The sequence below is a fragment of the Arabidopsis lyrata genome, assembly GCF_000004255.2.
Source record: "Arabidopsis lyrata subsp. lyrata unplaced genomic scaffold ARALYscaffold_5, whole genome shotgun sequence".
NCBI lineage: Eukaryota > Viridiplantae > Streptophyta > Magnoliopsida > Brassicales > Brassicaceae > Arabidopsis > Arabidopsis lyrata.
Window position 1 is genome coordinate 11,065,597 of NW_003302551.1, and position 117,141 is coordinate 11,182,737.

Here is a 117,141-nt window from a genome sequence, read left to right on the forward strand (position 1 = left end):
TCTTAAAAAACCGGATATCCGCTATGTTTACAGTACAAACGTTGTGTTATTAAATGCTTAAAGATCAATCGACGTTTTGTGGGCATCCATAACTACTTCAAATTTATGTGGGGGGAGGTGGGGGAGGGGGTCGGGGGAATGTGTTTTTTCGTGTGTTTTTAAAACTTTTTATGTATGATATTAATGAATTTAGGATTTTAAAACACTATTTCCGGTTATTCGTGGATACGGATACGGATATCCGCTATGTTTACAGTACAAACGTTGGGTTATTAAATGCTTAAAGATCAATCGACGTTTTGTGGGCATCCACAATTACTTCAAATTTATGTGGACAAAGATTACATTAGACTACATCTTTTGATATTTTCTCTTGAGTGGTAAGAATCTCTGTTCGAAAAATCTCTGCCTAATCTGATTATTCTCCGTTTAATTGCTAGACCCACCCTATCCGCCTCGATTAGTGACTATTCTTCTAAAGAAATTGGGTACCCGATTACTTTCCGCCTAGCGAAAGTAATCCCTGGAATATATACCCCATTCCGTCCAGCCAAGGGGAACGCTTTTCCGATGAACCATCTAATTCACCATCTTAACTTTAACCACACACTCTTGAGCTCCATAATGGTTCTCCAACAACCAGGACCTAACTCCATAATACATGGAAGCTTCTGCAAGGTTCAACTCAAACCGAGCTCATTTTCCCAACCAACAATACAACTTGCCATTGTTTTCTCTATGCCAAACTGTCTCGGAAACATATAAATATAACAAGAACAAACCGTAAAAACGAAATCCCACCGTTGATTATCTAGCCCGCAATACCATGAACGACTCCATAAATTGGCAGCTCGATCGGACATCGTTACAACCTCCAAACGATGCCCACAATAACCAATCTTGAAACTGTTCTTGTTCCATGAAACTGTTCTTGTTCCATAAAACACTTGGGTTATTAAATGCTTAAAGATCAATCGACGTTTTGTGGGCATCCACAACTACTTCAAATTTATGGACAAAGATTACATTAGACTACATCTTTTGATATTTTCTCTTGAGTGGTAAGAATCTCTGTTCAAAAAATCTCTGCCTAATCTGATTATTCTCCGTTTAATTGCTAGACCCACCCTATCCGCCTCGATTAGTGACTATTCTTCTAAAGAAATTAGTTACCCGATTACTTTCCGCCTAGCGAAAGTAATCCCTGAAATATATACCCCATTCCGTCCAGCCAAGGGGAACGCTTTTCCGATGAACCATCTAATTCACCATCTTAACTTTAACCACACACTCTTGAGCTCCATAATGGTTCTCCAACAACCAGGACCTAACTCCATAATACATGGAAGTTTCTACAAGGTTCAACTCAAACCGAGCTCATTTTCCCAACCAACAATACAACTTGCCATTGTTTTCTCTATGCCAAACTGTCTCGGAAACATATAATAATAACAAGAACAAACCGTAAAAACGAAATCCCACCGTTGATTATCTAGCCCGCAATACCATGAACGACTCCATAAATTGGCAAGCCTTCAAAATTCGCCCATCCAACTGCTTTTATCTCCATCTTCCCTTCACTTTCTTTCTCTTCTTCCCCACACCCAAACCGAAATCAACCCTCTCTCTTCTTCTCACCACCACCTATATCACCAAAGTACACTTACATTTTTGGTCAACTGTCCTGAGAGAACTCTACAGTTAAGCGTGCTTGAGCTGAGAAAGTTTCAGGATGGGTGACCTTCCGGAAAGTGATAATCGGAACTATGTGAGTAAAGATAAAACACATGAAAAGATCGTGTGGTAATTTGTAGGATCCGTAAAAAGTCTTTAAAGCCTCCCGGACATGACAGATAAACCTTCGCATAGGAGTGAGACCCACATATCTGAGAGAGGACATGGGTGCTCACTTGTATGAGCATCTCCAAAGGGATCTCAAATTTGAGGTTGTGAGGTTTAGGGTTATGTCTCTCCAAAAGAAAACCACAAATTTAACTTCAAAAAAAATTGTATTTTGCATAATAGTCCTTGCTATTGATTATAATTACATAAAACTAAGATTTTTATAAATAACAATAAAACACATATTAAAAATATTACAAGCAATATTAATTAGTTAGATATTACGTTATAAAATAGAATTGCACAAAACAATAATAAAAAACACAAACAAAATCATAAAATAAAGCTAAATTACCAAATTATTGAACCTAATTATTTCCGTAATGCTTCCATATATGATCAATCTATGCATTTTGAAGAGCTAGATGAGTCTCTTTATTTTTTATTTGTAGATTGTGAGATAATAAATATTGAAATCAAGTACTTTCGTTTATTGCCATAAAATTTTAAGGCTTAATATGTTAAAATAACAAATTAGTCAAAGTATTTATAAGATAGAAATAATTGTGAGGACCAAAATGCAAATAAAAAAGATGAAACCTCAAATTTGAGGTTTTGAATAGTGAGACCTCAAATATGAGGTTTCACTATTCAAAACCTTAAAATTTAAGGTTTTGAGGTTGCCTTTGGAGAACAAAAAACCTTATATTTGAAGATTTGAGGTCTCCTTTGGAGATGCTCTAAGGACGGTCGGGCGTTATATTTTTGCAACAAAATTCATTTAATGTAATCTTTGTTCACATAAATTTCATATTTTCGAGTCTCTGCCTTGCCGTAGCAGACTCTACTTCTCCTTTTTCCGGTATCAAAGCTTTCAAGAAGGTGGATTCGTCCCTTGTTTCGGCATCTCTTTACCTATATCACTAAATCCTCTTTGAGACGTGGCTTTTTAGACTTCTGTCCTTATCTAAGACATCGGTAATGCTGAGGAAAGCGGCGAAGCTAGGTGGAGAAAGCCGGTTGAGTTTTAAGCAGTGGCCCTCTCTTCGAGTGATCGGTGGTCTGTGCAGTGTGTGCTCCTTTGGATTTATGTGGCTCTTATGAGTTAACGGGGTTTTTTTTTTGGCATTTCTTTGTTGTATTTTCTTAGTTTTATGAGAAGTTTTTAAAAGTTTTTATGACGTTAGTGTTTGCCTTTATAAAGAAGACATACACGATTATAAATCTCGACCTCTCCACATAATTTAGTTGTCCTATTATTTTCTCACTAAAAACGCATACAATGTGGACTGGAGATCGTAAGTGACCTTCAGTATCTTGACAACAAATCTATATTGGTGATCGGAGCTACTGGCTTCTTAGGAAAGAGTACTGATCTATATCTCTCTGTATAATTGTCTTTAGATATATTGGCAATAACGCTTCTTAAAATTTTGTAACGTCCATTAATTAGTTTTAATTTTTTACAAGGGGTATTTGCTAACAAATCCTTTGAATTAATTATACGAGAGTCAATTTCATAAAGAGGATGAAAGCAATATCAGCATTTTATTAATGGTTCTTGACATTGAAGCAGCTGGATCGACATGTGTTCAAAAATAAAATAAAAACTTTTTTGTTTATCAAGAAGATATACACTAAACTTCAAATAAATATTGTTTTTTTTTTTCTTTTGAAATTTGTAATAAGTATTGTTAGTTGTTCTTAACTTTTATGTTAGCTTTCTTTTAACTTGTATGCAGTTTTTGTGGAGAAGATACTAAGGTTGCACCAAACTTGAGGAAACTATATCTTCTTCTTAGAGCATCAGACGAAAAATCTGCTACTGAGAGGTTCAACAAAGAGGTTTAATATCCACTTTTTACTACAATTTGCTAATTACTTTGATTAACTAGACCAAACACCTTGTTATTCAAAATTAAATATTGCTAGAAATATTTTAAAATTGTAATGTACCTACATTTAAATAATATTGCTTCAGTATGAATATTGAAAATGATACTTCGAGTTTTTAGGAGCTTATGTCCAAATATTGTAAATAAATATAAGTATCGATCTTAGAGCGATGCTAATTAATAGAAATGTTATAACCTTGAATTGTTCCAAATGTCTGTAGATTTTGGGAAAGGACTTGTTTTGATGTGGTGAAGAAAAAGTATGTGATCACTATTGTGAATGGAGACATTTTCCTTGATGATTTGGGCCTTCATCATCAAGACTCCGAGTTGGAACATCAGATGGTCCACCAAGTAAATTAATACTATTATAACCAAATTTTATTCTTATCAAAATTTAAGAAAAGAAAAAATAAATTATAAGTGAATTTCTAACAATGTGAAACTTAAAAAATGTTAAATTAATCACATATGTACCACTTGGGATCAACACATTGGGATCTACCAAAGCCCCGAATTTTGCCAAGAGATATCCTAAAGTTTAAGTCTTTGTTCATGTTTCCACATGTATACACACATACTCACACAAAATTGACAAATAATTAATTTTCTTGAAAAAACTTAGCCAGCTTCAAGCCACCGGAGCCTTGACCGAGACCATCACACAAGCTATGAAGGATTTCGGACTCACTAGGTGATCCCTAGTTACATTTTAGTGTTGCTATCTACTTCATCTATTAAAATTCATAATTTCTTGAATATAAAATAGGGCAAAAATGTACGGATGGCCAAACACATACGTGTTCACGAAAGCAATGGGAGAAATGTTGGTAGGTGCAAAAAGGTAAAATATGTCGGTGGTGATAATTCGTCCTTCGACTATTACCAGCACTTTCAAAGAACCATTCTCAGGTTGGACCGAGAAAATCAGGTAAAATATGAAAAAAAAATTAACTGACTAATATCAAATTATTAACTAGTGAAGTAACAACACTTTAATTTATATATAGGACTGTGGATAGTGTAGTTGTTGGGTATGGTACAGCAAAACTCACATGTTTCCTTGGTGATCTTAACGCTATTTCAGATGTCGTATCTACTTTCATCTTTCTACATACACATTTGTGATTTTTTGTATAAGATTATAGTGTCCGCATAGAGAAACTGCATAAATATATTACTGAATTGTTTTATAATTATTTGATGGACTAGATTCTTGCAGACATGGTAGTCAATGCGATGCTAGTATCAATGGCTGTTCGGGCTGGTAGACAGAAAGAGATGATTTATCATGTGAGTTCTTTAATGAAAAATCTATTAAAATGAGATAATGCCGGAGATAGCATACATGTATTTCTCAAACAAACCATGGACCAACAAAGAAAGGATGGTGATTCGGGTCAATGATATAAAGGTTTTGAGTTCTATGCCTAGTTTTCATAGGTACATGACCATTCATTACTTACTTCCTTTGAAGGTAGTATTTCGAACCATTTGTCATGTGGTGAACTTATATTTTAAGACAAGGGTCCAGGAGATGGGACTAGCAAAAGGGTAAACTGGACATGGTTAGAGTTATTACGGATCCTAAAGAGGAAGCAAAATTCACTGTTAGCAAGCTATTACTTGGTTTGCACAAAAAAAAAAAAAAAAAAAAAAAAAAAAGCAAGCTATTACTTGGAGAATTGTGGCTGAAAGCAAGCAGAGTTCCGTACGAAAAGGACTATGATTATATTGTCTTCTTATGCTAATTTATTATGTATGAGTTAACGTACTTAACAAAAAAGTATCTGCCAAATTCTCTATTATTCGTCTATTATTCCTCTACCTCTAAACTACCAAAAAATAAAATCTATAATATAGATAGTTAATGGGATAATAAGAAGTTTAGATCTCAGTCAGTTGGTAACAATACCAATATACCATGTGCTACATATTTCAAATCTAAAGAAAGGAAAATTATCTAATGTGTTGTCATAATGCTGTTCAAATCAAAACTAAATTATTTTCTTACTAATTAAAATGGTCAACTAATCAACAAAAAAAATATTGAACAGTTTGACATATTGCTAATAAATTAAATCATTTTAGTATGGTATATAATCTATTAGTATTTAATTTTGAAGATATTTTATAGCCTATATAAATCTCACTTAAGTTCCAAAAAAACATAGAACAAGAAAAATGGTTGCTTATGTCGATAAAAACTTTTCACCAGCTTGTTTACTGGTTTTACTTCTTTTTGTTGTCTCATCATATGCAAAGTTTAGTACCATGGTTACAACAGATGAGATCCGCACCTTATGCACCAAAGCAGGTGTCAAATCTTCATTGTGTTTTGAGGTTCTAAAAGCAACTCCTGAAATTGCTAAACTAGATTTTTTTGGTCTCGCCAAATATTTGATCAATTATCATGCTCAAAATATTTCGGATACGCTGAAGCAATTTAAATTATCAGGAGGCTATATACCGGATATTGATTCTGAATATCGCTTATGTAAAGAATTATATAAAGATGCTCTCGACAAATGTCCTTATGCCCTCAAATATTTGGCTGCCAAAGACTATTACAACTTCAAATTTATGGTAGCTCAAACGATGGGAGATATGAATAATTGTATTTATGATGAGTTGTCAACAATGAAGCCAGTACCACAATTTTTTATAACTAAAACTAATGATATTCAAGAAATTGGTTACTTTATCATAGTATTTGTCCATTGTTTCATACAAAATGAACCAATAGACTGTGGTAATTCTCGCGATCTATAATTATAATAATATTTAGTATGGTTCTTGTCTTTATCCCTAAAAAAGTAATAAAGATGTATGATTTTATCCCTAAAAAAGTAATAAAGATGTATGATTTTATCCTTCACATTTATGTTTCGAAAATAGCAAATGCACCCTACGATAATCAATCCTAGGGCTAGTTCAAATCTAGTTAGATTCTCAAACCATTTTGCTACTTTAACATTTTGACAGTATCGTCAATTTTATTCATGTATTGTAGATATTTATAAGAACCTAAAAATCTTTTTTACCCCGTAAGCACCGGTTAATCCCCGCCTACACCATTTAACCGCTAGACTACCTAACAATTACACCTTTTGTTTCAATGAGTTTATCGAATAGAACTAATAACTGCTCACTTTCTTACATGCATAATGTTTTTTCTTTATTCTAAAACATGAATACGCACAGTTATTAGTAATAATAAGATATCAATATTACACTAGCTATTACTGTCACAACCAACTAGCGGCAGAGATCATAATTAATAAACTATGAGATAAGGAATCACACAAATTAAAACATTGAAAGCATGAAAACAAGAGTAGAGATTCTAGTATCTAAAAGCATCACAATCATGGTTACGTGTTGAAATCTATGAGTACGCTCCCGCGTGTACAACGTTGTTGTGATGGTCGTTTTTGTTTAGGGATTTTTAAGTCTCGTACTTGTATTATATTGTGTGCTTAATTAAACTTCGTTTTCTTTAACATATTTCCGTGTATGTTGTGCAAGATGCAAAACATCTCTTTACGTAATTAAGTTTCCTTTCAATCTCATGTCATTAAGCTTTTTCAAAATGTGAACGTATTGAAGATTCTTTAAATCCTTTAACAAAGGGAAAAAGATTCCTTAAAACAAAACAGGTTGGAACAATAAAAAAGATTGACAAAAAAATTCCAATATTGGTTTTAACAAGTGGTAATACTTCATATATAGTAGAGGAAAGGTTGGTCATGACCATCGAGAAACATGTAGACCAGGCCATGTGATGTAATTTGAAGATGCTAATTCGTTCGTATTCAACATATTAACAATGAGCAGGGGATTTTTTTTGGGCATGTATAGGTTGGACAGAGCATCTGAGGTGTTACGTTGAGTAGCAGACATGAATTTGACGTAACGAAAAGAAGGACAAGAAAATGTGAGATAGTGATTAATCATAGCAACTCTGATTGTAACGCTCCGACCACCACGCCTCTTTTAATGGGCCTCACGTCCTCTTTCGGGTCCGTGGGCCATCCGTATCTGATACGTACGTGAGACTTTAAAACTTGGTTATCGAAGCTACACTATAAGAATATTGGCTTTTAATAGCACAATACTATAGCGTTTTGTTCACAAATGCTATTATAAGTTATAGGACGAGTTTAAGATAGCGTTTGTAGTTTTGGAAACGCTATTAATACTCTTAACAGATAAAAATATAAACATGCGCCTAATAATTTGGGTTTCTAAGTATTTATAGCATAGTTTTTAATAGCAGAATTATCAGGAAACGCTATTAAAAGTGAACCGGGAAAACCTAAAAATAATTGGCCTTGAACCGAAACTAAATTTCCTTTTCCCTCTGAAAGTCTCGATATTTTCTTAAGTATAGCTCAGAGAACTCAAAACAAGCTCTCTTACATTGTCTCGCTCGATTCACTCTCTCACTCTCTCACTCGATTCAATCTCTCACTCGATTCAAGCTCTCTTACAATCTCTCATATCATTCGATTCAAGCTCTTTGTGTTTACGGGATCTACTCGATTGGTGTTGCATCTCTCTAACTATAAACGGTACTTGTGTGAAATTTCGTCTCGATTTAGGGTTTTTAAAAGTTGTAATTGATTCCAGTCGATTATTACCTTTGTTTGCAGGAAGATTTCGGCTTATTTTGTCACGGTCAAAGGTATGTTAGATTGTTAGGGTTTCAATTTGGGTTTCAAATTAGGATTTCGATTTGGGGATAATCGATCTGGGGATAATTGGGGTTTTCAATTTGGTTATTATTCTGTTTCTTTCTATTTGCAGAGAGCTTACTATACAATCTCCTTAAAACAAAACAGGTTGGAACAATAAAAAAGATTGACAAAAAAATTCCAATATTGGTTTTAACAAGTGGTAATACTTCATATATAGTAGAGGAAAGGTTGGTCATGACCATCGAGAAACATGTAGACCAGGCCATGTGATGTAATTTGAAGATGCTAATTCGTTCGTATTCAACATATTAACAATGAGCAGGGGATTTTTTTTGGGCATGTATAGGTTGGACAGAGCATCTGAGGTGTTACGTTGAGTAGCAGACATGAATTTGACGTAACGAAAAGAAGGACAAGAAAATGTGAGATAGTGATTAATCATAGCAACTCTGATTGTAACGCTCCGACCACCACGCCTCTTTTAATGGGCCTCACGTCCTCTTTCGAGTCCGTGGGCCATCCGTATCTGATACGTACGTGAGACTTTAAAACTTGGTTATCGAAGCTACAAATCACCACATGATCTTTCCCTGTGTTTTGTCCTCACTCACACAGTTCCGACAATAGCTTCCAGAAGGTCACCTATCCTGAAATTGTTTCATCTGAAGCACCCTTAACTGTAGAGTTCTCTCAGGACAGTTGACCAAAAAGATAAGTGCCTTTTGATGACATAGGTGGCCAAACTAATTCTTTTAGACCTCTCCCCATGCACCACCATATTCCTGAAACCAGAGTGCTACAATTCACCCCCACTAATAGATCGCAATGTCCTCGTTGCGGACCAAGTCCGTCACCCCGACGGTGTAAGCCCTCTTGACTCCACAGTCGCCTGGGTTTGGCTCAAATACCATTTATAAAGCCCCGACTATCATCTCTTTTAATGGGCCACACGTCCTCTTTCAGCCCGTAATCCCACCATCTTCCGACGGTCGGTACGCTATGTCCGAGAACCTTTAAAGAGTTGTTACCGACCCTACAAATCACCACATAATCTTTCCCTGTGTTTTGTCCTCACTCACACAGTTCCGACAAACACTTATCGGAAGGTCACCATCCTGAAATTGCTCCAGCTCAAGCACCCTTAACTGTGGAGTTCTCTCAGGACAGTCGACCGAAAAGATAAGTGCCCTTTGGTGACATAGGTGGCCAAATCAATTATTTTAAATCTCTGCGCATGTACCACCATATTCCTGAAACCGGAGTGTTAAACTGATATCATATAGAACTATCCTCATAGTTTAGAAGCTCTTCTATTTTTTGTTTAAAATATGTAATTTAAATTATGTAATAGGACAACGGTATTTAGAAGCTCTTACATAGACCTATATATAGAGATGAGAGTTTACAAATATCAGAAATGAAGAATAATGTATGGTTTCAAGATTTAGAGTTCAAGAAAATAATGCTGCTATTAATTTCTCTCATAAGCTCATGTCACTAATACGTTTACAAAAGGATGTGGGAGGGGCATAGGACTAATTCTTGAAGAAAGGGTGTCCCGTAGGTAGGGTTCTCCCAGATTTTTAAAAGGCCCCGAAGCAATGGGCCTATACCCGCGTGACCAAAGAGATAAAGCTGAGCAATTCTGCGTTTTAGGGAGAATTGTAACAACCCTCTCCCACAATTGTGGGTTTTTTTGTTTTAACATTAGGATTAAGTCCATGTGATTGGTAAGCCACAAAAACGTCAAGGCCTAGTCATTGTTGACACATGTATATGTAAATATGTAAGCATCTCTCTCTCCGTTAAGATAAGTAAACCCTTGCCGCTTTTGCCGAGAGAAATAAATAAAGAGAAATAATTTTCATGAGTCTTTGCTATCGCCGTTATCGTCTTGTTCATGTCTCTTTCACCACTAATCGTGTTGTGTTTTCTCAGCGACCACGTTGCCTTGGTCGGCGAATAAGACAAGCATGGGAAGAAATTGGTTGTGACGGAGACATTGGAAACGGAGATGGAGGAGACATCACATATGTTAACCGTTCAACCCTGGAACCAATGGCAATGGAGATGAGATTATTCCACAATGCCGGCAAAGCACTGATGAGTCTATTTTGTAGCCTAGTAGAGATGGTGGTATGGAGATCAGTTGAAGGGAAGAAAAAGAAGCAAGAAGCAAGAAGAAGGGAAAAGTGGAAGGAGGAAGACCAGTTTCAAGAGGGTGTTTTGAAGGGAGAATTCTCGTCATACCAAAGAGAATCAGATGACGAGTAAGAAGTCTCTCGAAAGATCTTGTTGCCATAAATCCACAGCAACCGACAGAGTTTGAATCGGGATTATATTACATAAGTTATTTGCATTGCTTTCCGCGTAAGAAATTTGTTATTTTGTCAAAAACTGGTAAGCATAGGACCATAGAAAACAGATCTGACGCAGCATATTCAGGAGAACGTTGGTGTGAAGCCCCGAACCTTTTTTTTTTAACATAATTAAATATCCCCATAAATACTTAATTAAATCAACCAATAAACAACAGCAACCAACAAGTACAAATGCAATTTCTTATAAATAAATAATCAAACAAACATATCCAGAACTATCCATCAATCCTAGTATAGTTCTAAAAACAGGTTCCAACAACATAATAAAACGCAACCAAACGAGTTCCTAGATCATCCTCTCTTCCTTGCCATGATTCCACGTCACACTTTTTCTTTACCTGCACCATAAAGAAAGAGCTGCATAAGTATTATCACAAATACTTAGTGAGACGATATTCCCATCAACAGGCTATATACACAAGCAAGATAGAAAAATCAAGACACTAAACAAAACCAATCAACAAATGAAACCAGGCAATTTCAGGAAGCTTAAAAGCTCCCAGCCATACCTTGTGTCGACCGACACCCTCCTGGTGTCGATCGTCACTAGACACCGACGCTGCAGCAGACCTGAAAAATGCACCTCGCCTCTCCCGATTCGGCTTTCTGCTGCCCACGTCGAGTCTCCCACGTCCCAAGGCACAAATACAAGCATACATGTTCATATCAACCAACAATCACACCTCAAATCATTCCCAGTCAACCTATAGACTCAAACAAAGCATCAAAACTTCCCAACTTGCTTAGATAAGCCATGGTCACGCACTCACCTCGATTTAGGATTGATTTGAGAGAAAGAACAGAAGAATCTAGCACTCCAACAACCTTCTCTCAACCCACAGCCGCTGATCTGCTCCTCCTCCTCTTGCTAACACCAAAAACAAGCTTTTCTTCTCTCCTTAACTCACTCAAACCCTTCTCTTTTCTCTCTAGGTCAACCACAAAGCCAACTCTCTCTTTCTCTCTTTTCTAGAACGACAAAACACTCAAAGAATGGAGAGAAAGGAGGTTGTAACGTTATTAAAATGAGACCTAGGGTTTTCCAAATCACTTCATGACTAAACCGGTGATTTAAAATGAACATGTCAAACCAGAAATTATTGGTGTCGACCGACACCACCTCCCAAATTTGGGGTCGGGATGTTACAGTGGGCGGTTCATCTAATGTTCGCTATGACTGGAAATTGCTGTAGATCTTCATGATACTACTGGCTGCATATTCAACGGTGAGATTAAGTTTCTAACGGTTAGAATTTGACTTATGTGTATGTTTCCAAGATAGATTTACATAGAAAAAATTGTGACAAAGTTTATATTGTTGCTCGGGTAAACGAGCTTGGCTTGAGCCCAAAATTTGCAGGAGTCTTTAAGACTCTCATAATTATGTCTAGGTTGATGGAGATCCAAGGTGGAGTTTAATAGTATGCGGTTGGAGGCAAGCTAGTAATTTGTCTAAAGGAGAAAGTAGAAGAGAGTTGTTCTTCATCTTCAATTAGGCTAAGGTTAGAGTGGTATTTGCGGATATGCAGTAACCTCTTTCCTTATATACTCTTCGATAGTTACCGAGTATAGGCTCGAGAATTATCTTTGGTTATTTATGTGAATTTGTGTGCATGATACAGTTAGGTCGTTAGTAACATGATACATAAAATGCATTAGTGACATGGTTTGATGTCATGCTTAACATACATTAAATTATAAAAATGATTATATATAAGTATATAAGAAGAGAAAACTAAAGAGTATGTGAAGGATACTTGAGGAGTTTGGACTGTAATGGACCGACGAGTTCATATACATGTCATTAAGTGCTGTCGAGCAATAAGGGGAAAGATCGAGCTACGGGCCATGGTCTTCCATAAGTAGGCTTGAGTAGCCTTCCATAAGTAAGCTTGAGTAGCCATGAGTTAAAAGAGGCTCGAGTATCCATAAGTTAAAATACTTAAAATTTAAAAAGAAAGTAAAATACTATATCTTGTTGTGAGCAAGACAAATGCATCTTTGTTTGATTGATAGACATTATGAATCTATGCTAAGTAATGGTTATTGATTATATTTGGAATGTTTTTACTATATGTCTACTGGGCAGAGTTGATCTGCTCACTGAGTAAACTTGTTTTACTCACCCTTTTTTTTTTTTTTTTCTCTTTTTCTCCAAGTTAGTAAGTTTCAAAAATTGTGGGTTGAAGTTTGTTCGTTGGTGAATTTTAAAGAAATAAACGTTTTGGTAAGAATGGATGAATAATATACAGTCCTATCCTTTGTGGCGTGACGGGTATTACATTCAATCCATTGCCTAGAACAACATGACGACTTTTCCATCATACTAGAACCACGAGCCACTAGCCCACCAAAGTAGAACCACTAGCCCATCACTTCAACTTCTTGATTTTATAATTATATATATTCTTAGTCTAATGGTCACATATCACTTCAAAGTCTTTTTTAGGGGAATAAAAAGATCTTGTGCCAGTTAACGTTAGTGACTACCAGTCAACTTAGTCTTCAGAAACCTTTTAATCACTCTTTCTGATATATTGTTCACAGTTTTGTTAGCGAAACTTCTTGATTGATACAAGGTAAAAGGTAGTCATTTTATATATGAAAGTTGTAGTGGAAGAGAGAGAGATAGAGCCCACATTAGAAGTCCACTGTAATGGGCCAAAACATTTTAATTCATATAATTAAATTTACTCAGATGTTATAGAAAAGTATGTTTATTATTAGACTATCATATATCTTTTAAAAATTACTCATATGTTTTGAGCATTTGTGTAATTATAGTTAACACCCTTCATTAGTTTTTTTAACTAATAAATTTTAATTCGTTTTTAATTAAAAATAATAAATAAAAATTTGATTATCCATGTCATTAATCCACATCACCAATCTCACGCTCCTCAAACTTATTTTATTTCCCCTCTTCTCTTTTTTTGTTTCCAAATCCAAAAAATCTTTTAGATCAAATAATCTGCAACTAACTTGGGTACAACATTTACAGAGATCTTCAAATTGCAGGATTGGGCTGGATCTTCCTAGACCCCACAGCCACAACGCTTGCTATAGGGTTCCAAATCAAAAGCTTCATCAGATCTACTCGCAACCTCGCTCACGAAAAAAGTCATCAAAAATCAAAACCCAAATCAAAGAGATCTATGGAATTCTACATGATTCGTTACAGGTTTGAGTTAAAATCAAGAATAGCTACTCTTTTACTTTGATTTTACATGTCTCTCGTTTAATCTTCCTCTCAATCGATCTATTTGGAGACATTTCTACTTCTATCTATGTTTTGATTCATACGGTTTAGTCTTCCTCCTATGTATCCCTCGAACATATTTTTACGTTTCTTAATTTGATTGTTGTTATTTGACAAATAAATTTCATATTGTCTTCTCCAAAAAAATGTTGCTTTCCGATCTGTATTATAAATCAGCCGTAAAGTGATGTAACTCAGCCGTAACGTGATGTAACTCAACCGTAACATATAATTTACACAACCTTTCTTCTTCCCATGATATAACTCAGCCGTAACATATAATTTACACAACCTTTCGTCTTCCCTAAATGATAACTCAGTCGTGATATGTAATTTACCGAACCTTTTGTCTTCCCTGAAGCATATAACTCAGCTGTAACATAATATACACCCATCTTTCATCTTCTCTGGAGAATATAACTCAGTCGTGACATGTAAATTTACCGAACCTTTCGTCTTCCCTTAAACATATAACTCAGCCGTAATGTAATTTTACCGAACCTTTCGTCTTCCCTAGAACATATAACTCAGCCGTGACATGTAAATTGACTGAACCTTTCGTATTTCCTTAAGCATATAACTTAGCCGTAATGTAATTTTACCGAATCTTTCGTCTTCCCTGGAACATATAACTCAGCCGTAACATGTAAATTGACCGAACCTTTCATCTTCCCTTAAGCATATAACACATCCGTGACATGTAAATTTGCCGCAAAACAATAAGAGACGCAACATTTCGTCTAACTTTATCATCGACCACAAACTTCACAAGTTTTTCGTGCGTTGTTTCCGCATCTATCTGCACAACTCTACACCCTCTTTCATCGGTGTTAAATACATATTTGTGTTTCTATACCCAATTACCGAAAACAACAATTACCGGAACAGGATCAACCATATCGGGAGAAGGATGAAAGAAATTGAAGAAGAATGAGGAAGACGATGAAGAATTGGAAGTTCCGGTGATGTGAAAAACTCAGGTGAAGAAGACGAGTTGAAAAAATTTGGCCCTATTTTTTTGTCCTTTGATGATGATGACATGGAATGTTGCATCCACGTCATATTTTAATTGATGAAGTGGCAAGTAAGCCATCAAACGAAAATGTAAATCAGCCTAATTAAACCAGCCATCAAACAAAACTTTAACTCAGTCGCAACATGAATACTATTACAGTAATTAAAAAAGGAAAAAACGGCAGCCAAATTCAGCCGTTTAATGTTGTAACTCAACTCAGCCGTAACGTTTAATAAGTCGGCCGTCATTGCATGCTATTCTAGTAATTAATCTTTCGCTACTAAGTCAGCCGTAATGAGGCCGAGTTTTCCGTTAATCCAGCTCATTACGGCTGATTTATGACACTTGAACATAAATCAGCCGTAACGTAATCCTATAACTAAGCTGTATTTGATAACTCAGCTAGCCGGAGAAAGTTAAGTCAACCGTGTCGAAGCAATAACCCAGCCAAAAATTTGACAAATCAACCATCGGGTGAAAACTCAGCCGTAACTTAGGCTGGGTTATGCTCGAATGTCAGCAATTTTCTCATAACTTAGACAGATTTCAGTAAGTCAGTCGTAACTCTAGGCTGGGTTATACTCGTAAGTCAGTCGTTTGCTCATAACTCAGCCATTTTTCTTAAATCAGCCGCAACATACCGTAACTTAGCCGTCACTGCCACTGTATCTCTTTACGGCTGAGTTCATTAATACACGTCAGCGATTTCTGACGTGGCGACGCGGCTTTGCTGACGTGGCAGTGGCATTTTTTGTAATTACGTTTATTCCTGTAACGTTTAACAGGGGCACGCTGGGTATAAAATATACCCGAAATATGATAGTAATAAAAAAAAGATCTGTATGTTTCTGGTCATTTCACCTAATTTGTATGACATCTGAGTAACTTATCAATATTCATGTAAATTCTTACCAATGTAGAGCCCACAACAAAAACGATGTTACTCGATTTTTTTAAGTGGTAATAGTTTGATTGAAACTATTTCGTAGTTCTCTTACTTTTTTACAGTCCATTGAGATAGATTCTAGAGGAATTCCGTATGGAATTGGAAGCTTCAAAGAGACTCTTGGCAAGCGCAAGCGCTATGGACAGTCTTCATCTTCATCTATATCCTTTCTGGATCTGCAAGAACAGCCGAAGGAAGCTCAACGCAAGATAGAAGAGCAGGCAGCATATAATGAAAAGAGAGATCTTGAGGAAGCTGCCCGTAAAGCTGAGCAAACCCGAGTGGCGGCTGAGCAAAAGGAGAAGCTCGCGCACTTGTCTTTGGTAGAGAAGTATCTGCGGCAAACCAATCCGCACTTCCTGGACTTCATGGCCACTCATTCAGCTCCTCAAGAAACCACAGACCCTCTCTCGCCTCTTCCTCAAAATGATCCATAGGTTTCTCCTTTTCATCTCTCTTTTATCATGAACAAAAACTTTATCACTCTCTCAGTTTTTGATAAGTGTCTTTGATTGTGAATGGTGTGTATGTGTACTTTGATAGTGAATGATGTACTTTTGTATGTGTTTTGGCTTTTATTTGATTTGGAGTTCTTTTTTTTTTTATTTGGTTTTAGATTAATGTTGTTTGGGTTATGGAATCAAACTTAGAAATGAAACAAAATCGGAATCCAAACAATTACAAAACAAAATCAGAAATGAAACAAAATCGGAATCCAAACAATTTGAAAACAAAATCCGAAATGCCAAATTCTTATATTAGTCGCAACAATAGTCGCCAATTAGTCATAAAAAAGTCGTATATTAGTCGCAATATAGTCGCTTTTATTAACGACTAAGTAATGACTGTCTTACAATAGTCGCATTTATAGTCGTAAAATAGACGCCATTTAGTCACTACAAATTAACGACTATGTATACGACTGCACTAAACAGACCTTATATGAGTGTTGATTAATCGTAACATAGTCGCCAAATAGTCATCAAATGTTACGACTAATGAGTGACTAATATATGACTCATATATATTAGTCGTATGTTTGTCGTTAAAAGGCGACTAAATTTACGACTATTTATTTTAGCGACTAAATATTTACGACTATGGGTATTAGTCGTAATCTAGTCGTATTATCCAGTTTTACGACTAAGTAGTGACTATTGTCGTAGTCGTAAAACGACTGTTTTCTTGTAGTGATTGCAGACTTTTTATTAAATGCAATGTTTAATTATATTAAAAGAAAAAAATAATGTTTTTACAATTAGTACAACGGTTTGTTGAGATAAATAAGACAAAGTTATATTTTGACTATCATATAAAAAATCTATGTTTTGAGTCAAATTTGGAAACCCTCATCATATCGCCTATCGCCTATCGCCCATACTTTTAATTATTGTAAGATGATTTCGAACTTGCTTGTCAATCCACTTGGTGATTTGAGTTCCTTAGTTATATTTTTCATCATGTCTTCGTCCATTTTGCTTCCTCCTGATCGCATAGACCGTAGCTTGGAGGACATATCGAGCCAAGTATCCTTCTACTTGATTCTGTTGATGCTCTGAAACATAAGTTATACGAGTAGACCAATCAGTTGAGTATCTTGCTTTGAATAGACCGTCAGTGAGAGCAGCCTAGATTTTCGAGATAAACCTGCATGAGAAGAATAAGTTATCTCGAGTTTCTATGCACTTTTGACACACACGAAAAAACATATTCCACCTGTTGAAAGCCTATATTGAACTGCTAACCAAATATAGACGGAGTATTTCGGTGTGGCTTGAGCAAACCGGACCTCTTTGTGCCACACTACCTTATTTAAAGTGGTTCGTGTATTGTTCCAAGCACTACCTAATTTAAAGTGGTTCGTGTATGGTTCCAAGTGTCATTGGTGTAGAACTTAAGTCGGTGGAAAATTACATAGTATTTTCAAATAAACGGTCAATTTATATGTGAATTATAGACAACCATAGTAATATGTGCATATGAATGAATGGGCAATACAAATTCATACAAAAATTATAAGTTAATCTTGCACCATTTAACTAATATTTGTTTCAACTAGTATTTGATCCAAAAGCCGATAGTCAATCCGTAAGTTTGGCTAAAAAACAAAAGAATTAGATTGATTGAAGTAGTGTCGTTTAAACACGAGTTTCAAGATACTATAACGTTGTATTTTATCACTAAAAAAAATCGAGTAAAATCGTTTTTGTTGTGGGCTCTACATTGGTAAGAATTTACATGAATATTGATAATTATATGAATTCAAATGTTTTGGCCCATTACAGTGGGCTTCAAATGTGGGCTCCATCTCTCTCTCTTCCACTACAACTTTCATATATAAAATGACTATCTTTTACATTGTATCAAGATAACAAAAATGTGAACAATATATCAGAAAGAGTGATTAAAAGGTTTCTGAAGACTAAGTTGACTGGTAGTCACAAAGGTTAATTGGCACAAGATCTTTTTGTTCCCCTAAAAAGGACTTTGAAGTGATATGTGACCATTAGACTAAGAATATCTATAATTATAAAATCAAGAAGTTAAAGTGATGGGCTAGTGGTTCTATTTTGGTGGGCTAGTGGGCTCGTGGTTCTAGTATGATGGAAAAGTCGTCATGTTATTCTAGGCCATGGATTGAATGTAACACCCGTCACGCCATAAAGGATAGGACTGTATGTTATTCATCCAGTCTTACCAAAACGTTTATTTCTTTAAAAGTCACCAACGAACAAACTTCAACCCGTAACTTTTGAAACTTACTAACCTGGAGGAAAAAAAGGAAAAAAAAGGGGTGAGTAAAACAAGTTTACTCAGTGAACATATCAACTCTTCCCAGTGGACATACAGTAAAAACGTTCCAAATATAATCAACAACCATTAGTTAGTATAGATTCAGAATGTCTATCAATCAAACAAACATGCATTCGTCTTGCTCACGACAAGATATTTTACATTCATTTCTAGTTTTATGTATTTTAACTTATGGATACTCGAGTTTCTTTTAACTCATGGCTACTCAAGCCTACTTATGGAAGACCACGGCCCGTAGCTCGAGCCTTCTCCTCATTGCTCGACAGCACTTAATGACAAGTAGATGAACCCGTCGGTCCATAACAGTCCAACTTCCTCAAGTATCCTTCACATACTCTTTAGTTTTCTCTTCTCATATACCTATATATTATCAGTTTTATAATTTAATGTATGTTAAGCATGATATCAAATCATGTCACTAATGCATTTCATGTATAATTCTCGAGCCTATACTCGGTAACTATCGAAGAGTATATAAGGAAAGAGGTTACTATATATTCGCAAATATCACCCTCACCTTAGCCTAATTGAAGATGAAGAACAACTCTCTTCTCCTTTCTCCTTTAGATAAATTACTAGCTTGCCTCCAACCGCATAGAATTAAACTCCACCTTGGATCTCCATCAACCTAGACATAATTATGAGAGTCTTAAAGACTCCTGCAAATTTTGGGCTCAAGCCAAACTCCTTTACCCGAGCAACAATATAAACTTCGTCAAAATTTATTCTATATAAATATATCTTGGAAACATATATATAAATCAAATTCTAACCGTTAGAAACTTAATCCCACCGTTAAATATGCAGCCAGTAGTATCATGAAGATCTACACCAATTCCAGTCAGATCGGACATTAGATGAAACACCCACGTTCTCCTAAATATGATGCGTCAGATCTGTTTTCTAGGGTTCTATGCTTACCAGTTTTTAACAGATTAAGTGGTTTCTTGCACGGAAAGCAATGCAAATAACTTATGGAATATAACCCCGATTCAAACTCCGTCAGTTGCTGTAGATTTATGGCAACGAGATATTTCCAGAGATGTCTTACTTGTCATCTGATTCTCTCTGGTATGACGAGAATTCTCCCTTCAAAACACCCTCTTGAAACTGTTCTTCCTGCTTCCTCTTTTCCCTTCTTCTTGTTTCTTTTTCTTCCCTTCAACTGATCTCAATACCACCATCTCTACTTGGCTACGAAATAGACTCATCAGTGATTTGGCGTCATTGTGGAATGATCTCGTCTCCATTGCCATTGGTTCCGGGGTTGAACGGTTAAGATCCGTGATGTCTCCTCCATCTTCGCTTCCAATTTCTCCGTCACAACCAATTTCTTCCCATATTTCTCTTCTTCTCCGACCAAGGCAACGTGGCCGCTGAGAAAATACAACAATATCAGTGGTGGAAGAGACACGAACAAGACGATAACGGCGATAGCAAAGAGCCAAAGACTCATGACAATTATTTCTCTCGGCAAAAGCGGCAAGGGTTTTTTTTATCTTAACGGAGAGGGAGATGCATACATATTTACATATACATGTGCCAACAATGACTAGGCCTTGACGTTTTTGTGGCTTACCAATCAGGCAATCACATGGACTTAATCCTAAAGCTAAAACAATAAAAGCCCACAATTGTGGAGAGGGTTGTTACAATTCTCCCTAAAACGCAGAATTGCTCAGCTTTATCTCTTTGGTCAGCGGATATAAGCCCATTGCTTACGGTCCATTTGAAAATCTGGAAGAACCCTACTTGTGGGATACCCTTTCTTCAAGGATTAGTCCTAGACCCCTCCCACATCCTTTTGTAAACGTATTAGTGACAAGAGCTTATGAGAGAAATTAAAAGCAACATTATTTCCTTGAACTCTAAATCTTGAAACCATACATTATTCTTCATTTCTTATATTTGTAAACTCTCATCCCAATATATAGGTCTATGTAAGAGCTTCTAAATAACGTTGTCCTATTACATAATTTAAATTACATATTTTAAATAAAAAATAGAAGAGCTTCTAAATTATGAGGATAGATCTATATTGTATCAGTGTAACACCCTGGTTTCAGGAATATGGTGGTGTATGCAGAGAGGTTTAAAAGAATTAATTTGGCCATTTATGTCACCAAAGGGCACTTATCTTTTCGGTCAACCATACTGAGAGAACTTCACAGTTAAGAGTGCTTGAGCTGGAGCAATTTCAGGATGAGTGACCTTCCGAGAAGTGGTTATCAGAACTGTGTGCGTGAGGACAAAACACGGGAAAAAATCATGTGGTGATTTGTAGGGTCGTTAACAAGTTTTTAAAGCTTCCCAGACATAGCATATCGACCATTGGAAGATGGTGGGCTTACGGGCCAAAAGAGGATGTGGGGCCTATTAAAAGAGATGGCGGTCGGGGCGTTATAAGTGGTATCAGAGCCAAACCTAGGCGAATGTGGAGTCAAGAGGGCTCACAACGTCGGGGGTGACGGTCTTGGTCCGCAAGGAGGACGTTGCGATCTGTTAGTGGGGGTGAATTGTAACACCCCAGTTTCAGGAATATGGTGGTGCATGCATAGAAGTTTAAAAGAATTAATTTGGCCACCTATGTCACCAAAAGACACTTCTCTTTTTGGTCAACTGTCCTGAGAGAACTCCACAGTTAAGGGTGCTTCAGCTGGAGCAATTTCAGGATGGGTGACATTCCAGAAGCCATTGTCGGAAGTGTGTGAATGAAGACAAAACACAAGAAAATATCATGTGGTGATTTTTAGGATCGGTAAACAAGTTTTAAAGTCTCCCGTACATAGCGGACCGACCATCGGACACGAATGTTACAATCAGAGTTGCTATGATTAATCACTATCTCACATTTTCTTGTCCTTCTTTTCGTTACGTCAAATTCATGTTTTCTACTCAACGTAACACCTCAGATGCTCTGTCCAACCTATACATACCCAAAAAAAATCACATGCTCTGCTCATTGTTAATATGTTGAATATGACCGAATTATCATCTTCAAATTACATCACATGGCCTGGTCTACATGTTTCTCGATGGTCATGACCAACCTTTCCTCTACTATATATGAAGTATTACCACTTGTTAAAACCAATATTGGAATATTTTTTGTCAATCTTTTTTATTGTTCCAACCTTTTTTGTTTTAAGGAATCTTTTTCCCTTTGTTAAAGGATTTAAAGAATCTTCAATACGTTCACATTTTGAAAAAGCTTAATGACATGAGATTGAAAGGAAACTTAATTACGTAAAGAGATGTTTTGCATCTTGCACAACATACACGGAAATATGTTAAAGAAAACAAAATCTAATTAAGCACACATGTATAATACAAGTAAGGGACTAAAAAATCCCTAAACAAAGACGACCATTACAACAACGTTGTACACGCGGGAGCGTACTCATAGATTCAACACGTAACCATGATTGTGATGCTTTTAGATACTAGAATCTCTACTCTTGTTTTCATGCTTTCAATGTTTTAATTTGTGTGATTCCTTATCTTATAGTTTATTAATTATGTCTCTGCCGCTGGTTGGTTGTGACAGTAATAGCTAGTGTAATATTGATATCTTAATATTACTAATAACTGTGCGTATTCATGTTTTAGAATAAAGAAAAAGCATTATGCATGTAAGAAAGTGAGCAGTTATTAGTTCTATTCGATAAACTCATTGAAACGAAAGGTGTAATTGTTAGGTAGTCTAGCACTTAAATGGTGTAGGCGGGGATTAACCGGTGCTTACGGGGTAAAAAAGATTTTTAGATTCTTATAAATATCTACAATCAGTGGCGGAGCCAGAGGTTTGATAGGGGGGTCAGTTGACCCCCATGAATTTTTAAAAATCCATTATATGTCATTAGCAATAATTCTAATGACCCCAACTTATAATAAATTTTGACCCCAATACAAAATTAATATTGCAACTTGAAAGAAAAAATAGTTTAAATATTTGAAAGTTTGATTTTCACTAAAATTTTAGACCCATAATTAACTTTAAATAAAAGAAATACTCACCTAATATTATTTCAATTTTTACAAAACACCAAAAAAAATATTAAAGTTTTTAGTGTATTATCTTATAACGATAAAAAATTTTTTTGACCCCCATAACATAAATTTCTACCTCCGCCACTGTCTACAATAAATGAATAAAATTGACGATACTGTCAAAATGTTAAAGTAGCAAAATGGTTTGAGAATCTAACTAGATTGAACTAGCCCTTGGATTGATTATCGTAGGGTGCATTTGCTATTTTCGAAACATAAATGAGAAGGATAAAATCATAATTCAAATTCTTACATCTTTATTACTTTTTTCGGGATAAAGACAAGAACCATACTAAATATTATTATAATTATAGATTGCGAGAATTAATACAGTATCTTGGTTCATTTAGTATGAAACAATCGACAAATACTATGATAAGGTTACCAATTTCTTGAATATCATTAGTTTTCGTTATGAAAAATTGTGGTACTGGCTTCATTGTTGACAAATCATCATAAATACAATTATTCATATCTCCCATCGTTTGAGCTACCATAATTTTGAAGTTGTAATAGTCTTTGGCAGCCAAATATTTGAGGGCATAAGGACATTTGTCGAGAGCATCTTTATATAATTCTTTACATAAGCGATATTCAGAATTAATATCCGGTATATAGCCTCTTGATAATTTAAATTGCTTCAGCGTATCCAAAATATTTTGAGCATGATAATTGATCAAATATTTGGCGAGACCAGAAAAATCTAGTCTAGCAATTTCAGGAGTTGCTTTTAGAACCTCAAAACACAATGAAGATTTTACAGCTGGTTTGGTGCATAAAGTGTGGATCTCATATGTTGTAACCATGGTACTAAACTTTGCATATGATGAGACAACAAAAAGAAGTAAAACCAGTAAACAAGCTGGTGAAAAGTTTTTATCGATGTAAGCAACCATTTTTCTTGTTCTATGTTTTTTGGAACTTAAGTGAGATTTATATATAGGCTATAAAATATCTTCAAAATTAAATACTAATAGATTATATACCATACTAAAATGATTTAATTTATTAGCAATATGTCAAACTGTTCAATATTTTTTTTGTTGATTAGTTGACCATTTTAATTAGTAAGAAAATAATTTAGTTTTGATTTGACCAGCATTATGACAACAAATTAGATAATTTTCCTTTCTTTAGATTTGAAATATGTAGCACATGGTATATTGGTATTGTTACCAACTGACTGAGATCTAAACTTCTTATTATCCCATTAATTTTCTATATTATAAGTTTTTTTTTGGTAGTTTAGAGGTAGAGGAATAATAGACGAATAATAGAGAATTTGGTAGATAATACATTTTTCTTAAGTACGTTAACTCATACATAGTAAATTAGCATAAGAGGAACAATATCATCATAGTCCTTTTCGTACGGAACTCTGCTTGCTTTCAGCCACAATTCTCCAAGTATAAGCTTGCTAACAGTGAATTTTGCTTCCTCTTTAGGATCCATAATAACTCTAACCATGTCCAGTTTACCCTTTTGCTATATAGTCCCATCTCCTGGACCCTTGTCTTAAAATATAAGTTCACCACATGACAGATGGTTCGAAATACTACCTTCAAAGGAAGTAAGTAATGAATGGTCATGTACCTATGAAAACTATAGGCATAGAACTCAAAAACTTTATTTTATTTACCCGAATCACCATCCCTTCTTTGTTGGTCCATGGTTTGTTTGAGAAATACATGTATGATATCTCCGGCATTATCTCATTTTAATAGATTTTTCATTAAAGAACTCACATGATAAATCATCTCTTTCTGTCTACCAGCCCGAACAGCCATTGATACTAGCATCGCATTGACTACCATGTCTGCAAGAATCTAGTCCATCAAATAATTATAAAACAATTCAGTAATATATTTATGCAGTTTCTCTATGCGGACACTATAATCTTATACAAAAAATCACAAATGTGTATGTAGAAAGATGAAAGTAGATACGACATCTGAAATAGCGTTAAGATCACCAAGGAAACATGTGAGTTTTGCTGTACCATACCCAACAGCTAGACTATCCACAGTCCTATATATAAATTAAAGTGTTGTTACTTCACTAGTTAATAATTTGATATTAATCAGTTAATTTTTTTTTCATATTTTACCTGATTTTCTCGGTCCAACTTGAGAACGGTTCTTTGAAAGTGCTGGTAATAGTCGAAGGACGAATTATCACCACCGACATATTTTACCTTTTTGCACCTACCAACATTTCTCCCATTGCTTTCGTGAACACGTATGTGTTTGGCCATCCGTACATTTTTACCCTATTTTATATTCAAGAAATTATGAATTTTAATAGATGAAGTAGATAGCAACACTAAAATGTAACTAGGGATCACCTAGTGAGTCCGAATCCTTCATAGCTTGTGTGATGGTCTCGGTCAAGGCTCAGGTGGCTTGAAGCTGGCTAAGTTTTTTCAAAAAAATTAATTATTTGTCAATTTTGTGTGAGTGTGTGTTTATACATGTGGAAACATGAACAAAGACTTATACTTTAGGATATCTCTTGGCAAAATTCGGGGCTTTGGTAGCTCCCAATGTGTTGATCCCAAGTGGTACATATGTGATTAATTTAACATTTTTTAAGTTTCACATTGTTAGAAAATTCACTTATAATTTATTTTTTCTTTTCTTAAATTTTGAGAAGAATAAAATTTGGTTATAATAGTATTAATTTACTTGGTGGACCATCTGATGTTCCAACTCGGAGTCTTGATGATAAAGGCCCAAATCATCAAGGAAAATGTCTCCATTCACAATAGTGATCACATACTTTTTCTCCACCACCTCAAAACAAGTCCTTTCCCAAAATCTACAGACATTTGGAACAATTCAAGGTTATAACATTTCTATTAATTAGCATCGGTACTTATATTTATTTACAATATTTGGACATAAGCTCCTAAAAACTCGAAGTATCATTTTCAATATTCATACTGAAGCAATATTATTTAAATGTAGGTACATTACAATTTTAAAATATTTCTAGCAATATTTAATTTTGAATAACAAGGTGTTTGGTCTAGTTAATCAAAGTAATTAGCAAATTGTAGTAAAAAGTGGATATTAAACCTCTTTGTTGAACCTCTCAGTAGCAGATTTTTCGTCTGATGCTCTAAGAAGAAGATATAGTTTCCTCAAGTTTGGTGCAACCTTAGTATCTTCTCCACAAAAACTGCATACAAGTTAAAAGAAAGCTAACATAAAAGTTAAGAACAACTAACAATACTTATTACAAATTTCAAAAGAAAAAAAAAACAATATTTATTTGAAGTTTAGTGTATATCTTCTTGATAAACAAAAAAGTTTTTATTTTATTTTTGAACACATGTCGATCCAGCTGCTTCAATGTCAAGAACCATTAATAAAATGCTGATATTGCTTTCATCCTCTTTATGAAATTGACTCTCGTATAATTAATTCAAAGGATTTGTTAGCAAATACCCCTTGTAAAAAATTAAAACTAATTAATGGACGTTACAAAATTTTAAGAAGCGTTATTGCCAATATATCTAAAGACAATTATACAGAGAGATATAGATCAGTACTCTTTCCTAAGAAGCCAGTAGCTCCGATCACCAATATAGATTTGTTGTCAAGATACTGAAGGTCACTTACGATCTCCAGTCCACATTGTATGCGTTTTTAGTGAGAAAATAATAGGACAACTAAATTATGTGGAGAGGTCGAGATTTATAATCGTGTATGTCTTCTTTATAAAGGCAAACACTAACGTCATAAAAACTTTAAAAAACTTCTCATAAAACTAAGAAAATAAACCAAAGAAATGCCAAAAAAAAAACCCCGTTAACTCATAAGAGCCACATAAATCCAAAGGAGCACACACTGCACAGACCACCGATCACTCGAAGAGAGGGCCACTGCTTAAAACTCAACCGGCTTTCTCCACCTAGCTTCGCCGCTTTCCTCAGCATTACCGATGTCTTAGATCAGGACTGATAATCACTTTCCGGAAGGTCACCCATCCTGAAACTTTCCCAGCTCAAGCACGCTTAACTGTAGAGTTCTCTCAGGACAGTTGACCAAAAATATAAGTGTACTTTGGTGATATAGATGGTGGTGAGAAGAAGAGAGAGGGTTGATTTCGGTTTGGGTGTGGGGAAGAAGAGAAAGAAAGTGAAGGGAAGATGGAGATAAAAGCAGTTGGATGGGCGAATTTTGAAGGCTTGCCAATTTATGGAGTCGTTCATGGTATTGCGGGCTAGATAATCAACGGTGGGATTTCGTTTTTACGGTTTGTTCTTGTTATATTTATATGTTTCCGAGACAGTTTGGCATAGAGAAAACAATGGCAAGTTGTATTGTTGGTTGGGAAAATGAGCTCGGTTTGAGTTGAACCTTGCAGAAACTTCCATGTATTATGGAGTTAGGTCCTGGTTGTTGGAGAACCGTTATGGAGCTCAAGAGTGTGTGGTTAAAGTTAAGATGGTGAATTAGATGGTTCATCGGAAAAGCGTTCCCTTTGGCTGGACGGAATGGGGTATATATTCCAGGGATTACTTTCGCTAGGCGGAAAGTAATCGGGTAACTAATTTCTTTAGAAGAATAGTCACTAATCGAGGCGCATAGGATGGGTCTAGCAATTAAACGGAGGATAATCAGATTAGGCAGAGATTTTTCGAACAGAGATTCTTACCACTCAAGAGAAAATATCAAAAGATGTAGTCTAATGTAATCTTTGTCCATAAATTTGAAGTAGTTGTGGATGCCCACAAAACGTCGATTGATCTTTAAGAATTTAATAACCCAAGTGTTTTATGGAACAAGAACAGTTTCATGGAACAAGAACAGTTTCAAGATTGGTTATTGTGGGCATCGTTTGGAGGTTGTAACGATGTCCGATCGAGCTGCCAATTTATGGAGTCGTGCATGGTATTGCGGGCTAGATAATCAACAGTGGGATTTTGTTTTTACGGTTTGTTCTTGTTATATTTATATGTTTCCGAGACAGTTTGGCATAGAGAAAACAATGGCAAGTTGTATTGTTGGTTGGGAAAATGAGCTCGGTTTGAGTTGAACCTTGCAGAAGCTTCCATGTATTATGGAGTTAGGTCCTGGTTGTTGGAGAACCATTATGGAGCTCAAGAGTGTGTGGTTAAAGTTAAGATGGTGAATTAGATGGTTCATCGGAAAAGCGTTCCCCTTGGCTGGACGGAATGGGGTATATATTCCAGGGATTACTTTCGCTAGGCGGAAAGTAATCGGGTAACTAATTTCTTTAGAAGAATAGTCACTAATCGAGGCGGATAGGGTGGATCTAGCAATTAAACGGGGAATAATCAGATTAGGCAGAGATTTTTTGAACAGAGATTCTTACCACTCAAGAGAAAATATCAAAAGATGTAGTCTAATGTAATCTTTGTCCACATAAATTTGAAGTAATTGTGGATGCCCACAAAACGTCGATTGATCTTTAAGCATTTAATAACCCAACGTTTGTACTGTAAACATAGCGGATATCTGTATCCGTATCCACGAATAACCGGAATAGTGTTTTAAAATACTAAATTCATTAATATCATACATAAAAAGTTTTAAAAACACACGAAAAAACACATTCCCCCGACCCCCTCCCCCACCTCCCCCCACATAAATTTGAAGTAGTTGTGGATGCCCACAAAACGTCGATTGATCTTTAAGCATTTAATAACACAACGTTTGTACTGTAAACATAGCGGATATCCGGTTTTTTTAAGATATCCGTATTCGTATCTGCGAATATCCGGAAATAGTGTTTTAAAATCCTAAATTCATTAATATCATACATAAAAAGTTTTAAAAACACACGAAAAAACACATTCCGCTTCCCCCCTCCCCCCCCCCACCCCTCATTTCAACTGGACCATTATATCACCTGTTGAAAGCCTATATTGAACTGCTAACCAAATATAGACGGAGTATTTCGGTGTGGCGTGAGCAAACCAGACCCCTTTTTGTCACACTACCTTATTTAAAGTGGTTCGTGTATGATTCCAAGTGTCATTGGTGGAGAACTTAAGTCGGTGGAGAATTGCATAGTATTTTCAAGTAAACGGTCAATTTATATGTGAATTATAGACAACCATAGTAATATGTGCATATGAATGAATGGGCAATACAAATTCATACACAAATTATAAGTTAATCTTGCACCATTTAAGTAATATTTGTTTCAACTAATATTTGATCCAAAAGCCGATAGTCAATCTGTAAGTTTGGTTTTAAAAAAAAAAAATTAGATTGATCGAAATAGTTTCAAATACTATAACGTTGTTTTTTAGATAGATTGATCGAAATAGTTTCAATCTACTCGGTTCCGTCTGCTGTGAGCTCCCGGGGACGTGACTCGCCATCTGAAACACTCGAAGCATCTGCCTCTAGCAGAGACAACCTCAGTTCCAAATTCTGCTGGTAAGTTGTTGCTATTTTCTCCGCCTTCCGATCAACATACGTACCATCTGGCCTAGTATGGGTCTTGATGAAAACCTCACCAAGACTGATCGCTCTTCCCAGTTGCTCTTCCTGCATTGTAACCAAATAACATGTGTTAACCAGTCATAATGAAAAGATAAATAAATAACAGATATATGAAGTCACTGACCATTTCATCTTTGATTTGTTGAAACGACTTAGGGCCTGAGAAATGAACGTGAGGACCAAGTCCGCCACGGTCAGACTTGCGAGCTTTTGAATATGTTTTACTCCTCTTCTTCGCTTCTTCAGTGTCCCAGTAGGTGCACATTGTTTCCCAGAGAGTGTCACCAATCCATGGAGGTCGCTCTCGACCTGTCCTCGCTCCGCTAACCATATCTTTCATCCGGCGCTGACATATATCCTCAAAATATTATTGCTCGGTGCCTGTTATCAAGGGATCCCAGTGGTGTGTTTTCTACAAAAAAAAAAAGAATTGTAAGTGATATTAAAAACAAGAAAAGTACTCTATATTAGAAGGATAAAGACAGAGAAAGAAAACAGTACCGCGAATTCGAGAAAGTATCTCTCTCTTCTGTCCACATGCACCAAAGTAAAGCTATAGTAGGGAGCATCAAATTTGCCAGTCCAAACTTTAGTAATCTTCCGAACTAGTGCATTCCCATGGTCACGAGTAAACCTCCATAAATATGAAACAATCAAAGAAGAAAAGAGGTTAATATAGTATATGAAACTTAAAAAATAAACAAGGATACAACAAGTCCATATATTTCAAGTTCATCACCCACCAAAGAACAAGATACAACAAGTCCACACACAAGTCTGCAACAAGTCGACATTATTCAAGATTATTACCCATCAGAGAAAAAGAAACAACTAGTCCACACAAAATTTAACTATGCAACAGGTCTGACGAATAAGTCACGTAAATTAGCCATCATAGAACAAGAAACAACAACTCCATAAACCATAAAATAAAGGCAGAATAAGAAGTAAGCAAGAATCATACCATGAGGTGTTTTCCACGGGTTCGGGACAGAGCACGGTGGTCCACTGTTCCCTACCAGGCACACTAAGCAACGCATTCAATGCCCACAGCGAGTCCTCCTGCAGCTCCGACAACTCGTGAGGAATCTCGTCCTGGAAGTTGTTGCCTTGCGAGGAAGTCGTGTGGGGATGAGCCTCACTATGAGCCGGAGAATCCTGAACAATTGGTGAGGTTGGAGCCTCTTGCTGAGGAGTCGCTTGAGGCTGTGGGTTGTTCTCCACTTCTTCTGAGTGAGTCGTATCAACTCCACGTGGTTGAGTTCCGGAGTTCTGGAATAGTTGCTGAGGCGGTGGATAGTCCCGGACTGTCGTTGCCTGACCTTGTAAATTAGCAGGTGGTACTTGAGGAGACTGCGTCGGAGGCACTTGGACCGCCGGAGTGAAGTTGTACTGACTGGGTAGACTATTAGGTCGTAGACCAGGCGTCGTCCCTACGACTCTCTGAGAAACGTTAGGCACGTTTCTTCTCCTTCTTCCTCGGCCACCCATCTGAGAGATCTGAGAGAACTGGGGAAGAAGATGGAAGTAAATCGATCGATTTCAGTGAGAACTGGGGAAGAAGAAGAAGAAGATCGAAGTAAATCGATCGATTGGGGAAGAAACCGATCGAACAGAGAAAGAAAAATTAGGGTTTTCAGAGAGAATTGGGGAAGAAGAAGAAGATCGAAAGAGGCGAAATGAGGAAAATTAGGGTTGTGTCGTTTTTGTTCGGGCGGTTCCGTCTACTGATGGACCGAGTAAATTGGCCCATTAAATTGATTTTAGTCGCTACTTAGACGTCAATTAGTCGCATAAGTTAATATATATTATGGGTTGTGTGTTATTGGGCTTGGACCGAGTAATTGGCTCATTTCATTTATTTTAGTCGCTATTTAGACGTCAATTAGTCGCATAATGTGATATATAGTCGTTTAAAAGACGGTAAAATGTCGCATTTTTATTTAAAACATAATAAACATAAGTAGATAACCTTAACATATAAACATAATTAATATCATACAAAAAAACACAAGTACGAACATATAGAAAATATTTAGTAAGGTTCATCGGATTCTGGTTCTTCCTCATCAGAAGACGATAAATTGCATCGGAATTCATCTTCTGGTTCAGCATCGCAGACATCGTAATCGAGGACTATTGGGTTTGATCTCTCTACCGGATTGTCTAGTACAAGATCTTCAATTGTAGTCATCAAAACAGCATCATCATTTTCTGTTTGCAAAAGAGTCGGATCATTGGTTTCATATTCTCCTGAAATGTTTCCTCTTGGATTCACTTTTAGAACATTGAGCCAAATTTGCTTCGGTTTCTTTGTATATGGATATAGAATATAACAAACTTGATCTGCTTGAGAGGCTGTAGACATAAAACTTTGCATGAGATTTATATATATATATATATATATGATATCAAGAATAAATGGGTGGTATACATAAGTACATACCTAGAATAAATGGCTCGTATTTATTGTATTTTCTCGATGATAGAACGTCTACTACGCCACCATTTCTCCTCCGAGTACCTCGACCGATTTTAGGGTCATACCAGTTACACTTAAAAAGAGTGATCCTCAAATTGACCATGCCTTCATACTGGAGTTCAATAATATCCGTTAAGGTTCCATAGAAATCTGCCTCATCTGATGCATCCGTGTAATTTTCACCTTTAACACACACACCATAATTACATGTCTTTGGTCCAGCTCCGTGCTTCTGCGTATGAAACAAATAACCTCTTGTAAAGTACATTGGCCAAGTTTTGACCTTGTTCAAAGGTCCATGGACTATCTCTTGAACCCAAGTAGGAAATGGATTCGTCGAGTTCCAATATGTAACCTGCATATAAATATAAACCAACATCAATACAAAAGTTGAAATCCATGCATGTAGAAGTTATTTAATGACATACATAGTCTTTCACCCATAAATGATATTCTTCAGCTCTTTTCGTGGAGAGTTCTTTTTCGGTCAAATCTGGATATTTTGTAGATAAAAAATCCTTGAACATACTATGCAAAACAGAAACAAATATATTAGAAATTATCATGTATATTACAAATTAAAGAGTGATTTTAGGAGAGATATCAACTTATATACCTCTCAATTGGTTGAAAATAGTCACAATTTCGTAAAACATATGCATGTGCGCATTGATAGTCTTTTTCGGAAAGCCATTCTTCATGCATTTCCCCACTTGGCCTCCCGACGTGAGTAAAAATAGTAGGTACTCCAGGGACATGATATACAGGTACTTCGCCTTCATCAAATCTTGTTAACCTGATCCAAATGAGTTAATTAAAAGTAATTCACATCAAAAATAGTGATCAATGCATTAAATTACCTTGATTTTGTTTGTATATGATCGGCAAAGTAGTGCTCTGAGAAATAAGCAATCTTGTCATTTATATATGATTCAACAATTGATCCTGCCGCATATCTTTTGTTCTTTGCTTTTCCTTTCAACTTTTTGAAAAACCTCTCAAAAGGATACATCCACCTATATTGGACAAGTCCACCAAATTCAGCTTCGTACGGGAGATGTATAGGCAGGTGCTCCATCACATCAAAAAATGATGGTGGAAATATCTTCTCCAAGTTGCATATGATTAGGACAATATTCTGCTTTAAAATCTAAACGCGACTACTCTGCAAAGTCCTCGAACATAAGTCCCGGAAAAATGCTCCAATCCCTATACATACAATTAAGAGGTTAAGTGTATCATCAAAACATGTTTAAAGATAAGTAGAATAAATACTATATGGAATGTGTGATTATTAGTACCTGATAACGCAATGTGGACGTTCCGGTCTAGGAGTTCTGCAAAGATAAATGGAAGTAGTCGCTCCATAAAAACATGGCAATCATGACTCTTCATGCCTGAAAACTTGCCATTCTCCATATCAACACAACTAGCCAAGTCTGACGAATAACCATCTGGAAATTTAACCGCATGTTTCACACATTCCAATAAACTTGTTTTGGCAGCTGCTGTTAATGTGTAAGCTGGAAAAGGAGCTTTACCCCGACTATCAATATGTAACTGTGGCCGAGAACAAAATTGTTCTATATCCAATCTTGACATGATGTTGTCTTTTGATTTACCCTTCACATTCATAAGAGTATTCATAATGTTGTCCAAAAAATTCTTCTCTGTGTGCATCACATCAATATTATGACGAAGATTGAGGTCCCTCCAATACGGCAGCTCCCATAGTATGTTTTCTTTGTGCCAGTTATGTTGCTTCCCATAACCAGGCATCTTCTTTTCGTGACCGTTTCCACCGACGTCCTTGGTACATGGTGGATTTACACCATTTAACTTCTCGTAATAAACTTGTTCACCGGTGAAAGATTGAGGTGGATACTCTTTAGATGCGTCTCTTCCTCTTAGGAAGTCTTTTTTGTTCTTCCTTAATGGATGACCGTGAGGAAGAAATCTTCGGTGACAATCAAACCAACACGTCTTCCTTCCCTTAGGTAGATAAAAAGACTTTGTATCCTCCATACAAATTGGACAAGATAATTTTCCATGGGTGGTCCATCCTGATAACATGCTATATGTAGGAAAGTCGCTTATCGTCCACATTAGCACTGCGTTCAGATTAAAATTTTGATTCAAAGATACATCGTATGCATCGATCCCAGTAGACCACAACTCTTTTAACTCCTCAATAAGCGGTTGGAGGAAGATATCGAGACTAGCTCGCGGATGATTAGGCCTTGAATTCAGAATTGTAAGAAACAAATACTCTGTATTCATGCACATACCAGGGGGTAAATTGTATGGAGTTAGGATCACTGGCCACAACGAATGATTACGAGACATGCCAAATGGATTGAACCCATCTGTGCATAATCCAAGATAAACGTTACGAGGTTCTTCGGTAAACCGGGGATGTTGCTCTTGGAAATATTTCCACTCGGTCGCATCAGAAGGTTGATTCATTTCTCCCTCCTTTGATTGATGCTCTGCATGCCATCGCATTGCCGCTGCTGTCTTGTGGCTCTGATACATTCTCTTCAATCGGTCACCAATAGGTAGATACCACATACGACTATATGGTACTTTGGTTCTTCGACGGTCATCCTTAGGCTTCCATCTTTGTGCACCACAAAACCGACATTGATCTTCCTTTTCATTTTCTTTCCAGAAAAGCATACAGTTGTTCATACAAACATCAATTGTATGATAAGGAAGACCTAAATTGTGCATCAATTTCTCGGTATGGTAATGCGAACCGGTTACCTGGTTTCCTTCTGGTAAAAAATCTGTCAACATTTGGCAAACCGAATCCACATATTTTTCACTCATATTATGATCCGCTTTGTTTTGCATGACTCGAGCAGCTAACGATAACTGTGACTGGCCTTCACGACAACCATCGTATAATGGATTTTTTGCACCTTCTAAAAAGTCGTAGAATTTCTTCGAATGGTTTAGTACTGGTTCTTCCACATTCTGATAACTAACATCCTCATAATAGTTATCATCAACCCCCACATTATAACGAAATGCATCATTCACCATATCCACATATGGATCTTCTGCTACATTACCCCCTACTTCATAATTCTCACTTACATACGTCCTATCAATGTAACTTGGTCCTATATCCATATTGAGTTCCTCTCCATGTTTATACCAAACATAATAATCTACCATAAATCCATGACTAAACAGATGACTCATAACTCTTCTACCCGAGATATGTTTATTGTTCTTGCAAACACTACAAGGACAGTGAAATTTACCGCGATTACTCTGGACTATAGGCTGGCTATTTGCAAACGTCAAGAATTCCTCCACACCCGCTTCAAATTCTTTTGAAAAATTTCCCGTTGCTTCATCGAACCTCTTGTACATCCACTCTCGATAATTACAGCCGTCATTACCGCCATAATTGTAATTTCCCGCCATTCCTCTAGAATAAATAACTATAAACGTTTTTTTTTTCTTATAAACGCTCTGTTTTTTTTTTTCTTTTAAGTGTTGATTATGTTTGTTGTAATGAAGAGAAGAGAGAGTGATTTTTGTTATATAGACAAATTTGGTGACTAAACAGCGACTAAAATACGACTATTACTTTTACTCGCCAAAAACCGGTACACCAACCCCATCTACCTCTTCATGAAAAAAACATGTTTTTTACCGGCATTTTACGACTATTTACCGACGTTTTAACGACTATTATGCGACCCGCCGAATCAGTCGCTAAATAGTCGCCTATTTAGCGACTACAGTCATTAGTCATTCAATATAGTCGCCAATTTAGCGACTACAGTCATTAGTCATTCAATATAGTCGCCAATTTAGCGACTATAATACGTCTATAGTCGAGGTTTTAATTGTAGTCGTATAATAGTCGCTAATTTACGACTATTAGAATGACTACAGTATGTAGTCGTTAATTAGCGACAATACGACGACTATATAATTGTAGTCGTAACATTAGTCGTATAATAGTCGTATATTAGTCGTCTAATTTAGCGACTACACAATTAGTCGCCGATCGTAGTCGGTAATCGCCTGTTTTCTTGTAGTATATAATTTAGTTTTGCATTTTAATAATCCCACGTGTTATAGGAATGAAGTTTTCCATGTCTCAGTTTATAACTCTTTAATTCTCTCTGGTACACCACAATATACAGTATGTATTTTTGTTTTTTCACGGACTGCATCAACATATCGTTTGTCAATCTCTTTTGGCCTAAAATGTGAAGTACCTAGTCCAAACAGTGTATACTCATCAACTTTTTATCAGCTTCAGTTTATGTCAAATATATGATCACGACTCTGTCCTTTTAGGTTCTGTTTGTTTTATTTATTTATTTATTTAGATCTTGCGATTAAATTTATCATCTTAAATGTTCATTTTAACATTTTTTTTTTTGGATGTTGTATTTGAGTACAACTTTGTTTGGAAAAAAATGGATGCAACTTATAAAGAAACGACTAAAAATGATATGTCCTTTAAATAATTAATTTGATGCCATATGAATTTATTTATAAAAATTAAAAATTGAAATAGAATATTGATAATAAAATAAATTAAATAATTACAAAAATATGGTTTTGGCCCTAAATATTAAAATCCAAATTTTGGCACCTAATTTAGATTCTACAATTTCACAATATTAACGCCAAAGGAGATTTTGTGGTATTATCATCAGAGTAAGATTCTGCTATTTTTCTTAAAAATGAGATTTCGGTGCCCAAACCTATTGTGATTTTGGTAAAGTACAACTGTAATTCTACAGTTTCAGCTGTAAAGGAAAGTGTTCTAAACCTGCGATTTTGCCATTTTATTGCCAAACCAAACTTTTAATTTTTTATTTTTACATTTAAAAGACATTATTGATTTTGCATTCAAGCTCTAAATTTACTTCATCTAAAATATCCAACTATATTGGGTGCAACTAATTTTACATCATCTATGACTAACTTACTAAAGTTCGTTGAAATTAACATGTGGATGCTAGCATCCGAATACTTCATTTGGATATAGAAACGAACAACCTCTAATTAGAGAAGAAAAATCTTTTATCGAACATTGAAAATTTGTAGCTGATATCAATCTAATTTATTTTCATATTGTTAACTATTCGAATTTATGCAAAATTTTCTTCAAGCTACGTACATATCTTATATGCATATTCTTCGTAGCAGTTCGAACCCGTCCCAAAGGTATATGGCAGAGGTGCTTGGACCAGAAACACATATTTTTTTGAAAGAATATTTAAATGGTATTATTCAACGATGAATTTTAATAGAATTGAAATCCAACACTAATCCAGTGTTTGTGGAAGCCCATTGGCCCATTGGTTGATCAAGGGTTGATTAATGCTTCTACACTAAGAGGTCTGGGGTTCGAGTCCCAGATATTGAGATTTATTATCAAATTTGCAGATTAATGGAGGAAAGTGTGCAGAAGATCTTCAGCGATGTACAATTATAGCCGTGCGTCAGGATTCTACGCAGAGAAGGAAGTGTCGCCAGGTCGTGGATCATTGAAGGTATTCATCAAGATCATGAAGAAGAAAGTGTAGTCTGTCGTGGATCTACTAAGGATCGGTAGAAATTGTCAGTTGTAGAATCGTCTATATAACAGTTCTCATAATTTGCAATTAATAATAAATCTAGACGAAAAAAAAAATCCAGTATTATTCAACTAATGATTTAAAATTTAACTTTAAAAACTGGTGTTATTGGATCTTATACTTCATTAGATTTTAATAGTTTTGGTGTTATTCAACTAAGATTTAAAAGATTTTATTAAAATCCAGTGTTATTTAAAACTAAAAGACTTGTAAAATCTTTGCATATTAGATCATTTGAAATGAAACTTTTTTCGAGTCTCATGAGTAAATTATTATAATCAAAATCCAAGATATAATGCAGAGATTTTAAAATCCACACAAACAGATTCTTAAAAACAATATCAGAAAGCAAATCTAAACCTTAAAGAATTGACTTTAACTTCATCATTAGAAAGGCCTATTTTTTGTGAAAAAATAGATAAAGGTTTAGAATTTTTGTTAGTAATATAAAATATGCTCGAAAATATAAATATATAATATTATCCTATACTATTATTTGTGGAGTACAATTTATTAGAAACCCTTTACTAACCTTCTCTTTTGTAAAAAATTACATGAGAATGCAATTACAAAAAGCTCATTTTAGAACAAATTCATTAAGGTTATTATAGACAATTAGCACTCTATCCATTTCACAAATCATGGGTCAACGGGTTTAGAAACGGGTTTAAGAAGATTCCCACAACAATAAGATCTTCCACGTATTTTTCATAAACAACAACACCAAACAATTAATTCATAATTACTTACATTTCTTATGAAACATCTTAGGGAAAAAACCCGAAAAAACCGCCATCTATTTTTTTTTTGGCCGTTTAATACCTGTGTTTTTAAATTTGGAATAAAAATACCTCATTTAGTTTCGATTGCCTTTTAAAACTATCGTTTTTTAAAACTTGGTAATTTCGAACCCGACACTTAACAGTCGTTACTGGGCGTAACGGAATTATTTAACGGCGTTAAATTTTAACCGGCAAAAAACCCGAAAAAACCGCCATCTATTTGTTTTGGCCGTTTAATACCTGTGTTTTTAAATTTGGAATAAAAATACCTCATTTAATTTCGATTGTCTTTTAAAACTATCGTTTTTAAAAACTTGGTAATTTCGAACCCGAAACTTAACAGTCGTCACTGGACGTAACAAAATTATTTAACCGCGTTAAATTTTAACCCCACGAGTTTATATAAATATATACTATCTGTTTGCATATAAATATATACTATCTGTTTGCATGTTAGTTTTGTAAACCTTAGAAGCTGGGTTTGACTCTTCAAGACTTCAACCTCATTTTTTTTTTATTAATTTCTTTTTGTGTTCTTCGTCTTCTTCGCCGGTGGTGACGACGACTTCTTCTTCTCAGATCTCCGATGATGCAAACTAGTCTCTCTCTCTTTCTCTTCTTCACTCGAATCTCTTTTTTGTAATGGGTTTTTGCCGAGATCCATCCCATTTATGTATAGATCTGATCTGATTGATGTCGATTTAGTTGCTGTTCTTTTTCAATGGTAGATCTAATTGCAGAATCGATTTGTTGAAATCGCTCTATGATTCATCTTTTGTTTGCATTTCGAGTCTTAACTTTGTACTGATGGGAAGTTATTCGAAGTGGAGAACAAAGAGAAAAAAAAAACAGGTTTAAGATTCAAACCCGGATCTGGTGGTTTAAAAAAAGACACACGCTACCACTAAACCACATTGACATTCTCGTAATGTGTTGTGAGCAGTTTGTATATATTTATATAAACATGTGGGGTTAAAATTTAACGCTGTAAAATAATTCTGTTACGCCCAGTAACGACTGTTAAGTCTCGGATTCGAAATTACCAAGTTTTAAAAAACAATAGTTTTAAAAGGCAATCGAAATTAAATGAGGTATTTTTATTCCAAATTTTAAAACACAGGTATTAAACGGCAAAAAAAAAAATAGATGGCGGTTTTTCTTGATTTTTTCCCGGTTAAAATTTAACGCCGTTAAATAATTCCGTTACGCCCAGTAACGACTGTTAAGTCTCGGGTTCGAAATTACCAAGTTTTAAAAAATGATAGTTTTAAAAGGCAATCGAAATTAAATGAGGTATTTTTATTCCAAATTTAAAAACACAAGTATTAAACGGCCAAAAAAAAAATAGATGGCGGTTTTTTCGGGTTTTTTCCCAAACATCTTATCACATAAAAGCTTAAATATATTAGATAAAGAAGAGACAGAAACCAAAAACAAAACGTTTCATGTTATGGTTGGTTCATGGAAGATAATTCGTGCCTCTTCATATCGAGGGAGAATTCGAATATTTGTATATTTTTGCATTGTATGTTATTGTATGTTTTTACATTTTTACATGTTTTCTGTGTTATCTATGTTATCCTATGTCTCTAATTCTTATAGTGAAGATTCAAATATTTGTATATTTTTGGTTAATTTATATGTTAAAGATTGACTATTTCATCAATGTTTCTAAAATCAAAACAAAACTAATCCAGTATCTATATAATTTCATATTTAAAAGAGAGCTTTAGATTAGTTTAAAATCAAAACAAAACTAATCCAAAACTATTAGGTATTCGGATTTTTTTCTAACTAATTTTAGATTGTATTTGATATTTGAAATGACATATACGATATGAGGATGAAGATCTAAATCTTACCAATACGGTTTCGATAGTGATAAGATTAAAAACCATTTATATGTTTAATGTTAAGAATAATCCGCTTTGAAACTAATAAAAATTGTCATTTATATTTTGTAAACTAATATCTTTAGATTAGTTTCAATCACTATATTCCACCTAATAGAGAATATACCTATATGGATTAAATTTCACAACTAATTTTAATTAGCTCAAAAGGATTTGATAATATTTTTCGGAGCTACTGTATCTAACAAAGCCGCCCTCCAATGCTTATAAATTGGAATAACGACGAGACTGCTTTAGTACATTCTCACAAAATCACCTCTTTACACGAAACAGAACCCTTCAAAATGGCCATGGTCAGTCCCTACACTCCTATCAAAGACTTGAAACCTTACAAGACTTCCTGGCGTATTCAAGCTAAGATTCTGCATACGTGGAATCATTATACTCAGGGTGCTGGGATGTCTTTTGAAATGGTCTTGGTTGATGCTTATGTAAGTAGGATTTTGTTTGTCAACAATGAATAAGTGTTTTAGCAAACTGTTTTAAGTATTTATGTTATTAGATTGGTTTACCAGTTATTTCTTATAAATGCAGGGTAACAAGATTCAAGCAGGAATTAAGAAAGAACACCTCCAGAAGTTGCAAAGTGGAATCAAGAAAGGAGAGTGGAGAATATTTGACGAGTTTTCAGTGAAGAAGGCAACATGAATGTATCGACCAACAACTCATAACTACAGAATTATATTTGAGTACTCTACTGTCATCTCCCCCTCTGAGACGATTTCGGAATCGATTTGGCTAGATTTAGTTCCTTTTAATTCAGTACTAAGTGGTACCTTTGATCAAAACAAGTTGGTTGGTCAGTTTTTTCTGCAGCTTACTTTTTTTTGTGAATTTTTGTACTATGTATATTGTACTAAATAATGTGTTTTACCTTTGCTATAGATATCATTGGCCAACTGGTGAATGTTGGGGAAATGCAAATCATGGATGTCAAAGGCAAGCCTAACAAGAAGATTGATTTCCAACTAAGAGACACTGAGTAAATGTTTTATATAATATCTATAATAAGTCATTATTTCGGAGTTTATCTTGATCATATTTATTTTTTATTTTGCATTTCTATCTTTAGCGATAACCGTCTACCATGTTTACTGTGGGGAAGATTTGCTGATCAAATTAGCAAAGTCTCAAAAGATTCTATTGGAGGACAGGTCATTTGTTTGATCCGGTGGGCTAAGTTGTGCCATTACAAAGGTATTGCATGACATATTTGACGGATAACTCCATATATTACGTAAAAAATATTGTTACTGATTGAAAACCATTATGTTTTTCAGAAATCAGAAGTATTTCAAACTCTTTTGATGCTTCTGACGTTTTGATCAACTCTGTCTTGACAGAGGTGGATGATTTTAAGCAAATGTGAGTGTTGTGTTTTCATTTAACTGTCTCATTATATATCTAAATATAAATTACGAAAACTAACTAATTCTGCGTTTCTCAGGCTTCCTTCTGATGGACTTGCATTGACAATAATGGAACCTAAACCTAGATTACAGCCTCTCAAGGTGCGTGAAGAGAGATCCAAACAATTCCCAAGGAAGACTATTGCTGAGCTAAAGGCCTCTCTCGAGGTATCTCTATCATAGATTTAATATTTGTTGTCTTTTATTATTTTCATCTTAGTTAACTAATTTAGTTGAATCCTTAATCTTTTCTAAGGTTGAAAAGATCAAGCTCATCTGTACCATTTTGTCAATTGACTTGGACTGGTCGTGGTATTATTTTGCCCACATCAAATGTAACAAAAAAGTTCTCAAAAGCAAAAAACTTCTTAGCTCTGGTGCCAAGAAGATAATTTGGATGTGTGACAAATGTAATACAAACGTATCCTCTGTTGAAGCAAGGTAATTGTTGCTATCCTATTTTGTATCTGCCTTTACTTTTATCATATTCTACCATAATTTTTATTTATATTGAATATAATTCTTAATTGCATAGGTACTGGCTGCATCTAGACGTTATGAATAACACAGGGGAGAGCAAACTTATGTTGTTTGATAGTTTTGTTGAACAAATCATAGGTATTCCAGCTTGTGATCTCGTGGATCCTACAACTGAAGAGGTATTTTCTAATTGTATTCATTACATTTCGTTTTATTTACATCTTGGTAAATATATGATACCCTTCCTGTATACTATTAAACACAGCTTGATGATCCCCTGCCACTCCCTGATGTTCTGAAAAACATTATTGGTAAAACATACCAGATTGCTCTTTGTGTTGAGCAAGATAATATCTCAAGAGGAAATGATGAATACAAAGTTTCTGAGGTTTTAACAAGTCAGAACCTTAATCACGCTGCCCTTGAACCTGAAGTTGATTATCCTGTTGATCTTTCATCCATGAGTTCCAGTGACCAGGTAATACATTTTCCTAAATTCAGTGTGATTTATATGATGTGATAATCTTTGTTGTTCCTTCCTCGCCTAATTAAAAATTCATAATGTTTTTAGGTTTTGATGCTGACTAATAGTTCTCATAAGGATGACACTACCAATACTTCACTGTCTACACCATCATCAAAGAGAAAAGAAGATACTTCGGATGGATCTGATCAAAACTCCACAAGCAAGAAACAATGCACTGGAATACAATCTAATGTCAAAGACGATGGTGTCATTGATTTAGACACTCCGGAGAAAAATGATCAGTCTACTGATGTTAAAGTCCATGGTGTCCTGGCTGTAGACAATTCGAAGGAACATGATCAGCCTAAGTTCATACACAAACTTGATGAGGCAGGTCAAGAAGCCATCACCAAAGTAAGTGAAGCAGAACAGAAGCAAGTTCTTTTGAAGAACATTAAGCTTGAGAAGCTCGAAGGCCAGAAGGGAGCAAAGTGAGTTAAGGGAAGACTCAACAATCTAAAATAAAGTTGATCTCATGGATTAGTTTTTTTTTTTTTTTTTTTTTTCTATTAGGTATCGTTTTTACATTTCTATCTTATTTTTTATGTTCTGTTTTTCAAACAACATCTTATCAGACATTTTTTCCTTAGTTTCAATTTCTATCTAAGAGTTTTATTTTAGAAGGTTTATCATTGTGGTGTTACTTATTTGATTATTTGTTCTATCCTCCTAACAATAACGATTCCAGAACCACTATTTAAGCCAAAGCGTGTAATAGAACTCTTAATTATGGCCTAATTTCATATGTTCATATCAAATTGGATCGTGGAGAAGAGACCAAGCCATATTCATATGCTTTCTCCGGTATATCTAACAAAAGACAAATCTGATTTATTTTACTTTAGAAACTATCCATAATCCTAAAACCATTATAACTCAAATTAGAGTATAGCATGATTACTTTAACGAGACTTACTTATTTTAATGGCTTTGTCCAGACTGATCTTTATCCAATTTTTTTTAACTGCTTTAGCATAATCCTGTAAATAAATCAACAAACAGTTAATTAATTTACAATATCAGTTGAATTAGTTGTATGTAAGTTTAGATTCTTCATAAATTTGTTAATATAATTTTGTAATCTTAATAATAATAAAATATCTAAATCATATCCAAAATCTAAAACAACTTCTACACCAGCTTGCTGATAATTTATCTTGAATCCGGATAATTTATATAGAGTATCTTGAAGAACTAAATATATGGAAACTGTGATTATATGAAATCATTCTTAATCATTATCTACCTCATATTTAAATAATAATAAATGAGATATATCAAACAAACACATCGAAACGATTCATATTTCCATATCTAATTCTAACTATATTCTTTGGATCTATACAGTCATATTCGTCTATATATACCTATATTTTCTTCTCATATCATCTCAGAAACCATCGACTCCTCTGCTTTCAATGCAAAGAAACAAACGTGTATATCCCATGGAGTTGGTTCACAGTATATCTGATTTGCATGTAAACTCGTCAACATGGAGGATTTATGTTAAGATTATGTGTATGTGGGAACAAGATTTGGGTTCTGCTGGATCTGAAACAATCATGATGTTGGCTGATGAAAAGGTATCAAACTTTTGCTTCACTTTCTATTTACTTTTATCTTGCAATAAAACTATATTTATGTTTGTCATACAAGTACTTTAAATGTTTTGGTTCTGTAGGGTGGAAGAATCGATGCAAGGATTCCATCTGGGACATCCTATACTAATATTTGGGAAGTACATCCTAAGGATCATAACTTGATTTTGTAAGAAATTACAATATATGTCATTAGAGAATTCTAATCATAAAATTTTATTCCATGTCACTAATATATATTAACGGGTCAACGGGTTTAAAGATATTAAAAGATTTTGTTTATATAATTCATATAAATATAATTCATATATTTTTCGATAATAACTATATTACACAATTAATATAATTCGAAATTGTTATATACTAATCAATTCGAAAATGTAACACAATTAGTAAAAATGTTGTATACTAACATATAATTCGAAAATGTGACACAAAAATGTTATTGAAAATGTTAATGAAAATGATATATCATTGAAAACATTTTATATCAATTGACTTTATAAAAAATGCTATTTTGAATTATAATACTCATATAGTTCAAAAATGTTATTGAAAATGTTATATACTAATCCATTATCCTATACTATTATTTGGAAAGTACATCTTATAAGTCGTAACGTTGATTTTGTAAGAAATTACAATATATGCCATTAGAGATCTCTAATCATAATCATTTTAATTCTATGTCACTAATATTCACCAATTCATTAAAAACGGGTCAATGGGTCAAACGGATTTAAAAATATTACTGAGATTACCTAATATATAGGAGGTCAATCACGAATATAACAAACATGAATTTTGTTTAGAGACAAATAATTTTTAATCATACAACGAAATTTAGTTTAGATTTTAAAATATTTCCTTGACTAAACTATACTAATTAATTATGATTAATATATATGGAAGAAAAAACGAAATTATATTTATGTAAAATAATTAAATTTGATAATATATTAATAGATATTTCCAAAATCCTTAAATCGGGATTGTCTCAAAAATTTTGTCTATGTGTATTTCGCAGATTGGCAAAGATAAATACATATAGAAATGATATTTTTAATTTACTAAATCAGAAATAAATATAGCATCCTAAATCTTAGTACTTGCCATAACAATTTTATATTTATTCGAATAGATTCAAAACGAAAATTCAAATCCCCTGTATTAAGCAACTACAACAAACACCAATAAAAAAGTCAACAAAATATTCAAATTTTTCTAAAATATAGTTATATTCTAAAATCTTTCAAAAATTGTTAACCATGTAGAGATTTTGTAGTTAAGGAAACAAAAATTTATTTTTGAACATAATTTTCAAAACAGTTAATACAATCTTCAAAACGGATCTCATATATATTCAATCCTATACTATTATTTGGGAAGTACATCTTATAAGTCGTAACGTTAATTTTGTAAGAAATTACAATATATGCCATTAGAGATCTCTAATCATAATCATTTTAATTCTATGTCACTAATATTCACCAATTCATTAAAAACGGGTCAATGGGTCAAACAGATTTAAAAATATTATTGATATTACCTAATATATAGGAAGTCAATCACGAATATAACAAACATGAATTTTGTTTAGATACAAATAATTTTTAATCATACAACGAAATTTAGTTTAGATTTTAAAATATTTCCTTGACTAAACTATACTAATTAATTATGATTAATATATATGGAAGAAAAAACGAAATTATATTTATGTAAAATAATTAAATTTGATAATATATTAATAGATATTTCCAAAATCCTTAAATCGGGATTGTCTCAAAATTTTTGTCTATGTGTATTTCGCAGATTGGCAAAGATAAATACATATAGAAATGATATTTTTAATTTACTAAATCAGAAATAAATATAACATCCTAAATCTTAGTAGTTGCCATAACAATTTTATATTTATTCGAATAGATTCAAAACTAAAATTCAAATCCCCTGTATTAAGCAACTACAACAAACACCAATAAAAAAATCAACAAAATATTCGAATTTTTCTAAAATATAGTTATAATCTAAAATCTTTCAAAAATTGTTAACCACGTAGAGATTTTGTAGTTAAGGAAACAAAAATTTATTTTTGAACATAATTTTCAAAACAGTAAATACAATCTTCAAAACGGATCTCATATATATTCAATTTGCATTAAATCTTAAATTTAAAAAGATATGATCATATCAAACCTAAATTGTGATAATGATTAGCCGACTCTCTTCTTAGCTTATAAATAGATAATATATGATCCGGCTAAATCATTCACAAATCACAAAATTTATTCTAGCAGCCATTTTTGAAATCTTTCACGCTTTTTTTTTTTCTAATGTTCTTTATCTTAGAAATTGTTTTTGACAATAGTCTACCTTGTGATTGTAGGATTTCAAAATTCAGAATGGAGTGAAGAAAGAATATGTCGAACACTAACAGAGGTTTGTGATAAAAGCAAATTTGAAAATCAAGAAAAATTATGTTTCTGATTTACAAGTGTTTTTTTATTACAGATTGAAGAGGCATCGACATCTGCTATCAAAAACTTAGTTGGGAAGAATTTTTCAATCATTTCTTTTTCTCAAAAAGTATAAAATCTGCAGTGGGCATCCGTTGCTTAAGCAAGCGTTGAATATTTTTGTTGTATATACTTTATCCTTAAACGTGAATATTTTGAAGTATACTTTTTTTGTAATAAATCAGTTTACTTTTTAAAATTCAGAAAATCATACTCTAATTATGTTAATAAATCATATTACTTTTTTAAAATTCAGAAAAACATCTCATTAAATTTGTTGACAATTTGATTTCACTTACCTTATAGATGTGAAGATTTTCAAAACCGGCTGGTGCATCCGATTCAAGACTTATTCATTCTAGAAGCCATATACTGCTAAATTAGGAGAGCATGCAAATGATCTGAGAAGATGAACAGTGAGTTTTTTTTATTATCATACTTTTAAACAAATAATGAGATTTTTTTTTTTTGAGAGATCGAGTTTATAACTAGCAAATTCTTATTCAATATTTAATCTCATTATATAATCTAATTATTTACATCCTATACTATTATTTGGGAAATACATCCTATAAATTGTAAAGTTGATTTTGTAAGAAATTATAATATTTGCCATTATAGATCTCTAATCATAATCATTTTAATTCCATGTCACTAATAATAACCAATTCATTAAAAGACGGGTCAATGGGTCAATGGGTCAAACGGTTAAAGTATTTATGATATTTAAATTCTATAAAAAGTATAATATTAATAATATTTGAACTCTATAAAGTATTTATGATATTTAAATATATATATATATATTATGGAAACCATTTGAAATCAAACTTTTAAATTGACTCAAATTATATGTATTTTAAATAAAAGTATTATTAAAAAGAAAATTAACAAAATGATTTTTAATTTCACGGAACGGGGTTATATGGTGGGACGGGTTTGTGTCAATATTAATACGTGACGGTATATATATGACGGGTGAAATCCTAAAATTAATAATCAAAATAATCTTAAATACTTAACAAAATAAATAATATTAAAAAATACAAATAAAAATTTAATTTTTAAGTTAAATAAATCAACCCGCGGAATACCGCAAGGTAAAATCTGGTGATACTGGGCCAAATATAGTTAGAACTGAGCAAACAAATCCCAATAGAGCCCATGTAAAAACTTCAACACAATACAAATATTTTTTTCGTTCTCAATGACACAATACAATTATGAATACCTAATTGAACCAAATAAATTGTTAATCTCATATAAACAAAAATAGAATTCTAATGCAGCTAAATATATTTTATATACAATACAATATTCTCTCTTTCTTTATTACCAAGTCATGTTTTTCAAATAAATTAGATTAAAACAACATTTAACTCCTATAATAAAATAGTCCAATATGATATGGAATATAAATTTAAAATTTATTATCTATATTATTATTTAGTTCTACAAACAAAATATACAACCATCGTCAAATGAAATATACAACATGATATCCAAATAGTAATAAAAATAAAACATTATGATATATTCCCTTTTATATTATACTATTATATTATATTATTATTTAATTCTTCAAACAAAATATACAATTTGATTTATACAAAATATTAAATCCCGTGCTGTATAGTACGGGTCATGATCTAGTACCTTTGAAATTTTCGACCAGTACTGAAAGAAGGATTCTGGTTTCATCTGTCTGATTTCCAGGTTATCCAACCAGAGAACACAATCATATATTCACCATCTCTATTTGAAATCAGGTTTATCTCGAAAACAGGAATGTGGCCTGTGAAACAGAGATCATGGAGTAACTTCTTTGAGTTTGTTTTCCCTATTGAAGTCCAGTATGCTATAGAATCGAATAAAGAAATTGTGATTGGTAAAGATTTCTAGAAATTTTTTTTATGTGGAATCCATATATTTTAGATTACTGATTATAGTTGGTTTTTATTGTTCATTTTTTGAGTTTAGATGCTATTGGTGTGATTGCTGCTGTCAATACTATTCGAAGATTTCCTTATGTGTGTCCTCGGGGAGGGTCAGACAATGAGTCAAGATTTGTGGCTTTTAAGATAAAGGACAATATGTATGTTTTTCTCTTAATATATTTTATGCTATATGTAAGATCAAAGATGTTTTATGATATATTTTCAAAGCATATAAACATAATGCAATTCATGAAATATTATTTAGGGGTGGAATAATTGAGTGCATTGCTGTTGGTACGTGTTGTGATTTGTTTATGACCAACTGGTCTGCTAAGGTCGACTTGGTTACTTATAATTATGAACCAATCGTGGCTGTTCTTCGCAACTGGAGAATTACAGAGTTTGATGGTTAGTTCTAAAAATTCTTTGTTTCCTTCTGTTAATTAGACTATCTTATGTGTTTGAAATAGTGAATATTTCTAAATTATATATTATACAATTGTTCTATAGGAAGAAATATCTTGATGAGTGAATTTGGTTGTTCCCGTTTGTATCTTGATCCAACTTTCCACGACTTGGATATTCCACAATACGTGTAAGTGTCATTTTTACTAATTATACAATTGACTATTAATGTTACAAGAGACACACTAATTTGGTCTTTGTTTTTTCACAGTCGTAGCTTCACTGATGAAGATAAACATGAAGATGATGATGACTAAGAGAATCTAATGACGGAAGTTCCCTTGATGTTTTATCTTCATTGGTTTTATCTATTTAGGTTGTTATATTTCAAATTTCGGATTGATAATTTTTGGATTTAAGTTTCAAACAATGTTATCCTACATTTGCTATCAAGTTAATCTCATGAATTGTTCTACAGCATTTTAATTTCATAACTCTTTATATTCCATTGTTTTGATGTTTTTTTTTAATTATTAGCATAAGAGCTACTAAACGACAAAGTATATAGATTTCTTTTAATATAACAGTTCACTGCAAAATCTTATCAAAACCAATCAAAAGCCTCTTGAAAAATATGGATACACAATCTATATAATATATTATTAGCTACTATTGAAATGATTTGTATTCACCTATACATATAATATAGGATACTTCATTTGGGAAGTAAAACTAATAAAATGATCATATAAAACAATAGTCATCATTCAAAACCGGATTTTTGGTTTTGATATACCCAATGTCTATCATTTCTACCTGACATAAAACGTAAACAAAACACTTGAGTAGTATTTTGAAAAGCATTTTATACTTATTAGTATTTGTTTAAGTTATCAGAATCCAGACTATCAAATCTTTTAACCAAGTTATATTTATTTTGTTTGCTCTCTAATTCTCTTATCTTCCATTAATAAGACAACCGTGAAGTAAAACTAGATCTAAATGTCAAACTCTTCGTATCCCATGGATTTTGTTTCTGATTTGAACAACGAGAGAATGAAGTGAAAGGTTCATTTAAAGATCTTGAGTATTTGGAATCTTCATTCCACACCAAATTTGAGTATGGTTACAAGCATGATTTTGGTTGATGAGAAGGTATGTGTTACCTATGAGTTATAGTTTCTTTTTAGTTTTATTTGTTTTATCACAGACTTAGTTGTGGACATCTTATAATATCACAATTCTTATAAAATCTCTTATGTAGGGAAACAAAATCGATGCTATAATCCCAAATGCTCTATACAGACACAATTTCAAAAAGAATCTCAAAGAAGGTGAATGGTACTTCATGTCTGATTTCAACGTTGTTCCCCAAAATCCCATTTCTAGATACTCTTGGCTCCCTTTCATGATTCAATGTAAGTGGGAAACAAAAATGGTTCACATAACTCCTAGATCAATCAACAATTACCTGGATTTCATTGATTATGATGAAATCAAATATGCTAGAACACAAGAAAGGGAGCATGTAACTGGTAAGTTCTATATACATAATTTAGATATATTGTCAAGAGCCATTAATCTGAATATATTTGTTTTCTTGTGTAGATGCTATTGGTTTGATAACAAGTGTGTCTCCCATTCGAACAGTGCCTTTTGTCTGTGGTATAGGACAAACCGATTATGAAGCAAGACATGTGATGTTGAAGATTAAGGACAATGAGTAAGTTTTGCTTTTTTGTTTATTATGTTTAGTGTTACATGATAATTTTATGAAGCTAGATTGTATTAACCTGAATAATCTCTATGTTATTTATATTTTTAGTGGCAAAAAGATGATATGTGTTGCAGTTGGAGAGTCTTGTGAGCTGTTTGTTAACAAATTATCTACACGTTTAAGTTCTCCTAGATACAACAATGATCCTATCGTGGCTGTTATGCGATTCTGGAGGATCTCCGAAATAAAAGGTGCTTAACTATATTGAATTACATTATTTCTATTAATTTGATCAAAAACTATATATGCATATTTATTTAATCTAAAACTCTCTTTGTTTATTCCTCTATAAGGTCACCTTGCTTAATGAGTGTAGCTGGCTGTTCAAGGGTTTTTATTGATGAACAATTTCCAGATTTCGATATCTACAGATACATGTAATTTCATACTTTATGGTTTTCTTATATTTTAATTAGCATGAGATTAAGATAACTAATATTTCCTCTTTGCTTTTTATAATTTAGTCGATCATTTGCAATCGCCAAGGAAAATGATGATCAGATGGAGGAAGTGGATTTTAACTAAGACAAAGCTAGGAGGATAAAATTGAATCATCTGTTTTATCAGTTTGTACTTTGATATATACCTGTTATCTCTTTTTGTTTTTTGTTATTTGACTATCTTTAAATTTTAAGATTCCCAGAGACTTTACTATATGTTTAAATGTACTTTGCCAAAAGTTATTTGCATTGTTAAGAACTTAAATCATTCGTGAATATGATGGACCTTTAATGTCAGTACGTTACTATTTATATAAGTTACTGAATAGTTTTTTTTTTTTTGTTAACCAAATAATCTTTCTCATTTCAGCATGCATATAAGATCATATGAACTTTAAAGGTCCGTGATATTAACTATAGTCAAAAGTTCAAATTTTAAAAAAAAGCTGCTTTTTATCATCAAATTAAAGTTTCTTTCTGAGCTGTCATAGAAACATAGTCACTTTGAAAACCAAAAAAGCTGTTAACTTGTGCCAATACATCAATCATATGCAATGGTCAAGTTTTGCAAAAGGTTGTCACATATAAAGTTTTTGTTTTCTCTAATTTAGTAATATATAAAAATGATTTTTTGGGCTTTTCTTAATTGTTTCTATTGGTTATCCTATAGGTTTGGCCTTTTCAAGATGTGTATAAATACATATATTGATTTCTACATGTATCACACTCAAGTTCTCCCAAGAGTTTCCACAAACAAAAAATCATCAGCTTTCAAACTTTTCAGACGATTACTCTAATCTTTTCCAAATGAATACTTTTTTAACTTATTTAACTCTCGAGAAGAAGGAATGGTTTGTAGTTGTTAAGATCTTGAGCATTTGGAATCATCCTCCCAAGCATCCCAATGATCAGACTACCATGATTTTGGTGGATGACAAGGTATATGTTATTTTCTCCTTCTTATATCATTTTTTCTATAGATTTATTATAGATGATGAGGGAGAAAAATCTTTTTAACGTTTTATATTTCAGGGTACCAGAATTGATGTTGTGGTTCCTCCAGATTCATACAAAAAAAATTTTCCTAGAAACCTCAAAGAAGAAAAGTGGTACTTTCTTTGGGATTTCGATGTGATCCCACCTTCATTGCGTGAAAGGAACTCTAATCATCCTTACCAACTTAGCTTTAATAAGAAGACAATTATGGCTTACTACAAAAAGAAATTCACTTCCGAATTCCTGCAGTGTCTTGATTTTCTAAGGATCAATAATCCATCAGAAGAAGATAAGCAATTCGTTGTTGGTAATATTCTGGATTAGAGTTCCAAATTTTTTATATTATTTTTTATTTACTCTTATAGCCTAATTTTTGACTTATTCCCATATTTAGATGTAGTTGGAGTGGTTAGGAGTGTCTCTCCTATTGGAAGACTACTTGAAGGAGAAAGTGATTTGGATTCAAGCTATGTTACTTTCACATTAAAGGACCTTGCGTAAGTTTTATTGGAAAATCAATATAGTCTACGTCTATATGAGTTGTATTAGTTATCAGATTTTCAAAAGTGTCATTATATTTTTATTATGTATCATTACATGTAGTGGCCATTCCATTAATTGTGTTGCAAAAGGAAGTTTCTGTGAAGAATTTGTTAGGAAGTATTCTAGAAGAATATGTGATGTGAATTATCACAATCAACCAATCATGGTTGTTCTGCGTTTTTGGAGGATATCAGAGTTTGGAGGTGATGTTCTCCAAACTAATTTTTAGATTCATAATCCATATTTGACTGTTTATATAGCCAACAAATTTCAGTCCATACTAATTATGGTATTTTTTGTGTGTTTTCAGGTAAACCTTGCTTGATTACGAAAGGAGGTTGTCCAAGAATGTTCATCGATGAAAATTTCAGTGACATTAACAGAGACTGCTACATATATTTCCACAGTATATATGAAATTTAAATTGGTTTATTTATACATAAGTTTTTATATTCTTATGTTAGTTATATTTATTTTCGCAGCTGCTTTTTCACCGCTGGAAATAAAGAGACAACATCCTCAGATAATGACAATGTTTCTGATGAAGACGGTGATTCTAACTAAGATTTGCAGCTGTGTGGATGGGATCAAAAAAATTCCTCCTATGTTATATTCTATCTTGGATTTCCTTTAATGCTTTGTTTTGTTAACTTTTTTTAAGCAATGTGCTATTCCCGTATTTGTAAAATAAAACTCTGATGTTCAGTTGTTTTTTTATTTTTCTTATCTATTTTTTACTTTTATTTTGCTTAATTCGTAAGCTTTCTGTGTAAAAGAAAGCATTGAATATCTTTTTTTTATTGTGCTATGATCTAGCACAAGCTATGAAATATCTTTTTTTTTTATGTTAATAATGTTTTTAAATTTCAGAGAACAGAAAGAATTTTTGTTATAATGCATCTAATTGTGTAGGGTTTTTATGTTAATAATGTTTTTAAATTTCAGAGAACAGAAAGAATTTTTTATATTGAGCAAAATTTACTATAAACTGATCCTTCTGAATGACACTAACCTCAATAATAGGTTGATGATCCGAGATCCGTGCTCCCTATTGTTTGATATTCTTATCATAATATATCCTGTCAATCATGAAAGTATATAATTTAGTTATTAACTACTTCTAAAGAATGTTAACTTACTCAACTATTTTAAAAGTTAGTGAGAATATCTACATATAGTACAGAAAATTAAAAATATTATGTACATGGTACTTTATGATATAAAAACTATCTACAATGGCATATACATCACATGTAAACTTAAATCCTAATCCAACAAAGCCTATTTTATAATTGTAAATGCATAAGCTTTAATTTCCAGTCAAATTATCTGATTGTCAACATAGTGGTATGAATCCTATAGGAAATAAACAGCCAATAAATTTCCTGTTGACTCATGCAATTATTTTCGTTAATCCCCCCATCAGTCTTACCAGATTTAATTGTTTTATATGACAACCAAACATGAAATCCTAAAATACCAATAACTAATATATGTTCTGATATTTATCTCCATTGTTTGGTATTTGTGTTGGATATGAAATAGGCCACTTGCTTTGTTTTCCAATTCACGGGTTTTGTCTATTAGCATCACTCATACAACATTTAAAGGTATCTGAATAAGCAAACACAAAAAATAGGCACGAAAACCATTAAAAGCTGTTATATCTGGTCAAGATTCAAGCTTCTTAGAGGTAAAACAGAGACATGAATCTTGAAAAACAAAAAAGCTATTATATCAGTCAATATATCAATCATATGCTATGGTCATGTTTTACAACTAGTTTTTACATAGTGATATGTTATTTGTTACACTTTACTTTTATTAAAACATCATTCTTTTTACTTTTATTTAGTAAATTGGACACAATGCTATAGGTTTTCACTCCATTCATAACCTGTATATAAATACATCTATACTTCACTATAATATCACACTCAAGTCGCTCATTTCTTAAAAACAAAAAGCACACCAGTTAGAGAGGTTTTCATCCTAATCTACTTCGCTGATCATGGCAGTGCTTTTTTCTGATTTAAATCGAAGGAAGAAGAAATGGCTAGTTTTTGTTAAGGTCTTAAGCATCTGGAATAATCCTCCTAAACATCCTAATGATCAGACAACTATGATTCTTGTGGATGAAACGGTATATATTGTTTTCTCTTTGCGCTAATAATGTTATATATTTTCTCTTTGTGCTGATAATTATAAAGGAAACTTAACTTATTATCATTTTCTTTATAAGGGACAAAGAATTGATGCTACGGTTCCTACAATTGCAATCAAAAGGAACTTCCCTAGAGAGCTCAGAGAAGGACAGTGGTACCTTTTTTCGGAATTTGATGTTATTCCACCTTCATTGCCTGAAAGGAACTCTGATCATTTTTACCAGATTAGCTGTAATAGGAACACAGAGGTGGATCCTGTCAGACCAAAATCACAATCCGAATTTTTTAATTGTGTAGATTTTTTCAGTATCAATAATGCATCAGAAGAATACAAACAATTTGTTGTTGGTAAGTTTCTGTTTTATATTGGCAACCATTTTCAGTTAATTTTAATAGATCATCTATATACTAATGATTGATTCTTGCCATATTTAGATGTTTGTGGAGTGGTTGTCAGTGTCTCTCCTGTTGGAAGACTTCTGGAAGGTGGAAGTGATATGGATTCAAGATATGTTACTTTCACACTGAAGGATACTATGTAAGTACAGTTTTACAATGCTATTACGTGCTTTGAAAAATATGTATGTATTAGTTAACAGCCTTATTACATATGAGCATATGATTATACATTGTATCATTACATGTAGTGGCCATTACTTGAATTGTGTGGCAAAAGGAATTTTCGGTGAAGAATTTGTAAGGAAGTATTCTAGAAGAATCAGTGATGTGGATTATCACAATGAACCAATCATGATTGTTCTGCGATTTTGGAGGATTTCAGTGTTTCAAGGTGATTTTCTACAACTAATTATAAAAGTCATTATCTATATGTGACAGTTTAGATAGCCAAGCATTTGGTTATGGAACTGATTTTTGAATTTCTCTGTTTTATAGGTAAACCTTGCTTGATTACTGGTGTAGGTTGTCCAAGAATTTTCTTTGATCCAAATTTCCATGACATCAACAGACAGCAGTTCATGTATTTCCTTCGCTATAATAGATTCAATTTACCTAAACTTATACTCAAATTGTTAGATTCCGATTTTAGTTGTATTTTTGATTCACAGAAAGTGTTACACTCAGGGAGATGATGAATTCACACCCTCAGATGATGACGATATTTTTATGGAAGAAGTTGATTCAAACTAAAACATCAATTCTCAGTGGATTGTTTTCTGAATATTCCCCCTATGTTTTATTTTATCTTGCTTTTCATTTATGTTTGCTTTGTAAAACTTAATATTAAATGTGCTATTAGCACAAGCTATGGAATAATATATTTCCTATTTTTGTTAATTATGTTTATTGATTTCAGAGAACATTAGACAATATATCATATCGATCAAAATTTACTATAAGCGGATCATTCTGAATGATACTGACCTGAATAACAAGCCAGTGATGCTCCGAGATTATTGCTTCCTGTTGTTTGATCTTCTCATTTAGTATATCCTGTCAATCATGATAATATAGAATTTAGTTACTAATTACTTATAAAGAATCTTAAATTACTCAATTTTTTTTAAAGATAGTTTCAGATATTGAATATATCGACATATCTAACAAGATTTTATTCTCATATCTGGTACAATAGTATTTATCCAAGCTTTAGTCATTCTCCAACTCAGATGCATAAATTCTCATACTGTAAAAAAACTCGCTTTGTTATATTCTTATACTACGGAACACAATCAAGAGTTTGATAAGGTAAACCAAAGCATAGAAGTTATACTTTCCAACATCTACAATTATATTCCTACAAATTTTGTATATCATCACATATGTGTTACGATCTATCCTATTTTTTCCTCAGGAAATCACATTTTCATGAGGAAGAAGAAAGAAGCAAGGGGTCAAATTGATCTTGATGTCACTCAAACTCCTGTTAGAATAAGACCATCATCTACTATACTCGATGAAAAAAATGTTCCAGGTTCAGGAGAAAGCAATATCAGCAATAATGTTGCATTCAATTCAGTTTTTAGAAGAGTTTTGGGAGACATATCTAACTCACCACGCAATACATCTGGACAATCACCATCTGACCAAAGAACGCCATTGTCAGGAACTGCAATAGACAAATTAAATCAGATAAGCACTCCTTATCATAACCCTAATGCAAAGAGGTCAAGAAATATCTCACCTATTTCATGTAAGTAAGACTATTTCTGTTGGAAGTATGGTTACAATCTATTTCATTTTTTTTTGACATAATATAGAGAGCTAATTCTATAAACAGTATTTAATGAGTCAGGTACTAAATCTAATACTTCCCAGATTACCTCAACTCAAATCAATGACTCTCCTCTGTTGAGTCAATCTTCTTATATGCATAATGATGATTATGCTCCTGCTTCTTCTGCCAATAAAAGATTCAAAGGAAATTTATCAGGTTATATTTCAGAATTAGTACAATATCACATAATTCATGTAAATGGTAATGCTTAAGAGATACACGCTAATATCTATGAGAAATTGATATAGGGATTTATCATTTGGTATTTGTCCACAGTTACTACAAGAGGATCCGGATCATCAATGCAAAACAATCATATTTATGATGATCTCCTTCACTCTCATCAGAGTTATGTAGAATATAATGGTAACAGTTCAGATACTGATGAAGATGCTGATTTATCAAATTATGAAGCTTCCTCACAAGGTAAGACCTTATCATGTTTTAAAAATCTTATAAAGATTCATATTTTAAAAATTTGTTTCCAATTTTAACAGGAGACTAAAGATAACAACCAAGAAGATTTTTTTTTTAGTAGTGAAGAAGATTATTCATCAAATGCATCCTCAGATGAAGATGACCGTGTTGACGACGTTTCTCAAATCACAGATGACATTATTTATCAAGCTAAATATAAATTTGACATACTTACTATGTTTGAAAAGGCTTTTGGAAAACCAAATCCTTTACCTACTAATCGTCAGAACAGAAAGAGTGGTACAATATACATATTAACTCAATCATGAGACTCAATTTATAAAATTCAGTACAATACTATAACCTATATTATTTTTTTGGTTTTTTCCAGCTTATGTCGATGAAGGTGATCCAGTTCATAGTTGTGAGAAATGTGGTGCTATTTTTTGGTATGGGGAACGTGTAAACAAGAGGAGACATACCAATAATCCTAAATTTTCATTGTGCTATATGCAAGGTCAAATCGTATTACCACCCTTTAAGGATTCACCTGAATTATTATGGCATTTGCTTACCAGTAATGATGATCTCTCAAGACATTTTAGAGAAAACATCAGACCTTACAACATGATGTTCTCATTTACATCTATTGGAGGTAAAATAGATCATTGTCTTACTAAGGGTCGTGGGCCGAAGATGTTTGCAATTCAAGGTGAAAACTACCATCTCATAGGTGCTTTGAAGCCTAAACCTGGTGACTATCCAAAGTTTCAGCAGCTTTATATTGTAGATACTGAAAATGAGGTTGACAACAGATACAACATAATGAGGTATTTTCTCTCTTACTCACTCTTCTTTATAAGCCAATTTACATGAGTTTATCACTAATATATCTGATAACGTAAACTATGTTTATTCAGTAAAGGGAAGGAATCTGAAAACGACCAGGGAAAGAACAGGTTCAGAAAGGAAATCATCGACAATATCATCAAGCTTTTAGATCAAGTCAATCCTCATGTTCAGACGTTTAGAACTGCAAGAGACAGATTTAATACAAACGCAGAAGAGCCTTTTCATATGAGAATTATTGCCGCTCACACAGGTGATGGCAGGAATTATAATATGCCATCAGCATCTGAAGTTGCTGCATTAATTCCAGGAGATTTTGATGAAAATATGGATAAACGTGATATTGTTCTACAGAAAACTTCTGGGAAGTTAAAAAGAATAAGTGAACTGCATAAATCCTACCTTGCTCTACAATATCCTCTGTTATTCGCACGCGGGGAAAATGGTTATACTCTTGGTATCAAGAAAGCTAAAACAAATGGCTGTGGCAGTGACAAGGAACAAACAGATGTAAGTATGAGACAGTGGTTTGCATTCCGTCTTCAAGAAAGGAAACATGAGAAACATGTTTTACTTCGTTCCAAGCGCTTGCTTCAGCAGTTCATTGTTGATGCTTACACTATGATTGAGTCAAACAGGCTGAGATATATTAAGAAGAATCAACCAAAGTTTCGGAGTTCTAACTTAGAATCTATTCAGAATGCGTCTAATGCTGGAAACAATGATTTGGAAAATCAAGGTAAAGAATTTAAGATTCCAGCTTCTTTTACAGGGGGACCACGGTACATGACCAACAATTATTTGGATGCAATGGCTATTTGCAAACACTTTGGATTTCAAGATCTTTTCATAACATTTACTTGCAATTCAAAATGGCCTGAAATAGTTAGATTCTATAAAGAGAGGAATTTGAAGCCTGATGATAGACCAGACATCATTTCTAGGATATTCAAGATGAAGTTAGATAACCTAATGTATGATCTAACTACCAAGAAGCTACTTGGGAAGACAGTTTCCGGTATTTATTATTTGAATCTGTTATCTAAATTATTAGCACCTGTGATTGATATATCCTAAATATTTAATGATTTATATGTTTTGTTTTTTTTGCAGCCATGTACACTATTGAGTTTCAGAAAAGAGGCCTTCCACATGCCCACATATTGTTGTTCATGCATGCCACCAGTAAGTTTTCTACAGCAGAAGACATTGACAAAGTAATATCTGCTGAAATTCCAGATAAGGTGAAAAAACGAGAACTGTATGAAGTGGTTAAAGACTGTATGATTCATGGGCCATGTGGTGCTGGTTTTCCTAATTCACCATGTATGGTGAATGGTAAATGCTCTAAGTTTTTTCCAAAAAAGATTACCAACAATATTAGGGTTGATGATGATGGGTTTCCAGTTTATAGAAGACGTAACACTGGTATTTACATTGAGAAGAATGGTTTTCAGTGCGATAATCGTTACGTGATCCCATATAACGAGAAGCTATCCCTTCGTTATAATGCTCACATTAACGTTGAGTGGTGCAACCAATCAGGGTCAATAAAGTATCTGTTTAAGTATGTTCATAAAGGTCATGACCGTGTCACATTTGTTGTTGAGCCACGTGACAAGGATACTGCAAATGTGGATTCTAATCCAAATCCGGGAAAGACTACTGGTACCAAGGGAAAAGACAAAGTTCAAGATTTTTTTGATTGCAGGTTATTTCATTATTATCGTCATTACTATACAAATATATATAATTCAGGCAACTATATGGATTGTAACTTAATTTGTTGTATATTTTTTACAGGTACGTATCTGCTTGCGAAGCTATGTGGAGAATTTTCACATTTCCTATCCACCATCGGACTACACCAGTTGTTAAACTTTTCTTCCATGAAGAAGGAAAACAGCCAATTTATTACAAGACAGGTGAAACAACAGAGAGTGTTATGACTCGATTAAGTACTGAAGCAACACAGTTTTTGGCGTGGTTTCAGCTTAACAAGAAGATTCCAAATCCAATAGTCAATTCAAATCGGAAAAAAAAAACCAAAGAAAGCTCCAGATCCAACAAACCTTTTATATGAAGAAATTCCAAATCTGTTCACTTGGAATGGCAAAGAGAAAAAATTCTCACCAAGAGAAAGGGGATTTGCTATTGGAAGAATTAACTTTGTTCCACGTGCAATAGAGGATGCTTATTATTTGAGAATACTCTTAAACATCTGCAGAGGTGTTACATGTTATAATGATCTCAAAACTGTGAAAGGTGTTGTTCACGAAACCTTCAGGGATGCGGTTTTCGCTTTAGGTTTGCTAGATGATGACCAGGAGTACATAAAGGGTATTAAAGATGCCAATTTTTGGTGCTCTGCAAAATATGTTCGTAGGCTATTTTCCCGACGACATTTATTCAAAAAAATTTTTGAGTAAATTCTCCATTCTTTGTTTTTTTGCCGTTATTTCGGCGCGAGTTTCTCCTTCCTGGTTAGGATTAGCTCATCGAGATAGGTATGTTAAAGGAAAGGGCTCTGCTTGAGGGTTTCTCCTCGGAGAGTTTTCACTCTTGAAGTGGTACTCCCTTGTGGAGGTTGTACTCCCCCTTGGAGTTGGTTCTTTGTTCCTTTTCGTCACTAAACCGGTGGTTTAGGGGGTTTGGTCACCGGCGTCGTCGGGTTGGTGCTTTGTGGGTTGCTTCTAGTTGTCTCGGTTTCCATTGCGTTACAGTCTTGTTTCTCTGTACGCAAAGCCTGAGCCCTGTTTCTAACCGTGCTTCCAAACCAATTCTTTCAGTATGACACAACGATTTTCAAGACAGGAAAAAGCTAAGTGGGTAGCTAGCCCTAGAGTCCCGAAGACAAGGTCTCCGATTCGCATACTGGAGAGCGACAACCAGGAGCTCATCGAGAAGAATGCTCTCACCCTGGTTGGAAGAGTATCTAACCCAAGAGTCCAGAGTGCTAAAGCTTTAGTGAACTACATGATTCAGTTTTGGAATCTCGAAGACAGAGTGACAGGCATGGAGTTAGGACTGGGAAAATTTCAGTTTTCCTTTAAGAGGGAATAGGATCTTCAGCTGGTTCTCAGTTGGTCTCCCTTTCACTTTAAACACTGGATGTTTATCCTTCAAAGGTGGGAACCGGTTTTCTCTGAAAGTTTCCCTTCCAACATACTCTTCTGGATTCAGTTACAAGGAGTTCCACAACACTATTGGACAGAGCAAGCTCTCAGAGCCATTGGAAATGGGTTGGGTCATGTTGAGCTAACAGATACGGTAGGTGTACGTATCCGTGCTCACATTAATGCCCTGGAGCCGCTGGAGCAACAAGTTCCCATCTTACTCCCGTCAGGTGAGACGGTTATGGTTACTCTTGTGTACGAGCGACTTGAAAAGCACTGCTTTGGTTGCTTCTCCTTGTCACATGAAAAGAAGGATTGCACTCAGAGAGAGGAGGGACAGAGAGAGGAAGAGCAGAATAGGGCTGTTGGCCGTGCCAGCTCTCAAGTAAGGTCGGAGCAGAGTAAAGGAAGAAACCAGAACAGAGATCCGAGGGATCGTGAAGAAAGGCCAGCGAGGGAGAAGAGATATGGAGCACAGAGGAGACATGTCTCTAAATCTCCCAGTAGAAGAAGATCCCCTCCATTGTCTTATCATGTTCATGAATCAGCTAGAGGGTATACTTCTAGAAGACGAAGAGATGAGCTTCAGCACAGAAGGAGTGGTCGCAGACAATGGATAGAACTTGGATAGAACTTCTGCAAGAAGACATATAGATGCTGAGTCTGAGTGGAGAAGAAGAAGATCCCCTGATAGGGTCCAAAGTTTTCAAGAACCTAACTGCAGTGCAGGGAGAGAGCAGGTTTTCTCTCACAGGGAGTCTAATCCTTTGAGACAGGAGATTCTGAATACTCCCCAGTCTAAAGCTAAGACTCATTCTGAGTTACCTCCCCCTCCTGGTAGAGTTGGGGAGCAGAGTAATCCCAAAGCTCGCAGGCCTGCTATTGAGAGGCTATCAGGAGGTGATTTAGGAGCAGCTCATAGCTCCTTTCTGGGGGTTTCTTCCTCCATGGCGGGCAGACTCCAAGATGTTAACATCCAATACTTAGGAGATGAAGAGCAGGCCTTCCCAAGTGGAAATAAAAGCATTCTGATCGGCTCTAGCTCAATCCCGAGTCACCCTACTCTGGGACATAGGTTATCTATTGGTCAAGGTGATGCCCCAGGGGAATGGAGAAGACCAGCCTCTCAAAGACTGGGACTTGAGCTTCAAGACATCACAATATCCATTCCTGCAAAACCTCCTAAGGCGAAAAGCAACTCAAAGAGGAAAGGAGCGGGTTCCACAGTTCCACGTGGACCCAGAAGCCCGTTACAAGGAGCAAGCTCCAAGAAAAGAAATGAAAACAAACCAAAGTCTGTCTCAGCTAGGAAGCGGTTGTGTTCTGAGCAAGTACCTTCTGATAAGGTTCAGGGGTCTGAGTCCCAAGGCTCACAGCCACCAGTTAGATTGATACCTGCTTCAAAGAAGGCAAAAGCTAAGGTGGATTTTCAAAAACCACCAAATCCTCTTCCTTAGTAGTGGGAAGCTGGAACTGTCAAGGAATTGGTGGAGACTTGACAGTTCCCAGGTTAAGGGAGATCCGCAATGACTTCTCCCCGAATATCCTCTTTCTAATGGAAACAAAGAATCAAGACGAAGTGGTACTTAAGTAGATCCAACCGTTGGGCTTTGTTAGTCATTGTACTGTCCCTCCACAAGGATTAAGTGGAGGACTTGCTCTGTTTTGGAAGGATGATGTGTCTGTGGAAGTGCTAGCCTCTTCCTCAAATTTTATTGATGCAAAGGTGGCGTTCCAAAATAACACCTCCTTTATTACTTTCACCTATGGTGCCCCGCAGGTTGGGGACAGAGAAGCTGTCTGGAGCGAAATCTCGGCTCTGGGGGCGAATAGAGGAGACGCTTGGCTTCTCTTAGGAGACTTCAATGATATTCTAGATAATTCAGAGAAAGTAGGAGGACCAGTGAGAGCAGAAGGCACCTTCATCCCTTTCAGGAGCTTTATTTCACAGAATGGGTTATGGGAGGTGCAACACTCAGGGAACAAGCTCTCTTGGAGAGGACAGAGACATTCTCACTTCATATTGTCTAGACTGGACAGAGTGTTGGCTAATGTGGCTTGGTCTGAGTCGTTTCCTTCGGGTAGGTGCAAGTACCTCAGGTTTGAGGGGTCCGATCATCGTCCTCTGATCACCTACTTTGATCCCTCAAAGGTTAAGTCTAAAGGAGCATTCAGATTCGATAGAAGCTTAAAAACAAGGAAGAGATTCAAACTCTTATTGCTGATGCCTGGAATCCGCAGGAAACTGAAACTCTGTTTGCCAAGTTTGGGAGATGTAGGAGAAACCTTATCCAATGGGCCAAGGATCAGCTAGAAAGCAAATTCCAGAGTATAAAGGAAACACAAGCAAGCCTAGAAAGAGAACTCTCTTCTCAGGTTCCCGATGTGGATCAAATCGCGTTGCTCTCAGGACAGTTAAAGGCGGCGTACCAAGAGGAAGAAGCTGTTTGGCGACAGCGGAGCAGAATTCAATGGTTACAGGAAGGTGATCGCAATACAGGGTTCTTCCACGCAGTGACCAAAGGAAGGAAAGCAATAAATCACTTCTCTGTCATCGTGGCTGAGGACGGTTGTGAACAATTTGAGGAAAAGCAGATTGCAGAAACTGTTTCTAGCTTCTATGAAAAACTTTTTGCTTCGGCCTCCTGATAGACGAATTAGAGTTCCGACTGACTCAGAAATTCATGAAGCTGTCATGGATATTCATGCGGATAAAAGCCTCGGGACCAGATGGGTTCTCTGCAGGGTTCTACCATTCTTTTTGGGAAATTCTGGGCAAAGATGTGGCTTGTGAGATTAGAGCCTTTTTTGTAACTGGAGTTCTCCATCAGCGTCATAATGAAACTCATATTAGACTAATTCCAAAGATCATTGGTCCAAAAAAGGTTTCAGACTATCGGCCTATCGCACTGTGTAGTGTGCATTACAAGATAATTGCAAAGATTTTGTCTAAAAGGCTCCAGCCCCTCCTTTCTTCTCTTATGTCCAAGCATCAGTCCGCGTTTGTGCCGGGAAGAGCAATCTCGGATAATGTTTTAATCACACATGAGGTGTTACACTTCCTTAAAGTGTCCGGAGCTAAAGTTCATTGTTCAATGGCGGTTAAAACGGATATGAGTAAGGCGTACGACCGTATTGAGTGGCCTTTTCTTCATGCGGTGCTTAAAAGGTTTGGGTTCCACGATATGTGGATAGGTTGGGTTCTAGAATGTGTCTCTTCCGTGAGCTATGCTTTCCTCATCAATGGAGCTCCACATGGATCGGTGATTCCCTCTAGAGGTCTTCGCCAAGGGGATCCTCTCTCGCCGTATCTCTTCATTTTGTGTACGGAGGTTCTTTCGGGACTTTGTTTAAGTGCTCAAAGGAAAGGCAATCTCCCGGGTGTCCGAGTATCTAGGAGAAGTCCATTAATCAATCATCTCCTCTTTGCGGATGATACTATGTTTTTTAGTAAAACTAGTTTGAAAAGTTGTGTGACTCTCATGAAATATCTCCAAATTTATGAGGAAGCCTCGGGACAATGCATCAATGCGGATAAATCCGGTATAACTTTCTCTTCTAAGACGCCTCCGGAGGTTAAGGAGAGAGTTAAAAAGGCTTTGGGAATTAGCAATGAAGGTAGGATTGGAAAGTATCTTGGGCTTCCCGAACATTTTGGTAGAAAGAAGAAGGACATATTTACGGGAATAGTGGATAAGATAAGACAAAGAGCTTTGTCGTGGTCTAACTGATTCCTTTCCGGAGCGGGAAAGCAAGTTCTCTTAAAGGCAGTCCTGGCGTCTATGCCGTCGTATGCTATGTCTTGCTTCAAAATTCCAATGTCTCTGTGTAAGAGAATTCAATCGGTGCTTACCCGGTTTTGGTGGGATGATAATCCGGATAAGAAAAAGATGTGTTGGGTGGCGTGGGATAAGCTTACTTTAGCTAAAGAAAACGGTGGGTTGGGATTTAGAGAGGTTACCTCTTTCAATGACTCCCTTCTTGCGAAAATTGGTTGGAAGCTCTTGCAACAACCGGATTCCCTACTTGCTCAAGTCATATTGGGCAAATATTGTCATTCTTCTTCCTTTATGGAGGCTAGTGTTCCCACAAATGCTTCCCATGGGTGGAGGGGTATTATTAAAGGAAGGGAGATCTTAAAGAAAGGCTTAGGATGGATTATTGGTGATGGAGAAACTGCAAATGTTTGGAACTCACCGTGGCTGTCTCCTACGGAGCCTTTGTGCCCATTTGGTCCTCCTACTCAGTCTGATCTTCGGCTCAATGTTAAAGACCTTCTTCTTCCTAATACCACTATGTGGAATCTTGAAGCTATAAGGAAGCATGTACCTCATCATGAGGAGGATATTCTCAAAATTATTTTGAGTTCTCGACCCAAGGCGGATAAGTTAAGGTGGCTTCCTCTAAAGGCTGGTGGTTATACCTCTAAGTCAGGGTACCTTGTTGGACAGACCTCTAATTCTCTGACAACTGTGGACTGTTTCAAATGGAGCACCAATGTGTGGCGAGTTTGCACTTCACCAAAGTTGAGAATGTTCCTGTGGAAAGCAACACGTAATGCTTTACCACTGGGAAAGGCGCTTGCTATTAGAGGGGTTGTGGCTGCAGCAGTCTGTAAAAGATGTGGAGAGGAGGAAGACTCGCTTCATGTATTCTTGCGATGTCCTTTTGCGAGTAGAGTTTGGGACTTGGTTCCTGCGCAATTCAAACCTGCAGGGATCGGAGTGGAGTCTCTGTAGAACTGGCTGCTGTTAGCTAGTAAGATGGTGTCGTTGCCTCCTGTTGGACTGGGAATCACCCCACTGTATCCGTGGGTGCTTTGGTTCATATGGAAAGCCCGGAACCTTCTCATCTTTGAAGAAAAATTGGTCTCAGCAGAGGAGACTATCCTGAAAGCGATAAAAGAAGCTCGAAGTTGGCAGTCGGCTAAGCTTGCGCAAACTCTGAAAAAACCATGCCAGAAGAGTAAAGAAGGGGTTGCAGCACACAGTGAGGCGACTTCCTGCTTTTCAGATGCTTCTTGGCTGGCTGACTCACTGGTTTGTGGTATGGGCTGGATTTTTAGAAATCCGCAAAATGTAGTGTTCCATCAGGGAACCGCTTCTCGACCCAATGTTGCCTCGGCTCTCGTAGCAGAGGCCCTTGCCTTGAAAGCAGCTATCGCAGCGGCTTTGGCACTGGGTGTCTCCAGACTTGCCTGTTATTCGGATTGTCAAGACCTTGTTTGTCTTCTCGTAGCCGATGGTCAAGCAAATGAACTAGATGGATTATTGGAAGATATCAGAGAGATGTGCTCTGGTTTCCGTTCTTGTTCATTTCATTATGTTTCCCGTTTACTCAATGTTGAAGCTGACACTTTAGCTAAGTCGGCGTCTCGTTTGTGTGTATCTCACTTAGGAGTTGACCTTCTTTATTAATCTAAGTACCATTTACAAAAAAAAAAAAAAAAAAAATGGATGATGTGATACATGACAAAGGCGGAGTGTTTTTTTATTTACGGTTTTGGAGGTACTGGGAAAACTTTTCTCTGGAAGTTACTCTCTGTTGCTATTAGATCAAAAGGAGACATATCTTTAAATGTCGCATCTAGCGGCATTGCTGCTCTGCTATTAGATGGCGGTCGAACTGCCCACTCAAGGTTTGGAATTCCTTTAAATCCTAATGAGTCGTCTACATGTAACATTTCACGTGGAACAGATCTTGCTGAGTTAGTTACAGAGGCTAAACTTATTATTTGGGATGAAACTCCTATGATGAGCAAGCATTGCTTTGAGTCTTTGGATAGAACTTTAAGAGATATTATGAATAATCCAGATGATAAGCCTTTTGGTGGGAAGGTTATCGTTTTTGGAGGTGATATGTTGTGTTTTTATCGGTTTTGAGTCTTTGTTTTCTTTCTTACATCATATGTTTTATCGATTCAAAGTGTGTTTTTAGAGTCTTTTAGTCTTTTATCGAGTTTCTACAGGTTTTAGGTTGCTTCGGAGGAAAACGAGCTGTTTTGGGATATAAACACACTTTTGGAGATGTAGTTTCGTTTAGAAATATCAGACGTTTTGCCTCACATGGAATATTTTCCACCGTTAGATCTTTCATTTTTGACACAAGTTAGATGAAGATGTTAGCTTGAGTTTACAAGTGGTTTGAAGGAAATCTAACGGTGCATTCAACAGTTATACCCGAATTAGTGAAGACAGGTCATTCTATCGAGCATTTGAAGCAGTTGCGGAGTTGGAGACCAGAAGATCCAGATCGATCGATACACTTGATCGATCCCATCCTCTGACGGACGAGAAGCAGTTTCCAGTGACTCGGGATCGATCGATCCACCCACCGGATCGATCGATCCCTTCCCCAGACGTACTTTTGGCCCAAAATTGACCCGATTCACTCCAGATCCGACCCGGCTCGTTTCCTATTGTTTTAAAACCCTATGCTCGACTCTTTACACATTATCCTTGATATTTTTCAGTTCTAAATTTGGTTCTTTGGTTTGTAAACAACTTTGGGCAAAGGAATCCATCCTCTTGACACTTGGAGAAGATTTCTAAACCCTATTCCTTTTCTATTTATTGAATCATGTTTTCTTTCATATCTATTTGCCTTTTCTCTTTCTCTATGTGTGAGTAGTTCTCCAATTGGGTTTTAGGGTTCCAATTAGGAGATTAAATGGATTAATGGATTGATTGTGCTAGGAATTCTCATTCTCTAGGTTCTTTGATTCACATGTTCTTAATGCTAGAATAGGATTGATCACCCTGTTGTAGATTCTAGGTTTTTCTATGCATCAAAAGTGTTCGATAGAATGCCTGAAAGAATGTGGATTGAGCAATGTATTTCTAGCCAACGAAAGTTGACGTTAGGACGCATTGTGAACTTAATGAACTTGTTTGGTAATGCGAATTTGACTAGGAAATTGCATGCGAAAGTTTAGTAATCGAATAGTCAAATTTAGTGATTAATGTCTTGAAAGAGAATTGGTTTAAATGTGTTCATGTTCGAGAACGGTTCTTAATTACTGAATTACTGGTTTCATGTTTCCATTATTCGTTGATCTCTGAAATACCCTAACGCCCAATGTCTTTAAATCTTGAAGTTAAATCGTCTATTTTAATTGCATTTTTATTTACAATTCTGAAACCCCAAAACAAAACAACCTTTTAGCTTTAGCTAAGAACGAGTCTCGGAAATCTTTAGTGTACCATTAGTTCTTGTGGATCGACCCCGTATATACTACCTTGCGGTTAAGTGTATCGGGTAATTACTCGAGCAATCAAGAGGTGATTTCAGACAGGTATTACCAGTGATCAATGGTCCTGGTAGGGAGGAAATCGTTTTTGCTGCATTAAATTCATCTTATATATGGGAGCATTGCAAAGTTTTGGAACTAACAAAAAACATGAGACTTCTCGCAAACATTAGTGAGCATGAAAAGCGTAATATCGAGGAATTTTCATAGTGGATATTAGATGTTGGGGATGGTAAAATTGCTCAGCCTAATGATGGAATTGCTCAGATTGATATCCCAGAAGAGTTTCTCATTACTCAGGATCATGATCCGGTCGAATCAATTATACAGGCTGTTTATGGAAATAATTTTATGGACGAGAGTGACCCTAAGTTCTTTCAAGGAAGAGCTATTCTTTGTCCTACTAATGAAGATGTGAACTCCATAAATGAGCATATGTTGAACATGGTGAATGGTAACTACTTCCATCAACATCTGTTAGTATTTTTTAAGTTAGCTAATTTAATTTCAAAACAGCTTTATTAGTTATTTACAATTGTTTTCCTTCCGTCTGTAGGTGAAGAAAGAATCTACCTAAGCTCTGACAGTATAGACCCTGTTGATACAAGTTCTACAAATAATGAAGCTTATTCTCCTGATTTTCTAAACAGTATCAGAGTTTCTGGATTGCCTAACCATTGTTTGCACCTTAAAATTGGTTGTCCGGTCATGTTGATCAGAAACATGGATCCTAACAAAGGTTTATGCAATGGGACAAGACTACAGATCACTCAAATGGCAGATACAGTTATCGAAGCTAGAGTTATTACAGGTAATAAAGTTGGTAAGATTGTTCTTATTCCTAGGATGCTCATAACACCATCAGATGCAAGATTGCCTTTCAAAATGAGGCGTAGGCAATTTCCCCTATCTGTAGCTTTTGCCATGACCATAAACAAGAGTCAATGACAGACACTAGACAATGTTGGACTTTATTTGCCTAGGCCGGTTTTTTCACATGGGCAACTATATGTGGCAATATCTAGAGTGACGTCAAAATCAGGTTTGAAGATTCTTATCACCGACAAGAAAGGTAAACCTCAGACCAAAACAATGAATGTTGTTTTTAAAGAAGTCTTCCAAAACCTTCGTTAGCTAATTCGATGATTCAATTTGATTGAACATCTTACCTTCAGTTTTCCTTTCTGCAAGTTGTGGGACAATATGTTTAGACTTCTTCTCCTTTCACTTCTGTCACTCGCCATTATTGGGGTCTATCACCTCATAAGATTAGATCAAATCAAGATTTTGCATTTTGTATTACATTATTTCAATCCACGATATATAAATGGTCTCTATAATTTGTTGAATTCCTTACAACATAACAATTCAATCACTAATCAATTCAATCACGATTAAACTTGAGAATTCGATGTACCTTTAAGAAGAATTTCTAATTCCACTGATCCGGAACATAATCGATGAACTATAGTTCTTGAATTCTTCAATTCCGAAATTGTTTGAGAGGAATGAAATTGCATGCATTTATCAATCTGGGAAGCTCGAATTAAGAAGAATTAGAAATCAAAATCATCGAAAGATGTTTATTACAAGGATTGCGACTTCTCTCCATTATCAGAAATCGAAAACGAAGCAGTAGCCGTCGTTCTTTTTTATGTCTTTTTTTTTTCGAAAACATTATTTTCTTGTTTTTTAAAATCATTTATCCTATTATTAAAACAAAATCAAAGTTTATTACATAAAAATTGGGCCTATTTTTATTTTGCAACTTAAACATTGAACCCAACTTGGCCCAATTTGATATATATCTCTCAACATTTTAATATACATTACAATATTATCTAATCTTTTATTAAGAAAACATTTTTCACACATAATTAAATATAATACAACATTTAATCCTATTAACAAATAAAATTACACATGACATATATTTTATAATTTTGATTCTATTATATTATTTGCTTTTTAATACACCTTTTATAATTTAATTTTATTAAAAAAAAATTCACATCCGTGCTATAGCACGGATTATGATCTAGTATATATAATTTAGAATAAATTTCAATAAAAGCCCAAAAATTTCTTTTTTGCCCTATGGCTCTTTTTACAGTTGGGCCGGGGCTGAGCAGTTCGTTATTTATGGAAATATGCCGTGTAGAAAAAATAAATATGTCATGTTTCTGAAATTTTAAATTCAATATTAAAATGAAGTCCAAGCTAATCCCATGATATCGTATCCATCGTATATGAACTAATTACTAATTGAAGAGAATAAACCATCGTAGTAAATCGATTTGACTAAGGACACAACTTTATTCAGCTTTAATATATAGTTTAAATTTCGTACTTAATCAGGTAATCAAATTCTCTAAACAAATGGAACAATATCAGATAGGGTAAACTGTTACCATCTGTGTAACTTTGCAAGTTAGTAAGTGTAAATTATAAAAAAACGATGACTTGTATTTCTAAAACTCCAGCATATTATATAAATTTTGAGGTCAAGCATTTCTACAAGTTCAGACTTAATTCTTCCTAATGTATGGGGTTAGGTATTTTCTGTCGCTTTACCAAAAAAATTGACGTTTCCCAGACGTTTTAGCTTGTTACGTCATTGTTGCATAATTTATGACCAACCAAACCTAAGACCGAATCAGGTTTTTAGATAGTTCTTTTTCCTTTGAAATTATAAGATGTTTTGGTTGGATAGGCATAGATTAAAAAAAATTAGTAAATAACTGACACTTTTTATAAGACATACATAATATGTGGGTATAAAGTAATTACAATATTACGTATGTCTTATCGAAAATGTCAGTTATTTACTAATTCTTTTTTTTTTTTGACGTCTAGATTTATTATTTATTGCAAATTATGAGAATTGTTACATAGATGATTCTACAACGGACAATTCCTTCCGACCCTTATTAGATCCACGACAGACGACACTTCTTTCTCCATGCTCTTGACGGACACCTTCAATGATCCACGACCTGACGACACTTCTCTCTCTGCGTAGAATCCTGGCGAACGGCTATAATTGTACTTCGCTGGAGATCTCCTGCACACTTGCCTCCTTTAATCTGCAAATTTATTAATAAATCGCAATATCTAGGACTCGAACCCCAGACCTCTTGGTGTAAAAGCATTAAGTAACCCTTAGTCAACCAATGGGCCAATGGGCTTCCACTTACTAATTCTTTTAGATAACATTTTGCATTAATATGTAATATGCGGGTATAAAGTAATTACAATATTACGGAAATAGTAAATTTAGGAAAATGAGTTAACATTTTGCATTACAGTGAAGCGATGCGTAATATGCGATGCGTAATATGCGATGCGGGTATAATGAAAATGTATCACACAGAAAATTTGGGAAAATGAGGTAACATTTGCATTACAATTTTCTATCATCATATTTATAAAATACTAGTAAATTTTGAAATTATGCTTAGTAAAGTAATTATCTATACTTCCCAGATCTTTGTAATATACTTTTAAAATAATTTCTGATAAGATACACGTGTTTTTATATATAATTATGCTTATATATATATAATATATATATATATATATATATATATACATATGCTATTTTGTGACAAAAAAATATATATGCTATTCAATGTGTCTAACTATACACATAATTTGTGCTGTTGGCTGACATCTTTCGAAATGAAATTACTCCGAATTATACATATTTTGCCAGGCAAGTCATGTTTCACAAAGAAAACTAGATGTATAATGTATTAGCTATTATTTAAATATATAAAATTTAAAATAATGAAATAAAATAAATTGGAAGAAAACATGAAAATTTAAGTATAATATTTGATGAGTACATCTTTTTCTATTTTGGCCAAACATCTAGGCGGAGTTTAAAAATCGTAATTCTAAAATAGTGCAATTGATGAAATATTACAAAATCATGTATCATCTTTGTTCTTTTGTTTTCCACTATTTTCATTTGAAATTTAAATGAAATATGGTTTTTTCAAAAAAATTTGTTAAAACTCCAAATTAATTATATATGACCCATATAGGTGAGGCTGAATAGAGCCGCCCTTGGGACAATTTACATGTTACGACTTTAAATGAATGAATTCTATATATTTCTCTTTTTTTCCTTGGTTAAATTCTAGTAACCGATCCTAATTTATGAACTATAAACGTGTTTTTGCGATCAAACAAGGACTTAAGGTAAAGAATTCTTTAATTTGTTTCTTAAAGAGCATGAAAATTAGAATTTATTTATATAGATACTTGACACTTGCATAAAATTGGATCTAACAAATTTTATTCTTACAAATATCATGATGTATAAACAGTTAAACACGATCTTATATTTATTATTTTTGTGTCACAAGAAAAATAAGAAAAGTGACTCTTGCATGGAGGGAAGCTCAAACGAGCATATGATCAAAATTTTCACAATTCTCAAGTAATAGATCCCTAAGTTCAAGGGGACATCAACATGACATATGAACATATGGTTCTTAGAAGGAAGATTTTATACTATGAGGATTGTTGTAAAGCTCTTAAACTAGAACGCCAACCTTCCAAGTCATCACACCTAAAATTTAGTTCTACAACATAGATAATTCTAGCAAACCAATTGTGGACTAATTGTGGAGCTACAATCTAAATGCTTCATTGGTAACTTGTCGTGGAACATGCACACGAACACTATCCTACTCCTCTCGTAAAGGCTCGATTGCTGTACCTAGAGTTTCTACTTTTCTTTTAAAACATTCATAACCCTTTACCTTGCAATAGTGACGTTCCAGAATCTAGGCATTATCATTGGTTTTGTTATTTTAACGTATCTTTATCGCTTGCCCTTTTTTAATTGCCATGCATTCTTGGATTTTTGTGGCCAACGTTCAGTTTCATATCATTATTAAATAAACAGTAAAAACTTCAATAATTTATAAAAGTATATAACTATAGTCACTAATAAATTGTAAATAGGTGTCAAACAATTTCTTTAAAAATAATTTGGTATCCATCATAAACTAAAAATAGAAATTAAACTAAATTCTATTAATCATAATTTCAAATCGCTTATACTGAAATTTTAAAAATTAATTCTTCTATGTTATAAAAAAATCATACATATTTAATTTTAAAATATTTAAATTTAATTAGTTTTATTTTTAACATTCCATTAGTTTAAAAGTTAGGCACACTATTTGTATTTAAAATATTTTAATTTTGTAAAGATGGATTACCTTTTGTTTTCTCCTTTTAGAGCTCCGAGATTTCAGAGCAAGTTCTAATTGGATTTGGATATGTGATATTTAATCTGAAGAAATTTTAATATTGCTCTAAAAAATATAATTAAATGTAGGTAGGCCTACGTACAAAAATAGTAGATATGATGGTTCAACAAAACCGGTCAACATTTACGGGTGTATATATTCGTACCTCAACTCCGAAGATCATATGGTCCAAAACAATCTATCTCACTTAGTTATTCATTTTATAGATATTAGTGTTTTCATGGAGTCCAATTGCATTCAGTTCCTCCAGAACAAGACGATTCTCGTCACCGGTGTTCCCGGTTTCCTCGCCAAAGGTACCGACTTGGATCCGTTACCATACAAATTAAACAAGATTTTGTGATTCAATCCAATGTTTGTGTTAATTGTTTTAGTGACTACGGTTCATTAATTAGTCACTGGCTATTCCTTATTTAAATTCGTATGCATATATATATATATATATATATATATATATATATATATATATATTTCATGAATAACATAAATTTTTCGATATTATAATATTCATTTTGTCGTCCATAGAGCAATATTAAAGTCTCGTTTAGGCTCTTTCTATTTTCATCTGGAATCTATCTAATTCTAAGTTTGACTAATGCTATCAGTTGCGATGGTGAACCACTTCCCATCTCCGCATAATTTCCTCAGCAAAATTATTTTGTTTAACTAATTAATTTTCTAACATAATTAATGACTCCAAATTTTATCTAATAATTTTTATAATTATCATAGTGTTTGTGGAGAAAATATTGAGGATTCAACCAAACGTGAAGAAGCTTTTCCTTTTCTTGAGAGCAGCAGACAATGAATCAGCCATGCAACGGTTTCACAGTGAGGTAAAAACAAACATTTGATCATATATATAAATCAATATCTATGTAAGTTCTACATTAATATTTTGGAAATATAATACAACAGGTTTTGGAGAAAGATCTTTTTAGAGTGTTGAGGAACGCTTTAGGTGATGAGAATCTGGAAGCTTTAGTATCAGAAAAAGTCGTCCCTATTGCGGGTGATATTTCAGTTGATAATCTGGGAGTGAAGGATTCTAATCTCTTACAACATATGTGGAATGAGATCGATATCATTGTCAATGTCGCCGCCACAACTAACTTTGATGAAAGGTGTAGAACAATCTGTGGTTCATAAATCATTTAACTTTTATCCTTTAAGATATTGAAATGTTAAAAAAAAAATGAGTTTTTATATGTTTTTATTTTTAAGTTTGGTTTGATTGAATTCTAACTTTAAATCATGTTTCTAATGTATATATAAACAAAGATATGATGTCGGTCTTAGCATCAATACATTTGGACCGCTCAATGTCCTCAACTTTGCCAAGAAGTGTGTTAAAGGACAGTTGGTTCTCCATGTCTCAACCGGTGAGTTCGATAATCTTATTATTTTCAATAAAAATCATATTCTTTTCTTCTGCCGGTATTTAATGGATCATATAGTTATAGACACCTCACATTTGTATTTTTGTAGCGTATGTGTGCGGAGAGAAGTCTGGACTTTTACAAGAGAAAACATTTCACATGGGAGAAACGTTGAACGGACATGGAAAATTAGTCATTGAGACCGAGGTGGAGCTAATGAAACAAAAACTGAAAGAACTACAGAAACAAGATTGTTCGGAAGAAGAGATTTCACAGTCTATGAAAGATCTTGGAATGTCAAGGTGATCAGTGTAATAATCACAAACTAGTTATTATTTATTATTGAAAATATCCACTGACCTAGAACTAAATTGGTCTTAATTATTAGGGCAAAGCTTCATGGATGGCCAAACACATATGTCTTTACCAAATCAATGGGAGAGATGCTTCTTGGTAATCATAGAGAAAATCTTCCTATTGTTATCATCCGCCCCACAATGATCACTAGCACTTTTTCAGAACCATTTCCCGGTTGGATCGAAGGGTTAAGGTAAATCTATACCGGTTATAGATTGATCATGGAAATTGTTTTAGACGAATGCATGAATTTTCAATTCATGATACTTTTATTTTATTTGTGCAGAACCATAGATAGTGTGATTGTTGCATATGGCAAAGGAAGGCTTAAATGTTTTCTTGCAGATCCAAACTCAGTCCTTGATCTTGTAAGTTCAACTTAATTTAATCTCTCGGGGAAAAATCAAAAAATTACCTCCATTCCAAATAAGGCTATGATTTTCATAAAGTCAATTAAAAATGAAACAGCACTGCTGAAAGATTAAAACAATCATATTAATTTATTTTTTTTGTAAAGTGTATGCAAACGCCAACTATAAGCATAATTTTAATTTTTTCTTCCATTTGGTGTTTGTGTTTACAATTAACTAAAGAAAATTACTTCACAATTCTAGAAAGGTGTAACTTGGAAGAAACGATTACCATATTTTAAATTTATAACATATATAAGCAATTTCATACGCCAAAACTCTTTCAAAGGTTTAGTTAGTCCATGGTTGACTAAATGTACCCAAGATCCAGAGTTCAAGTAAGAAAACAAGGATATTTTTGAGTAAGTACAGCAGAGATATATAAGCATAGGCCTTAAGACCATGACATTCTTTTCTAATGGAACATAAGACCAATAAGCCAATAAACATTGCTAATTACTCTTTGAAAAATTACATACACTATATTTGTTTGTGATTATTACACATTCCTCTTTATCTTTATCTTTAATCCCTCGTGGTGCAAATGTAAAAGCGGATAATTTGACACGAAAAGTTTGTACCGAACAGCATCATATTACATATGTAAACAACATTCCTCAGGAATGGTTCTTTTGAATTTTAATTAAAAGCTGTTGACAAAAAAAAGATTATTACACATTATATTAGTCATTGTGGTCCACTGATACTAATATTCACAGATACCTGTGGATATGGTCGCAAACGCAATGGTCACGGCTGTGGCAATACACGCAGGGAAGTTAGGCTCTCAGACCGTGTACCATGTCGGATCATCTTGTAAGAACCCGATAACATTCGAACAGATTCACGATCTCGCAGCTCGCTACTTCACCAAAAATCCTCTTGTTGGACGTGATGGTTCATCCATCATAGTCTCGAAAGGAACTATCTTGTCCACTATGGCTCAGTTCAGCTTCTACATGACCCTTCGTTACAAGTTACCTTTGCAGGTACGCATCTTTTTGTTCTTTCTTGCATATTAATACTAAATCCAAATGTTGAAAGAAGAGTCTTATTTTGTTGACAAAATTTGATCCAAAGAGAAACTAATTGTTATGAAAAATTCTTATGCTTATATTTTCTTCTATTATCAGATGCTGCGATTGATATATGTAATTTATCCTTGGTGGGATGGAAATAAATATAAAGACATTGACCGCAAAATTAAACTGGCGATGAGGCTAGTCGACCTCTACAGACCGTATGTCTTGTTTAAGGGCCTGTATGTATCAATCTCAAAGATTCAATTAATGACTTTTGATATCTACAATTTTAATCTTCATCTTAAAGTTAATTTTTCTTATTTTGACGCGAGATTCTTTTCGTTTTTTTTTTTTTTGCAGATTTGATGATACGAATACTGAGATACTGCGGTTGAAAAGAAAGGAGATTAATAAAGAACTGTATGATTTATTCGACTTTGATCCAAAGTCTATTGATTGGGACGATTACATGACGACCATTCATATTCCCGGCCTCATCACCTATGTACTCAAAAAATAAAACGTTAAGACATGAAAATGTGTATTATTTACATTTCTTGGTTACCTATAAATTACTTGAACCGAGTAAATTGTGTATTGGTTGGGGTTGATACCTCTCATGTATTGTTTTAAGTTCTAAGTTTGCAACTAGAACTTTCTAGTTTTGATTACTATTTCTCGTAATCTTCAATTGTAACAAATGATTTCAAAAGGGTGGTTAAATTTTTTTTAGTACTTTTTGTGATCTCCATACATGTCTTACACGATATTGATGAATATATACTATGAAAGCAGATGGAGAGTGTAATTTACCTAGAACACATTTTTGAACTTCGAAATCTTGACAAGAACTCTCCTTAGAGCGCTTAACATAGCTAACCCACACATGTTTGTTCCTCGCCCCTTACCAGGAATGATCGAGCAAATAAACTCATCAGATTGGTATGAAGCTATGTTTTAACATATATATTGTTAATTGTTATAGATTCAAATGAAACAGGGGACGTCGGTTGCATGGTAGAAGTTTCTAAATCATATATATACACACGAGGTCGGGTATAGTCATTTGTCATTTCGAAAGGAAAAGATTATTCTTTGATATATAGTATGAATAAAGATTAGAATGTTGCGCGACCATCTTCATGAATCACAATGCCAAATTTTGTGATCCCATTTGAAGATTGATAAATTCTTCTTGTTCTATTACTTGAGAGTTGAGATAATTTTATATAATGTATTTTGACTATTTGAGTAAGACTTTTATTTTAAGATTTTTGTTTTCAATTATTGGACACTTTATTTATTTGGTATGCATGAATCACAATGCCAAATTATGTGATCCCACTGTTACATTCTTCTTGTTCTATTACTTGAGAATTGAGATAATTTTATATAACGTATTTTGACTATTTGAGTTAGACTCTTATTTTACTGTTTTTTTTTTCTATTATTGCACACATTATTTATTTGGTATTCATGTAAATTAATTTGACCCAAAAATGGTGTTGGTGTTGAGTAAACAAGGTGTGTATTAATGGATTATACTAGCTAGTGTTTTCAATGTATCATATTCCAAGTTCAAATTCGGTAGTATACAAAAAAAAAAGGTGATAGTAATCATTAATTTTTTTTATTTTTTAATGCTTTTTAAAATTCTTTTATACAAATTAAATGTTCAATTCCAAGAAGTTACTTGTCCGTATGAAACCACTCCACATTCAAAAAAGTGCATTGCTTTGTCAAACAAGTTTGGTGCCAACTTATGGACATTTTCGTGATATTGGAATTGAGTGAGTTGGATTTTGCAAAGATCTTGGGAGAAGTGTATCATTTTCTATGTCTTGTTGAGATAATAAAATCTTCTTTCAAGAAAGTACAAGGAGTTCCCCTCCGCCTACGCACAAGGAGTTGACAAAAGTTATCCGGAAAGAAGAAGGATCGACAAAAGACTTTACGTGTGGTTTAGTTCTTAGATTATCATAATATGGAAAAATGCCTCTATGCAGGGCCATCTAATTTTTTTTTCTGTTAATACTAAAAAAATTGAGACCTCTGCTTCATAATCTTTTTGGACGTACCAACGTCTATTTTGTTATAGGAGAACTTCAGTAATAATTAAAAAAAAAATCACATCAATTTTAGCTACAACTGTTTACTAATTATAACTTTTGCCGAGAATCATTCACAGCAATAAATTTTTTTAAACAAATTATACGCTGTCTTATTAAAATGTAACAAGAAGGGAGCTAGTGTAGTGAAAACAAAAACCTTTTTACACTTAACAAAAAAGTCATGGGTTTTTGAATCTACTTGAGAGGAAGAATTATTTCCAAAGAAAATAGTGTAAAAGAAGTTTTCTTTGATAGTGTCTCTCTTATTTTTGATCGTGTCTCTCTTGTTTTATACTTTTATATAGTTTGTTAAACTGTAAAACGGATTGTTCAGGTCAAACCAAATATTTTGATGACATCTTTATAAAACCATTTTTTTAAGACTAGAATCACCAATCAATCGATTTTGTTTTAATATAACCCTGCGGTTGGGAACAAAGATTTGAACCTTTAAAGATTAATCCTACGAATTGTTTGCATGTTTTTCTTTTTGCAATTTTATGTATCATTTTCTTGAAATTTACATTCCCTTTTTTTATTTTCAACATATATTTTTAATACATTAAAAATTACTAATGTTTGACCATAGCTCATTTTCTTTTGACAAAATTGACCAGAGTTTCATTGATATCTACATTCAATCAAGATAAAAATATAGTATATTTTAAATTTAGTTAAAAATAGTTTAAAATAATTATAATACTCTCTGTTTTATTTTAGTTGACGTTTTGGAGTTTATTTATATTTAATAATAAAAATAAAAAATAATATGTGAAAATGTACTTTTACAATTAGTAACAGCTGGTATCTACAGTTGTGCATTTTTTTCCAATTTAAACTGGTGTTTTAGATATTTAACTTTTGGTAAAACCTAAAAAGAGAGGAATAATTTTGAATTTTTATATTAACCGTTTCACTCACGGTAACTAGTTATCAGAATCTACCACTTGTTTGTTGTCTTCTCCGGTAGAAGAAGAACTATGGCTAGATATTTCTTTTGATAAAAATCACGGTAAAGTTCATCTAGAAGAATCATGGCTAGAGATTTTCTTTTGATAAAAAGTCATGGCTAAAGTTACTGATGAACTGGTTGAGTATATAATGTAAACCAACTCAAGAAGAAGTAAGAGTCCAAACGTAAGCTTCAAGAGCCCTTATACATGGCGCGTTATAAGTGTGATTCTCGGTTTAGTAGTTTCCTTGAAAGAGGAATAGCTATTCTATAGAAATTTGATATAAAAAAAAAAACAAATTATTACTAGTTCGAGTCTACTTGGGAAAAAGGATATTCCCAAAGAGAATAGAAATTGCCTCCAGCCTCAACGATAGAACTTCTACGTTATCAAGAAAAGAAAAAAACAAAAAATTTGTTGTCCATTTACCTTCTGTCTGTGATAGTTTTATGGGATGCCCAAAAACAAATGAAAAAAATGATAAGTTTTAAAGAATAATGAAAGAATGAATATTCACTTTATCAATAAAAAGGGAAAAGGTATAAATTTTGAATAAATAAACATAAATTTAGTTAATAAGTCGAGTAAAGAGTATCCACGAATGAATTATTATTTTTTTTTGTATTTTATCTTCTTGTAACAATGTATCTTGCTAGGGAAATCTGAAAATAAAATTTTCAAGAGTAACAAAATATAAGATATGGAGCCCCAAAAAAAAAAAAAAAAAAACAAAGATATGGAGCCATATTTACCAATGATTGTCACACCTTTAAAAGTCACATGAACAAAACATGTTATTTGACTGATAACAGCTCTCTGCCCCCAACCAAACCGTGCATGTAATGTGGTTGGGTTCAAAAGACTATTGGAGTGCAGTATGCAGTGTCGCCGACATCATATCCCACCTGTATTTTAGTCATACTCATAAACATTTAGTTTTTTTAAAAAGACATAAATATCATCAATCATATAACAAGCAGATTCGTGTGTCATGAAATTAAAACCATATATTTTCTTGATGATATATCAAGGTTTTTTTGTTTTTTTTAAGTATTATTTGGCAGAACCACGCTTTGGTTCTGCGCATACACATATGATCTGCTTGGTAACAAAATGTTGAACAGCGGTAAGAGATGGATGTCTAATTAGAATCGGTAAAAATAGCGTCAGTTTTGGTTTGAGTTTCTTGTAATTTTACTTTACAACTTAACCATTACTTTTAAATTGATTTTTACCGCTTGGATTGTAATGCTATTTTGGTACCACTTCGTCTTATCACGAAAAAAATATATTTAAAAAGTAAAAATGGTTGACACGATTTTTTCATATGTGTGCTTAAAACTTTATTAAGAAAAAAAATATTTTTATTGTTCAACTGAAGAAAATATTATTAATCTTAAGAAATATCACCTCAAATTTAAAGATATTGTTAGAAAAATTCAGATTCAACTATTCAACCTTCTCAAATAAGAAAAATTAGTATGACATAATCAAATATTACAGATATAGTATTCTCTCACTTCATTATAGTAAACTATATTATATAGTTACAATTTTGTTGTTGCAAAGAACAAAAGCTACACAAAATTTGTAGACTCATAGGCAATGGAAAAAACACTCAGAAAATTTGTAGCTAACTCATATTAAATACGTTGTCAAATACTATAAACTAATTATCTAATAGAGAACCGTTTCCGATTAGCAACGATTTACAGTCCTAGCCAACTCACTATAAGATAAGGTTTGGTGACGAAGTTGTTGTGACTACTTCTTTACATGAGTTTTTAAAAAAGCGTTTGGACGCAATTATATATGGTTGCGTCCAAACTATATTTGACAACGTATATAGTTTATATACGTTGTCACAACAACTATATATGGTATATACGTTGTCACAAAAAAAAAAAAAAAAAAAAAGAAAAAAAAAAAAAAAAAAACTAGATATGGTAGAAATTATTTATATTTAAAAGAGATTTATGGGTAAACTATATTGCATGGATATGTCATGCATAACGTTGTGCTTATTCTCGCGAAAATCATGACGCATGGTGAGAAATAAAAGCAATAGAAAGAATTGTTGTATTCGAAAAGAGTGCAATTAACTGTTTCCTTTTTTTTGGAACCACAAAGTGAATAGTATTATGCAACACACGTTATTCATCGATTCAGCAAACTCAAATTAACTGATAAATAAATGATACGAGGGATCACCAGTATTATGCACGAATAAATAAATTTGTAAGTTTCTCATTTAATATTTAGAATGTGGTTTATTCATTCATATTCAATGGTAAAATTGAAATGATTGTTTTTAGTAAGTTTAAAAATATTTAAATGTTTGACACTTAAAATTAGAATAATCGAAATAGGAAAATGTAACAATGAGTACAATATAACTAAAAATAAAAAAGAAAAAATAGGTGAGAAAAAATGTGGGCTTGACACATAAGCAAAAAGAATTTTTTATATAAAAGTATTTTTATAATTTCTAGGTTAACGAATTAAAATTTAATGTGGATTTAGAAAAAAATTGTTTCATTAACTTTTCAAAAAATTTAAATTAGGAAATATATGAAGAATATAAAGTTTATTAAGGAATATCAAAATTAGATAATAATTGAGAAATTAGAGTGTGTTTGGTAAGTAGTTTTGTAACACCCCGGTTTCAAGAATATGGTAGTGCATGCGGAGAGGTTTAAAAGAATTGATTTGGTCACCTAAGTTACCAAAGTGCACTTATCTTTTCGGTCAAACGTCTTGAGAGAACTCCACAGTTAATCGTGCTTGAGCTGGAGCAATTTCATAATGGGTGACCTTCTGGGAAATGATTGTCGGAACTATGTGAGTGAGGACAAATGTAACACCCCGCTTTCAGGAATATAATGGTACATACGGACAGTTTTAAAAGAATTGATTTGGCCACCTATATCACCAAAATATACTTATCTTTTCGGTCAACTGTCTAGACAGAACTCCACAGTTAAGCGTGCTTGGGCTGGAGTAGTTTCAAGATGGGTGACCTTCCGGGAAGTGATTGTCGGAACTTTGTGAGTGAGGACAAAACACAGAGAAAGATCATATTGTGATTTGTAGGGTCGGTAAACAAGTCTTTAAAGCCTACCGGACGTAGCGGACCGGCCGTCGGATAGGGGTGGGCCCATGAGTCCGAGAGGACGTGGGACCCACTGGTAGGGACGATCGGGGCGTTACAACAAAACACAGGAAATGATCATATGGTGATTTGTATGATCGGTAAACAAGTCTTTAAAACCTCCCAGACGTAGCAAACCGACCGTCACACACGGGTGGATCCATAGGCCGAGAGAAGACGTGGGACCCATTAAGTGAGGTGTAGCGGTCAGGGCGTTACAAGTTTAAAGAGAATGGGGATAAGAAAATAAGTGTTTCGTAAATAGGATAAGAGAACTATTGATAAATATTAAGAATCCTGAGAAAATCTGTGTACTTGCCACATAAACAACCGAAACTCTCTTTTAATATATAGACAAGGATGTCTGATATGAGTCAAATTAAAACCTAAGACTACTCTCTCAAATAAGAGATCGTTGTGCAGCACTTTAGGGTCGAATTCCACAAAGCTCTCGTATTCACACAATAGACTAACAGGTTTTGAATTAAGGTAAACAATTAAATATTCCAGATTAAAGTAAAACAAGTAATTAAAATCGAGATGTAAATCAGATGGATGAAACGTTAGGCTTAGGGATTTCTCATGAAATAAACTAATAGTAAATCTAGCAAATTAATTAGGATTATTTAACGAACCGTTCTAGAACTCAAAACACTAATGAATAGCTAACCACCTCTCGATGCACTAACTAACTAATCTAATATCAGTAATTCCACCTCTCGATGCGAATTCTTAGATCCATAATCTCCAAATTGGTCCCGAATGTGTAAAACCCTGAAAAGACTCAAAAAGACTCTAGAAATAACAAAAAGACTCTAAAACAGACACATATATCATAGCTAAAATCGGTAAAATCCATGATATATCAACTCTCCTAGACTTAGCTTTTGTTTGCCCTCAAGCAAAACACAAAAACCGAACCCGTGGAAGAAGTTTGAAAACATAGAAACTCCTAATTTCTCTAGCCTATTATCTTGATCATTCAAACCAAATCCATATGCCTAGCAGATCGCATCAAATCCTAACCACCATGTAATTCTCCGCAAACATTCTCAACATTCCAAATTCCAAATAAAATTCCACAATTGTATCCTATAGCCCTCATCGCATAAATCTCATCAATAAAATCAGTACTTAAGAACTTTCTAGACTTATTCCCGTACTATACCATGATAAATCAACCATTTACACACTTAGGTACTCTTTCTCTCCCCCAGATTTATTCTTTTTCAAACATTTATTTATTTCTTTATTTTATTATTTTTTATTTTTTAAGACAAATGTTTAGGCGAATAATGGTATCATCGAAAATGTTCCTAACCTCGCTTCCAACCTTCGTGTGATCATTCCTCTTGAAGTAAAATACTGAGATCACGGGAAATTTTCCTATCTTTTTACTCCAAAAGAAAATCATCTCAATCCTTTTTTTTTTTTAAAGAATAAGGGAGAGGAGTACCAACTTTTTCCGCACTTAGGTCTCATTTATCAGGTATGAACGAGGAGTCAAGTTCTGAGAATACTAACCATATTAACGAGGTGAAGAGCATGAACTTTGCTAAGGCTTTAGCGGATTGTGTTGGAAACATGGATGTCCTCTGGTCTATTGATTAATTCTCTGGATTTTCCATTAGTCGGATTGATTTGAATCTGCAGCATTAAACTAACCAGGCAATAATCTAAAGAAAAAGATCATAATTTCCAGCAAAAATTTTGACTCAATAAAACGACTCAAAAGAAAAGAAAATAAGACTCAAAAAGAAAAACGTAGTTAGTAACTGCCTCCTCCAGACTTAAACGACACTGTCCCCAGTGCCATTCAAACCCGAAGTTGGCAAAAAATAATAAAAGAAAAAATAAAAAGAAAATAAAAGAAAAACGAAAAACATACCAGTGGGTTGCCTCCCATGCACTAAGCGCTTATTTTCAGTCATTAGCTTGACTATGTCAGGGTTCAGATATCAGGTGGATCAGACGGTGGCAGTAAATACCGCGGAGAAAAACCTCTCATCATCCATGAAGGTGTATAAGCAGTTGGTGCATGAGATCTACCTCGGAAGTGAGGAATGTCTGCAAGGCGGGGCTTAGGTGTGGGTGGTCTACTCACCACTGTCTTCTGCTTCTCCTTCTGGATCTGTGGAGCTTCATATAGTACAATAGCACGTTGAAGCGGTGGTGACAACTTTTCTATATCAACCGGAGGCAACTCAGGTAGAATCTTATCCATGATATCCTTGCGGCGCTCCTCTTGAATCTCCTGCTTAGATCGTTGAGGCATTGAACAATGAACTTTAGGTGTGTAGACTTGGTCAGCAACAGGTGGAAACTCAAGGATAATTGGTGCAGTCTGTGGCCAGTGTCGATCGACACTACTGTCTGGTGTCGATCCTGCTCTGTCAATCTCAGTCGATTCTGCTCCGTCAAACGTCGACACTTCCTCATTTTGGTACTGGTGTCGATCGACACTCACCTAGTGTCGACCAAATCTGCTCCTCCGTCGCCTTCCGATCGGTCGGTCTAGGAGAGGACCGATCGATTCAATGGACTATGTCCCAACTTTTCACTTTCGACCGATCTGTCTAACTCACTATGCCCACCTAATCAACTTCGCACCAATGGTCTAGGAGAGGTCTGAACGATTTAGGTGGGGACTGAATAGTCTAACCGACTCTGGCTGCGAGATCAATTTTTCGCCTATTTTTGACCCAAACAAGTCCGAAATCAGTGGCGGAACTAGAACTTGTATTTACGGGGGTTAAAATGTAAAAAAATTTAGTCATAGCTAGGGGTCAATTTATCTTTTTATGGGTATTAATTTAAAAAAATCTAGCCAAAAACTAACCAAATTTCATAGGTGTCATCCCTGTCCGAAACTATCTAATCTCGCCACAAGCATTTAAAACATGTACAAAACTTCAGACACGGCCAAAAAACACAAAAAAAAAAAAAAAAAAAATTCGATACGACAAAAGTTAAACATGTGATAGAAAACACCAAAACGAATCATATCAATTCTGCTTGGACTCTAGCCAAAATAATAGCGGTGAGGCTTTTATTTTTGGTGTGTTTTTTGACTTATGGCTCTGAATGGTCGTTATTTTCATGCTTTTTAAATTGTCGTTATAGTGATCCCAAATTTAGAGTGGGGACTGGTCCGATCGGGACATCCGGTATAACACCCATGTTTTTCTGGCTCATATCCAAAAAATCATTGGACTTTATTTATAATTCGTATTCACTTTAATACAAAACTATAATTTACCCCTGGTATATCGTGGATCGTTTTTTTTTTTTAACTAAAAATTTAAAATTTAAGTTGTACTATTTCTTTTTTAATATTGTTTAATTTGTTTAGTGTTTAAAATAAAAAATTTATAATTGTATTTTGATTGTTAATTCTAAGATTTTACCCATAGTATACAATTCCGTATTAATATCGACCCAAACCTATCCAACCATATAACCCCGTCCCGTGTAATTAATATTATTTTGGCATTTTCTTTTAATAATACTTTTATTTAAAAGATATATAACTCGAGTCAATTTAAAAGTTTGCTTTTAAATAGTTTCCATAATATATATATATATATATATTTTAATTTTTATAGAGTTCAAATATTATTAATATTATAATTTTCTTTAGAATTTAAATATTATAAATACTGTAAACATTTTATAATTTTAAATATTTATAATGTTTAAAATACATATAAAGTATAAATATTTATAATTTTTGAATTTTTTAACTAAAGAACCAGGGTAAACCAGATAACACTTTTAATTTTGGATATTTGATAAAACAAGCTTTCTGTTCATTCATATTCGTAATCATTTTGAGATTTTTTATAGTATGACTCTGAACTATTGTCCAATTTTTTCAGGCGATGTGTGACATTGAACACATAGTTTTTTGTTCATCGATTGAGCAATATATGTCCGTTTTTAAAATTTGAATCGTATCATATGCAAAAAATCTTATATTTTATTAACTATATATTTTATAATAATTCAAAATAATTTAAATACTAGATCAAATAAAAGTGAAAGGAAAATCATAGATTTATGATTAAATTAGGTAGAGAGCTTTTAGGAAATTAGTTCAAATTTGTTATATTAGCATTAAGTCATCATATTTAATTTCCTTAACTATAAAAATCGTACCAAGAACGGATTTAGTTATGGAAAGCAAGATTAAATGTTAATTGTTGGTATGAATATCTATTAAAGATTTTCGGAAATTTTGTTACTCGATTTTAATTTTGACCCGACTCATTAATGATATTCTTTGTAAATATGTCAAAGACCAAGAGTTTTTGCTAAATGTACATCAAAAATTACTCCATCTGTCTTACAAAGAGTATCATTCTAGAGTTTTAATTTTGTTTCACAAAAATTATCATTCTATATTTTTAATGTGATTTTTACAATAAGTTTCATGATTTACTCTTAACCCAAGCTAATTTTCATTGAATTTAAATTATCAATTATTTATTAAATAGAGATATACATATATAATTAAAAGTTTTTTACTTTGTGTAAAATGTGTCAAAATGACATTTTTTGTGAAATATAGATGAAGGAAATTAAATTTTAATAAAAATGGAGCATTTATTGGTATGGCAGTAGGATGTTTACAAGCCGCGTAAATGTTTCAAATTGGGATAAAAGTCACATAACACTGCCGTAACAATTTGATAAATCAAACGGCCAATCTTTGATTACGTTGGAGAGCTACATGGGCTCCTTTGAAACTTACACAACATGCGAAGGAGCAAAAGTCTATTAGTCAACAACATACACATGTATTATGCACAAATTTTTATCAATCATAAATTCTAATTCTATATGTAAAGTGTAAACTTCTATTGGACATAAGTTTTTTTGTTCTTGTACTGTTGTCGTAACATATTGACCTATATATTGTTGACCCATATTATCTACTATTAATTTGTAGATCTACCTACATTAAGAAAATGGAATTATATTTATAATTTTTTCAAAATTTAAATGAATAAACAGAAACACATCCCCAAGCTGTTAAGAATGTTAACTATTTGTTGGCCTATATTCGTCCATATATTTTATATGTACTTGTCTGTATGTGTAGTGGTAAATAAAATGCTAACGTAGATCATTTTCTAAATCAATTCAGAAATTGCCATACTGGACCTCTTACCTTTTTAGTGTTTTTTTTTTTTTTAATTGTCTCATTTGAAACAGCCAAAATAGTATTTTTTTTTTTTTTGGAATAATAATAACATCCAAAAGAGTTAATGAATAAATATCATGTAAGGTAAGTTTTTTTTTTTTCGTCGGCAACTCTCATTGTGTAAGGTAAGTTTAATACATTATATGACGCAAGTGATAGTCGGTGATTCGTCTATGTTTAAAACTTAAAAGACTTGTAGCCAAACAAATAGATTGTGTTCTTTTCAAACAAATTACCGAAAATCTTGCATGCAGAAAACAAATTTGTACCGAGTCAAAAACTGTCGTCAGGCGGCGACTATCAAGAACCTTTCTTTGGAAGCTCCTTCACAGTTAGCCGGCCGATCTATAAATTTATAATGTATGGATTAATTTTTTGTTTAACTATATAAATTTACTATGTATGAATTTAATTCTAGAAAATACAAAAATCTCGGAATAACGAACTTATTCAATATCTTTGATTAAAGTTGTTTTTTGATTTTGAATAGTTTTGAACTACTAACTAATTAAATAAAAGACTTCTCGCTAAAATTTCTTCTTAATATATTATATTCTGAATTTCTGATCATGTATAAGGTTAAAAGACATTGGACAGATATTGGTTTTGCTTATTCTATTAGGATTATTGAAGGGTATAATAGACTTTCATACAACGTCCTTTGCTACTATAAATACTCTTCTACTACAATGGGTATATTTGCCTTTACTGATAAGTTCTTCTGTTTTAGACCAAAGTCGTCAAGACAATGGAACTCAATTGTGTTCAGTTTCTTCAAAACAAGACGATTCTTGTCACCGGCGCTACTGGTTTCCTTGCCAAGGGTATGTCTTATAATTTTCTGTCTGATTTTTGTTAATTCCTCAAGATTTGTTTAGAGTGATTTCAAGATGATATTGACATAGTATCCTCATTCATCCTCTTTTACAAAAAAAAAAAAAAGTACCTCATTCAACACAACTATCGGATTATAATTTTTTATTTTCATTGATTAGTTTTTGTGGAGAAAATTCTGAGAGTACAACCAAATGTGAAGAAGCTGTACCTTTTGGTGAGAGCATCTGACAATGAAGCTGCGACTAAACGGTTACACATGGAGGTTTATATATATACCAACTAAACCTAATTTACCACCTAATACTTTTCAGAATATATGTTTCATAATTATAATATTAGAGTGAGTTGAGACTAATGTTCATCCATGATCTGATTTATTGCGTTAAATATAACAGGTATTTGAGAAAGATCTTTTTAAGGTGTTGAGAGAGAATCTTGGCGATGAGAAATTAAATACATTGTTGTACGAAAAAGTTGTTTCGGTCCCAGGTGATATAGCGACTGATCAGTTAGGCATTAATGACTCTGATCTTAAAGAACGTATGCGAAAAGAAATAGATATTGTTGTCAATGTTGCTGCCACAACAAACTTTGACGAAAGGTACTAGCTACGGGACATTTCATATACCATATTATGTATTTTTTAATTCTATCTCTACAAAAATATAAATTTAATATATTCATATGAAAAAAAAAGATATGATGTTGGGCTTGGGATCAACACATTTGGAGCTCTCAACGTCCTTAACTTTGCCAAAAAATGTGTTAAAGTTGAACTGCTTCTCCATGTCTCAACTGGTGAGTCTTTTTCTAATTAATTATTCGTCAAAAATTGTTTGCATATTCAAATTCTTTCACTCTTCATGTGGTTCTTGAAAGCTTTAGTCTCACTTATTTTATTTTCTCTAGCTTATGTTTGCGGAGAAAAGCCAGGTCTCATACCTGAAAAACCATTCATCATGGAAGATATTCGTAACGATAATGGTCTTCAATTGGATATAAATCTTGAAAGGGAGCTTATGAAGCAAAGACTGAAAGAACTTAATGAACAAGATTGTTCCGAAGAAGACATTACTCTCTCCATGAAAGAACTCGGAATGGAAAGGTGAGTATTCTTAATGATTGAAATATCCCTATATGTTACTCATCAGAATATATGGAATGAAATAAAATTTGGTGTTATGTTAATGATTAGGGCAAAGCGTCATGGATGGCCAAACACATATGTTTTCACCAAATCAATGGGAGAAATGCTTCTTGGTAACCACAAAGAAAATCTTCCCCTCGTTATCATCCGTCCCACGATGATCACTAGCACTCTTTCGGAACCTTTTCCTGGTTGGATCGAAGGCTTAAAGTAAGTTTATTATGGATTAGTCCATACCATAAATCTATAAAGTGATTGAATAACTCAAGATCTCTAACCAGTCTATTTAGTTTTTGTTTTTGATTTTTACTAACTACAATTATTCAAATTAATGATATTTGTATGTAGAACTGTCGACAGCGTGATTATTGCATACGGAAAGGGAGTGCTCAAGTGTTTTCTTGTCGATGTAAACTCGGTCTGCGATATGGTAAATTATTAAACATGTTCCTCTAAGAATTTATAAAATTTAGAGAAATTGTTAAAAATGCCCCTTTTTCAATACCCCTTTTCAAAAATGCCCCCTTTGAGAGTCCATTTTTAAGTTTGCCCTCTTTTAATTTGTAATGACCATTTTACCCTTATTTGAAACAAAATTATGTCCACAAAATACAAAATATTTTTTGGCGGGAAAAGTGATCCCGCAATTTTTCCGCCAAAACACTTGTAACACCTGTAAAAACCTTGTAAAATTTTTCCGTAAAATTTTTCCCGCCAAAAAATTTTCCCGCCATAAATATTCTTCTGCGGGAAAAGTGATTCCGCAATTTTTTTTGCGAATTTTTATGGCGGGAAAATTTTTGGCGGGAAAAATTTACAAGGTATTTTAAAGGTTTTACAAATTTTTACGAGTGTTTTGGCGGGAAAAATTGGGGGATCACTTTTCCCGCCAAAAAATATTTTGTATTTTGTGGACCTAATTTTGTTATATTTTCCTTATATATTTATGATATCTTTTATTAAAAGAAGGGTAATTTAGTCATTTTGTACATAAAAGGGGTATTTTTAAAAATGGACATCCAAAAGGGGCATTTTTGAAAAGGGGTATTAAAAAAGGGGCATTTTTGTGAGTCTCCCTAAAATTTATATGCCTAATTTCTTATATATTTTTCTATAAAAATTGAAGAATTAGTGTTAATTTATATACTCCAACTCGAAGTACACATGCTAAACGACAGTCATTTTGACAGATACCAGTGGATATGGTAGCAAACGCAATGATCACGGCTGCAGCCAAACACGCTGGAGGTTCAGGGGTTCACATGGTGTATCATGTCGGCTCCTCTCATCAGAACCCAGTGACATTTGGAGAGATTCATGAGATTGCGGCTCGTTACTTCATAAAAAACCCTTTGCGCAGTCGCAATGGCTCGCTCATAACCGTCTCGAAACTGAGGTTCATATCAACCATGGCTTTGTTCAGTCTCTACATGACCTTACGTTACAAACTACCTCTCCAGGTACTAAAATGAACTTTGTATTAAATTTGGACAATACGAATTGACCTTTTTTTTCCTTCTAGTAGCTTAAGTAGAAACTTAAGCAAAACGTATCTAATATTACTTTATATATGACTAATATTACAAGTTTCTTTTGTAGAATATACTATCTATTTAATCTTGTGATTCCATATATGTTTTAAAAATACAGTATACTTAAGCTAATTGTTTTTTAAATATTTCATGTATGTATGTATCTTATTTTAAAAATATTATACCATTTGTACCATTCGTAATCTGTTATGGTCAAATTTATACTATCGAACAAAAAAAAGCTAAAAAGAATCTCATAATATCCTTTTTTGTGGCCATAGTTTTTTTTTATATTTATTGTTATTAATTCATCATTTTTGTTCAATCAGTTACTAAATGTTTTTTCATAGATATTTTTTATAATAGTGTTTTGATATTTTAGAACAAACACTAGATATTTTCTCATAGATTTTTTTTCTTTTGTTAGTGTTTTGATATGTATTGTTAATTCTTTCTTTTTCCTTAACCAGTTGTTAAAATTGATTGATATAATATATCCTTGGAGAAACGGAGACAAATATGGAGACAAGAACCGCAAAATTGAGGTGGTGATGAGATTGGTAGAGCTTTATGAGCCGTATGTACTTTTCAAGGGAATGTAAGTATTAACTTCAAATTTTCTGTTGTGAAATCTATTAAAAATTATAAATCTAATATTTAATAAAAATTATAAATATAATACTTCTTATTCACATAATACTAATATATGTATTTTTCTCGTAGATTCGACGATAGAAATACAAAGAGTTTATGCGCAAACCAGAAGGAAGAGGAGAGCAAAAATACAGAAAAAATGATGTTTAATTTCGACCCAAAAGGCATTAATTGGGGGGATTATCTCACAAATATACATTTTTCTGGTCTCATCACCCACGTACTTAAAAAGTAAAATTTTATTAAATTCCGCATGTATCACTAATAAAACAGCTCATGATAGAAAAGTATTATTTGTTTGTACGGTAAATTATTTATAGTTAAACATATTCCTTGTTTTTAAATAATGGTCTCTCAATTCCAATAAACCATCAATATTATTAAGATTGAACAAATTTTTGATTTTTCACATTATAGATCGATGTTTGTAAATTTGTATTTTTGTAACCCATAATTTATTTATGGACATGTTGTAATGATTTTATGACAATGTTAAGCTATTTGTCGATATATCTTCACAAACATCTGTATACTAATCTTCACACACATCTGACATCTCTGTATACTAAAGTAGATTTGTACTAACGGAAGTAGATGAAAAAAGACGAATAAATTTTTGTTTGGCAATAACGAAAGTTAGAACGGAATTATTTATAATGTATCCGGACGAAATGATAGCTCTATCTTTCTAACGAGCGTAAAACGCTAATAAAGAGATATGGATGTCTGGCTACAAGACGATATCATCCTGTGGAGCATAGGAGAGAGCTGTATGCGAGAAGCTGCGAGCGTTAAATGAAGATGACGTAGCGAGCTATGATTGGTCATGGAAGTTTCCAGAACGTGAGAATCAAGTTATTCAAGATATAAGCAAATCAAGGAAATTTTTTTTGATGATATTTTAGAATAAGAAATTAGGTTAGCTGCGTTTGTGTGGCTACCTATATATTGGCAGTCTAAGCGTTAGGCTTAGGTTGATAGTCTTTATCATCTCTGTGAATCACAAGTTCTAGGCTAGACGATGTTAGGGTTCTTGGTGAGTGATCAGAATGTCCAGCATAGCTATTGCTGTGTTTCTAAGATTGGATAGATTAGGAATTAGTCAGTGACGAGTTGTGTCAACGTCGTGTAAATCTGATTAAACAGATTTATTAGATTGTTTAAGTGATTCCTAATAAAGAAAAGAGGTTCTTTTCAATCCCATCGACATGTACATAATAACATTTGGTATCAGAACAGGTGACCGACCTGAGTGCTGACTCAATACAGGTTAAGATCCTGCAGTTTACAGGTGTCGAAGTCAGAATTTGCTCTACTCCAGACTTGTGATGCTGGATCACAGAGGCTACGGCTACTGGAAAACAAAGATGATGTAGCTAATCAGAGGATAGGGTGAAGACGCCTGGACTGCTGTATAAGATGGCTAGGAAGCTCCGTTTAGCACAACTGAGGCAGGTCTGGGGGTGAAGAAACCAAAAGCAAACTAGACTGATGCAGAAAAGAATCTGTCTAAATTTAATGCAAGGGCCATGAATACTATCTACTCATGCCTTGTTGATAATGAATTCAATCTGGTTCAAGGAAGTAAGTCTGCTAAACAGATGTGGGATATTCTACAGAAATCATATGAAAAAAACACTAGTGTAAAATGCACCAGGCTGGATCAATTGGCTACAGATTTTGAAAATCTGAAGATGGATCCTGTAGAAACGATTATTCAGTTCAGCTCCAAACTGAGTGGTATTCCTAATGAAGCGAAGACGTTGGGAAAAACTTGTAAAGAGAAGAAATTGGTGAAGAAACTGCTTCGTTGTCTACCACAGAAGTATGATGCACACAAGGCTGTCATGAGGGTATCAGGTAACACATATACTCTTAAATATGAAGACTTGGTTGGGATTCTGAAGTTTGGAGAAATGGAAGTTGCTGAAGATCAACGAAATCAGAACAAAGTAATAGCGTTCAAAGCTGATGAAGAAAAGGGCCCAGATCCGCTGGAAGAAATCAGAGAAAACATGTCTCTCATGGCCAGAAACTTTGGAAAAGCTCTGAAACATGTAGAAAGAGGCAAAAACAGGGAATCCAACCATTGGAACAGGAGTGATGCAGGAAAGTCATGCAACAGGTCTGATGTAGAAAAGTCAGGCAACAGGTCTGATGCGAATGACACATCAGGAAGAAGGCGTGATCTGAAATGTCATGAGTGTGGAGGTATAGGACATACCAGACTTGAATGTCCTGTAGCAAAACGTAAGGACATGAAGTGATGTGAGTGTAATGGTGTTGGACACCTAAAATCTGAATGTCCAAGTGCAAACAAAGGCAAAGAGAAATCTTTACTGAGTTTTAGTGATTCTGAATCAGATAGTGATGATGCAACAGAAGTTATGCTGAATTTTGTTGCATTCAGCGCTAAGGATGACGATAAATCAGGCAGTGAGGACTCTGATTCAGATGATGATGGAGAGCTGATCACAAGCGACAACTACTGCACTCTGTATGACAGCTGGGTACTGCTGAGCAATGACAAGCTGCAGCTCACTAAGGAAAACCTGATGCTTGTGGCAAAAGTGAAAATGTTGAAAAAAGAAGCCAAATAAGAGAAAGTTGGTGAAAAGCTACCTAAGAAGCAAATTTTTAAGAAAAAGATGAATCTCTTACATGAAAGTTATGAGAAAGAGAAAGAAAAATCTCTTATGCTGGAAAGAGTACTGAGTGAGAACCACAAGAAGATCTGAATGCTGAACAGTAGTGGTAAAAATCTTGACCAGATTCTGTCCATGGAAATAGTTGGATAAAGCCACAAAGGTTTGGGGTATCAGTCATATGCCCCTAAAGCATCCCTGGACGTGTCTACTTTGTAAAGAGTATAACCTACCATGAAGAAGAAGCTCAAAAAGTGAAAACAGTTGAGTAGAAATAGCAACCTGGAAAGACGAATCAAGAAGCACCGTAGAATGCGGTTGTACAACACAGAAAATCTGAACCCAGAAAGATGTCGACCAGGTCCAAGAGAGGTCGAAGAGTGTTTGATTGCTTTCACTGTGGAAAATTAGGTCATACTAGAAGCTTCTGTTACAAGTTCAAAGATAAGATCAAGCAACTGTGGTAGGCACGGAAATGCTTTATTGAACCTTCTAAGTTCTGCAAAGTCTGGGTTGCCAAGAGAGATCTGTACAACAAAAATCAAGAGCATGATGAAGAGAAGTACAACTCGATAATTGTACAACTTGACAAGTCTGAGGAAATTAATCTGACCTGTAACGTGATAATTGTACAACTTGACAAGTCTGATGAAGATGAGAGTATCATAGCAAAGGTGGGTTACACATCTACAGATGGAACTTTTAGCAATCCCTGGTACTTTGACATTGGCTGTTCAAGACATATGACTGTTAACTCGAGGGTACTGTCAACCTACACTGAAGAGGCTAGTGGAAAAGTAACATTTGGAGGTGGTGGTAAAGGACATATCAAAGGTAAAGGAAATATTGAATGTGATGACCAACCACCATTAGTAAATGTGTATTATGTTGATGGGTTAAAGCCTAGTTTGATCAGCATAAGTTAACTATGTGATGATGGACTGAAGGTAATCTTCACAAAAACTGACTGTCAAGCTGTTGATGAGAATGGAAATACTATATTATATGGAATACACTCTGGAAATAACTGCTACATGTGAAAGCCTTCAGATGTTTGTTTATCTTCATCTGTATCTGACCTAGAGCTGTGGCACAAGAGACTTGGACATATGAACGTCCAAAGTCTGGTTAAGATTGTGAACGCTGGAGTGGTTCGAGGTGTACCAAAACTAGCTGACAAACTGGAGTCTGTATGCAGTGCATGTAACAAGGGAAAGCAGATCAAGGTCAATCATAAGAAGGTACCTGAAATTGAAACTAAAAAGGTACTTGAGCTGATTCATATGGATCTCATGGGTCCAGTACAAGGAGAAAGTATCAATGGGAAGAAGTACATCTTTGTGTTGGTAGATGATTTTTCAAGGTACACATTAGTTCGGTTCCTAAGAGAGAAGTCTGAAGCAGTGGAAAGCTTTAAGATTCTTGCCCTACAACATCAGAATGAAAAGGGAAGGATCATTCAGGTAAGAAGTGATCATAGAGGAGAATTTCAGAATGAGATCTTTGAACAGTTTTGTTAAACTCAAGGAATCAGACATAAGTATTCAGCACCCAGAACACCTCATCAGAATGGAGTTGTTGAACGGAAAAATAGAAAACTACAGGAAATGGCTCGTGCTATGATACATGGTAATAACATCTCTCAAAGTTTCTGGGTAGAATCATTTAGCACAGCATGCTACATTTTTAACAGGGTTTATGTAAAACCTGGCACAGAGACTACTTCATACGAGATATGGAAGGGAAAAAGTTAGAATCTGAGCAATTTTCGTGTATTTGGATGTGTGTGTTATATTCTTAATGACAATGAGCACTTTGGAAAATTTGACTCTAGAAGTGATGAGGGAATTTTCTTGGGATACTCTACAAACAGCTCAGCATACAGAGTGTACAACAAGAGAATCAAGGTCATTGGTGATGCTGTTAGTGTGGTCTTTGATGACAAAAAAAGATTTTTGTTACCTCCTGTGCTAGACAAGTTCATAGAAGAACCTGTAGTTGACGAGTCTGCAGAAGCACTTGCCTGTAGCAGACGCACCTGAAACGGCTGTTGAAAAAAATTCAATGACAGAGAAGTATCATCTGAGACACAGTCACCTGTTGCACCTTCTACACCAAAGAAACTAGTTGTTTATAAGAATCATTCAGCTGCTGATGTGATAGGAAATCTGAATGAAAGAACGACCAGAGGTGTTCATCTTAACTTCCAAGAAATACTGCAGCACTCGTGTTTTGTGTCTTTAGTTGAACCCAAGAATATTGCTGGAGCTCTTGAAGATGAATTTTGGTATGGTGCATATACAGAAGAACTAAATCAGTTTTCCAAAAATGAAGTGTAGGATCTAGTACCTCGACCTGCACATGTAAATGTTGTGGGTGTGGATGTCGGATTCACACACTTAAGTATTTATTTATTTAGTGAGAAAGACTATTCTTCAGGACAAAAATCAATGTAAAGAAATTGTGAATTGGTATGGAAATGGCTATAGTATATTTGCTCGAAAAAAAATTCTCCTCTTACATGACCCTTGGCCCTTATATTTTATACTAACCAATGACATTTAACTCCTAATTAAATACAATTATTTTCTCTTAAATGTGCCCGTTTCAATCTTTGAATTTAATGCTCAAACATTTGAATTTGAATTGATTCTGATCTTCATGGGCCTCGCCTTTCAGCCCAAACAATCTTGAGCCGAACTATCCATGAATTTGACTCCGTTCTCATCCCGAGATACAACCACTTCGATCTTTCTTCGCGGTGTAGCCACCTCGACCACACCCGTAGCTTATGGGTCTTAATGGGCCTTATCCCTCTTGGGCTTCTCTTCTGCCTATGTGGCAATCTTTGGTTGGTCCCGAATCATCCGTGCGGGATCCGACACCAACAATTAGCCCCCCAAGTCTTTCGAAGTGCCATTTTAATTCGGAAGACTTTTATGCTTTAATGACCAAAGATTGCGCTTGAGAATCCTCTAATTTTCCCTCCAAGATCCCAGTAGTCCTTTAATCTCGGCGCTATCCATATTTTTCCGCGTGACATCTGTCACCATCATTACCGTATCTTAATTATTTACTATAAAAGCGGGAAAACCTTTCCACTTTCCCCACGACTCCCAAGGCGATTCCATCATTACCACTTAGCTTGTGTGAGGTAATATTCTTTTTATTCTTACTTTTATTCTTGTTTTTTCAAATTAAAATTTTCTCTGCTTTCCTCATCAAGTTTCTCTGCTTCTTTCGCCAAATTTCTCTTTCCCGACACTTGAATTTTCCATCTTTCTCAATGACTTCTGATTCTGATAGACCCGAGTCTCCGTCCTACGACGAGAGACTTTCTAGTAATGACAAATGCACCCGCCCTGACGACATCGCTGGTCCGCATTACAGATCCACCTGTACTCTTCAATCCCTCGAGAGATTGAAGGAGCTTTGCCGGATTCCACCTGGAATCATGGCGGAAGCGCAAATAGCCGATCCTACGGAGTCCCTGGAAAACCACCGTGATGGCTACTTCTGTGTATACGAGATCTATTTCAAGGGCTGCGGATTAACCTTCCCCCTTCCCGAAGCCCTAGTTCGATACCTAGCGGCTCTTTAGATTGCTCTACCTCAGTTAACCCCCAATCTTCTTCGAACCATCCTCAGGATTATAACCGTTGCGGTGGAGGCCGGATATATTATCGGAGTCCCCGAGCTGAACGAGCTTCTAAGCGTGAGAAGCTCATCGAAGAAAGCGCCAACAGAAACATCATCTCGCACCTTCCGAACAAGGATGAAAACTAGCACCATCCTTGGTTCCTGATTAAGAAAACTCCTGTTTCGATTGGAAATCTTTCCGATGTACTCCCATCGAAGTGGTCTGCGAAGCATGGTAGAAATTAGGTCGCATATACCTTTCCCGGTTGTTTTATTATTTTTACTGACTAAATTCGTTGTTTCACTTCGCAGCTTTCGTCGCTCCGACTCGCCCATCTAAAGAATTCATCGAATTCTTCAAAATAATCCTCGAAGGGGAAACCCTTTGGAAATCTTTCACCCTCGATCGGTTCATAGAAGCCAATCGAAACCTCAGGATGAGCCCTCCCGATCAACTTCATCGTCTTCCGCCTCCGCCCTCAACTCAGGGAATGTCAGCTCGAGCCCTCACTGCCCAGCGCAAGATGCTCTCCAAGCCGATAAATGAGGCTTGACGCGATCCTCCCGAGGACTCGGCACTCTAAAGTTGAGCAAGGGATAGAAGTGGCTGTGAAGCCGTGGTGATGGATAGATGATCTCGATCTAGAGACGACACACGACTCAAAGACGAGAGAATGGATCGATGGATATCACAGAAATTTGCGGAAGAACTTCACGATACCGAAACTTAGATCCTTTGGATATACGCACCAAAAGAGACTAAGGGTTTAGCTGGATATACACACCAACAAGATGATCTTCTTAGAAAAGGTTTTTGATAAAAGAAAGATAGGTTCTCATAAGAGATTACAAGAGGATATATAGGAGAGAAGAGAATGTAAAGAGACAAGTCTTGGAACAAGCTCCAAGGCTGCCTAGAAAACACAAGAGAAATTAAAATGGAGTTTGAATTTGAAAAATAACCCTTCAACTACTAAGGCCACGAAATTGTCTCATTATTTAGTGGGATTGGGTCTTGAATCATCAAAATGGATTATATGAAGTGAAAACATAAGCCTCGTTAAAAACCTCCCTTTGGAAAACCCAGTGGGACAAAACCAAAGGCAGGGAAAAAGAGCACTCATGAATCACTTATCCACTTTGATGAGGTCCTTGAGCATGGATCAAAACCAAAGAGGTAGTGACTTGGCTCAAGTCATTTGGTCGGTCCCAAATGTGGTTAAGCATCCCTCCAATGGCTTGGTTGAATAGCTTAACATTTGGTCAGTTATCGGCTTGCGAGGAGAACAAGGCGTTCCTTGCGACCGCCATTGACAAAAAGACTATAGCAGGACCTTGCTGGTTAACGATAGTAGTACCGAAGGAACCAGATCCGTCGCTGCTTTCAGACTGACACCTCGTCGTGAACGTCGTGATGACCGTTCTCCTCGGAGGGCCCGATCTCCTCATCGTGACTCTCCTCGTCCTCCCCGAGATGATTTTAACAACGAACCGCTTAAGAATTTGATTCGCAAGAAGAGAGACAGACCATCTCGCAGTGGTTCCTCTCCACGGAGGGAGAAGTCAAGGGCCTGGACTGACCGTTCTCCTCGATCGTCCCCTCCTACTGAACCGATGGGTCCTCCTCCTCCTGTTGACATGTCTTCCTCTTCCTAACACAGTGGCGAGAAGACTGCCCGGAGCACGTCTCCTAAAAAGGTGGGTACTGAGCCTCGAGATGCTCCCCCAAAATCGAAGGTTGTACTCGTCCCTCAGAGAAAATCACTTTCAGGTCTGACAATGATTTATACACACTTTAAAATTTTCATCCTGTTCGGATTCCAAATTCTACAACTCTTCTTCTTCCGCCTTCACAGCTATGGAGAAAAAGGGTAGCGTCTTCCGATGCTTCAAAACCCGATCGGGTGCGATCTTGCCGGATTTCGACAAGTGGCGCCCTGCAATTCGTGAACGCTATTTACTTCATGCGCATCATTCATCTCGGGTTAGTTCCACTTCATTTTTCTGGTTTCGCTATTACCCTTCATACTGACTCACCATCTCGAGTTTATGTGAAATGTCAGGCAAACAGCGAACTCAACGATATGGTTTAACACTACGAGGGATTGTTGCTCAGTCGGCAACAGGAGATTGACACGTGGAAGGGCAAGTTTTCTGCTCTCAAGGACGAACTCCGCTCCTCTTCCGGCTCCAAGCATGAATTGGAAGACCGAGTCGACAATCTCACATCCAAACTCTCGAAGGTGAAAAGTGAGCTGCAAGACCAGTACGACCGGAATTGCCAAATTCAGGATGAGTTTTCCGGCGTTCAAGGTAGACTCTCCGAATCCGAATCGACCGCCTATTCCTTGAATAACCAACTCGTCGAACTTGACGCGAAGTACAAGGCGATCGTCAAGCTGCAGGACTCTGAGTTGGAGAGGTCGTCATCGAAGGCCAGGAAAGAGGTCAAGGGACACGGGATGGAGTTAATTCAAGGGGCCATCCATTTCATGCAAACCGAGAAGGCACGATCGGTACTTGAATCGGATATCAAGGAGCATGAGAGCAATTTACTCTTGCTGGACCAAATTCATGAAGAGGGTTTCTACGAAGAGCAAGAAAGGTCCGAGCTGACGGCTAGTTTAGCCGAAAAACGAAGTCGCTTCGCAGCCATTCCCGCTTCCTCTTTCAACACACAGCAGTTCGAGGAGTTCTTCACCGAGTCACCTCCCTTGGGTGAATCGGGTTTAGACTGGGCTGGTAAGTTCATACTCCTTGACACTTATCCTCTACTTTGCCTTTTATTTTTGACTGATTGGAACTGTTCCTCCTAGGTTCAAGTGAGACGGAAGGTGCTGCCCCAACTGAGGTTCCTGCCATACCGGTGGTCATCCCGGATGATGATTGCGCTGTTGGAAAAGAGCAGGAAACATCTTCTGAACAAGTCCCGGCTAAGGAGCCGAATGAACCTTTGTCAACCGGAATCGAGCCCGAGGTAAGTGCTAACCCGTAGTGGCTGCGTCCACTATAAACTGGGGCTTGTCCCATTCATTTGAAAGACTTAACTTTTAAATTTGGATATGTTTTTTTGCCTAAGGAGGCTTTATTATTACTATATTTTCTTTTCTTTTTTTTGTTTTTTTTTAACAAGATATTTGCCTAAGGAGGCTTTTAAACCTTTTCAAGTTTTAGTCCCTAAAGGGTTTGGTTAAAATAATGGGCGGGTTTGCAAAGTCCGCTTTTAACACTTTTTGGCCTTGTGGCTGCGTTTTCGAGATTTTCTAGGCTGATCAGACTTTTCTCTTAGAATGCGAGAACTGAGCGCGGCTTAACACGAGTTCCCCACTTTGGGTTTAGTCAACTCGATAAATTTGCTGGGCTTGGCCCACAAAAGTTATTTATAATGGGCTTTTTTGCCTTTAATGCGACTATTGCTCTTTCCCTTCCCACCCCTTGGGAAATAGGAAAAGTCACACGTCTTTAAGGCAATAACTGCTTTTTGACAACTTCCAAAAATGGTTTAAACCACTCGGGCACACCACCATTATTGGATTTATGGTTCCAAGACAAACCCTAAATCATTATAAATAAGGGCTCATCTGCCTCTAAACTTTCTTCAAGAGATTTCAGAATTTATTCGGTAAACACCACAATAATGGAAAACAGAAACGTAGCACCCATTGACCCCGGCAGCCCGCTCTTCCTATCCGGCGATGGTTTCGAGCCGGCAGGTGTTCTCTTTCCTCACGCCGTGTTTCACTTCCCTTCGAGGGAAAAGAAAGAGGCTTATGATTTCATGGACAAGGTTAGTATTCGTTCTCCTTGATCAAAACTTTCCGCCTCTTTTTTAATTCACTCAACTCCATGCCAGGTTGCCGATAAACATCGCTGTTTGTGCGATGAACGGCAGCGACTGGGTCTTAAAAGGCAAACACTCGAGGCTCGCATTGCTCGAGTGGAGAGGAAGGTAAGGGCTTTGGAAAGTGACCCTTTTCAATGGGAGTGGAGGAACTTTGATTCTATCGCAGAGATCCCAAGGATGCTCCGGATGTATCTCTGCGGTAGAGGTCAGGTTCCGGGACCCGTGAATACCCCGGTCGAAGTCGCTCCGCTTGACAGCGAAGAGGAGGAAGACGACAATCCTTGCAAACGTGTCCGGAACGAACCCGGAGTGGATGGCAAGAGCGAGGCGTCCACTTCAAAATCCAAACCGGCGATGAAGGAGCCTGTTCCTGAGCCTCTTCCATAAATGTCTCGAACTCTGCTTGCTTTTTTTTACCTCGCTTTTCCTTAAAAAATTTTGGACTCGTAATGGGCTTCGGCCCATTTTGTTTATGGAAATCTTATTACCTTTCTTTTTCAAAATATTTTTGGAGATACGTCTTGAATGCAGGATTGGTTAAGGGCATAAATCTTTCCGCGAATCACTCTGCTCCAGGATGGAAACCGCGGCTTACTAGGGATACGGAGTCCTTATAAATTGTAATTTCATCTTCTCTTTATCCTTCATCATTCTCTTTTCTTTTTGCAGGTATGGAGTTCAACCTTAGATGTTCAGAGTATATGCCAGACTTCTCCAGGGTCGGAATGATGGATGAAGATGTTCCAAATGTGCCGGGTAGGCGGCCTTCTCCACCTCGCGGCTTCTTCTGATCCCAAATCCGAGTTCCGTGCACCTTGATCAAGGACCTCCCAGTCAGAGACCAAGAAACATCGATGGCATTCATAAGGGCGCTTGCGATTCAACACCGGAAGGAGGAAACTCCGAAAAAGAATTAACCGAATGCAACGCAGGGTTACTGCGATATAGAGAGATCTTCACGTCCTCGGCTCTCACCCCAGAGAATGGATCGAGCTTGGAATCTCCGAATTTTCTCGTATTCCGGACTGTATGATGCCGATTCTTGATCTCGCTGGTCAAGGAGTTCAAGTGTTCTGCTCATCAAGAAGATTTACCTAATTCGAAGTGTGTGAAGATCGACACTTCATTTTATTTGCTTAAATAAATGTTTTGTTTCCAGTTTCTGTATGTTCGCCTATTCGAACTTTATTCATCTTGTTCGTTCGCATAGTCGAACTCTTTTCTAAAATAAAAACAAATTTTATTAGTAGCTGAACCCGTTTCCGAGCTGCCTACGTACCCTATTTCGGGATCAAGCCACACCGTAGTTCATGTACATAAAAAATGCGTATCACTTAAACGTAAAACGTTTTTAGGTTAATCACATTCCAAGGTCGCTTGACTGGCCTGTCTTCTAAGTCTTTCAACCTGTAAACACCATTGCGAACCACTTCGGTAACAATATAAGGTCCTTCCTAATTAATGCCGAACTTCCCTGCGCCTTCTTCCTTTTTATTGTCAAAGACTCGTCTTAGCACATAATCTCCTACAAAGAACGGCCTACTTTTGACTTTGGAGTTGTAGTATCTAGCTGCTGCCTGCTGTTAATTTTGAATCCGAATTAGAGCTTGATCTCGCCTGTCATTGATGGTATCTAGCGAGTCATCAAGCATTGCTGAATTCTCTTCTTCATTCAACGGTGCTTCTGTTCGCCGAAGTCCAGGTACGTTGAGTTCGGCCGGTACTACTGTCTCGATGCCATAAACCAGAGAGAACGGAGTTTCTCTAGTAGGTCGCCTAGGGGTTGTGCGATAAGCCCATAGGACGGGTTGGAGTTTATCATACCACCCTCCTTTTAGGTGATTCAAGCGTTTTCTGAGATTGCTCAGGATCGTTTTGTTCGCTGCCTCGGCTTGGCCATTTCCTTGTGCATACCGTGGAGTAGAGTAACTGACTTTGATTCCCCATTCCGAACAAAAAGCTTCAAACTCGTGTGAAATGAACTGTGGCCCATTATCAGTAACTATCTCGTATGGAACCCCATGTCAACATATGATATTTTTCCAAATAAAAGTATTCACCGCCGAATCTTTGATGCTAACATATGCTCAGCTTCAATCCACTTCGAGAAGTAATCTGTCAAGACCAAAAGGTACTGTACTCCTCGAGTTGATCTATGCAATGGTTCAATGATATCCATCGACCACCTCATGAACGGGTATGGGGCGGAGATGGAGGAGAATAACTCCGAAGGTTGATGGATTAACGGTGCATGAAGTTGACAGCGCTTACACCTTTGGGCGAACTTGACGCAATCCGTGATCATAGTGGGCCAGTAATACCCTATTCTTTTAATTTTAAAAGCCATAGCCCTTCCTGACGAATGACTCCCACACAACCCTCGGTGCACTTCGCTCATGATAATTTCGACTTTGGGCACAAAAACGCACAGTAGGTAAGGGTCGCTGACTCCTCGTTTATACAACGCATCCTTCGATAGACAAAATTTTGCGCTACCGATTCTCATTTTCCTGGCCTTCCATTTATCTTTTGGGAGCTTGCCCGTCTTATTGTAGTGCTTTATTGGCTCCCTCCAATCAGACCCCAGTCTTTAGCCGGAATTTGGTTGTCTTCATGGAATATTCGTAGTTCCGGTTCGAGATGCTCGTTTGGTTCAAGATCCGGTTCGGGATGCTCGTTCGGTTTGAGAGTACCCTCTTCGATTAACGGCCCGGTCTTTGTAACTGTTTCCGGAACTGCGCCTTCTGACAGGATAACAGGCTCCTCGCTACTGCTTTCCTTGGATATGTTAGGCTCAGATATGTTTGACCCTCTTGATTTTCTCCGTTTGACGGGTGGCAGCTTGATCTCAGGTTCACCACGGTCACGCGCCGCTGCTCGAGCTCTTGTAATGACGAGAGTTTCTTTGTCATCTTTAATGCTTCGTTCCGAGATGCATTCTACAGGAATGATTCTTTTCAATTCAGGATCTGACGTCGATGCTAATGCGGCAAGTGCATCCGCTGTTGTATTCTCTCCTCGAGGTATACGAATTAACTCGAATTTCTTGAAGTTTTTTTAGAGATCTTTTACAACTTCGAGATATGCTTCCATTCTTGAATCTTTGGCTTCATAGTCTCCATTGAACTGGTTAACTACTAGTTGTGAATCACAATAAGCAACTATTTCCTCAGTTCCAACTCCTTGTGCCAATCGAAATCCGGTAATTAGGGTTTCATACTCTGTCTCATTGTTAGAAACATTAAATAATAATCAGAACGACTGTTCCAGAATTTCCGATGTGGGAGATTCCAACTTGATTCCCACTCCGGATCCTTGTTTTGATGAAGATCCGTCTACGTGCAACTTCCAAGTCTGGTTCTCCGGCTGTTCTGGCATGCCAAGTACTAGCAACTCGATAAGGAAATCTGCTAAAACTTGGGCCTTCATGCTGACTCGGCTTTTGAATTCTATATCATATTCGCTCAGCTCTACCGCCCACTTCGCCAACCGTCCGGACTGACTTGGACTATGAAGTATTGTTCGAAGTGGCTGGTTAGTTAATACTTCGATTGGATGGGATTGAAAATATGGGCGCAGCTTCCGGGCTGAAGTCACTACCGCAAGTGCGAGTTTTTCCATCATTGTATACCTGGTTTCTGGATCTGTCATTGACTTACTTATGTAATAAATCGGCTTTTGCTCCCCGCGGTCCTCCCGGATTAAGACTCCACTAACCGCATGATTCGAAATTGATACGTACAAGTAAAGCTTTTCATCCACCTCGGGTTTAGACAATACAGGTGGAGTAGTTAAGTATGCCTTAAGTTGCCCAAAGACTTCTTCACACTTCTCTTCCCAAAGGAATCCTTTGTTTCCTTTCAGAATTTGATAAAAAGGTAAAGATTTATCCGTTGATCTCGAATTAAAACGATTCAAAGCTGCAATCCGCCCAGTCAATCACTGTACTTCCTTGAAGTTTTTTGGAGACGGCATATTTAGAAAGGCATTGATTTGATTTGGATTGGCCTCAATTCCCCTTTTTGTCACAATATAGCCAAGAAACTCTCTGGATGGGACTCCGAATGTGCACTTCGCCGGGTTTAGCTTCATTTGATATTGATTAAGAATTTCAAAACATTTCTCCAAATGCTTAACGTGGTCTTCTTTCTTCAACGCTTTAACCAACATATCATCTATGTAGACTTCCATTGTCTTTCCGAAATGATCGTGGAACATTTTATTGACCAACCATTGATAAGTTGCTCTTGCATTTTTTAAACCAAAAGGCATTACTTTATAAGAATAAATACTTATATCCGTGATGAATGACGTTTTTTCCTGGTCCTCGGGATTCATCATTATTTGATTATAACCCGAGAAGGCATCCATGAAGGTTGATAGTTCATTTCCAGCAGTAGCGTCTACGAGCCGGTCTATATGCGGAAGCGGGAAACTATCCTTTGGACATGCTTTATTGAGGTCCGTGAAGTCGATGCATACCCTGTCCTTTCCATTCTTCTTTTTGACCACGACGGTGTTTGCTACCCACTCCGGGTACTGCACTTCCCTTATGGACCCTATCTTTAAGAGTTTGTCCACTTCGTCGTTTACTATTTTTGCTCGCTCCACTCCAAGTTTTCTTCTTTTTTGTTTTACAGGCTTGAAGCTCGGATCCACGTTAAGTTCATGACAAATTATGCTTGGATCTATGCCAGGCATATCCACCGCTGACCACGCAAATGATGTCTTGTTTTTCCTCAAAAGTTCGATTAAAGCCTCTTTTATTTTGCCGGTCAAAGTAGCTCCAATTCGGACTTTCTGATCTGGTTTGTCTTCTTCTAATACTACTTCGGTTACTACGTCATCCTCTTTCTGCCCACTAGGAAATCTTTGAATTATTCCCTTCTTTGCGGGCTTCGTTAATTGCTATTGGATCTTCAAACGGTGGCTAGCTAGATAACATGTTCGCGAGGCTTCTTGATCTCCCCGAACTGTTTCCTCTCCACTTGGTGTTGGAAATTTGATGCATTGGTGATATGTAGAGGGGACTGCCTTCATTTGATAAATCCACGGAGTACTCCCGAGGATGATGTTGTAAGCTGCCGGTTTATCGAAAACAACGAAGTCCACGATTTTTGACACCTTTTTGGCAAGAACTGGTAGCTTGATCATTCCGAGAGACATAGCTGACTCACTTGTGAATTCCACTAAGGGAGATGGGGGTCCTACTATGTCTACCCGACTAATTCCCATTCTTTTCAAAGTACTTAAAAAGATTAAATCGATCGAACTGCCCGTATCGATGAGAATCCTCGATACTTTGAAGTTGGCAACGTCCAGGGTAATGACGAGGGCGTCATCATGAGGTCTTTCGAGGTGCCGTGTTTCTTCCTCGTCAAATGATATTGATGCACCTTGAAAGTCAACTTCTTCGCCCAAGTTCGCTTTGAGTGAAACATTTCGCCTATGCTTCTTGATGGAACTAATCGAATCTCGGCAAAGTTTGGAACCTCCTAGAATTACTTTGATCTTTCCTTTCGAACTCCTTGGTTCTTCTTCATTGGCAACCTTGGTCTTTTGGAGTTTTGATCTTTGGCACTATCTCTTTCTTCGTGGTATTCGTTCACGAAATCCTCTATGTTGAATTTGGAAAGATCTCTGCTAGCCCATAGCTCCGCGAGATGCCTTTTAAGGACACTGCAATCTTTGGTTAAATGCCCGGTCACCTTATGGATGTCACAATATAAACTCTCATCACGGACCCATGTGTTCGACTTTCTTTTTCCTTGGAATTGTTTTCCGACGATATTGTTAAAGGGCTGTGACCCAAACTTTCTTGGTCCTTTGTTTTCCCTGGGCTCAAACTTCTTGGAGGGGAAAGTAACCGCCGGTTTTCTTGTTTATTCCTTTTGGCAAAATTCTCTTTTTCATCTTCTACTTCCATCCAATTGTTTGCGCAGAAAAGTGCGTCTTGAATTGTTTCCGGCTTATGAAGTATTAGATCCTCTTTGAACCTTGAATCGTGCCGTAAACCTTTTCGTAGGGCAGATAAAGCTGACTGTTGTGAAATTCTTGGGAGCTTCGACAGCACCCCCTTGAACTTGGTGATGAAAATTCGAAGTGACTCATTCGGCCCTTGTGATAGATTCCAAAGGTCAGCGTCCAAAATGCTTTTATCCATAAGGATAGAATATTGTTTCAGGAAAACAGCCGACAGCTCGTCAAAATTGCTGATTGAACCTGGCTCTAACTGGGTAAACCACATTAGTGTTTGGCCGCAAAGATTTTCTGAAAAGAGTTTGCAGTATCCCGCGTCCTCATCAGCTTCATCCAATTCGACTCGTACAGCGGCAATCAAAAAGGCTGGAGATAACTCTTTGGATCTTCTAGTCCGCTGTAGGGCTCCAGTTTGAGCTTCCGAGAATCTTTGATTCTCAAACTTGATATTCGCGGGATGAAAGGTGTTCGCCTAGCTTCTTTAATGACTCGATTGATATCTGGCTCCGAACTATTGGCCTGATGGAACTTTGATTTCATTTCCTTTAGTTCTTGGCTAACCTTTCTCATAGTCTCGAATTAGTCGAGGCTTTCTTGCTCGTACTGATCTGCAAATTGATCTTCGTCTTCGAGTTGCATCTCTCCGTCCGCCGGCTGAACTACCGTATTAGTGGCATCAGGAGTTATTTGTCCACTGGTCTCATTTCGCGCAAGGGGGCTTGGCGAATTGAATATTCTTCTTCGGATTCCAACAGGGTTTCCTGCACTCAAAGAGCGAACACGAGATTGTATAGTACTGACGTTTTGGCTAAGAGATACTTGGGTTGTTTGTAACGTGTCAACGGCCTTTTCCACATTCGAGAACTTCTGTGACATTTCCGACATGGTTTGCTGCATGGCTTTAAGGGTTTCGGCCAATGATGCATCAGGGATGTCTCCTCCAAACATTGCTGTTTATCTCGAAAATGTAGTGAAAAAAATCTGACCACTCAAGAATCTTCTTTTCCCACAGGCGGCACCAAAATTTGGATGTCGGATTCACACACTTAAATATTTATTTATTTAGTGTGAAAGACTATTCTTGAGGACAAAAATCAATGTAAAGAAATTGTGAATTGGTATGGAAATGGATATAGTATATTTGCTCGAAAAAAAATTCTCCTCTTACATGAACCTTGGCCCTTATATTTTATACTAACCAATGATATTTAACTCCTAATTAAATACAATTATTCTCTCTTAAATGTGGCCGTTTCAATCTTTGAATTTATGCTCAAACGTTCGAATTTGAATTGATTCCGATCTTCATGGGCCTCGCCTTTCAGCCTAAACAATCTTGAGCCGAACTATCCATGACTTTGACTCCGTTCTCATCCCGAAATACAACCACTTCGATCTTCCTTCGCGGTGTAGCCACCTCGACCCCACCCTTAGCTTATGGGTCTTAATGGGCCTTATCCCTCGTGGGCTTCTCTTCTGCCTATGTGGCAATCCCTGGTTGGTCCCGAACCATCCGTGCGGGATCCAACACCAACAGTGGGCACAAAGTGGATATTCAAGAACAAGATTGATGAAGATGGGAATGTGACTCACAACAAAGCTCGTACGGTTGCACAAGGGTACTCCAAAGTAGAAGAAATCAACTTTGATGTGACTTTTACTCCTGTAGCACGTCTTGAGTCCATCAGATTGGTCCTTGGAATTGGATGTGTGCTGAACATCAAGTTACATCAGATGGATGTAAAGAGTGCATTTCTGAATGGTCTGCTCCAAGAAGAAGTCTATGTTGTACAGCCTAAAGGATTTAAAGATCCTCACTTTCCTGAGTATGTATACAAGCTGAAGAAGGCACTTTATAGATTAAAGCAGTCTCCACGTGCTTGGTATGAAAGACTGACTCAGTTTCTGGTGAACAACGAATTTAACAGAGACAATGTAGACAAGACTCTGTTCATCTATAACTCTGGGTCAGACATTCTGGTTGTTCAGATTTATGTAGATGATATTGTATTTGGAAGCACCAGAACAGAACTAGTCAACAAGTTTGTCCAGACAATGACAAAGCAGTTCGAAATGAGCATGGTCGGAGAGTTGAATTACTTCTTGGGGTTACAGATTACATAATCTGTAGACGGTATGTTCATTTCCAGAGCACATATGCGAAGAATCTCATCAAGAGGTTTGACCTGCAAACCAGCACGCACTCCCATGAGCACAGTCTCAAAGCTGTCTAAGGATGAAGATGGTCAGGCTGTTGATCAGAAACTCTACAGAACAATGATAGGAAGTCTCATGTATCTCACAGCTAGCAGACCAGACCTGTGTCACAGCGTAGGTGTGTGTGCCCATTATCAAGCCAGTCCCCGTGTGTCCCACCTGAATGTTGTCAAATGAATCATCAAATACGTCAAAGGTACAGTTGAGCATGGTCTGTCTTACACTAAATATACTAATCAGAATCTTGTAGGTTTCTGTGATATAAACTATGACAGACGAAGCACAATAGGAGGATGTTTCTTTCTGGGCAATAACCTGATCGCATGGCACATCAAGAACAGAATTGTGTATCCCTGTCGTCTACCCAGGCTGAGTACATTGCTATGGGCAGATGTTGTACTCAGCTGCTGTGGATGAAGCAAATGCTGGCTGACTATGGTATGACTTCTCAGACTCTCTTAGTACACTATGATAATACAAGCGCAAATGATATCATAAAAAATCTTGTTCATCACACTCGCACTAAGCACATTGATGTTAGGCACCACTTCATTAGAGAACTAGTTGAGGGAAAACTTGTTGAGATTCATTATATTACTACTGAGAAACAGCTGGGTGATATCTTTACTAAACCACTTGATTTGAGCACTTTCACAAATTTGCAAAAGTCACTTGGTATTTGTGAACACTGACTTGCTTTGTCACTAAGAGATTATTGTAACAGGATCACTGCATAGGATTACAACAGTTTTTTAATCCCTTGGTTATTGTTCTGTAAACTGTAGCCTGTACATAACAAGAAAAACCTCCTATTGGCAATTTCACTCTGAAAAGGAGCTGCTCTTCATATTTGGCTTCGAAGATGTTCAATAGAGATGGCTTTCTGGTCTGCATATCAATCTTGATCACTGAAAAAAAGAAAAAAAAAAAAAAAGAATGAAAAGATGAGATGATTTTCTTTTGAGTAAAGGGGTAGGAAAATTTCCAATGACCTCATTACTTTACTTTGAAAGGAATGATCACACAAAGGTTGGAAGCGAGGTTAAGAAAATTGCCTGTGATACCATTATTCGCCTACACCTTTGACGACTATGAAAAAAAGGGAGAAAGCTGTCTTGAGAATATCGTCTGGTTGGGTATGCAGATGTGTAGACTAGTCTGGGTGAAGCAGTGTGTGTGAAAGCTCCTCATATGAGAAATAACTACCTCATTGAGCTGGTGGGTTGAACATGTTTTGAGTTCGTTGTGCTTGCTCCTGTGCACATCATGTTGCTTCATGAAATCTGTGTTCAAAGGAATGTTGTTGGTGTTTCTACTGATTGAAAACCCAATGAATCTAACACTTAAATGATATTTCTTGGTCAGCATATCTAGATCTTTAACATGGTTAATTTCTGTTCTCTGTATGCTTAATGGATGCACGTTTTTCTGTATTCAACAGATTATGTTTGTACAACACAGAGTGTTTGGTTTAAATTGCAGATGAAATATCTTTGGCCAGGCTCAATTTTTTTCTCACCGGTAAACACTGGTTATGTGTACTGATGGGATTTGTGAGTTTTCGATACAATTTCAGGGTTTGCCATTTGACACTGCTTCTCCTGTCCTAGAATGTCTTGAGTTTGTTTTTACATGAATGTGCACTCAAGCAGGGGGAGAATATGGTGATTTGTAGGATCTGTGAGTAAGGGAGAGCAAATGCTTCTGTTCTGCAGTCTGATTATGATCTTGGAATATACATTGGTTTTTGGCTAGTGTTTGTCAAACTAACCTTGACAGGATGCTCTAGAGCTTGAGGTGTCACATTCAAGCAGAAAAGGGAGAGATTAAAGACATATGGATGTCTGGCTACAAGACGATCATGTGGAGCACATGAGAGAGCTGTATGCGAGAAGCTGCGAGCGTTAAATAAAGATGATGTGGCGAGCTATGATTGGTGATGGAAGTTTCTAGAACGTGAGAATCAAGTTATTCAAGATATAAGCAAATCAAGGAAATAAGATTTGAAGATATCTTAGAATAGTAAATTAGGTTAGCTGCGTTTGTGTGGCTACCTATAGATTGGCAGGCTAAGCGTTAGGCTTAGATTGGTCGTCTTTATCATCTCTGTGAATCACAAATTCTAGACTAGAAGCTGTTAGGGTTCTTGGTGAGTGATCAGAATGTCCAGCATAACTGTTGGTGTGTTTGTGAGATTGGGTAGATTAGGAATTAGTCAGTGACGAGTTGTGTCAACGTCGTGTAAATCTGATTAAACAGATCTATTAGATTGTTTAAGTGATTCCTAATAAAAAAAAAAAAAAAGAGGTTATTTTCAATCCCATCGATATCTACGTAATAACAGCTACTAAAACATATCTATTAAATCTAATGAACTAGTTTATGCAAAACTAGCTTTGGGCATAAACCCGGAACCCAAGACTCGACCCGAAACTAAACCAAATAGGCGGTTCAGGTTAGTTTTGGTTCCCTTAAATTACTTACATGAGACTTCTGTAAATATATTTGTGTTCTAGGTTTTTTCGGATAGTACCCGAGACCCGAGCAGGTATATGCATATTCCCAAGATATAAACACACATATTAATAGACTTAACCTATAGTTATTGGTTCCACTAATGCCTAAATCGATTTCGTTCTTTCTCCAGCAACGTAGATAAATCGATCACAGGCATGATGTTGTCTCCTTCTTCCTATTCGATTATAACGTTTAATTATATCTTGTGCTTCGTTTGTGTTAGTTTTCACTTCGAACTTCGTCTTGTTTTTTTTACTCTTTTAGTTGTCACTTAGATCTCTATCTCTGTTGATTTGTTTTATGTTTTGATTAGTTTTTCTTTTTATACTTTGTCTCTATTGATTTAGTTATAGGTTTTGTTCTTCGTCTCTAACTCTATGGTCATTTGTTTATGGTTTTTATCGTTCATTTATGTGTTCTTACTTGAAGTTACTTTGCTTCGGATATGTTTTGTCTCTTACTCACTTTTTTCTTCATCTCCGGAGTGACTTCTTTATATGTTTTCTGCTATGTTGAGTTTGATAGATTGATATGTTTGTGGTTATGATTATTTGTTAAGTTCTAATTCTCGTCTCTGTTGATTTAGTATGCCAATTCTGATTTATATGTATTTCTCTTCTCTTTTAGATGGATTCGTCCTCAATTGCAAACGACATTGATGCCAAGAATTGAAATCACTCAAGAACCAGAAGAGGATTTGAGGACTTCTGATAATAAAGGTAAAAGAAAAGAAGTTCCAGGGAAAGATGCATTTAGTTTTAAGGCAATTTAGGTCAAAGACTATAGAATAGAAAAACAAGGTCTATAGTGTACGAGCATTATACAAGATTCAAGGACAATAAAGACAAGTGCAAATGTTAATATTATGCAGAAGTTTTCACTTATCCAACAAGTTTGTGGATGTTGGAATCCGCACTCTAATATTTGTGAAAGATTTTGAGATCGTATTATCGAGAATGAACTATATCGGATATAAAGATAACAAATAACAAAAGTGAAGTGGTATTTTACTGCATAAGAGTCCTCCTCTAAAAATGTTTGTTTTGTCCCCTTTATAGCCACAATGTAACGACCCTTGACCAAACGAGACGTAGGTCCGGCTAGTCCCGTTATTCGTGATAAGTACTTCGAACAAACAGACCGAGGTTCTTCTAGAAGAAAACTAGCGTCTCTAGTTTGCCCAGACTTAGTTCCGTCCCTTCCAATATCGATATTAGGCTTTCCAACCTTTTACCAAGAAAAGAAGTTGTGTCGGTCCGGACAAAGCCTTATCATCAATTATTCACCATTAATATTAAACATAACTTTATTAATAATAATAATAATAATAATAATAATAATAATAATAATAATAATAATAAACAACTGTACAATTTCTAGTTTTATCGAGTCACGACTACAGCCTACTACCAAAAGATCTTAAACTACGAACTAAGAAAGAAACATACGTCTTTTACAAAAGCAACAAAAAGCTACACCAACGGCCTACATGTCCAAACTCCCCTCTAAAGCGATCTGACTAATAGTTACCTGCAACAAACAATATTGTCATGAGTACTAGTCACTTAGTTTGATTCCCCTACTCGGAAATTAAACACCCATAAAAAATAACAAGCAAAGAACATACAAACAAGCAATCAAACAATACATGCAAACAATCAAGAATACCATTCACAAAACAATGGAAAACAATGAGCCTATCATACATCTAACAAAGCGAAACAATATATAACAACACTAGTAATCCCTATCGCAATGTGATCGATCTTTCCCAGTGACCAATTCATTTATAGCCACAAAGTCTATAAATGAATTGTTCACGTTGGTCTACCTTGGAAGTAATCTGATCGTTGGATCATCATGCATCACCCGACCCTTGGTCGCAACCCACTCTATCAGAGTCGAATGAAACAAGGGAAGCACATTCAATCACCAAAAAACTTCTACAAACAAATACAAGCAGCAACAACAACAACAATCCACAAATACTAGCATATTAATAAACAAATCAATCAATTATGTGCTACTTTACACTTAGATTCTTTTCGTCAATGGCGAAAAAACAGCACTCTGCCAGAGCTTCTTCACCTTTGGGATTTCGTTTTTATTTTTGTTTTAGCTTGATTCTCTTCTATATATATATATATATATTTGTTGTGCATCATGCTTCCTTGTGCATCGATCTTAAGTACTTCAACTGATAGATGTGCATTTGCAGCATATTTCATTTGTAATTATTTAAGATTTTATTAATCTGATTTGTTTAGTGAAAATTAGGCACACATCACTATAGCCGAAGATTGGTTGTGTAATGTTGCTCAAAAACATTGATTTCTAGAAAATGACTAATGAATGGAACAAGATAACAAATTACACAAATGGCTAAATTTGTTGTAGAATATATTGTTATTTCAAGAGACAAAGTTGGTCATAAAGTGTCGATTCCTAAGTGTTAATATTATATAGCTCCATGAGAAATAAATTGCCTTTCAACGTTCTAAGCATCTTATGTTGTTCATTTAGTATTTCTGATTCACCTAACATCAACAGTATATAAAGAGCTCACCTACCAAAAAGTTATTTTAAAACAATATTAGGTTTTGTCTGTTTACATTCAACCAACGAACAATACATGAATGGGACAATATATTTCTTAAAAAAAAAGATAGGACAATAGAATAGTATTGGCATTTGGCACAATAGATGAATGCTTATCTTTGTTAGTCTCTAGTTTTTATCTTCTAAACATATTTTCAGAACTCTCCAATTTATATAGCCTCAAATTAACCAAATTATAAAAATGACAGTCAGATTTTTCTACTACCACAAAATATGAAAACTGAAGCACAAAAAGATATATTGCTTAAAATTTAGATACAAGTTTGCCTTCGCAATGGACATGGCGATTAGAGAGAGAGAGGGAGAGAGAAAGTTTCATTGTAATGTAAGAGTTATTTAAGAAGATGACTTTTGTCGCATCCTGACATATGTATTGTCACTTTTAGGTACCACGATTATGATTTGATCTCTTGATAATTCTTAACACAGAGATATAAAATAAAATATTCAATATTAAAGGAAAAAAAAAAGGTTGTAGAAAGCATATTAGGTTTGGTGGTAATGTAGTTAATAAAGAAATTTATATAAAAGATTGCAAAGTGTTATATACGAATAGATGACTAACACAAATAATAATCAAATCCATCGATACTCAGGATAACATCTTCTAAATCTATATGTATTTGAGAACGTTGATTTACAGATATTTTGTATAGTTTTCAACTTGAATCATATTAAATTTTATATGTTTCTAGTTCAAAACTAATTGGCAATGAGTGGATATTTTCATGTTTTATCTAAATTTCCGATGTAGCATATTCCTATCTAAACGTTCTTTTGAGATCTATAACAC

The 117,141-nt window shown here is 35.3% G+C and overlaps 9 protein-coding genes, 2 long non-coding RNA genes and 2 pseudogenes across 12 annotated transcripts; 11 read left to right on the plus strand and 2 right to left on the minus strand.

The window, feature by feature from the left end:
* The first annotated feature begins 4,751 nt into the window (after positions 1-4,751).
* On the plus strand, positions 4,752-6,509 carry LOC9311734. The gene is made up of 2 exons (XM_021026159.1): positions 4,752-4,771; positions 4,950-6,509. Exon 2 carries the CDS (start codon positions 5,922-5,924, stop codon positions 6,507-6,509), a length of 588 nt encoding a protein of 195 aa, XP_020881818.1. The 5' UTR covers positions 4,752-4,771; positions 4,950-5,921.
* A 1,331-nt stretch (positions 6,510-7,840) lies between these two features.
* On the plus strand, positions 7,841-8,569 carry LOC110228025. Its single transcript, XR_002331619.1, has 3 exons — positions 7,841-8,311; positions 8,393-8,424; positions 8,547-8,569. It is a non-coding gene; the product is annotated as an uncharacterized LOC110228025 (long non-coding RNA).
* An 8,677-nt stretch (positions 8,570-17,246) lies between these two features.
* On the minus strand, positions 17,247-20,872 carry LOC110228116. The gene is made up of 2 exons (XR_002331732.1): positions 19,370-20,872; positions 17,247-19,212 (listed from the first exon to the last, which is right to left on the minus strand). It is a non-coding gene; the product is annotated as an uncharacterized LOC110228116 (long non-coding RNA).
* Positions 20,873-23,005: 2,133 nt separating this feature from the next.
* LOC9313412 lies at positions 23,006-25,026 on the minus strand. The gene is made up of 3 exons (XM_021024251.1): positions 25,010-25,026; positions 24,648-24,728; positions 23,006-24,457 (listed from the first exon to the last, which is right to left on the minus strand). The coding sequence occupies exon 3, from the start codon at positions 23,796-23,798 to the stop codon at positions 23,211-23,213; it is 588 nt and encodes a 195-aa protein (XP_020879910.1). The 5' UTR covers positions 23,799-24,457; positions 24,648-24,728; positions 25,010-25,026; the 3' UTR covers positions 23,006-23,210.
* Positions 25,027-42,159: 17,133 nt separating this feature from the next.
* Positions 42,160-43,090, plus strand: LOC9313413. The gene has a single exon (XM_021024131.1). The coding sequence runs from the start codon at positions 42,646-42,648 to the stop codon at positions 43,027-43,029; it is 384 nt and encodes a 127-aa protein (XP_020879790.1). The 5' UTR covers positions 42,160-42,645; the 3' UTR covers positions 43,030-43,090.
* A 3,279-nt stretch (positions 43,091-46,369) lies between these two features.
* Positions 46,370-49,530, plus strand: LOC110228049. 2 transcript variants are annotated; one of them, XM_021024128.1, is made up of 7 exons: positions 46,370-46,634; positions 46,707-47,127; positions 48,428-48,599; positions 48,692-48,806; positions 48,914-49,056; positions 49,159-49,243; positions 49,325-49,530. In XM_021024128.1, the coding sequence occupies exons 3-7, from the start codon at positions 48,500-48,502 to the stop codon at positions 49,368-49,370; spliced, it is 489 nt and encodes a 162-aa protein (XP_020879787.1). In that variant the 5' UTR covers positions 46,370-46,634; positions 46,707-47,127; positions 48,428-48,499; the 3' UTR covers positions 49,371-49,530. The 2 variants fall into 2 exon arrangements, with proteins under 2 accessions (XP_020879787.1, XP_020879789.1); XM_021024130.1 differs by lacking the exons at positions 46,370-46,634; positions 46,707-47,127 and having other exon boundaries at positions 48,374-48,599.
* A 2,416-nt stretch (positions 49,531-51,946) lies between these two features.
* LOC110228048 lies at positions 51,947-53,204 on the plus strand. The gene is made up of 4 exons (XM_021024127.1): positions 51,947-52,209; positions 52,303-52,573; positions 52,661-53,012; positions 53,120-53,204. Exons 1-3 carry the CDS (start codon positions 52,078-52,080, stop codon positions 52,765-52,767), a joined length of 510 nt encoding a protein of 169 aa, XP_020879786.1. The 5' UTR covers positions 51,947-52,077; the 3' UTR covers positions 52,768-53,012; positions 53,120-53,204.
* Positions 53,205-69,384: 16,180 nt separating this feature from the next.
* On the plus strand, positions 69,385-69,998 carry LOC110228059 (ATP-dependent DNA helicase PIF1-like; the record flags this gene model as incomplete). Its single annotated transcript, XM_021024177.1, is given in 1 exon segment — positions 69,385-69,998. A coding segment is annotated over 1 exon segment (591 nt), but the record flags the coding sequence as incomplete, so codon positions are not given.
* A 4,268-nt stretch (positions 69,999-74,266) lies between these two features.
* On the plus strand, positions 74,267-78,046 carry LOC9311739 (probable fatty acyl-CoA reductase 4). Its single transcript, XM_002875625.2, has 10 exons — positions 74,267-74,425; positions 74,862-74,965; positions 75,048-75,253; positions 75,411-75,511; positions 75,618-75,810; positions 75,897-76,058; positions 76,152-76,233; positions 76,995-77,264; positions 77,409-77,536; positions 77,658-78,046. Exons 1-10 carry the CDS (start codon positions 74,293-74,295, stop codon positions 77,815-77,817), a joined length of 1,539 nt encoding a protein of 512 aa, XP_002875671.2. The 5' UTR covers positions 74,267-74,292; the 3' UTR covers positions 77,818-78,046.
* Positions 78,047-89,184: 11,138 nt separating this feature from the next.
* LOC9313414 (probable fatty acyl-CoA reductase 5) lies at positions 89,185-93,272 on the plus strand. The gene is made up of 10 exons (XM_021026550.1): positions 89,185-89,542; positions 89,714-89,817; positions 89,951-90,156; positions 90,253-90,353; positions 90,465-90,660; positions 90,751-90,912; positions 91,051-91,132; positions 91,893-92,162; positions 92,705-92,832; positions 92,958-93,272. The coding sequence occupies exons 1-10, from the start codon at positions 89,467-89,469 to the stop codon at positions 93,121-93,123; spliced, it is 1,491 nt and encodes a 496-aa protein (XP_020882209.1). The 5' UTR covers positions 89,185-89,466; the 3' UTR covers positions 93,124-93,272.
* A 5,547-nt stretch (positions 93,273-98,819) lies between these two features.
* LOC110228509 lies at positions 98,820-103,403 on the plus strand (annotated as a pseudogene).
* LOC110228510 lies at positions 103,404-104,114 on the plus strand (annotated as a pseudogene).
* Positions 104,115-114,400: 10,286 nt separating this feature from the next.
* LOC110228511 lies at positions 114,401-114,747 on the plus strand (the record flags this gene model as incomplete). The annotated part of the gene is given in 2 exon segments (XM_021026161.1): positions 114,401-114,509; positions 114,512-114,747. Coding segments are annotated over 2 exon segments (345 nt in total), but the record flags the coding sequence as incomplete, so codon positions are not given.
* Between the last annotated feature and the right edge of the window lie 2,394 nt (positions 114,748-117,141).

Excerpts from the sequence above, each read along its gene's own strand:
- LOC9311734 (XM_021026159.1), top strand. The coding sequence starts at position 5,922 with ATGGTTGCTTATGTCGATAAAAACTTTTCACCAGCTTGTTTACTGGTT.
- LOC9313412 (XM_021024251.1), bottom strand. The coding sequence starts at position 23,798 with ATGGTTGCTTACATCGATAAAAACTTTTCACCAGCTTGTTTACTGGTT.
- LOC9313413 (XM_021024131.1), top strand. The coding sequence starts at position 42,646 with ATGCTGACTAATAGTTCTCATAAGGATGACACTACCAATACTTCACTG.
- LOC110228049 (XM_021024128.1), top strand. The coding sequence starts at position 48,500 with ATGTGGCCTGTGAAACAGAGATCATGGAGTAACTTCTTTGAGTTTGTT. Across the intron at positions 48,600-48,691 it reads GAATAAAGAAATTGTGATTG|ATGCTATTGGTGTGATTGCT; the intron begins GTAAAGATTTCT and ends TTTTGAGTTTAG. Across the intron at positions 48,807-48,913 it reads TTTAAGATAAAGGACAATAT|GGGTGGAATAATTGAGTGCA; the intron begins GTATGTTTTTCT and ends AATATTATTTAG.
- LOC110228048 (XM_021024127.1), top strand. The coding sequence starts at position 52,078 with ATGAATACTTTTTTAACTTATTTAACTCTCGAGAAGAAGGAATGGTTT. Across the intron at positions 52,210-52,302 it reads TGATTTTGGTGGATGACAAG|GGTACCAGAATTGATGTTGT; the intron begins GTATATGTTATT and ends TTTATATTTCAG. Across the intron at positions 52,574-52,660 it reads AGATAAGCAATTCGTTGTTG|ATGTAGTTGGAGTGGTTAGG; the intron begins GTAATATTCTGG and ends TCCCATATTTAG.
- LOC9311739 (XM_002875625.2), top strand. The coding sequence starts at position 74,293 with ATGGTCCAAAACAATCTATCTCACTTAGTTATTCATTTTATAGATATT. Across the intron at positions 74,966-75,047 it reads TGCAACGGTTTCACAGTGAG|GTTTTGGAGAAAGATCTTTT; the intron begins GTAAAAACAAAC and ends ATAATACAACAG. Across the intron at positions 75,254-75,410 it reads ACAACTAACTTTGATGAAAG|ATATGATGTCGGTCTTAGCA; the intron begins GTGTAGAACAAT and ends ATATAAACAAAG.
- LOC9313414 (XM_021026550.1), top strand. The coding sequence starts at position 89,467 with ATGGAACTCAATTGTGTTCAGTTTCTTCAAAACAAGACGATTCTTGTC. Across the intron at positions 89,818-89,950 it reads CTAAACGGTTACACATGGAG|GTATTTGAGAAAGATCTTTT; the intron begins GTTTATATATAT and ends TAAATATAACAG. Across the intron at positions 92,833-92,957 it reads TATGTACTTTTCAAGGGAAT|ATTCGACGATAGAAATACAA; the intron begins GTAAGTATTAAC and ends TTTTTCTCGTAG.